Consider the following 144,179-nt stretch of genomic DNA (forward strand, 5'->3'; position numbering starts at 1 on the left):
CTTTAAATTATAAAATACGTAGAAGTTTTTGTTCGAAGCAATGTTTTCGTCCTTGAGACACTAGATGTCAAGCCTCATAATGCCTCCTCGAGGTAATTCTTGTGCGCTTGGTCTCCACACTGAATGCAGGCCCATGCACGAGGGACATTTGTCACCACCCTAGGCACATAGTTAGGTGTGTATACCTCATGCTTGCAAAATTCACATTGAGGCTTATCAAGGCTCGCGAACATTTTCTGGCCTTCTCCCCTCCTTCCATCCTAAGAGGATTCCTTCTCCTTCCCCAAACTTCCTTCTCGGCTATCCCTTCCCAACTTTCCTTCATAGCCCTGCCACTAAGCCAGGGGATTCCAGTAACCCCTTCGCAGGATTCCCCTGGTGTTTGCAGCGGGGTCCGATACAAAAAACCTCATAATGCAGCGTAATTACTGGCCACAAAGTCTTTTAAACTAAACGCATTGTACTCTACTGCTTGGTGAAAGCATTACTAGCACATACCCTACTTCCATATACAAAAGACCTATATACACGATACCTAGGAAATCTCTAAAACAAAGGTATATAAGCATCAATTTTCCGAAGCATAACATTTTGTGTACAGTATCGTAGACCTAAAGCGATCTAGTGCAATGTTTACGTTCAATCTAGACCATTGGGAAGACAAGACGGCCCGGCTGTGCGCAAGCTTATACGATATCAAAGATTATAAATAAGTAGAGAATTGCATACCTGAATGGCTTGCAATAAACGGCGACACGCAAGTTGCTTAACATTGAAATGTGTGCTTAATATAATGATAGTCCTACGCCCTATCATATCGGAAGAAGTAATGTGTGAATTATGCATTTTATCACAACTATTCGGGTGTGAAGTCATGTGCTTGTTATCTTAAAACTTTATTGAGCCGTTTTTTTCTTTTTTAACAGTTTGGTTATATTATGATTGAGTCTCACTATACTTCTAATAGTGTTAATCACTTAAACATAAACTTAAACGACTTTTACTGCGTCGGTGGCGTAATTGTACTGCTCACGCGGTATGGCAGCGCTCTGAGGTCTTAGGTTCGAATATCGGGTCGGACAAATTTATATTTGTTTTTTCTACTCAGTATCAGCCCGGAGTTTGGAATTAGTGCCCGATTTGGCGATAGGCTCGCCCCCTATCACATCATGGGACGGAACACAATTGGCAAAAATTAGACACCCTGGTTGCGCCTCCGTATACTCCTTCGAAGATAAATGCATGATGTGTGTTTGATTTTGTAAACTTAAAAAAATATGGCTACGACTAATTAACTCCAATGCACCTCATGATAAGCGGAGTAAGAACCAGCCTAATAAGAGATCCAATGCCAGTTGACACAATTATGCCGGCCTTCTTGAAACCGAATATATAAGGCTAATCCCGGAACGCGACACACTTAAATAGGCCATCATGATGGCATCATGGAAATCCGTAAACTAGTTTAATTTAAATGTCTAACATTCGCGTAAACATAAGAAATAATTAACACTAACTCCTTCAGCAAATATACTTCCGTTCAAAGTTTGAGATTGATTAATATTTTTGTAGCTAATATGATTCCCTATTCTATATTCGCAGTAGAGTAAGCAAGCGGTACGATGGCTATGAAAATACTATCATTGCGAACACTTAAACCCTTTTACCCTTCACCTAAATCAATAGTTTATTCTTTATATTTGAATAAATGTTGATTATCGTATGCGAAACCAAATTACGATCAATACCTTCTCTGTATAACTTTAAGATTACTGCGCGGGCTCTACTATTGAGTTGATGTAGGGTATTAATCCAGCGCTGGCCTAGTGTGTTTTGCCAGACTTTACATACTTTTGAAGTTATTGTGAAGTATTTTTAGACATGTTGGTTTCTTCACCGTTCTTAAAAATATTAACTGTTAAAGTGAGCGATAAGCCTGTGTATATCCAGTTTCAGATAGACCGCCATAATTGTGTCGATTTACGAGGGATACTCATCTCTCGTCATTGGACAACTATATCTGGTCCCCACTTTGTTAACCATCAGGTGCAGTGGAGTCACTTTACATCCACATAAAAATGCAAAGGCAATAAGTAGTGCCAATATGTGCAGTATACCGTCGTGTGTCTTTGATCTAGTGACATAATAAACTCAGAACCAGGATGTCCTACTTCCAAATGTTAGGTTTAACGACACTTTATGAGGTTTCTATTATAATACTACTCACACTCATGGCTCTCAGCCCCGAAATATAGGCCATATATTCCACCTTCATATAAGAGTCGAAACAAGGCTGGTAAAAGAAGATATATGTATAATAAATAGCAGCCCTGTATTATATACTGTCGCAATGCTAGGCACGGCCTCCTCTAGTACTGAGAGGGATTAGGCCTTAGTCCACCACGCTGGCCTAGTGCGGGTTGGTAGACTTCACACACCCCAAAAATTCCTATAGAGTACTTCTTAGATATGCCGATTTGCTCACGATTTTTCCTTCACCGTTAAAGCAAGCGATAATTCGCAAAGAATACACATCTTTAAAAAGTTAGAGATATGTGACCTCGGGATTTGAACCTGCGGACATTCGTCTCGGCAGTCCGTTCCACACCTAACTAGGCTATCGCCGCTATTAGCCAGTAAAAGAATATAGATATTCCTACAAAATTTATTTCCACAGCCTTGTAACTGTAATAGTGAAAACTACCCACATTGTTTGTCAAATATAATATCTCCGGAAGTGTAATATCACAGTCGCGTATCGGAAACGGTGACCATTGCATCCTGTACAGTGCACGCTATAATCACCATGCAATTGATGAAATGTATCAAACATTTGTGGTTGGAATATGAAGGTTAATTTTATTTGGTTTTATTAAAATTACTAACTTTTGCTCGTGGCTTTTTGTATCTATTTTTCATAAATCTATTGTAAATTTCCCAAGTTATAACTGTTTATTTTTCTACCGGACTTAATTTATGTGTGTGCCAAATTAATTTTAAGTTATATAGCGCACCTGCACTCTCTGTTCCTTCGCTCTCATAGTTCGATGATATGGTAATCCGACATGATCAGAGACAGATCAGGCACACGATCAACGGCTTTAAATGTTTTCATATTATACACAACCCTTAAATCTTATTCGTAATTTATAATATAAAGATATCTTAATTAACGAAGTGGCTATAACAACCTATACTCAAGATGAAAGCCACAAACTCGTAAAATCCTCTAATCTTAAGGCTTTGATGAAAACACTTCGACCGAGTGACCTCTATGACACTTCCGTTATCTATAAAGCCGGATCGTGAGACAATAGTGTCATCGAACGCTTTCCCAGAGTGGTCTATAGAGTGGCATTGTGCGATGCTATTTTTATAAGACTTTTAGGTCTTTCGGAGCTTTGCTGAGCTTTCAGTGGTTATTTTGTTGTTTTTTCACATATGCTTATAGTGTGGTGGAATTTTTACAAGTACCTAGTTATTTTTACCTTTTTTGTGAATGCATTTTTTCAATATTTAATATTATGGTGCGGTGGAATTTCTACGAGTAGGTTTTTGTGATTGGATTTTCTCAATATTTTCAGGCAAATATGGTTTATATTGAGTGGTGTTTTACAATGATATTTTCACACAACTTTCGGGTTGTTTGAAGTGTAGCTTGACTTAAAAACATGTGCTACTAACTTTCGCCCGCGTGAAGATATTTTTCAAGATAAAAGTCCCGCTATATATTTTCCCGGGATAGAAAGTAGCCTATAACCTTCCCAGCGTTTTAAACTATCTCAATAACAAATTTCACAAAAATCCGGTCAGAAGATCAAGTGTTTCTGAGCGATGGTACTTTTGCAAGACTAGGGTTTCTCGAATCTTATTCTGGCATATTTATGATGATTTTAATGTTTACCAGCCAACTACCTGAAATCATCCTCTCTGATGATTATAGACCTGAATAAATCAGTTAAGAAAAGCCCACTCCATTTTCGCCAAGTTTATTCTGGCCTATTTGAGAGAGAGCGAGTCTATCTCCACATCAGGCACAAATTTTAAATTCCGGGCTGATACTGAGCAGAAAAACCCAATATCACATTACTCTATCTGGGATTCGAACCCAGGACCTCATAACGGTGGTCGTACTGAATCCAACATTGGTTGCTATGAATCGCGAGATGTTTAAAAACATTGCAACAATTGCAACAATTGCGGAATAAATTCTCACGTTGGATGATGTTTAAAAACATCATCCAACGTGAGAATTTATTCCGCAATTTGGTTGCTTTATTTTTAGAATAGACATGAAGAGAGAGCCTGCTTTTGTTTCGTATAGTGAATGAATCTTCTAGAAGCATTTTATAATATTATATGTTTTCGTTCTTTGCTACCTAATAGAGAATACAATGTTTGACTACGTATAACCAGAGAGAATAATAGAATTGTCGTGTCTTACATAGTATGTTACTTACTCTATGTTCACGGCGTGACATGCCTTCTCTTCTACCCGGCTGTGCCGCCGAATATTTCCGGAAACGCCCGATGTCATCGGCTAGGGTAGCGGTGCGTAACAATATGTTTCTTTTCTTCGGGGTATTCAAACGTCCCATATGCGCTAAAAGCAACCGCGGGTTTTGGTTGGTATGCCGGTGTGGAGCGTACAAGGTTTAAAGATTCGGTCTAATGCTCACCCCACTTGGGTGCTGAGAGTTTTTTTTTTATTCAATGGTAGGTCTACGGGTGGCGAAACTACTTACATCAGATGACCCACTTCCCCGTTTCCTAGATTATAATAATTACTGTTATTTTCCAAGTTGTCATTTATATTTTTCTGTATATTTATTTTTAAATTCCTCTCAGTTTAATAAAAGTGTATTCATCACACATTTTCCAGGGAAATTCCTGTAACAAGAACAAGAATGGGAATATAATAAAACAAAAACGTTCATCAAATCCACTTTATTACTGGCGTAATCAAAAGAAACATTCCTTTACCTACCAGTACAGACTCCTTAATTACTTTAAACACTAAAATATTTCATAAAATCATGAAACCCTTCGATTTCGCAGACGCTGTAAAATTAATTACATTACTAACTTAAACACAAAAGAAAATTCTTAGGCAAATATTATATTAATACAAAAGATTTCTAAATAGCAGTCATTTAGTAAATGTATCACAAAGGAGATAAATTAAGTACATTAAAATATAAATGATAATACAAGCATTAAAATGTATCAAAAATGTATCAATTTTTCTGAGAGACAATTATAATATAAACCGCGACAAAATTCGTAAAACAGTTCTGTTTTAATATTAACAAAGAAATAATTACAAAAATGTGTAGCAAAAACAATTCGTCAAATTGGAATAGTATTTATAAAAAATGTAGAGATTTTTCAGTACTATAAAATTAAATATAAAAGCTTTTCATCAGCACAGTAGGTGTGCAACATAATAAAACTTAGAGCTCTTAGAAATTACGAAGTTATTTCCAATGTTCAATGTTACTTAGACTAGTTTGCTTCTATGACGATAAAAATACAATTGCGACCAAAAAATTTGATGCAAATAAGACTATACTCAGTGACTTTAGGACCTTACTAATAAAAATTATACGTAGCTTGGGTTGTTTATTGTTTCTTTTGACTTAATAAAAAAACACTGCATTTTATTTGGCTCCAGACGTATACATACTCTATTAGTTAAATATATATCAATTAAAATGATCTCAAAATGTTTCATCAAATAAAAATAAAATAATTAAAAAACACTATTAATAGCAAAATTGACGATTTATAACTACATTTCATAAATTAATAAATCGCAAATGTATTTGAGAAATAGTCCTTATTTGTTTCATTCACAAAATAAAAGTACAAATCAAGTTACATTCAAATAAAATCCTTAATTATATTTACAATAGGCGTAGTATAGTAAAATTATTTTTTCAGTCTTAGTTAAAATAACTCTCCAAGTATTTACATTTAATGCCACCTTACTTGTTTATGCAAAAAATGCTTTTGGAACAGAGCGATTGCAAAAAAAACTAAAAAAATCTCTGCTAGCGATGCGCTATATAAATAAATTTATTAATAGATAAAAGTGGCGACAGCCTAGGCCGGAGAAGAACGGACTGCCGTGACGGATGACTGCAGGTTCAAAACCCAAGAACTTGCATTTCTGCCATTCCAATTTATGTGTGTATTCATTGTGAATTATCGCTTGCTTTAACGGTGAAGGAAAACATTGTATGGAAATCTGCACATCTAAGAAGTTCTGTATAGAAATTTTGAGGGTATGTGAAGTCTGCCAATAAGTACTAGGCCAGCGTGGTGGACTAAGGCCTAATCCCTCTCAGTAGTAGAGGAGGCCCATGCCCAGCAGTGGGACAGTATATAATACAGGGCTGATACTATATTACGAAATATATACTATAATAATTATTAAGTAATTTGGACGTATGAACCAAAGCCAAAGTGCATAATAACTGTTAGTTGCGCTACTAAAGTTGTGAAAGTAATTAAAGTGAAGTAATAATTGTTCTAATTTTGAATCGTTGGCCTTTGAAATGTAGTTTTATTATACCTGCTAATTTAGCGTTGAAATATTATATTAGGTGATATATTGTTACTGTTGGTGTGTACACACTCGCCTTTCCCCGAAGGGGTAGGCAGAGGCGTAACTGGTACACTCAATCTCCGCTGTGTTCCGACCTATGATGTGATAGGGAGCAAGCCTATCGCCATATAGGCCAATAATTCCAAACACCGGGCTGATATTGGGTTGAAAAAAAAATCACTGCGCGACCCGGGATCGAACACGAGATCTTACGTATTACAACTACGCCACCGAGGTAGTCACGCACTATTTGTATATTTTGATATTTAAATATAATAATACATTTATGTATAGGGTACGACGTAATATTAAGATTAAAATCACGCATTTAAAAAATGATAGTTCACTTTCAAAAATATTTATATGTTTCAAATAAAATTATTTTAAGACAAACATTTTTCCAATAATATCATTTAAGTATTTTCACTTTTCAAGTTTTCAAATATTCTAAACGAAGCACACATTCTTAATTAATTATCACACGAGAAATTGAAATATTTATTAATTTCATAAGAAATATACACAAATCAATTATATTAAATTATAGAAAGTTTAGGCATTCACATAATATAATTTCGCATTGATAGTCATGTGTTTTTTTTAATAAAATGACTTATAATTCATATCATAAAGGTACAAGCTTTGAACCTTAGTGCAACACTTTCATTAATGTCACGAAAAACATGAAAATTTTCATTAAAAACACATAACAAGTGTTTCGGATCACGTCGATGAAACTTACTGCTAAGTTATATTAACTTGAATAAAATTAGTTTACTAAACAGCTTAATTTAAGTTTTTCTTTGACGTGGACATTTAAAGCTTTTAAATTTTAGGCTCGTTTCGAAAACTTCTCGTATCCCCGCTAAGTACACTGAGAAATATTTTCTTTAAAATTTTAATTAGGCTTACTGGACCAGCATTTAAATGAGGTTCAGTTATGTTTTCAAGTTCAAATTCATCTGTTTAACTTCTAGAAGTTTCTAATGGAAGTTAAGTAATTATTTAAAAAAAGACGAATATTTGAAAGCCCCATATTGTGTCGACTGTCGAGGGATCATCTCTCATCAGTCGACATTTTATTGGACTCCACTCCACTTACCATTAGGTGCAGTTGGGTCACTTCCACTATGAAGTTACTTTACTAAATATCCTCAGCTTAAATCCTGGTACAGTAACAAATTGCACTTCATTTTCAAACTTATAGTCTCTTTGAGACAATAGCAGTAATTATCTATCAAATTCACTACTATAGTTTAATTTAGGACGTTTTCATTCTATTTTTTCTTACACGTGCGTTCCAGCTGTCAACTGGACTCCATTACCTAGAAAAAAATCGTTATTAACTGTATAAAACGCTTTCAAAAATACTTATTCCTAAAATGCAAAAAAATTGAAACTGTTCCTATATTTGCGCAATACATAGCAACGCTTTGTGTTCACTCTCATAGACCAGTTAAAGGACAATCCATGACGGAAGAGAGATCAGGCGCAGGACCAACGGATTTACACCCTTTCCAAGGCACGGGGTATCGCACCACCAACTTCCTGACTCCGAGCTGCGACTCGCGAATAATATTTAAGATGGAAAAACCTAGACACAATTATTTTGGCTCGACCCGGGATTTGAACCCCGGACCTCAACACGGGATTGGTACTCGTACTGTTAGGCATTACAACAATCCCACTAAAGCAGGACTATAATATTTTATGAAGACAAGCGAACTAATCCCAAAATAGTATAAATTTAAGACAAAGAATTCAAACCCATTCAAACAATTCAAACGTCGTCATTATTGAAAACCAAGGTTCAATAACCACTCGAAGGGTCTAATCTGGGTTATTTTTCTGCTACAAACACTGAGATAAATGCTACCTGGCTTACAATCAAGTTCTTACATAAGGTCGATATTAGCGTTAAAAAATTTACTCTTCTATTATTCCTTTGGAGTGATTAGCAGTATTTAACCATTAATTATTACTACCGTTATCACCCGTAAAATGGTTAATCAAATGAATAGGTTACTAAGAAAACCGGAATTCTAACCCGATTAATAGGTTCCTAGTGAAAAAAATCACTAACATGCTATCATAATAAGTAAAGGTATTGGCAAATCTCCAGATTGTACAAATAGAATTACCTTTGGCAGTGATTTGATTCGATGGTGAATTTCCTTGATTGGACGGCGGGAGAATGTACAAACCTCCTGATGAGTGTGGAGAGGCTTTAGGCACCTGTGAAACAATGACAAACCTTGTACTTTAAGGGATAGGTAGGTTGGTAAATCCACCCATGTTATCGTTTATTCGCGTAGTCTTCCTATAATGTGATGTGCTATTGGCATCATGGGCACAAATTTTAGCCATTTTCGACTCATTTTAGCTGTAAATAAAGACCAATATTTTTTTTATCAATATCATTCCTGAACTCAAATTCTGGAGAATTTAATATGAGAATTAACAAGTTCACTGCTTTATCATATTAAAATAACTGTAGGTATTACAAGATCAGAAATAATCAAAATTTATTTTTGTTCATCACATATAAATGTTTTATGTCAAATGGTATTCAACTCTGATATTTTTAAATTGAAAATTATACAGTACGATGTCATTCTTTTTATCAAACAACTGAATTTTAAATCTAGCATGCCACCTGCCTGATGGTAAGCGACTTGACTGCCCACAAACAGTAGGATCAACATCCAGATGTTTTTTTTAAAAAAGGTCACAGCAAAATGACCTGTCTGCAATTGATGGTAAATGGAGTGGGGTCCAATAGAAACTTGACTGACTAGAAACGATTACCTCTCGACAGTCGACACAATTATGCCGGCCTGTTGCAACTGGATATACACAGGCTGATCCCAGAAGGTGACACACTGACATGGCCACTATGGCGGGTTTTAACACCTTGTGCACGGTAGTCGCTATCCGGGCGAATATAAAATATATCTTATCAGCAATCTTTGAATTACAAAGCACTATGGGTGAAAATACGATACTTACTTGCGGCTGAGCTCCACTATTGGTTGAAGATGATGAAGCTATTGGACTGGTCATTGGCCGCGAGGAAGTTGACGAAGGGGAAGACACTGTAAAGAATTATGTAGATAAACATGCTAGAAGCCATGAAGTGATTTCCATCCATCCATCCTTTCGTTCCCTCAATGCTGAGGATCATGACCGCAGTAGGCTGAGTCTATAGAGTCTATAAGGGCCCGCCATCTGGTTCTATCATCGGCGGCGTGAATTGCATGAATGAAAAAGTGCAGTGATTTGCAATGAAGTGATTTATTGATTCAATAATCTGCATTAACATAAACACTGGTTTTAAATCTGTTAAAGGTAAGATTAAAGCACGAACGTTTTTTATTAAATTGGTGTGCTTTTAAAGAATTCAGACGTAGTGCAAATCGTATAGCTGCTGTCATTTGCCCATTTCAACAAATTATAGCATGCTGCAAGTCTCCTTGACTTCAATGCGTTATGTGGAGTGTATTCCGCGGCAAATCGTCTAATATATCAACAGTGGCGGATTTGCAGTCAGTTAGTAGCCGCTCTAGCCCTGAGGCCATGTGCCGCCCCTTTCTCAGCACCCAAAATAGTTATTTAGGAAGATTATAACCATAAGGTGCGCGAGCTTTTAATACATTAAGATACTTTGCATTTGAGTTATTTCTTGTAATCATCTTTTTTTTTTGTCCCAATTTGCCCCCTTATCGAGTGACCGCCTTAGGTCCGGGCTTACTAGGCCTTAGGGCAAAGCCGCCACTGGATATCAATGAAGAATGTTGATTAATCTAAGAATGCAAGACAAGACCCATATTTTGTCTAAGTATGAACTACTTGATTTCAATTTTCTAAATATTTTAAGAACGTTAAGTATGTGAAAAGGGATCAATTAAATGACTTACCAGGTGGATGGTTATTGTGTCTAACTGTGTAGTATGGTGGCGGTGCCGGTTTTCTTTCATTGCTCACTTGAGGCCCGTAAGCTAATCAAAATAAGAAAAATATGCATCAAGTTTTAAAATTTTAATATAAGATTTTAAAGAAAAAAATGTATGGCATAAAGAAATGTCTTTGGTTCTTAATTTGAATATCATGAAAAATACATTCTTAAATAGATATTTATTTTTGCACGGACACGGTGAAGTGAACCCATTGCACCTGATGGTAAGTGGAGTGGGATCCAATAGAATATCGACTGACGAGAGATGATTACCCCTCAATAGTCGACAAAATTATGCCGGCCTGTCAGAACCGGATATAAACAGGCTGATCCCGGAACGTGACACACGTGCGTGGGCCACTATGACGAGTTTTGACACCTTGCGTACGGTGGTCGCTATCCGAGCGGATATAAAATATATCCTACCACCAGCATTTAAAGTTTAAAATAAATTAAAGATTTCATCTACCGATAATAATTCATCAAACGTTCTAAACTTTAATGCTAAAGTTACTACTCAGAACTAATGTAACGACAGGTCATTTGAGTGTCTGAAACAGAAGTATTAATCTTGTTCTCCTAACTACAATGTATTGCATAATGGCTTGGAAGTTTGGGTAACTGGAGTAATTAATTACTGTGAATTAGATCTAGATTTATTGCAGATTATTCTTGATACTTATACGTAATATTAACTTTATGTTAATGTGTACAAATCGGCATAGTTAAGAAAGAGTAAATTCTTTAAATGAGCAATATATAATTGAATATGAAATTTCAAAAAGTGCATAATATGTTTGAAAATGTAAAAAGTTCAGGACAAGATTTTTTTTTTATATATTTTTTAAATTTATTTTTGGGTTATAATTTGGGTTCAATTAGCAATAAAAACTGATAGTTTTGTTGTTATTTGTTATTATATATACATTTCTAGATATTTTATATTTATGAGATTTTCCCTTTTCGAAATAGCGTATTAGATAGAAAACAATATATATCTGCTTAATAATTATAATTGCTAAAACATGAAATATATCGTCAAAGACCACTCCAAGTGCAAAATGCTGTCTTTGATTTTATATAACTCAAATAATGTTAAAAACTTACGCAAAGGTCCGCTGCCTCTCAAATACGGGTTTCCGTAAGTGGCTGCATATCTCACGTCTAGACCTCCAGCAAGTACCACTCCAGGAGTAGATAGTGGAATAACTGCACATAAATGGTACAAATGAAAAATCCCTGGTGACGAGGTTTGGGTGAAGTGAAGAATAAAAGTGATAGAAAAACCTAGCTGATGATTTTCAGATATTTCTTGTATAATAATGATATACTGTCCCACTGCTGGGCACTGGCCTCCTCTATTATTGTGAGGGAGTAATCCACAGTCCACCATGCTGGCCTATTCCGATTTAATAGACCTCACTTATCCTCAAAATCCTTATAAGGAACTTGTAAGGTATGTATATTTCCTTACGATAATTACCTTTGCCCAAGCAACTGCTTAAAGTAAGCAATAATACATACATAACTTTAGAAAAGTCAGAGGTGCGTGCCCTCGGATTTTGAACGTGCGGACATTCGTCTAAGCAGTCTGTTCCACTTCCAACTAAGCTAACGCCACTTACGATTAACTCTAATCCTGAAGTTTTAAAAATTTGCTGCCCTTATGGTCACAGGGCGGTCTGAGTGCGAAAAAAACCGTCAAGTAATTTTATTACAATTTTGAAAATTCGCATAAATTTAATAAATTCTAGGTATATTAGTATAATATATAATTTCCTAAACATTAACGACAGTCATTTTAGACATAATAATTCGTACCTTATAAAAAATCATTTCATAATCAAAATAATAGACAAATCAATCCTAATGTAGACCATAGTCTTGTAACTGATATTACTGAAATTTATTTATTTATTTCACTTTACATACAAAGAGTATAAAGGTGACTTAATACCAATGGCCATTTCAGTCAACTTTTAAAAAGTTTACCTTAATTGAATAATAAATTAATTAACATCTGACATCTGATATGGATTCTTAAAATATTTTTCACTTACCATCCGGTCCTATTAAACCGCCAAGTCTTCCGCAGCTGGCTTGACGGTGCAACGAGCCGCACTGATAGCCCGAGCCGTCAGTACTTCTTGACAGAGATCCTGATAGCGAGTCTGATGGAACTGGAGGGGCGTAATCTCTTGAGTAATCAACGTAGGGCACGTAACCGTTGGCTTGACCGTGTGTCTGTAACAAAATATATACATATAATTTCTGCCTGTTCAGGGGTAGGCAGAGGTGTAAAAATTCGCATTATAACTTCAATTAACAAGGATTTCCACTACTTTTCTTGTATATGAAACTCTAGTACTGTATGTACCACGACAATACAAAACTCGATGTAACTAAAAAGTGATATGTTATTATAATTCATAAACAATCATACGGTCAGTCATTAAAATCTAACACATTTTTCACTTTTTTATGATTAAACTAGCTTTTGCCTGTGGCTCTGCCTGTGTGAAATATTTTCCGGGATAGAACATAGCCTATAGCACTAAGGAATAACGTAGCTTCCTATCAGTAAGTTTTTTTTCTAAATCGGTGTAGTAGTTCCTGTGATTATCACGTTCAAACAAACGAACAAACTCTTCAGTTTTATATCAGTATAAATTTCCTCTCAGCAAACACACCCACGTTTCGTCAAGTGGTATGGCTGATTTAACATGGGACATGCCTATCACTATATCGGGCACAAATTCCAAGTTCCAAGCTTACTGAGAAGTAAACCCCGGCGTCTTTTAGCCAACCTCAAACCTCACCGCGATAGTCGTAGTATACAACTACGTCTCAGAGGCAGTAAATAAAAGTGAATAAAACAAAATATAATGGAATGAACCGTTTATCTATACTAATATACCGTACACAAGGTGTTAAAACCCGCCATTGTGGCCCACGTAAGTGTCGCGTTTCGGGATCAGCCTGTGTATCGCGTTCCAATAGACCGGCATAATTATGTCGACTGGCGAGGGGTAATCATCTCTCCTCAATCGACACTCTATTAGACCCCACTTCCCTTACCATCATGCAGTGAGGTCACATTGCAATGCACGTATAAAAACGCACGCACATATACATAATTAAAATTTTATTTCACTCCATAATTATTCAGCTCATCATCAGCCTATGGACATCCTGTTCTAACAGGCCGACATAAATGCCATAAATGCAAAAATATCATGCCTTTAGCTTTCACAGTTTTCATCCCAAGAAAGTTTTCAGATATCATTTTTACCACGAACTTGTGCGCTTTAGAATGAACTTCCTTCCAAGGTGTTTCTTCGGCATTATGACCTGTCCTTCAACCGAGGTTTAAAAAGTTTTTTCACGGTAGGCAGCGGCTTGGTTGAGTACCTGGCACTGCCAACGTCCATGGGCAACGGTAACCACATACCATCAGGTGGACCGTTAGCTCGTATGTTTTTAAATGAACTGCTCTAATAAAAAACCAATTGTATTTTTTTTTCTCTTCTCACTTTATCATGTACTGTAGTCTTTACACTAAACTGATTGAAAAGAGTAACACCAGAGTTTCTTGCCCGTTCTTCTCTGGTGAGAACTGCTTTCCGAACTGGTGGTAGAGTTAATGTTGACGGAATCTAAATAATGTATAACATTTTACAGATTCAAATAAATCATTTCATTTTTTCATTTTGGCAGCAATAAAGAGAAAAGAAATAAAAAACAAGCTATTTGTTACGCGAATTCCGCGCAAACCACGAGTAATAGCCACATTATGACAGCACGATGTAAACAAAGTAGAAACAGTACACCCAGCTCAAACTGCAAGTTATGACGAAATGGTAACTGAAGTCGCGTTGCTCGCGAGCCATTCTGCACACGTATTAGATTGTACTGTGGTCTCATTTTTATGGGAACATGTGTGAGTTTAGTTACAAGCAGTGGAGCAGTTAACGTTTAGAATGGATGAGAAACGAAATCTAGGAAGTCAGGGTTGGGACGTAAATTGATACATGTTAGATCAAATGATGGAAACAAGAGACGCTTTACAAGATTTTGTTTAACTTGTTAAATTCAAAATGCATTATATTAATATAATAATGACAACCCTGTATTATATTGTCCCAATGCTGGGCACGGACTTCCTCTACTACTGAAGGGATTAGGCCTGAGTCAACCACGCTGGCCTAATGCAGATTGGCAGACTTCAAAATTTCTATAGAGAACTTCTCGGGTATGCTGTATGCAGGTCTAATCACGATGTTGTCTTTCACCATTTAAGCAAGCGATAATGCACACATCATTTTAGAAAAGTCAGTGGTGTGTGCCCTTGGGTTTTGAACCTTCGGACATTGGTCTCGGCAGTCCGTTCTACACACAACTAGGCTATCGCCGCTATTATCTAATCTATCTATAATGTATTTTTTTAATATGCACTTACAACTTATCTGTCAATTATAACGTTGACTAATAAATTATCAACATTGTTTTCTTTTCTCACACCTTTTCTCCGTCTAGTCTTATTGCATTATTCTAATTTAATTGATACATTATATTGAAAAACAAAAAAATATATAAACTAGTGACCAATCTCAAATTCCCAGTCCTGTATTGCATCCATTTCAATACATAAACCAAATATAACTTCACAAACATTTTCTGTAGTAGCAATGTCTACAGAGATCGCGGTAAAACAAACATTTGCTATAAGACAGATGTTCTGGAGTCCAGTTGATAGTGATGTATTGTTTACTCTCCGTTGCCAACACGAACGTTAGCAGTTTTTGTAATGCGATTTTGCCGTATTTACTGCGAAGGAAAATCGAACCCCGAACGACTTTTTGTGGCAAACATCGATGCTTTGAAATTGTATTTAGATTATTCGGAATATAAAATAACAATTTTTTTATTTCATATGTTTAAATTTCGAATGCCATTTCGAATATAAGTTTCGAATGCTTACCTATCTTTCGTGTCATATTTTAAATAGTAGTTCTTGTCGTACGTTTTTTTTTAATTATTGATTAGGTAAGGTATTTATTCATGATCATATCTGACCTAAATTATTGTTATAACCTACTAAGCCTACAATAAGCTACAGAACCACCTCACAGCACCTGATGGTAAGTGGAATGGGATCCAATTGAATGTCGACTGACGAGAGATGATTACCCCATGGCGGTTGACACAATTATGTCGGCCTGATTGAAGAGGATATACACAGGCTAATCCCGTGATACACTTACGTAGGCCACTATGGCAGCACACCTTGTGTACGGTGGCCGCTATCTGAGTGGATATACAACAAATCTTACCACCAGCAAATATTCTAAATGCGTTCTCTTCTTACCTAGTATATTACTTACTCTATGGTGAAAGAGGTAACGTTTAAATGTATTTAAACAAGAAGTAATGCAAACCCAACTGGCAACTTTAAGTCTTCAGCTTCTAATGGTATATCTACCTTTTATTAATATGAAATATAGTTACTAAGAGATTTAGTATATACCGCTGTGACAGAAAAATATAATACTGCTTGCTACCAATTTATTAAATTCCACGAAGTTCGCTCGGTTGTTAGGTGTTCGATGTGAAAATTCTCGGAATTCTGGTTTCCTGTTCAGCCGACGGAGTTTTTTTATGTGGCAACAGTCACCTAGCAGCAAATTCAGTTAAGTTTTTCTAATAAGTTTTTATATTATATACTGAAGTTCGCTTTGGGGCAAATAAAGATCATTATTTCGTGTTTATATAGTACCTGGTAATTTGAGAGTGCCATCTAAATCCAGTCTGATATTTCAACAAAGTAGGAATCTAAATTCAGATTAAGTATTTTCCAATAATTATTATTATTGCAGTAACAATTACGACATGAAATATTTAAACATAACATATACTTTTAAAGATTGATTCATTAATTCTAACTAATTTTGTTTTTTTATTTTTTTGTTTTTAATGACGAGACGAGCTTGTTTGCGTGATGATAAGCGATACGACCGCACATAAATAATAGAAACACCATCCAACACCTCGAATTACAAAGTATTGTGTGGTATTCTACTGCGCTCACCATCCTTAGACATGAGATGTTAAGTCTTATTATGTCCAGTAGTTACACTGGCTTCAATGTCCTTAAAACCGGAACATAGCAGTGACTACACACTGCTGCTTGGCGGCAGAAATAGACTTTGCAGTGGGGTCTACCCAGGCGGACTCTCACATATGACAGACCTACCACCAGTAAGTATTGAAATTAAACTAATTTTCCGGATTCTATCCCGTTTTTTTGTATTTTATTTTTCTCTCGACGTTTCGAAGACTTTGCAGCCTTCATGGTCACGGTGCGTTGGAGATTAGAGATCGCGAAACAATTTAAACGCCGGGAGAAAAATAAAATACAAAAAATCGCGATAGTATCCGGAAAATTAGTTTAATTTCAATGTCTAACATTCGCGTAAACATAAGAAATCACAACACCAGTAAGTAGTTTCTAAATAGTAGTATCTAAGATTATTTTTCCCGTTATTCGTTATTTTAGCCACATTGAGCATATTCCAGTAAACGATGTAGTAGTACCTAGGTCTAATTTTATATATAAATTTTGTGGTATGTACGTAATTGCCACGTCTGTAGGTTGGCGATTATTGCTTTTACTAAGGATATATATCGCTGAACCCTTCACTAACATTCTATTGGAAGCTATAAACGGCTATTGGCTAATTGGACCAATTCTAGGAAATCTCAATTTAATACCAATCAATAATTAATTTTAGTTTTGATACTAGGTTTAACAGATTCCCATAAATGGCACAGGCCACGTCATGGGTTCAGGCGCTCCGCTACCGTGGACTAGACAGTGCACCGAGGCTTACCAGACCCTAACCAGTAACCTTTGTTAGGCCACCACCTGTAGAAACTAACCAAAGCATCTTACTAAAGAGTTTGATTAAGGACTGTTTTTTTGCTCGAGTTACAAATAAACTGGTCAGGAGATATTATTTGTTTTGCACCTAGGCTGTTGGTTACGTAGATCTACCACTTCCTAGATTATCACACAGGATAAATTTTACTATGGACTCGGGCACACTGGACTTTAATACCCGGAAAGGTACCCGCTGGTAGTCACAAGGAACACCTAGTAAAATATAATTTACCTACCTTAAAATTCAGACTGTTGATCGGCTGATTGAAATCCCCACTATATCTTTGATACTGCTTCATCAGCTCATTGTCATATCCTGGTTCTGGTAGAGGAACCGGGCCTGCGAGTGGGAGCCCCAGGTTCGTAGTTAGATGAAGAGTTGGATGGAGGTCAGTTTCCGAGCCGGCGTTTGAGTTGTTCTAAAGAAATTTGATTGTTAATTTTCTTGAAGGTCAATAAGTAAAAACATTTTCCATAACTAAAGATAAAGTTACATTTTGCCTTTCTATCTCTGATCTAAGATCATAGAAAATTCCACTAGATTTCTCATTTGTAAAATTTATTTCTAGCCACATTCCAACAAACGGCCCAACGGAAGATCATCGGTGGCTTCACTGTTAGCATATTGCTGAGTTGGAGCCTTTTTTGTGACAAACATAGTTTTAAGTGTTTTTTTGTCTGTTTCGCTTGTTTATTTGTTATGTGTATGTAACTTGTGTTTGATGCAAAATATTTTTTTTTCTTTTCTTTCTTTCATTTTATCATTCACTTAACATAAATCAACAATCATTTAACATTAAACATAAAAGCCCACACTGATAAATAAATACTAAACTTCTTAATCTTTACAAATGTTGCCACGTACCAATGACTAAGAGTCCATACATTCAGCTTCCTGCCGCCTTCCCTTTCGTAATTTATGTAAAATCTAAGTATCATTTGAACTATTTGTAGACCGTATTTATTCATATTATTAATACTTATTAGTTATTTCTGGTTACCTTCCGGAAAATTACACTCTTCGCCACTGCCAAGTATCAACTAATCAATTTGGAAACTTTATAATTCTAATACTTACCACATCACTGCCTTCCACTTGCCTAAGTTCAAGTTTCAAATCACTGATATTAGAACTCCTGTCACTCTCTTTGTATTGCTCTACGCAAGTCTTCCCCAAGTCTGTGATGTCTGGCTTCTTCACATCGACTTTCTTGGTCTTCCGATGGCACAGCATCACAATCAACATGATGATCAGAATGATTATTATCGTAGCTGAGGTGCCCGCGATTATAAACATCAGTGGTGAGGTTTCTGAAAGATATGGCTTATTTTTGTTGATGTTTTTTGAATTACTGGCGGTTCAGGTCGCGACAAGGCGAGACACCGAGAACAAAGGCTTGTAACTATTTTTTATGTGTCAATTCTAGTGCGTTGGAGATTAGAGATCGCGAAACAATTTAAAGTCAAGTTATGGCCTCTATCTATGTGTACACTAGGTTCTCTATGTCTTTGTTATTTATGACTATGCTAATTTTAGAGTCTTTAAGCAGATATTTTTAAACGTTAATTATAGATATTTATTGCTTTTAATGAGATAAGATTGCCACACTACTAAGTTTTAAAAAACTATTTATTTAATAGAATAAGCTCTGAATATTTGTGAGAAAATAATATTAAAAAAGACAATAAAGTTATGTATTCATAGAGAAATGATGTTTCAAATACAGTTGAGAAACACAACATAGATGTTTACAAGATAGTCCATTGAAAAGTTACATTTGGGGTTGCGTTTTTTAGAGGACGCAATTTTATTTTTTTGAAGTGTAGGGGGGGGTCAGTGTAAAGCTAAAACCAAGTTTGTGGGGTCGCCACCCTTGTCCCACGACCGCCATCTTGAAAATAGGGGTTGAAATGGTTTTTACGATAAACGAAAAAATAAAATTGTGTCCTCTAAAAAACGCAAGGTAAGGCCTAAAAAATGTAACATTTCAATGGACTAAGAATATAGTTTTAGAAATTTTGTCGTTCACTTCAGTATCTACACACACTCCCGCACTACCATGTTTATAAACAAGTGAAACAACCGGCGCCACTTGAATGTATTGTTGGGAAACTCAATTGTTTTGCTTACTCTGCCAGCAAAGAGCATAAAAACAAGGCTATAAACACTTACTCTGCAATATTATTAGATGGTTCCGAAACACAATATTAATTTGGAAATGTAGATTTACTTTTAGGAACGTTGTTTATTAACGATGCTACTTACACTCTACATAGAACTTGGCTTTGGAGTATATTATTTTTAAAATCACCGAATATAAGAGACAATGCCATTCTCACATCCGCCATTGAATCTCTTGTAAGCCAAGATTGACACTGGCCCGCATTTTATGACACAGAACATTGAAACTAGATTCCCTTGGAGCACTAATGCTATCAATCTCTCGTCTACCATTGACACCAACAATCAAGTAGGAGGAGTTGTAAATACTTTAACACTAAAGACATAAAAGAAAAATAAAGGAAAAGATACTTTAATACATAATACTTACTGGCTGGTATTAAACGTATTTCCATACTGTCCAAACCGTAAGCATTTATGACAGTGCAATTATACGATCCGAAATGCTTCATCTCGCTCCGCCGAATTATCAACGTAGACTTCGTCAATCGATCAGCCAGGCTCTCTTCTAAAAACGCGTATTCCTAAAAAAACATTTTCAAATGCCATTGCAACGCGACAACTTTCAAAAGATAAGCAGAAATTGTAAAACTGAATTCAAATTTTGTATCTGCACAAAGGCAACTCGTTTTAAACTTTTAGAAATCATTATTTCTTTTGAAATGGAACTTGTATTGGCGTTTGCTAGTACTATATGGAAACTGTTACTGTATCGAAACTGAATTTGGTTGGAGAAATGTTTTGTTTTCATCGTATCCAACATTTGCAATGATTTTGTTTTAGAAGTTACTAATTATTTTGTGATTTTCATGACATTAAAGAGTTAATAGTGCATATAACGTAAAAGTATGATTCCTTAACAAATGGATGAATTGAACACAAGTAACAATAGTCAGAATTTGGTCTATGTTTATCGTAGTCAAAACCATCTGATAGTGTTCAGAAAACTACTTCATACCTACAATTTGGGGAAAAGAACCCTTTCATGTGTAATTAAAATCTTCATGTTCGTTAATATTGGGTAGTACGCCATTTTCTGGTTATCCCCATCGATATATATGTACTACGTACTAGATTTGGAGTTCCGAACATTCACTGTGTTCAACTGAATTGAACTACAATCCATTCAAACTGACTTTAGTATGGTTAATATTGACAGCTTGTAGTTGTGTACGGAGTGGCGCTCATGATATAAGAACTCAAGTCTAAGTGTAAAAATGGATGTGAATAAGAAATATTACTCAAATAAGTAAACAATTTTTTTTTTGTTCAAGTGAATAAATAGGTTATAACAGTTTTGGTTTCCGTTTTAGTTCAGATTTTAAACAAATAGTTTATATAGACGTTCGTATCTATACAATATTTTTTCAATGTTTACTTCCCTTTCACTTATGAACTCCTATGCTACATTGTCAATACCTTTTTCACTTACCTGGTTATGGAAAGAATTTATTTCGTGCCCGTCGAACGTCCACATTACGTAATCTGGCTTCGGAACGGATAGGGAAATGCATTCTATTCTTACACTGTCTCCCTCCACGCCGTATTGAGTTCGATTTGACATTATTTTAGGCGGACCTGAAATAAAGTGTTCATTCAATGGGATAGTTCAGAATTCGTCAATTCTTTTTAAGGATTCTAGATAGTTTTGTAGGCAGTGTGGATGGACCTGAGACTTTGTGGCTCAATACTAGGATTAGGTTTTTTTTTCATCCAGTATCGCCCCAAGTTACATGTGACTGAATATAACTGGCAGAATGTGGATTTTTACATATATGCCTATCCTTACAAAAGGGAATGGATGTGATGCTGTGCTATGTGGATGGACTAGGTCATTGTCTACTGAGTATCAAATCAGAGACAGCTTTGCTGTTAAATTTTGTAAAATGAATAATATGAGATCAATATAATCCCTTCAAATTCATAAAAACACTCATGTACTCCTAATACCTTTGGAATTTTGGATGTTACAGGATCTATTTTCCATAGCAAGGCCGCAGTGGAATATACATGTGAAGAAAGCTGACCCCATCACCATGTGGGAAAAATAGTTAGAAAGAATGAGAAAAGTAGAAATGATTTTCTACCTTACAAATGAAATTCTCGATTATAAGGCTTCAGTTAAAAATAAAAGATTTCGCAAGTTCGATAACTAACCAGAAAAGTATATAAATATAAGTTTCCCAGTTTCGTAGTGAAACTGAATTCAATAGAAATTGAAAGTTATGAGTTCAAAAGGAGCGTTACTAAGGATTCTTCAATAAATGTTGCAAACTTCTACTATTTATTAGAAGTTCGTTACTTTATTAATAGTTATTTCAACTGCTTATTGCAAATTTTTGAGCTCTTGAACAACGAACTTTTGGAGTTTCCCAATATGTCAGGATATTTATAGATTTGCTCAAAATTCTAAAAATATCGAATATCAGGGAACCAAATAATACTTATGATGCCCAGAAACTAAATATTTGGGATTATATAACTTTATCTTTGTAAATACAAATGCCTGAACTATGAGTTAAATCTACAAAGTTTTGTGTTACAGCTTGATTATATCTCTGGCTGCTGTCCATAGTTTTTATTGCCTTTGAAACCCGTCAATTTGTTTGCCTTCGAAGGCAACAAAGCAAAAAATACATTTATTTTCAACCAGCTCAACATTTATTCCGCTGCTGTATTAATCAACCGATTGCTTTCAATTTTGATCGACATCTCCGTATCACGATTATGGACCAAATAGACATTTGATCCCAGTATGACCTATTTCGATAGGTATAAAGATCAATCCAAAAACATCTATCCAGATTATTAATACCAAACGTGCCAAATTCAAACAGATTAAATCCAAACCGAACAAACTTTACGTAACAAAAACCAGTATCAGCCATAATTCCATGATGTTTGCCGAGTTAGCAAGATTTCCTCGGTCCAAACTTACCCGGAGTGTAGTTCGCGACATGTTGCGACGGAATGGCCTCACAAACGACGGTTTGCAAGTTGTTACTACGGAGTTCAACTTTTACTAGCCCGAAGGTGCGAGACGACCCGAAACAAGTTTTGGGTTTAAACTGACAAGGTCTCAAACGCTGACTTACTGTTAATTTGTACGTTTAATATAACCTTTCTTGGAATGGTGGATTTGGTTTGATGTTTGAAATTAGTTAAGGTCATAGAGATGTTTTATGTCTCTATAATAAAGTTGTTGGGGCACTGCCGTAGGATTGTAAGTTGATTTTATTTTGGTTCTATTATTTTATTTTCTGCATTATAATCTTCGCTTTTTCACTATTTATTTATGGTTTTCAGACATCAAATATGGCATATCATTATTTTTAAATAAACGCGGTATAGGGATACAAAATTCAGGGAAGACTAGCTGCTCTCCATTGTTAAAGATTAATTTAAGACCATACCTTTAATGAAGACGGTGACGGGCGCCTCCACCTCCTGGCGACCTTCAACGCTGGCTCTGCACCAGTACTGGCCAGCTGAATGCTGCGATACTGTCAAAGTGAGGTTCGGAGATTTTCCCACCCGCTGTGAAAAAAAACATACATTAACACCTCTTTTTACGGAGAAACTACCGCTACCGCTACCTGGGGTGGAACGGTTATATTGGTTTCACTGATCTTACAGCCCAATGTCGACTCTCGGGAGTATTGCATCATCCGAGAGAAAATTGGACCGAGTCCCTAACCCTATATATGCTTTACACCGGCATACCAATCCAAACCAGCGGTGGTCTTCTTCTGCGGGGTATATAGTTGCACTAAGACAGCTGTGCGGAACCGTTCCTGATACATTAACACCCGTATTCACAAACTATAAAGTTTAAGTTGTGCCCGAGCCTTAGGGTGGTCCGAATTTGAAGCCCGAACGTAGTGTCTGAAATTTCGTAGTTTTTTTTTGGCTGTGTTTATCATACAGCTATTGAAGTAAAGTTGCTGCAATATTAGCTATTTACGCCCCTTTGTCTACACAGCAGTTAGCTAATCAAATGTCTGTAACTGTTTTGCTTGCCACAGAAGAGGGAACAAGGTGTGGTGCTGAGCTTATGTGTTATGTTACCATGTGAAATTTTGACTATATACACGATTTAGATTCATATAATGGATTCACAATAGTTAAAATATATTTCCAGGCCATGTAATACTTCGTAAATTATTTCAGTTGTTACTTTATTATACTTAGCTAGCTTTTGCTCGCAGCTTCGCCCGTGAAAGATTATTTCCAGATTAAAAGTAGCCTATATCCATCTAAGTGGCTTAAACTATCTTCAAATTAAATTTCATCGAAATCCGTTGTTGTTTTTTATTTTATCACAGATAGATACAGCAGGGGTCTTTGTAACTTTCTTTATAATACGTAAGGATATTAGTAAGCCTTACTATCAGGTGAACGTCTCGTCTCGTCATTCAGAATAAATAAGATTGCAAGGTTTAAACAATAAAAATATCAGCCGTGTATTATATACTGTTCCACTGCAGGGTCCGTGCCTCGTCTACTACTGAGAAGGATTAGGCCTTAGCCTACCACGCTAGCCTCTAGAATGGATTTCACCCCCCCCCCCCCCTAAAACTAAAAAGTTTCCTCGCGATGGTTTTCGTCACCGTTAAAGCAAGCGATAATTCACAAAGAATACACACATAATTTATAAAAGTCAGAGGTGTGTGCCCTTAGGATTTGAACCAGCGGATATTCGTCTCGGCAGTCAGTTCCCCACCCAACTAGGCTATCGCCGCTTTTTTGCAAGTTTAGTAATAATAAATTCACTTATAATAACAATAATAAGGATGTTTGCTAACGTAACCTTCAACCTTATATATATATACCCTCATTTGAAGTAATGTCGCCAAATATCTAGATTATTTTACAAGCCTTCGTTATAATAACGTTATTATATTAGAAGATATAAAATTGTAGTTCGTATAACAGTTTATTAGCGAAACTACTGTTTTTATTATTAGCTTTTATTATGGAATGATTTCTAATAAATATAAAATGCCAATTATTTTTCATATCCCGTTTCGGGTACTGAAGCTTATGGATGTTTCTAGAACACGAAAATATTTTTGGGATCATTCTAAATTGGCAAATCGTTAGTATACGACATATTATTGAAAAATAACAACATAACTCATCACGCTTTCATCCCTAAAGGGGTAGGTAGAAGTACAACTAGCGCATCCATTTTCGGCCATGCATTCCGCCACGTGATGAGGGCGAGCCTATCGCCGTATCGGACACAAATTCCAGACTTCAAGCTGATACTGAGAAACCCAATATCAATTTGCCCATGTAATTTTCTTGTCTATTGCTAGATTTCCAAATCATTCTAATTACTGCCGTGTGCCTAATATATTAGATCATTTAGAACTGGCTAACATTTATATTTTGCCAATGCCAGCATAGTTCTAATAGTTGCTGGCATTTACGTTTTATGTTTTTAGAATATTTTGAAAATCTAATTTAAAAAAAAACTGCTTTAAAAGTTTCTAAAATTTAGTGCTAGGAAGCTATATAAATTGGCAGCCGGAAAAGTAATAACTAGTGTTCAATGTAACTTAGTAATTCAAGCAATGTAACTTAGTGATTAAGATTTGCATTTACTGGGACGGCATATTCGCTTGTTTGACTGAACTCCTTCTTTAAGAATAAAATAAAAATAGGTCCTATTCAATAATACCTGTGTAAATGACAATCATTGAATCTGTACTACTATATAAAGTTGAGTTTATTTGTTTGAACGCGCTAATCTCAAGAACTACTGAACAAATTTTGATTTTTTTTCACTAATAGAAAGTTACATTATTCCTGAGTGCTATAGGCTAATTTTAATCCCTGTATAACTTTTCACGCGAGCAGAGCTACATGCAAAAGCTATATAATATAGGGTGAACAAATACAAAAGTCAAGCTCCATAATAAATAGTAAACAAAAGAGTCCTTTCACCATTTACTCTTTTGTATGTTAACTGGCACATTTAAGTACTATAGGGTAGTTTTTTGTGTTTTAGTTTATTATTTTATAGCTTTTGCTCGCGGCTCCGCCCGCGTTATAAAGTTTTTCAAGCTAAAGTTTTCCGTTATAAAAATAGTAGTTTCCCGGGAGCCTATGTTCTTCCCAGGGTCTCAAACTGTCTCCATACCAAATTTCATCTTAATACGTTGGGTAGTTTTTGAGTTTAACACGTAACAGACAGATGCAGCGGGGGACTTTGTTATATTATTTAGAACTTTTTAAGTGAAACAATCCCGTCATACATCATTGTTGCATAACTTTAACCGTTTACGCAGCGCAGGCAACGGAAGCTCTTAAAACTCATAATTTTCCCCGATTTGCAACATGTTTCATTACTGCTCCGCTACTATTGGTCATAGCGTGATGATATATAGCCTATAGCACTCCAGGAACAAAGGGCTATCCAACACAAAAAGATTTTTTCAGTTCAAACCGGTAGTTCCTGAGATTAGCCATTACTGCTCCGCTCCTATTGGTCATAGTGTGATGATATATAGCTTATAGCGGTCCACAAATAAAGGGCTATCCAACACAAAACGAATTTTATGGTTGAAACCGGTAGTTCCTAAGATTAGCCATTACTGCTCCGCTCCTATTGGTCATAGCGTGATGATATATAACTTTGAGCACTCCAGAAACAAAGAACTATTCAACACAAAAATATGTTTTCAGTTCGAATCGGTAGTTCCTGAGATTAGCCATTACTGCTCCGCTCCTATTGGGTATAGCGTGATGATATATAGCCTATAGCACTCCACGAACAAAGGGCTATCCAACGCAAAAAGAATTTTTCAGTTTGGACCGGTAGTTCCTGAGATTAGCCATTACTGCCCCGCTCCTATTGGGTATAGCGTGATGATATATAGCCTATAGCACTCCACGAACAAAGGGCTATCCAACGCAAAAATATTTTTTCAGTTTGGACCGGTAGTTCCTGAGATTAGCCATTACTGCCCCGCTCCTATTGGGTATAGCGTGATGATATATAGCCTATAGGACTCCACGAACAAAGGGCTATCCAACGTAAAAAGAATTTTTCGGTTTGGACCGGTAGTTCCTGAGATTAGCGCGTTCAAACAAACAAACTCTTCAGCTTTATATAATAGTATAGATATGTAACAGAAAATAATATGAAAAATAAATTCTTCTGTGAAATCAACATCCACATTGGTTGAAAAATTAAGCCACTATTTATATTTAATATTGTTCTGAGCAAAAGTAAGTGCGCGGTGCGGTTATCGTGTTGTCCTTGTCTCACACACGCAGCGTTATGGCCGGTGGCACTTGGTGACGTCACATTTCACTATTACTTTAATTTGACAGCTCCCCTTGCCATCAAACTTCGAAGCTTTATAACTTATTTATTATTGCATGGATTTTAAAAATTCTCTTTCCGATAGATTTTGAATGAAATACACTTTTTAATAAATTAAAAAATGTCGTCAACTACCCTATTATGAAACAGGTTTTTAAAGTATTTAATTGAATACTTACAATAAATCTGTCGCTTTCGTATCTCAGCCAGGTAATCTTGGGTATGGGATGACCTTCGACGAGGCAGGTAAGCGTCACCATAGCACCAGACTCCCCTTCCACGTTCTCTGGCTTCATGGAGAATATCGGGCCGTCTAAAACAAATTGATTTATTCAAAATTATAGCTAGGACATCTATCATGAAACCATTTTGATGAATCTAAAAATATCTGGTGGTATGTATCTCATATGTGACAGTCCGCGTAGGTATCACCGCAATGTATATTTCTGCCGCCAAGCAACAGTGTGTAGGCACTGTTGTGTTCCGGTTTAAAGGATATTGTAGCCAGTCTAACTACTGGACATAATGACTTAACATTTCATGTCTCAGGATGGCGACCGCAATACTTTGTAAGTCAAGTTGGATGGTGTTTCTACTGTTTATATTCGGTCATATCGCTTACCACCTGGCGAACGGAAAGCTGGTGTCGTCATTCATAGAACTAAAAAGAGAAGTTTGCTTTACTAATCTTCTAATTACCTGACTTCAGAATTAAACCTTTATATATTTATACACACACACACACAACATCACGCATTTTATCCCCGAAGGGGTATGCAGAGGCGCAACCATGGCACCCACTTTTTCGCCAAGTGTGTTCCGTCCCATGATGTGATAGGGGGCGAGCCTATCGCCATATCGGGCACAAATTCCAGACTCCGGGCTGATACTGAGCAGAAAAACCCAAATATCATTTTGCCCGACCCGGGATTCGAACCCAGGACCTCAGAGCGCTGCCGTACCGCGCATGCAGTACAACTACGCCACCGAGGCAGTCATCAGTCAGGCAGTATATATTATACTCCTTATTATATAATGCTACTATTTAACAAAAGCAATCTCAAATGAACAGTTCAGTGTGAAGGACCTGACCTTATCAAAATGCTAGAATACAACTCACTCCCCCCGAAACAATTCTTGTGCGCTCCGTCTCCACACCGAATGCACGCACATGCACGAGGGGACATTGGTCGTGGCCCTAAGCGCACAATCCAGTGTGAACACCTCATGGTTGCCAATTCACATTCACATTCATTCATTGGCGAACATTTCCTGGCTATTTCCCTTCTGCTCATCCTAAGAACATTCCTTTTACATCCTCCAGACTTCCCTCCCCTAGATATCTCCTCTCACCTTTCCTTCAGTCCTCTACAGTCATTAAGCCTTGCAGTAACTCTTCCAGTATCCCATTCGCATGCTTCCCCGATGTTGACTGCGAGATCAGAGACACACAAAAAACCCAAACTCACTTAAAAATACTTTAAAACATACATTTTCATACACTCGAGAATTCCATTTATTCAAAAGTTCCTTATTTAAAAATTCACGTAAAAATAAAATTGTACTCATAAAGAGGAACATTTTTTCTCAAAAACAGTTGAAACAATATGAACATAATTATTCTCTCTCTACTCCTCATATTGTCTGATGCAAAGCAAATAACCGAGTTTATTACAAAATAATATGGGAGCTAATTAAAACATTCGTATGTAAAGAAATACATTGTCATTTCGCAACGGTGAATACGAGAAATTATGTTTGTTACTTGAAGAGTTTATATTTGCTGGTAGTAGGATATATTTTACATCCGCCTATAGCGACAACCTTACACAAGGTGTTGAAACCCGCCAAAGTAGCCAACGTAACTGTGTCGCGTTTCGGGATCAGCCTGTGTATATCTGGTTCCAACAGGCCGGCATAATTGTGTCGACTAACAAGGGGTAATTATCCCTCGTCAGTCACCTTGCTGTGCACGTAAAAAAATTGCTTGGCATTAAAATGAACGTATGTTTCTCTGGACAATAGCCATCTCTGTTTAATTTCTTTAAAGTCAATTTTGTTAGAGTGGTGCAAAGTAAGCTAGTCTAGGTTAGTAACTAAACTAGTAAATAAATTTATTCGCTTTGCAGTTACTTCGCAACAAAAGTTTCTACTTCTAATGTACTTCACTGTAACAAGGTATGGTAGTTTGTTAGAGAAAAAAATGTTGGTACGTACCAAGGATGTGAGATAAAAGTTTTAGTACGACCAGTTAATTAATTTGTGTCTTGTATTTTGTTTATGTTTGTTCAAATCCCAACCTCTGATTTTTCAAAATAATTATGTATATATTCTTTGCGAATTATCGCTTGCTTTATCGGTGAAAGAAAAACATCGTGAGGAAACCAGCATACTTCAGAAATTCTCTATAGGAATTTTAAGGGTGTGTGAAGTCTACCAATCCGCACTAGGCTAGCGTGGTGGACTAAGGCCTAATCTCAGTAGTAGAGGAGGCCCGTGCCCAGCAGTGGGATAGTATATAATATAGGGCTCATATTATTATCAGAATGAATACGTAAACAGTGACTCACAAAGTACTTCCAAAGTTTTCGTGTCTGCACTCCGGCCCACGTTGTTGTGAACTTCGCACTTGATCGTCGCTTCGTTGAACTTTCTTGATATGTTTGAAAGGATCTGCGAATAAGGTGTTTAGTTTTGTTGACATGGTTTTGAATGGGGCAGAAAAAAGAGAAAATTGGGTGCACTAAATGCACTCAGGAATAAAATGCTTATATGTGAGAGGAATCCTTATACGGCGACATTTTGACATTGCGTTACTAAATGAAACCACATACTTATCTTCTTGAAAATAATATTTTTTTAATTTACGCGTACCGTTCAAATTTCGAACAAAAGTATCAATTAAAATTAATTTTAATCATATGAGCTCTAATGCCAACTACTACTCTGAAAGAATTGGTCGCAGCATCACACTTTCAGTCAGAAATACACTCAAGCACACGTCATATTCGCACTAAACTACGAAATTATAAAAACTCAAATAAGTATAAAACTCGGCGACTGCCTCGGTGGCGTAGTTGTATTGCATGCCCGGTACAATAGCGCTCTGAGGTCCTGGGTTCGAATCCCGCGTCGGGCAAAGTGATATTTGGGTTTTTCTGCTCAGTATCAGCCCGGAGTCTGGAATTTGTGCCCGATATGGCGATAGGCTCGCCCCCTATCACATCATGGGACGGAACATACTTGGTGAAAAGTGGGTGCCCTGGTTGCGCCTCTGCATACCCCTTCGGGGATAAATGCGTGATGCTATGTGTGTATGTATGTAAATAAGTATAACTGGATTTTATTAAAACAATATTCGATATTAATGGATGATTATTGACACAATGCTGTAATATAAAGATGCATTTGGTTTCATTTATTAACGCAATGTCATATAATGCTAATATATGGACACGGGAATGATTCCACTAAGTGTTAGTAAACGGCATAAACACAATTATGCGTATAGTGGAATGTAAACTGAAATACAAAACTTTTCCAAGAAGCGTTTTTACAATCGGAAACGCTAAAAACAAACAAAATAAATATATGGGAATGTTATATCTGATATAGGATTATCTTGGCCGGTTTATAATAAAGAAAAAAAAATAAAATGATTGTCAAAGACTATCGAAATTTGTTATTTTCCCGGGATAGTAGCCTATAACCCTCCCAGGGTCTTAAACTACCTCCGTACCAAATTTCGTTTTGTTATACGACGTTTTATGTCACGTCCCGTTTCCGTGGGAACGGGATAAAAAGTATCCTATGTCCGTCTCCTGGTTCTAAGCTACCTGTCCACCAATTTTCAGTCAAATCGGTCCAGCTGTTCTTGAGTTATAAATAGTGTAACTAACACAACTTTATTTTATGTATATAGATATCTTGTCCAATTTTGTAAACATTTTATTTAATATAGGGAATATCTACCGACTGATCTTTTATAAATAATAAAATTAGCCTGAAAACAAAACCGACAAAAAAGAAAACACAAACCATAATCAATATCAGTTAACATAAAAAATAATAGACCCATAGCAGCCAAACAAGGGAAAGAAGGTAAAATACCTAACACAATAAATATCATGTACTGTTATGTCTCCCGTGAATCCTATTGCAAAAATAATCTCAAATAATGCAGTATCCCCAATAGTATAGTTCCATAATTTTACAAGCTATTCGCAATGTACAAAACTTTATGCAATATGCATACACGGAGTCTGCCAAGAAGAAATTTGAAAATATCCTTACCAAAATGTACCCGACGACGTGCAAATAAACTCAGTAAAATTTAATGCGCTATGAGAAATTAATGTTGCACGAACTAGCGGCTTGTTAAAAATTTAATTGGGATTTTTTGGTGTTAGAATTTGGCGTTTTATTCTCCTATTTGCGGGCTAGTGGAATTTATAATTATTTATTTATGCTGTTCATATACGGTAAAGCTGTACGGTTTGTTTGAATGCACTAAGCTCAGTAACTACAAACCGATTTTGAGTTTTACTAATAGGATGCTAGTAGAAAGCTAGTGGCTAGTAGAAACTATGCGTCGTAGGACGATACGACGTCGTATCGTGTTTATGTGTATGAGCCCTTAGATGTATTAAAATCTTACCAATTCATTGCGGATGTCGCCAGCTATCTGCTCGTTGTTGACATACCACTTGTAAGTGACGTTGCTTGGATTTGCGTTCGCTTGACAGCCTGTAATACAATATAATATCAACTCTACTGCGTCAATAATAGAAATATTTTTGCTTCATCTACACTATTATATAAAGCTGAAGAGTTTGTTTATTTGAATGTAATAATCTTAGGAACTACTAGATCGAATTGAAATATTTTTGTTTCGGATAGCTCATTTATCTTAAAGGCTTATAATATGGGCTATACATATAACATCACGCTATGATTAATAAAAGCAGATCAATAGTAACATAAATGGTAAAAAAACTGGTCACGAATTCTTCAATCTATTATATGCATGTTGCATACTTAATATATCAGCTGAGCTGATGTTAATATGGGTTTATAAGTAGTGACTATCTTAAGTGAAACGATCATTAAAGTTGAAGTGGGCAGGACAATTTTGTACGATGGCAAATAATAGATGGGCTAATATTATAACTGAATGGATACCACGAAATAATATTAGAGCTAATAGTCGACCAATGATGAGATGGGAAGATATTTTCCTAGTTAGGACCAAACTGGATTAGGAAAGCAAGAGATAGGTAGCTGTAGAGGTCGATGGGGGAGGCCTACGCCGAAGAGGCGACTACTACGTAAAGACGAAAAAAAAAGTTTTATAAAATATATATTTAATGAAATGTATGTTAGTAGCAGAAATAAAGGCTTATTTATTTATCTTAAGATCCTAACTTTTTTTGATACCGTCTCAGGCAATATCACACTTCTGAGAGAAATTGAATTGCACCTCTTAATACAGCCGTCAAACCCAACAATAGTAAAGCTTGGTTAGATACAATCTTTCTTTACAATAGGAACTACTATTTCCGATACGAACTAGTCTTTCTAGAAGATTCTAATCAGAACTAATAACGAATAATGGAGGAGGACATTGATAACTTCACTACAATGACATTAAGCTGATTAAGGAAAATAGGAAAGTAATCACAAACTACTCAAGATCGGGATCATTTAGGTTTACTTTGATGTCATTGTATTGTTTGACAATGGGATACAATTCAATAAGATTGATGAATGAAGCTATCAGTTTACCCTTCACCTTTATTATTTCTATTATTCTTCGTATCTATAGAGACTTTAAAGTTACAATTAGATGACATTTCTGTATCTTTCTAATTTTACTAAATATTATAAAACAAAGCGGACAAGTGCGACTCGGATTCTCGCACTAATAATTCCGTACAAACTTATTGGTAAGTTATACACTAATTACTATCTTCTATAATAATATCTTCACAAGATATTGTGTAGGAGGAAACGCTATGAAATTCACGTAAAACGAGACTGATTTTTATTAGAACGGTAGATCGAAAACAGGCCGGCCGCCGGGTCGCACTACCCTCGAATTCTTTATAAATATTTCTAGACTACATTATAAATGATTGATACGTATATACCACTAAGGTATCTTAAATGTAAGTTCTATTTTACAAACTTAATTTGCCGATTCCTATACATGGTTATCACACCAACCTAAAAATTTATTTTGTAAATAAATTCATTTTTATATGTGATATATTTACGGTTTATAATTTTTTTCATTTATATGTACTTTAAGAAATTACTTCTTGCTAAATTACATGATTGTAGGTCTAAAGGAAGTAACAAGTAGGTTTTGATTCTGTAATTGAAAAATATACGATATAAACGGTCATATCTTTTAATAATTAAGTAACATTAAAATTTGGTACGTAGATACATAGATACTAGATACGTAGATTTACATTTTTTTTTTATATATAAATATATGTTTAATTTTTTTAACCTAGCGCACGTTGTGGTTGCCCGTTATTGGAATTTCAATTAGTCCAGATATTTTTTTAATTTTTTTTTTGTCAATTCTGTTGGTAAATAAAATAAAAAAAAAATATCTTTTGATCGCATTGTCTTAAAATTTTGATTTTTATCACAGTTGAAGGAAACCGTAGAACCGAATATTTGATATAAATTGCAGCTCGTATACGCTGCCGCGAGGAGTCAATTACGTAGGCACTACTAATATTTTTTTGTATAAAATTAATTATTTATCTACCTTTAATCATTTTTTATATAAAACTATTTATTTATCTTCTATTTACCTATAATCAACGTATCTCCTTCTTGTATTTTTCCCTTCGCAGTCCCGGATTTCATAAACATGCGAACCTTCGGGGCATACTGGACCTGCAACAAATACCTTGTTTTAATTTCATTCTATCTGTGCTTAAAAAGAACATCGTGGTCTGCCCTTAGTAATAATCACGGCCCATTATTATTTTAGTATTCCAGGGGTATGAGTATTTAAATAATATTTAACATTTTATGGGTTGAATGAATTATTTCATTTCGTTCTAAGTAAGCCCTCGTATCGACAGTCAGTTCCATTACTAACGAGATTATAGCCCTCATAGATCCTGCTTTTACCTACCTTATAATGATAAGTAATAATATCAGCCCTATTATATAGTGTCTCACTGCTGGGCACGGGCCTCCTCTACTACTGAGAGGGATTAGGCTTTAGTCCACCACGCTGGTCTAGTGCGGATTGGTAGACTTCACACACCCTAAAAATTTCTATAGAAAAACTTCTCAGGTATGCAGGATTCCTTACGATTTTTGCCTTCACCGTTAAAGTAAGCGATAATTCACAAAGTGTTATCACCTATCTTACAAATTATGAATCCATACGTATACTAAAACAACAACACCTGATATATCTGAAAGCAAAGTAATAAAAAAGGGGATGACTAAAGAAAACTAGAAGATCACAAATCAGTGATATTTAGAATTCTTTCGTATGCCTGTCTGTTTGTTAATGCACGTCCTCGGAACTACTGAACGGATTTTCATGGTGTTTTTACAGATGGACAGGGCATAATTACTGATAGAAGGATATAGATTTGGTTACATCGATTATAAAATGAAATAATTTATTTTATTTCAGTTAATTTTATTTCATTAAACAGAAGGAAGTTAATCAAATACAGCAAAATTGGTCACTACACAGTAACCACAAATACTATAAAATAAATATAATGTGTACTAACTTAACTCTGCAAATAAATGAGTGCAAACATTGCCCGCAACTCCGCACATTTAATTTATTTAAAGTAGGATATAAATGAAAAGTAAATAGGATAGATGTAAACTTTACATTTTTATTTGTTTATTTTTTATTCGTGCCTGGTAAAGTGACCCCACTGCTTCGGATGGTAAGTGAAGTGGGGTCCAATAGAATGTCGACTGATGAGAGATGATTACCCCTCGACAGTGGACACAATTATGCCGGCCTGTTAGAAACGGATATACACTGGCTGAACCCGGAACGTGACAGACTTAGGTGGGCTTCTATGGCGGGTTTTAACACCTTGTGTACGGTGGTCTCTATCCGAGCGGGTAAAGTATATCCTACCACCAGAAAACATAAGCTCACAATTGTTTCTCTGAAGGGTAAGTAGCACAGCACTTATTTCTGGTAAAGCACAACTCGAGTAAGAGCCGATTAATCCGAGGTGATGTGTCTTACAGAAAAGCAACGTAAAGTAAGAGCTTGCTCGGCTTTAGTGCAGTAGTAGTAGTAGTAGCAGTGCGTTTTTTCTGGTGGTAGAATATATGTTTTATCCCAAATAGCGGCCATTTTACACTAGGTTTAAAATGGTGGCCTATGTGTATCGCGTTACAGGGTCCGTTTATTGCATTCAAACAGGCCGGCATAATTGTGTCAATTTGTGATGGGCAATCCTCGTCAAATGGTTCATGTTGTAACTTCCGTATGAAAAAAATGCGGCGGGATGTCGAAGAAACGATCTGGCTTAGTATAAGCCACTACCTACCCCTTCTGGGTACAAGGCATGAGGTTATAATGCCACTTTCTCTAAACTTCGAAGGAATCTTATTTATTTAGAATAGCCAGCAATTGTGACAATGTTGTTTAGACTAAATAAACGAAAAACAATATTATAAAATATAAGAGTAACACCAAGGCAGCCACAATATGTACTATTTGTAATAAAAAAGGATAATTTGAAAAATGAAACCCATATTATACTAATCGCAATTACAACAATAAACAAATACAAGTACTTACAAGTCTTAAATAGAATAGATAGTATATTATAATTTTTTGATGAGATTCGCCATTTCAATACAAACATCTCGAACCAAAATGGTTGAAAAGAAAAAAAATTCAGATCATTTCCAAAAGGCCATACCTTTTTAATATTCATAACATCTTAAAGGAAGCGTTCGTAATCACTTAAAACGGACAATTAGGCGTACATTTTCTTTTTCATATTTCCTTAAAAGATGCGGAAATCGATTAAATGACTTTGGAGGGAGCCAATCGCTCGTGAAAATTGTGAGGGTAATGAATGAATTTTCCTTGAATGTTAACATGGTGTTCTTAGTGTCCAAGTTCAATGTTTTACGTTGAAGTAAAATTAATAATCATAATATTTATGCGGGCGCAGCAATATGATCATTGCATCTGATGTAAGTGATGTAGATAAGATAGTGTCGACTGACGGAGATGATTACCACTCGCCAGTCGTCATAATTATGCCGGCCTGTTAGAATCGCAATGCAAGGCTGATCCTGGAACACACTTACATACATCTCTATGGCGTGTTCTCATCTTATGTACGGTAGACGCATCCCATACAAATATTTTAACACCAACTTCATTCCACATGTTTTTTTACAGACATTAATAATATTTTCGATTTAAACATTTCTTTTCCAGTCATAAAGTCGTTGAACCCGACCAGAATCGAACCCGACAGATCAGACGTGTGATTCAATTAATACTAAGCAGTTGGGTTCATTCGCTCCAGACGAAACGAAGCCCCACATGACGGTATTACGCCAAGCCTCTTTAACGATGTAGATAATACACATAGATTGCTTTGAAACGCGTGTACTTTTTCATTTAATTGTTGATACACGCACTCACGCCTTTATCCTCGGAGGAGTAGGCAGAGACGCAACTGATGCACCTCCTTTCAATCAAAAACTACTGCATGGAATTGTTAGCAGTTTACACCGATGTAATGCTAGAAGTCTTACTTAAAATATGGACTCTATTTTATCTCAGGGAAATATAACGCGGAACTTCCCGGAAAATGTCTTCACGCAGGCGAAACCGCGAGCAAGAGCTAGTTTTTAAAATAATCGAAAACCGGTTTATTTAACAAAAAGGCTATTTCAGAGAACCACACAATTTTAGGAGGACGTTTAAGAAATAATACGTCACAACTCACAACACCGCTGACGCAGCACATTTACGAAATTAGAGCCCACAATGCTTATTTTCACTTTTCCCACACAACCACCACCCACTAAGACCTGTAACCTCATCAACATCTCCAACGAATGTTCCTAACAAGCGGGGCCATCTTACACTGGCCGCGACGATAAGCCGAATTGGCGTATTTTGTAAGATATATAAAAATTGTAGATTTTTTTCGCCATCTGTTTCCTTATTTCGTTTTCTTTTGTATCCGTTTATTGGAAGCTTGGCTCAAGGCGTAATTTATGTGCGCAAGCTCAAATCAAGATTTGTATTATAGCGGTTTTAGATTTTGTTTATTTGTTTTTTATACTGCCTCGGTGGCGTAGTTGTACTGGATGCGCGGTACGGCAGCGCTCTGAGGTCCTGGGTTCGAATCCCGGGCCGTGCAAAGTGATATTTGGGTTTTTCTGCTCAGTATCAGCCCGGAGTCTGGAATTTGTGCCCGATATGGCGATAGGCTCGCCCCCTATCACATCATGGGACGAAATACACTTGGCGAAAAGTGGGTGCCATGGTTGCGCCTCTGCATACCCCTTCGGGGATAAAATGCGTGATGTTGTGTGTGTGTGTGTGTGTGTGTGTTTTTTATATTGGTACGACATGTCCCAACTGTACCTGATGGTAAGTGGAGTGGGGTCCACTAGAATGTTGACTGATGAGAGATGATTACCCATCGGCAATCTGCACAATTACGCCGGCCTGTTAGAACACTTTATGTTTAGGTTTGGGTTTTTGTTACTCAAATTTGTTGTGGATATTTTTGAATGAACAAACAGGACATGTCTGTTCTACTAAATGATTACCAATACCATCACCATCAGTGAAGGAAGTAACTAAGCCAATGTCTATAATGAAAATGTCTATATTTTTAACAAAAATCTCAAGACATCAAGATTTCAAACTGGACGAAATTTACTTTCAGCATCATAACTGTTAATTTTTTTTTTTATTACAAAAACTTCTTCCATAACCATAATGTCTTATAGGAAAATAGGCAAAGATAGCAAAAACCTCAAGTCCAAAGCACTTAGCAATAATTTAAGACGGGCAACCCCTTTCAAAAACTCAATAACGCGCAATGAAATTCCCTTATCTAGACCGAAGACCATTCGACCAATAAATCCATAAAAGGCTTGACTTCGGTCCAATTTACCACCCGATTTAACAAAACTGATATTAGAGTCATATCCGATGTACCAAAATATATTTTTTATCGTTATGTTAAAGTAATAAGCGGCGATAGCCTAGGTGGGAACGGACTGCCAAGACGAATGTCCGCAGGTTCAAATCCCAAGGGCACACACTTCTGACTTTTCTAAAAAATGATGTGTGTATTCTTTGTGAATTTATCGTTCGCTTTAACGGTGAAGAAAAACATCGTGAGGAAACCTGCACATCTGAGAAGTTCTCTATAGGAATTTCGAAGGTGTGTGAAGTCTACCAATCCGCACTAGGCCAGCGTGGTGGACTAAGGCCTAATCCCTCTCAGTAGTAGAGGAGGCCCGTGCTCAGCAGTGGGCAAGTATATAATACAGGGCTGATATTATTTTATATATATATATATATATATATATATATATATATATATATATATATATATATATATATATATATATATATATATATTAGTAATTGTGACGTCACCATCGTATTCATTTTTGTAGAAATATAAAAACATAACGATTATGGCTTCAAGATTTTACGATAAAAATCCTTTATAATTTAAATATAAAAAAGAGACGGTATGCGTTCGGGGAACGTTTCCGACATTACCATAAGATAATAAATAGTCCTCAGTATAGATTCATGGCCTCATGATGATCCGATATGAAGCTATTTTCTTCTGTATGGGAAATGGATACACCCTTTATAAGGAAGATAAAGGCTAATGTAGTGATCGTAAAAAAATATTTACGTAAAATTTGTTTATAAACTAGATTTTGCTAGCGGCTTTGAACGTAAATCCTTTTTTGGAATACGGTGCATTTTCCCAAATAAAATGTAGCCTATAATGTCTTTGTGTCAATTGTCGCCCAAAACCGCTGAACGGTTATTGCGTTTACTTCCAGTCCTTGACACGTTGAAACATCTGTACATACTTTTGTATTTATAATAATACCAGCTTTTGGCTCGGACCGCGTCAAAATTTTTTCGGGATAAAATTCCCGCTATATGTTTTCCTGGGATAAAAGTAGCCTATGTCCTTCCTAAGCTCTCAAAATATCTCCATAAAAAATTCAATATCATCAAAATTTCATAAAAATCGGTTCAATGGTTCAGCTGTGAAAACTAAATAGATAGAGTAACTTTCGCATACATGAGTATGGAAGTATGGATTATGTAAGAAGTAAAATGACACAGCCTATGGAAGAGAAATATCATGAATACTACCAAATCGCACATTAGTCGCCAAGTGAATGCACTAATAGCACCTCTGCTTATCCAATTTTCAATTTCAATTCCAATGAATTGAAATTGAAAACAATACTTTGCAATACAATTATTGCACTCCACAATTGTTAAAATATAGGTTTTACAAATAATAAAAGTAGATAATTTTGTAATGGTGAACCCTGCAGGGCACGGCAATATAGAAGAGAAAGAGAAACTTTTCCTTAAATAAAAATTGTTGTTTAAAGAAGTTATTAATTTGTTTCTTTTTAATCAACTAGTAAAAAAGCTATTTTATATAGTTAGTAAATAGTGTAATTAACTGTATTGTTATGTTATGCACTTAAATTTAATGTATTGACTTAATTCAAACATTAGCTTATTCAGAATGAGTTATAATTATTTTAGAGTAAGGTGTCAAAGTTAGAATTATAGTTTCTACTCACAAACTATGTACCTAGTCTTGCCATAAATATTGTAATAAAGAAAAAAGAAAATTGTTAACTGCAAATAACATTTATTACTTTTACAGTGTGTCAGTTTAATACATAAATATAAAACAATTAAAAATATAAAAAGCTTATTCGAAGTGGTCTCCATTGGCTGCAATACAGTCCTTTAAACGATGAGGCCAGTTATCAATAGAAGCACGCACTCTTTCCATGGGAAAATTCTTCACTGCCAATCGTATAGATTGTTTTAGGGACTCCAAATTATCATGGCGTTTAGAGCAAGCTGTACTCTCTAAAACTGACCACAAATCATAATCCAGCGGATTAAGATCGGGACTAGACGACGGCCAGTCTTCAGCTCTGATGAAGTCCGAAACGTTCGATTCCAACCAAGACTGCGTGGACCGAGCTTTATGACCCGGCGCCGAGTCTTGCTGGAAGGACCATACTTGGTTATTGAACATGGTGATGTTAAGGGGCTTAACTACCTTCTCAAGAATGGTATCTTGATACACTTGTGCCGATGTTTTGATACCTTTTTCACAAAAATATGGCTCAGTCACTCCTTCATAGCTAACACCCCACCAAACCATCACTGAAGTCGGATAATGTCCACGTTGCACTCTGTCGACTAATTGGGAAGCTTCCTTAGAGCTTTGAGCATAAATACGGTCATTTTGTTTGTTAAAATGTTGCTCAATTGTAAAAATTTTCTCATCCGTAAACAAAATTTTTCTGTGACCTCCCTTTGCGTACCGCTTCAGTAGTTGTTTCGATTTTACCACCCTATTCTTCTTTAAATTATCAGTTAAGAAATGGCCAGTGCGTCTCTTATAGGCTGCAAGTCCTAAGTCATCTTTTAAAATACGCGACATGGTTCTAGGTGCTATCTTCATTTCCCGAGATAAAATCTTTTGCTTTCGGACAGGATTTCTTCGAATTCTTTCCCTTACTGCTTTGACCACCTTTTTCGTACGAACACTACGTGGACGGCCAGATCTTTTCTGTCACAAACAGAGGAGGTCTCATTGTACCTATTAATAGCCCGGTACACAAACATTTTACTAATACCAAGTGTATGGAGAGTTTTAAAAATTGCATTTGGCTCCATACCTACTTTGTGTAATGCTATCACAGCGATTCGGTTCTCTTTATCACCCCACACCATTTTAATATCGCAAAATATTTTACAATGTATTGGCGCCAAAATGAGAAAACACAATGAACAATCGTATAAAAATGACAGATTCGAAATTCAAATGTAATATTTTTTTATAATTAAGTGTAACAGTATTTATGGCCAGACTAAGTATGTAGTTACATTGTACATGGCGGTCGTCGGCGGGCGGCTGGCAGCCGTTCGCTCTTAGTGTACGTTGTGCACATCTCGCACATTGTGATGACCCCCGGGATGGACGGCAGCGTGGAAGGTAGACCTCATACTGCCGTTGACGCCGAGAGCGTTCTTCGGTTGCGCAGGTGCTTACGAGCCCCCCTCCAAAAGTAGTTACATTGTACATACCTGTAGTCGGACCGCAACAGATCTGTAAGCACGGTCGGCTGTGTTCTGAGCTTGACAGGTGAAGGTCTGGTTGTGATGATGCCTCCTTGGACGCAGGCGCAGAATGGATCTATGAACAATACGAAATGAGTTTGTTAATTTACGATTGGAGGTATATGTGAATTTATAGATAGGTATGTTTTACTGCTGGTAAGTCTCTTGTATGTAAGAGTCCGCCTGGGTAGGTCCACCGTGATGTCTATTTTTGCCGCCAAGCAGGAATGTATTGTCACTGTTGTGTTCTGGTTTAAAGGACATTGTAGCCAGTGTAATTACTGGACATAATATGACCAAACATCTCATGTCTCAGGATGGTGACTGCGGTAAAATACTAAACAATACTTTGTAATTCAAGGTGTTGGATGGTGTTTCTACTGTTTATGAGCGGTCGTATCGCTTACCATCAGGAGAACGGCAAGTTCGTCTCGTCATTCAAAGCAATAAAAAAAAATATAAGTATGTTTAACGTTGACACAAACTAAATGAAAGTTCCAAATAGATTTGAGATATTTACAATCAATTAATGCGTAGAGGAAAGATAAAATATATTTGAAAAAAAAAATATTGGCAAACTTAATAACAGGACAATCTCTTAGCTACTCACTATGATGAAAAACAAAACTCATCAAAATAAGTTCTTTGGGAACCAGCCTTGAATACCTATAAAATAAACGTAAACATAATACAATGGACGTTCCCATACCCTGGGTTCTCTCAATAATGTTTTGGGAGACAACATCTCAGATGTTAAAGTTGTGACAATTTGTCATCTGCGTCAAAAATAAGGGGACATTGATGCCTAATCGATGAGTAAGATTAATGTACTATCGGCCTTTGATTTGATTAATCGTAGAAACATCGGATTGACTGACGAAAATTAGAGATAATGTCAGATTATTGGCGAAACACTTATCATGAAACTGATAGTTGCGGACATTACTAGAGCAGTTGTGTAGTGTCATGTATTGTGGTTAGGCAACAAGCTGATAGCGTTACTACGAGGAATGCATTGTAGGCTTTCCCGCCCTCACACCCACCACTCCAACTCCTGTAAGGCAGGATCGGCAGTAGCACGCACAATGACACCGAGCGGTGAACCTCGACAAACCTCAGGGAACACAAATTTATCTTTATCCCGCAACAAATTAGTCAAATAGAAGGATAGGGATGAATTGGAAATATTAATTGTCGACTTCCTTCTATAGCAAAGTGGGATACAAAATACTGAACTAAGGGGAAATATAACCTCAATTATAAAGACGTTGACAACTATATAGGCCATTTGTAAAGCATCAAAAATAAAAATTAAGCGAAAGGGTCCTATCACATGAGCTGTTGAATTTGATGTCAATAATAGCTATGGCAAAAATACCGAAAATATGAAAATTCCGTCCAATCTCTACAAGGTCCATGTAGTATACAATCCCAGATGTTATTTGGATACTGTTTAACATGATGTTGTGGTCTTCATGTCATAGACTACATTTTCAAAATATATGAAGAGTAGACTGTTCAATTTCGTAACCAGGTGTAGAGCATGGGCACGCAGGAGAATCAGCCAGCCTAAATGGGAACTGTTTACCTAAAATCACCATAGCAGTAATGAATGAGTTAATGGTAGCATACATTCTTTGAAAGTGGTAATGCAAGTTGTTAACATATTTGTTTGAAATAAAAAGATCAGTCCATGTGTTACAGCGATATAATATAATATATTTTAAACATGTACACAAAAGGTAGAAATTGTAATAAGAGCCATCTTGCGCTCATTGTAAACACTACAATTAAATGTGGCCATTTTTTATTTTTTGCTTGTCAGTCAGTCCAAAATAAAAATGTCAGTTCATAGTCAATACTGCGTTTAATTTAATAAAACGAAATAACGATTTTATACAGTGGTCAATTCGGACCCGAAACATTGGACCTTCGTTGCCGGATATTTATCAAATCCGCAAAATTAAACGACTATATCGCAATTACGTCGCGACTTGTGGCATCGGCGTTGGAACCACGAGTCTTCACCTCCGGATCGACACAGAAACGCTGTGCAGTATTAGCAGATGGTCAGATCCATCCTTCTTAATCCTATCCTAGCTGATTTGTGCCAATATCGTGTGAACTTAGTGGTTATAGGTTGTTTGTCATTGTGGTTGCGTCCGAGTCATCAGTCATCAAGTTTCTGGTGTTAACAGTAAGTGCTTGCTTTCTTTATACCACCGCAATGAGTGACGACGAATATATAAATGCATCAGCAAAGCATTTGTCAAATCCCAAATCACCTCGAAGGGATCGTACTCCGTCGAGTGTGAGTGATCTCAAAAAAAATAGGGGTACACTTAAAGGCCGATTAACTTCATTTGAAAAGTACATTCGTAAGTTAGAAAAACTTTCATTATCAAATGCTCAAAAAACAGAAGTAAATTTACGAATTCATTCCGCCGAACAATTATTAGACAGTTTCTACGATGTTCAGAGTGAAATAGATAAATTGTTAGTTGATGAGAAGGAAATAGTTTCTAGTTCTGAGTATAGAGAATCATTTGAAGATCAGTATTTCTCTGCAATGGCTGCCGCGAAATGTTTAATTGGTGATAATATTGGTGACTATTCTAACTGTCCGCGTTCGGAAAAATCTAAACAAAAACGATCAAAATTGCCAGATATTAAATTGCCAAACTTCGATGGTAGTTATGATAAGTGGTTGGAATATAAAAATTCGTATATAACAATGATTCACACTCGTGATGACCTAGATGCTATTGATAAGTTTCAATATCTTAAATCCTCGCTCAGTGGTTCCGCCCTTCGAGTAATAAGTTCGCTAGAGTTTACAGCTTCTAACTACTCGCATGCATGGGAATTATTAGTAAAGAGATTTCATAATAGTCGCTTACTAGTACATAATCACGTCAAATCCTTGTTTACTGCTCAATTTCTAAATAAACAATGTCCTGAACAAATTAGAAATCTTATTGATACTGTTTTACGAAATTTGCGGTCTCTTAATACTTTGGGGAGCCTACAGACACGTGGGACACGTTAATTATATACTTGATAAGGTCTAAGCTTGATCAAACCACCAAGCGAGAGTGGGAAGATCACAAAGGGTCATTAAAATTGATTTCGAATACAGATTCACAGTGTGACAAAATTAAATTAGATGATTTACTTGATTTTCTCAGAAATAAAGCAGATACTCTTGAAACAATTCATTACAGTAATACGAAAATTTCTAATTATAATAAAAATACATCCGATCACAAAAAACAATCAACAAATACGCATCAAGTTCACAGCTTTGTTTCTACACACAACAATAAAACATATAAGTTCGAGAAACCTAAACGGGCATGTGTAATGTGCAATGGCAATCATGCATTGTATACTTGTGTCAGTTTCCTTAATTTATCGGTCGAAGATAGGATTAAATTCGTTGAAAATAAAAATCTTTGCCCAAACTGTTTACGTGCAGGTCATACAGTCGTTAACTGTATATACGGACCATGCAAACAGTGTCAGGAAAAACATAACACTAATTCATTTCAAAGATAATAACGTAAACATGTCATCTATACCTATAGATGCGCAAGTATATAGCACACCGTCGCCGCAGCGAAATAACAAACCGGTTTCGGCGAGCGCGTCCGCTATGCATTCTATGTCGCAGTCATATACGAGTGACTGTGACATTTACGATAAGTCCGGAGTTTTATCATTAAATCAGATAATGTTGGCTACGGCTTTAGTAGATGTCGCGAGCAATGATAATACGTTTCATACCGTTCGCGCCCTGCTTGATAACGGGAGTCAACATTGTTTTATTTCCGAAAGTTTGTTGAAATATTTAAACGTCGCAGTTATACAGTCCGCTATTCGAGTCTCGGGTGTTGGACATTCGGTCACGCATTCGAATCAGTCATGCGAAATAAATATACGCTCTAAGATTAACGATTTTAATACAAATATTCGTTGTATTGTTTTGCCGGAAATTACGGGGAGTATTCCGCAAAGTCATATTAAGAGCAATTTGATTACTATACCACAAAACGTAGTTCTTGCAGATCCCTCTTTCTATATATCGTCGAAAATCGATATTTTGATTGGAGCGGATAGGTTCTGGGATTTATTGGATGAAGGTCGTTTTAAACTTCCCTGCGGTCCGTATCTACAAAATTCAAAATTGGGTTGGCTGCTATCCGGCCCCATTGATTCGAAATTTTTACGAAGTAATCATGTTGTTTGTAATATTTCTCAGACATTAGATAATCAATTAAGAAAGTTTTGGGAGCTGGAAGAAATACAATTTAACGATGACAATCTCACCGAAGATGAACGTCAGTGTGAGGAAAATTTTATGCGCACTACCAAACGCGACGTAGATGGTAGGTTTTCGGTTCGAATGCCGTTAAAAGAATCTCCAGATGTGCTTGGCGATTCATTCGAAATGGCTAGAAGTCGGTTCTTAGCCTTAGAACGCAAACTAAATCGCATGCCACATTTCAAACAAATGTACTGCGAATTTATGCGAGAATATATTAGATTGGGTCACATGAAACGAATTCAAAAAGAAGATTCAACGCACTATTTTCTTCCACATCACGGAGTGTGGAAGGACGATAGTACTACCACAAAATTGCGTGTAGTGTTTGACGCCAGCGCTGTTACGACGTCAAACAAGTCATTAAATGATATACAGCTGGTAGGTCCAGCGTTGCAAAACGATATATTTTCTATTTTATTACGATTTAGGCAGTATAGATACGTAGCCTGTGCCGACGTGGAAAAAATGTTTAGGCAGATATTAATACATAATGATCAAAGAAATCTACAGCTTATATTTTGGAGAGAAAACTCGACTGATTCCCTCGACATTTATCAACTAAAGACCGTCACCTATGGCACTGCGTCTGCCCCATATTTAAGTATGCGTTGTATTCGTCACTTAGCTGAAGAAGCTGATGACAAAGCTATTGCTGGCGTAATCAAAGAAGATTTTTACGTGGACGACTTAATCACGGGTCATGACAGTTTCGAGTCATTGTTGGATATTTGTGAAAGAACGTCTCAAATATTAAATTCGGGTTGTTTCCCATTACGTAAATGGACTTTCAATCATGACTCGACAACTCAGGTCTTTAAAACGTTGGCAAGAGATGAACATTGTCAAAGTAAAACACTCGGGCTGGGTTGGTCGAATATCACTGACGAATTTCATTTTACAACAGAATTGGAAAATTCAGCTACAGTAACTAAACGAGTTATTCTGTCGGTTGTTTCCCAGATCTATGATCCCTTAGGTCTGTTATCTCCGAGTATAATCATTGCTAAAATTCTCCTACAAAGGTTATGGTTGCAAAAAATTGATTGGGATGATCCAGTTCCTGACGATATTGTGATCATGTGGAATCGCTTTATTAATTCTATTACAGAGACATTAAACTTATTACGAATTCCGCGTTACGTCATGAGTGAAGGGACGCTGCGTTGTGAACTTCATATTTTTGCAGACGCTTCACAGGATGCATACGGCGCCTGTGCTTATATAAAAACGTATGACGAGTCTTCACGCAACACTGTTCAATTATTGTGTTCCAAAGGTAAAGTTGCCCCAGTTAAAACTATTACAATACCGCGGCTTGAGTTGTGCGCAGCACTTTTAGGTGCCAAGTTGTATAAAAAGATTACAGTTTCACTCAGATTAAAATTTAATAAGACATATTTCTGGACGGATTCAACAATAGTGTTGGGTTGGATTAAAATGTCACCTCGTATGCTTAAAACTTTCGTACAAAATCGTGTCACACAAATAAACGAACTGACAGGCGATGCGCTATGGTGCCATGTCAGCAGCAAAGACAACCCGGCGGATTATGTGTCTAGAGGTTTATATTTGGAAGAGTTACATAAATGCAAAACTTGGTGGCACGGACCAGAGTTTATAGCTGCCGATAATTTAAATTATACCACTAATGTAATTTTAAATGATACCTTATTACCTGAAGTAAAATCTCAGTCTCATATTGCTACAAATATCATGACAAATGATTTTAACGGTGAATTATTTGATTTTAACAGATTTTCTTCATTTAACCGAATGCGACGCACTGCAGCATACATTCTGCGATTTATCTATAATATGCGCGTGGCTAATAAACAACTGCGTAAAACCGGTTTGTTGTCAGCTGATGAATTGAGCCAATCAGAGTTTTTTTTAACGCGGTTCGCTCAGGTGCAGTCATTTGGTAACAATTATGATACACAAAAAAAACATCGTTCGGGTAAATTGTCAGGACTCAACGTGTTTGTAGACGCTAACAATATTTTGAGAGTTGGTGGTAGATTAAATAATTCAAGTTTCGATTACGATAAAAAACATCCCGTGTTATTGTGCGGTAAACATAGATTTACATCGTTATTATTTAGATCGGAACATAAGCGATTATTGCATGCGGGACCTCAGCTTCTCTTATCTAACATTCGTGAGTGTTGGTGGCCATTAGGTGGTAGAAATCTAGCAAGAAAAACGGTACATCAATGTGTGACGTGTTCTCGCTTGAAGAGCGTTACTTTAAAGCCCATTATGGGTGATTTGCCGGCCAAACGGCTTGAAGAGGGTTTTCCATTTAAATTCTGTGGCGTGGACTATGCTGGTCCGGTTATGATTTTAACTCGAAAAGGCAGGGGAGCTAAATTAATAAAAGGTTATATTTGTTTATTTGTTTGTTTTTGTACACGCGCTATACATTTAGAACTGGTCACTAGTTTATCGACAGACGATTACATACTCGCATTAAAGAGATTTATATCTAGACGTGGTAAGCCAGCAGAGATATTTTCTGACAATGGCAAGAATTTCGTAGGCGCTGAAAGGCAATTCCAAACATTTTTAACTGAAAATATGGAAGGTATAGTCGATTATGCAGCGGGCAATGGGATGAAATTTAGTTTTATTCCTCCTTACTCTCCTCATTTCGGTGGTCTGTGGGAAGCGGAAGTAAAATCTTGCAAGTACCACTTGAAACGTGTCGTAGGTAATTGTAACCTAACTTATGAAGAATTTAGCACGGTATTGGCACAAATTGAAGCTGTCCTAAATTCCCGTCCTATATCCGTTTTATCCTCAGATCCTAACGACGCGCTCCCTCTTACACCAGCTCACTTCCTGGTCGGTCGTCCCCTTACTGCGCCCACACAAGGAGACCTCACAAATACTCCGACTCACACTCTGTTGCGATACGACCGCATAGAAAAGATAAGACAGCATTTTTGGCAGAGATGGGCTAAGGAGTATGTGTCGGAACTTCAAAGTCGGTCCAAATGGAAATCCAACATTAGCGAGCTGGCAGTTGATACAATAGTACTGGTCAAAGAGGACAACGTCCCCCCATTATCGTGGAAGCTGGCACGAGTTATACAAGTGTATCCGGGGAAGGACGGTGTGTCACGAGTGGCAGATCTTCGGACCTCATCAGGCGTGATTCGGCGTGCATTCTCGAAGATTTGTCCGCTGCCTATCACATCACAATGAGGAAGCGATTCGCATATTTTATCACTGAAGATAATTTACATTGGAGCCTGCGGCATCCAAGGCCGGGGCCATGTTACAGCGATATAATATAATATATTTTAAACATGTACACAAAAGGTAGAAATTGTAATAAGAGCCATCTTGCGCTCATTGTAAACACTACAATTAAATGTGGCCATTTTTTATTTTTTGCTTGTCAGTCAGTCCAAAATAAAAATGTCAGTTCATAGTCAATACTGCGTTTAATTTAATAAAACGAAATAACGATTTTATACAGTGGTCAATTCGGACCCGAAACACCATGTGATGCAGTGCCAGTTTAATTTAAAATCAACAAGAATTTGTAGATGAAGTGAGGATTCCAATCCTTTTTTTCATTACTTGAAAATGGCAGCACATTCATGATTAAAACGTTTATGAACGGTATAAACCTTCCAAATTCAAATGTGACCCACTGGTTTGTTTATAAGCGTATAATATAAAAAATGTTATTTACACAAACAATATTTTATTTGCACTTTATGTTACAATACATAAAGTACTAAATGCGAGCTATTTTCTAGCTCCGGAGTTTAGACCCCACTATAAAGAAATAAAACTACAAAATTTACTACTTACGCCAACGTATATTTGTTTTTATGTTGATAACTAAGGGAACGTGGCTTATTTTAAAGTATATTTCTTTTTTTATGTTTGTCTCTGTTCCTTTATAGCCTTAGGCGAAATTATTGAGTAAAGTTAATGTATCACCAACGTTCTGGAATGGATTGCCTAGACGAATGTCCACATGGGCACATATCTCTGACTTTTCTAAAGTTATGTGTGTATTCTTTGTGAATTATCGCTTGCTTTAACGGTGAAGGAAAAGATCTTGAGAAAATCTGGATACCTAAGAAATTATACATCGGAATTTTGAGTGTATGTTAAGTCTACCAATTTGCACTAGAGCAGCGTGGTGATCTAAGGCCCAATTCTTCTCAGTAGTACAGGAGGCTGGTGCCCAGCGGTGGGGCAATTTATATAGGGCTGATGTTATTATATTATCAATATATCTCCAAATTGAGTTTGTAGTTGTAGGTAGTATGAGTTTTGCAACATGAAAAACATCTCTGGGTTTAAAATTTACACGGGCCTCTTTTACAACTGAGAGGCTGCTTTTATCCTAGTATAGCTTGACAGTCTTCTAATACCATCGAAATTCTAATGTAGAATTCTCGGGTATGCAGATATCTTAGATGATCTCTTTCACCGTAAAAGCGACCGATATTTGATAAAATTTTCAATTTACCTGGCAGTTAATCTTCTTCCGTCAGTAGTCGCTTCAATGCTATAATTCACTCCTTGGGTTAAAACTCCGCCGTCGTGGTCCACCCATGTGATCTGCAACCAAACATTCATTTAGGATTTTGTACTATATATATAGGCTCGTTTCGTTCCTAGTTATTTAAATCCATCGAAAGGTTGTCTAGAAGAAATCGCCGATTGCGATATGACAGCCATTTGTACCTCCTGTTTGCTCATAATCTCTATTGTATATTTACTTTTTCATAAGACTTGATGTACAATAAAGAGTTGAAATAAATAAATATTATGAGACATTAGTATCTAATTTTGTGGGATATAGAGCAAATTTGCAGTTGTTTTTTTTTCTCTAAAACTAATGTCCACTAACAGGTTCACTTTCAAATCTAAAGTTCGGATGCTCCTCGCCAATAGTGTAGCAGATTCTCAAACATAAAAGTCTCTGGAAATTATTTTATTTTATATTAAGTATATATTTTATAGTATAAATATATCTGCATTTAAATAGAATGTTTATTTTATATAATATATGTATTGTCTTATTTATTTTTATATACCTACACCCACATTGTCTCATCTCTGCATCAAAGGTTGACTGTTAGAAAATGCGTCAGGCATTAAGTCCGCCTATATACATTTACTGTATATAAAGTTTAAAATAAATAAAAAATAAATAAATAAATAAATAATGTTGTTTCAAATAGCCTAGAACATTTGTGTCGGTTGGTGAAGCTAAACTTTTCGTCAGTCGACACTTTTTCTGGAATCTATTCCACTTACCATCCGGTGCAATGAAGTCACTTTACTGAGCTCTTATAAAAGAATGCTGATGATTCATGATAAAATAGTTTTGACGCTAGACGATACCTTGATACTTAAGTAATTAGGTGATCAAACACAATTTTGTAGGAAATGGAGCGCGACTAATAATCAAAGAAGTAAATTGTATTATAATTATCAGCTCTGACTTTAAATCACTCACTTCAGCAGCAGGTTTTCCTCCAACAGAGACGCATTCTAGATCCACCTCCCGATCTTCAACTGCTTGGATGACTGGTCCTCTAAGAATCTTAGGAGGTTCTGGAGGTACCAGCACTATCAAACGAGCGTACCTTGATCTGATAGGTGGTTCACCTGTTGACAATATTTGGATTACATAAGAAAGAATATAATGTTTAGAATTGTATACAATGAAACCTTCAAAAATAATTGTTTTCTTCTTTCGGTGATAAAGGAATCAGTAGCAATTTAAGAACGTTATTACATAATGAATATTATATTTTTTTATTTACATTTGACATAACATGACGGCGTTTCGTAATTATGATTAGTAATTATCATAATCTTGAATTAATTAATATTCTCATAATTATTATATTATATAGAATCGAAATCATAAAAAACATTTCTTTCCACTATCCATCTATAGAGTGTATTACAGTACAAACTAATGGTAAATTTAACATGTTACCCTATTACAATAACATAAAGTTTAGTTTTCATCAAACCCTCATCCAGAAGTGCAAAACATTGTCACAGCCACTCCACATCAGACAACAATATTCAAATAGGGCATATAAATGAATAATTTGTACTACAAAATGGCGGCAATAAAACGACCCAGGTCTACATTAACATAGTTTCAACACAGTTTATTGCTTTATTATAATCTAGTCACATTGTAAAATGTCGAATAGGGTTGACCCAATTTCCACTTCCCCCCACAAAACTAACTCAAAACATAATTTAATTTGGACGTTAAATCCTCCAACTAAAAGGTTGTCCTGTTGTAACATAATAATTGTTATTTGAATGTATTTTGGACCAAATGTTACTAACGACTAGGGAAGTTGTATTTAAATTTATTTTAGAGTTTTAAATTCTGATGATTATCATTCAGAAATTACGAATTTATTCTATTTTTGCTTTATATACTTTATTTGTAGCACTAAATTGTTTTATTTTATATTAATTTTTTTAACCATTGCCTATTCAGTTTGTAGCAATTCGTTTGATTGACGCCTACCTTCTTAAAGAATCTCATCCCATATATCATATAATATGGTATAATCAATAATGACATTAGTTATATCCTTGATGTCATAGTTGTAATATGGCACGACTGTTGAGGTACCAGGTTTGAATCCCGTGTTGGGCAATAATTTTATTTTTTTCTACTCAGTATCAGCCCGAAGTGTGGAATTTGATGCGTAATATGGCAAAAGCTCGTTCGCTATCACATCATGGGACGGAATACACACAGCGGAAAGAAACATCAGTTGCGCCTCTGCCTACCTCTTCAAAGATAAAAGACATATGTACTTAGTCTGGCCATAAATACTGTTACACTTAATTATAAAAAAATATTACATTTGAATTTCGAATCTGTCATTTTTATACGATTGTTCATTGTGTTTTCTCATTTTGGCGCCAATACATTGTAAAATATTTTGCGATATTAAAATGGTGTGGGGTGATAAAGAGAACCGAATCGCTGTGATAGCATTACACAAAGTAGGTATGGAGCCAAATGCAATTTTTAAAACTCTCCATACACTTGGTATTAGTAAAATGTTTGTGTACCGGGCTATTAATAGGTACAATGAGACCTCCTCTGTTTGTGACAGAAAAAGATCTGGCCGTCCACGTAGTGTTCGTACGAAAAAGGTGGTCAAAGCAGTAAGGGAAAGAATTCGAAGAAATCCTGTCCGAAAGCAAAAGATTTTATCTCGGGAAATGAAGATAGCACCTAGAACCATGTCGCGTATTTTAAAAGATGACTTAGGACTTGCAGCCTATAAGAGACGCACTGGCCATTTCTTAACTGATAATTTAAAGAAGAATAGGGTGGTAAAATCGAAACAACTACTGAAGCGGTACGCAAAGGGAGGTCACAGAAAAATTTTGTTTACGGATGAGAAAATTTTTACAATTGAGCAACATTTTAACAAACAAAATGACCGTATTTATGCTCAAAGCTCTAAGGAAGCTTCCCAATTAGTCGACAGAGTGCAACGTGGACATTATCCGACTTCAGTGATGGTTTGGTGGGGTGTTAGCTATGAAGGAGTGACTGAGCCATATTTTTGTGAAAAAGGTATCAAAACATCGGCACAAGTGTATCAAGATACCATTCTTGAGAAGGTAGTTAAGCCCCTTAACATCACCATGTTCAATAACCAAGTATGGTCCTTCCAGCAAGACTCGGCGCCGGGTCATAAAGCTCGGTCCACGCAGTCTTGGTTGGAATCGAACGTTTCGGACTTCATCAGAGCTGAAGACTGGCCGTCGTCTAGTCCCGATCTTAATCCGCTGGATTATGATTTGTGGTCAGTTTTAGAGAGTACAGCTTGCTCTAAACGCCATGATAATTTGGAGTCCCTAAAACAATCTATACGATTGGCAGTGAAGAATTTTCCCATGGAAAGAGTGCGTGCTTCTATTGATAACTGGCCTCATCGTTTAAAGGACTGTATTGCAGCCAATGGAGACCACTTCGAATAAGCTTTTTATATTTTTAATTGTTTTATATTTATGTATTAAACTGACACACTGTAAAAGTAATAAATGTTATTTGCAGTTAACAATTTTCTTTTTTCTTTATTACAATATTTATGGCAAGACTAGGTATATATTTGCACCATTTCCAAAACATAAAGAATTAAAAATCCAAAAAACAAGCCTTCAAACAACACCAAACAAGCTTTAAAATAGACTTCACTTCCGCAGCGTTGAAAAAACAATTTTTTAACTCATAAAAATCTCAATTAAGCCGTCCGAATTCCCGACGCGGTCATGTTTTAAAAGTTTCCAAATAGAGGAGCGATGGTCGTAGTTTACTCGGTTAAATACTGGCATCTATACTCATATATAAAGCTAAAGAGTTTGTTTGTTTAAACGCGTTTATCTCGGGAACTACTAAACCGATTTTGATTTTTTTTCACTACATAAACTACATTACTTCTGAGTGCTATAGGCTTTCATGATCTGTGTATATCGGAATCAGATATACAAAGGTCATGAAACGCGACACACTTATGTAGGGCACTGTAGTCAGTTTTAAAAATATTTTACTACCAGTAGCAATTAAGGCCCATAAAACTGGCTATGAGAAGAAAAGAAGAATACTATGGTGCAATTAAGGTACATAAAGCTGATTATGCAAAGACCCTTGATCTTCAATGGTACAATGTGAGATATGATGGTATGAATGGTAAAATAAGTTGAATCTCAAATCACTCAGTACAAAGATTCATTTTATAAAACACTGGTAGGTCTCTCATGTGAGAGTCCGCCGGAGTAGGTACCACCGCAATGTCTATTTCTGGCGCTAAGCAGCAGTGTGTAATCACTGTTGTGTTCTGGTTTGAAAAACATTGTAGCCAGTGGACATAATAAGGCTTAACATCTCATGCCTCAGGATGGCGAGAGCAGTGGAATACCAAACAATACTTTGTAATTTAAGGTGTAGGATGGTGATTTTACTGTATCGTTTACCATCAGGTGAATGGCAGGGTCAGCTCGTCGTCATCTTCCTACTAAAGTAATAAAATAAAAAGCTGAAAAAAGATAGACCCCAATATTTAATATAGATATCAACTTACCTCTACTTTTCTAAGAAAAAGGGTATCGACCAACAGACATACGAACAGACAGACAACAATGTGATCAAAGTGTTTTAAGGTAGCCTAAAACGATCCAAATTAAAGTAAAAATATTCCGACTGACAGCAATGGCAACAGTGTCAATACTCCACAAGCCAGTGTGTTCCCAACTTCGAGCACACATGTAGTTGGAATAAACTTGTTCTGATTTATTCTGATAGTTCTGCGTAGTATGGCTTAATGGTTTTCAGTTTGAAAGGGTAAAGTTTGCAACTTACTTTTTGGGTGTTTTGCTTGACTAGTCGAAGTTGGGCGCTGAATTTGTGAACTCTTAATTGGGTTAATCTAAACTAATGCTTAACGGTAGATTGATGACGTATCTGGTTTTTTGGATTTTAATGTTACTTGATTTGTGAGGATTCGAATTTTAAATGATAAGTTACCTATGAGGAGATATGAATCTTCCATGCTTTTGGTATTCTGATGATATTAAAAACATTAAAAAATTATGTTATTGTTTATAAAATAATTTGTATTTAATCGATCCAGTTGGATATCGTTTGATCCAAATACGAAGCGCTAGTCTTCAAAAAGGGTTTATGGAAATCATATTTATGGTGTTAATAATAAAAAATTACTGACCACGGCTAGAAAATTAAGCAAACGAAGATAATATGAGGAATAGGCTAATAAGCAACCAACGGTTTAATAAGTAATGCATTTAAAATTACGTTTTACTTAATGTCTATCTATAAGTATAATTATTGTAACAAAAAATATTTGAACAAAAAAACATACTCCAAATTTACCTTCATGGCAACCTAAAAAAACACCATCAGCATTTATGTTAGCGGAACACATTATAATAAAATTAAAAAATATGTATAAACGAAGCATAAACACAGGCTATCAGTGTTGGTGCAAGCAAGATTACGGCTTAATCCCGGACCGCCGCTGGATGGCATCGTTAAATGAGATGATCCTTGGAACGACACCCCAGCTGTCTGGACACCACTCAATAACTGTTATAGCGTCTACCATTGTTTTTACATTCGCCATGTTCTCGGTTTTATCATGTCCTTTGTTCTTGTTACTTTGGCAATGATAATTATTAAACAAATACAGGTCATAATTGAGTAAACTGGCGAGGTGTTTCTCGTTACTATACTGTGTATAGAACTTTGTTCACTATCAGGTGCAGTTTTTTACGTATTCGTATAAAAAAAAAAAACAATATTAGGCAAGAAGAAACTGACTAAAATTACGCATAACATCCAAATCCAGTTAGCTAAGGCTATTTACAAACTCATAATTTTTTTTTTTTTTACTGCCAGGGTATTGGTAGTTCCTTTGCTGATGATGTTGTGCGATTTGTCCAAGGGCTTCAACTGCGTTCTAATATAAGGAATATTAAATCCTTAGAATTTAATATTCCTTTGCGGAGAAAATGCCTTAATACTACCACCCAGCCTTCATGGGGGGCGACTTAGCGGCTATGTTGGGGTAACCGTGACTTTAAATCCTGCGTACTGGACATTATGGTATATTAAAGTCTAAACAATCTTAATGGTAAAGGTGTCATTTTAAAGTGGTGCCTGTGTTCACCAGCGGGCCAGTATAATACCGGACTAGCATTGTTATTATTATTGGACACTGTGCTGTTTCATCATCATAATCAACCACAAGAAGTCCTCCTGAACGCTTCCTTTACTCGCCATTTCTTCTTCTTCCGACTAATATATTAAATAAAGAAGTTCGGGAACATGTTTTCTAGGCAGAAATGAACACAAAAATCGCTGAACGAATTTGCATGAAATTTTTCAAATATACATTTTCACAAACATCTTATAACCCGTGGTATTATCGAGGAAATCCCCATGAGACCCCCAACACCAAGCGGGATAAAAACATCATATTTGCATCAAAAACACTCAAAACATATTTGCATAAACTAAGTTTTGATGTTCAAAATTCGTATCTACGTTGAGAAAGTTCGAAACGAGTTGAAACGGCTAGTGTCGAATAGCGAATGTGAATTTGAAACAAAAAGTTCTGAAGTGTCTGTGAGATCTTATATTTTGCATATTCTGAATGCTGATGGGAGTGTACCAGGAGTATTACTTGGTTTGCTTGATCAGTGCCCATAAAATAAAAATAACACTTAAAGGTAGGTAACCTTTTTGCGGGGAAAAAACGCTTTATCGCTACCACCTCGTGAGGGGAACGGTTATGTTAGTTTCACCGGTCTTAGAGTCCAATGATAGCATTCTGCAGTTATAGCATTATCCCAGTGAGCAATTGTTCCTAACCCCTGTATACCTTATACCGGCTTACCAACCAAAACCCGCAGTGGCCTTCTTCGGCGCATACGGGACGGCCTCGGGTATTTTGTTGCACTACAATAGCTACTCCGAACCATCCCGGCGCAGAGCTAGGTAACCAGCCTGTTAGTGAAAGAAGTAGACAAACAATATATTTACCTTTCCGTGTCTTTCTTACGTCACGGGAAGACAAATTAGGGCTTCCGAGAATTGTCGTTAGTAACAGACACAGTAATGATAGACTGGACCCCTATCACATTATGGGACGAAATACATAAACGAAAAATATATGCCCTGGTTACACCTCTGCCTATCCTTCTGGGAAACAGGGGTGAAGTGTGTATGGCGTAAAAATCAATGATGCAAACCCGATAATCAAGCGAACATCGAAAGAAATATCTCTTTTATAATTATTAATGGAAAGACAAACAACTAAGGTAAGGTAAACACTTTAAAATTTTCTAACCTACATTTAGTCAGACAAAATCTATAGGTATTGCATATTATAAAACAATGTCCCCTTTTCTATTGGTCTGTATGTAATCGATTTACTCAAAATCTTCTAAACGGCTTGTTATGATATTTGGTATGGAAATAGTTTAAGACCCTGGGAAGGCTATAGGCTAATTTCTACCCAGGGAAAATATATAGCGGGACTTAAATCCCGAAAAACTTCTTTAGCGGGCGAAGCCGCGAGCGAAAAGTAGTATTAAATAAATATATCTATAGCATTAAAAACATAGGTATTTATAAAGGAAAAAAAGTATTTATATAACATTCAAATTAATTAATATTAAAGCTACATGTATCGCATACAATTGACTTGTAACAACGTACGAAAACACAATTAAATTACGTAAACTTTGTTTGATAACAAACACGCCGAGTGCCTTTGTCCAGTGAAAAGTCGACAAAGGCCGGCAAAATAAATTAACAGTGCCTTTTTAAAGCTAGAAAGGGCAAGTGGGCAAACACAATAGTGCCAGTGAGCTACGAAATTGTCCAACTTTACGTCGTTTAACTTGCCACGGCGCCTGTTTAAATTCGGCTCTGGTGCGCGGAGTAAGTAAGGAGATTAAAGTGGGAATAATTTAGGGAAAGAAATTAATTTATTTATATATTTGGGAAACATAAAATATTTTATATCTTATAGACTAGTTAAGGTAATTAAAAATACATAAATCAATAAAGTTTCCACTTATAAGAAGATATTTTACAGTACAGTAGATGTTATTAGTAAAAGTGATTAATCAGTAACAAAAAACATAAAAATAATAATTATAAAAAAATTAACAAGTGAATGCCAAACGTAATTATAAATTCACAAGATATTAATTATATGTAATAGAAAGTTAGTAGACCAAAACTACTAGTTTGATTGTAAAAATAGATACAAAATAATTAAACTCAGTGAAATATATTATTGTATGTATCAGGTTCTTTTTTACTGCTTTGAATGACGAGACGAGCTTGCCGTACGCTTGATGGTAAGCGGTACGACCCATAAACAGTAGAAACATCATCCAACACCTTGAATTACCAAGTATTGTTTAGTATTTCGCTGCGCTCGCCATGGCACCTGAGATGGTAAGTCTTATTATGTCCAGCAGTTACAATGTTTTTGCCGGGTTCAGGGGTAGACAGAGGTGTTATGACACTATCCCGTTGTGACTATTTTATGACTCCCCCTTCTCCTTCTTTCATGTCTTTCATGTCAAAACTTAGCGGTGTCTTTACGCCAATATTTCGACATGTTAGGTACCATGTAATAGGGATGAGCCTATGGGCATTAAGCAGGCACAAAATTATACTCCTGGCTGAAATTGAGTAGAAAAAAACCAATGTTAATTTAGCCAACTTGGAGATTGGATCAGTCACCTCAGCATGACATTAGTACCGTAAAAAAGTACTTTTTACTAATAGCCCCTGATAATGAATATGGCATTCTATAAAAGGTCAGAGGGAAGAATCCCGCAACGATAAGTCCTTTCCAAAAAAGAAATACATTGTTAAATACCTGAGAAATCTTTTATGTGTTGTCAGTATTTAGTATTAGGTTATTTTTTTTTTACTAATCTTACTGATATTATATAGGCGAAAATGAGTGAAGATCTTTTGATATTTGGTTAGAAGTTAAAAGCAGTAACGTTGAATGGATTTGGAAGAAATTTAGGCAAACAGATGGATCATATCATGTCAACATATAAGCTACTTTTAAACCCGAAAATTTACACGTTGTGAATTTACGCCGTAAAGGTCTTTAAAGGCCGAAAACGCAAACACTTTAAAAAAAAACCGCTTGTGCCTTCGACATTCATAACTCCTATATTTTTTGTTTATGTTTTTTTTTCCAACCGCTACAACTTTACAACTGCGCCAAGCCCGTACGAACAAAGCTGTTGCGGTCGAACAATTTGCGGGTATGTTTGCCTTTGACCGTGGCAAAAGTGGCGTTTTCTTTACTTTGCTGGCCATCACCAGCCTCGGACAATTATGTCACAATTCTACCATACAGACAATGTTGCAATTGTATCATAGCATTCATGTTAATTGTGATATTGCGGAACTAAATCAAGCCACATGATATTTACCTCTGCCATTTTGCCAAAAATTATCCGTGGATCACCAAAAATATGGGTTTTACATACTGATATTTACCTCTGCTAACATTTTGCCAAAAATCATCGTGGATCACCAAAAATCTAGGTTTTAAACATATTCATATAACGGAGTAAAAAATGCAAATGGAGTTGGGCAGGCCATGTACGACGAAGCGATGACAGGTGGAGTAAAGCGCCTACTTAGTGGTGACCAAGACAAGGTAAGTGCAACGTGGGCCGTCCAGCGGCAAGATGACATTGTAAGGATCGCCGGTCGAACCTGGATGCGATTGGTGGTGAAAAAGTGGCATGATATGAGAGAGGCCTATACCCATCAGTGGGACTCTACAAGTTGTGGATGATGAACATTTGGCCAAAAATCATCCATGGATACGTTTCCACCAAAAATATCAGTTTTAAACGCATAAAATAAGTCAATATTTCAAAGACTAGCTCGAACAAAAGCTTTGCTTATATTAGAATATTTATTTGTAACCTTGTATTTTTAAAATCACATAATTAACCCCACACCTGACCCTCCGCGCCCTATCTCCAAAAACTAATTTCTGCACTAACACTGAAGACCTTGCAATGTGTCTGGAGATTGTGATTCAACCCCTGTCAAGTTATTTCGCACTCGTATGGTTTCAATGGATATTGCATTTTACTTTGGCTTCCTTTCCCTTTCTTACTGAGTGGCGCTTATTTTTAAACTTTAATATTTTAGAAATTTAATTTCGTATTAATAATTATTTGCTACCTATAAATTTAGTGTTCAGTATCCATGTTGGATCCAATAAAAGATATTTTTTTAATTTTGGATGTATATTTTACAAATCGATTAATAAATGACTGAGTTCTATGGTTTTTTTTATTGATTTGAATGACGATACGAGCTGGCCGTTCGCCTGATGGTAAGTAGTACTACCGCCCATAAACAGTAGAAACACCATCCAACACCTTCAGTTACAAAGTATTATTTGGTATTTCACTGCGCTCGCCATCCTAAGACATGAGATGCTAAGTCTAATTATGTCCAATACTTACACTGGCTGCAATGTCCTGCAAACTGGAACACAAACGTGGCTACACACTGCTGCTTGGCGGCAGAAATATACATTGCAGTGATACCTACCCAGACGACTCACATATGAGAGACCTACCATCAGTGTATCAAGATTAAAAAAAAAACACGTCGGATTGGGAACCTCCCCCTTTTAGAACTCGGTTAAAATTGTTATCTGTCTTGTGCAATAACCGAGATTAACAGCTTCAAGAAGATTGCAGAGTGTAATTACTGGAGTTGATGATACTTTACTTTTAATGTCTCAGAACGAGCGCAGTTTATAAATTTATTTAGTTCAATCATCTATACTATTATATAAAGCTGAAGATTATGTTTGAACGCGCAAATCTCGGCGATTATTAAACCGATTTTGATTTTTTTTTAATTGGTAGGAAGCTATGTTAGTCCTGGATGAAATAGGCTACTACTACTGCCAGAAAAACTATGACAAGGACGGAGCCACAGGTGTACTACTAAACCAATTGTGATTTTTTTTTCATTAGTAGAAAGTTATGTTACTCTTGGATGGTATAGGCTACTACTACTGCCGGAAAAACTTTTTCACAAGGGCGAAACCACAGGTATAAGTTAGTAAATAATACAGAACACTTTCCACTAGGTAAAGGACTTCCTAGTATCATCATTGCTTTTATCATCACGTTCTCACCATTTTAGGGTTGACAACCTTTTTTAAATAATTGCAGAAAGAATTTTAGTGTGACGTCATCCCTTACAGATGCTAGTGTCATCATTCAATAAAATATCCTATTTGATTTCACCATCATCAGTCACATAAAGTCCACTGCTGAACATAGGCCTCCCCCAAAGATTTCCAGACGGACCTGTCGAAAGCGGCCTGCATCCAGCGTGGTTCTGCGACCTTTATCAAGTTGTCTGTGCACCTTGCACGTGGATGTCCAACGCTGCGTTTGCCGGTACGGGATTTTTTATTTATTTATAATAATAGCCCTATACTATATACTGTCCCACTGCTGGGCACGGGCTTCTTCTGCTACTGACAAGGATAAGGCCTTAGTCCACCGCGCTGGCCTAGTGCGGATTGGTAGAGTTCACAAACCCTCAAAATTCCTATAGAGAATTTCTCAGGTATGCAGGTTTCCTCACGATGTTTTCCTTCACCGTTAAAGCAAGCGATAATTCACAAAGGATACACACATAATTTTTTGTGTGCCCTTGGGATTTGAAACTGCGGACATTCATCTCGGCAGTCTGTTCCACAACCAACTGGCTATCACCGATTTTAGCATAATTTACATATTAACATAACATTGTAATACACTTTCTAACAGTCATTATATATTTGTACAAACAATAATATTTTCTAAACGACCCACCACACGTGGCCGCGACATTTTTAGCCTTGCTTTAATTAGGGGTGAACATAGGGTTGTCCTACCTATCTCATTTCATTTTTATAATTTAATTTCGAATAATTTCCTACTAAACTAATTTTTTATGACTGCTTCGGGGGTGTAGTTGTATTACGGTGCGACTGCAGGGTTGAGGTCTTTGGTTCCATGCCAGGGTTGGGCAAAGTGATATTGGGTTTTACTACTCCATTATCCCGGAGTCTACATTTGTGTCTGATTTGGGGATAGGTTAGCCTCCTATCACATCATGGGCCGGAAAGCACGGCGAAAAGAAAGTGCACCAGTTGCGCCTTTACCTACCCCTTGTAGGATAAAGACAAGTGTGTGTGTGCGCAATTGTTCTTCTATAACGACACCAAGAGAACGTTAACTATTATTCTATAAAGTTAGTTAATAAATGAAACTTAATTATTACGGGTAACCTTGACGAGTAAGCTTGACGTTCATTTACCAATCCAATCCTTCGCAAATCGTGATAGAAAAACACTTAATTTAACGGTGAATGAAAACAGCGTGAGGAAACCTGCATACTTGAGAAGTTCTTTAGGAATTTTGAGGGTGTCTGAGGCATACCAATCCGGAATAGTCCAGCGTGGTGAACTAAACCCTAATCCCTCTTAGTAGTAGAGTAGTCCCGTGACTATCATAGGGATTGTACCTATATACATACAATACAGGGCTGATATTATTATTATATAATATACTTTGTAATAAGGTAGTACATAACACAGAGCTGGGCCCTTATTCTGTATGATAGTGTAAACGCGTAACGCGGCTGTGTCATGTTATCTTCGAGAAATGTGCGTGGAATAGTATTCTGTAAGCCAAATTCCTATAGTCCTAAACATGATGCGTTGTGTTACGTGCTTGTTACGCACTGTCAAAATAACGTGCGGGATAGAGAATAAGGCCCCTGACGTTATTGTTATGAGAAGTCTCATATGTCAAAATAACTTTTAAGTCTAAACATATTCGCCATCGCTGCACTATAGTATCTATGTTTTGTAATTTTAGATGACTAACGGTCTTCCTCATTCTTTAAAATAAGTTTGAATTTCGAAGATATTTTTACAAGATATATTACTAATCTGTGTATACCAATATAAAGCTTGCGCTGTTGTGTTCCGGTTTGAAAGACATTACCAATGTTTTGACATGACTTATCGATATATGTACTTAAAACCGTACAATGCTTTGTGATTCAAAGTTATAGATAACATAGCTATTTTTTATTGATATAGCACTTACCATTGAGAGCGATTAGAAATTATGTTTTTTGAACAAACTCGCTATCTCTTGTTACCTTAACACAGTGTTTCTTAAAGGCGATAACACCCATTTGTAGTGTCTTTTAGGGGGCGGTAAAGGATCTAGAAGAAATTAGGGGACGATGACGAGACAACAAAGTCACCTGAAGCCTTTTGGGATCTTAGCCACGAATGTGTTACAAACAAACAGATGTACAATTTTCCATTTATAATAGTAAAGATGAAAGTTTTAACTTAGAAAAAAGATAAGACTCATATGACATTACATTTAGTTAATAAGTTTATTTAAAATAATTTCGTAAAACTACTAAAAGAAAAATCTTTGAGAACCTATGTCTTAACATAATATTAATAACACATTTCTCTTACCGTAATGTTACAATAATAACCAGTAAATAAATTAAACACAATAAAATACTAAAAATCATTTCCAATATAAAAAAAAATATTTAGTTAGTGTCAGCCCTGAAGTCATTCATCGCGGCGCGCCACATATGTTTGCGGCGTAGTTAAGTTAAGCAAACAAAAAACAATCACTAATGGATATATCCGTGGCCATAGACTACATAATGTAACGAAGTCTATTAATGTAGTTTATATGAGTGATTCTTTGTAATATAACGAAGATTTCAGAAATGTATGCTATAACACAGAAACATGGATCTCAGGGGGACTGAACAGTGATTTCGTCAACAATATTTATTTAATATGGTTTATTGTTTGTGTTTTTGTAGCCAGTGTAACAACTGGACATAATAAGACTTAACATCTTATGTCTTAGAATAGCAAACGCAGTGGAATACCGAACAATTCTACTGTTTAATACTTTGTAATTCAAGGTGTTGGATGGTGTTTCTACTGTTTATGGGCGGTCGTATCGCTTACCATCATGCCAACGGCACGCTGGTCTTGTCATTAACTTGGCTTCCGCATTTCTCTGACTCTCTTACCCGACCGTAACAAAATATTTTATAATGAAATGCCATATAATATAATATTATATTATAAGCGGCGATAGCCTAGTTGGGTGTGAAACGGACTGCCGAGAATGTCCGCAGGTTCAAATCCCAGAGACACGCCTCAGACTTTTCTAAAAAAATATGAGTGTATTCTTTGTGAATTATCGCTTGCTTTAACGGTGAAGGAAAACATCGTGAGGAAACCTGGATACCTGAGAAATTCTTTATAGAAATTTTCGAGGATGTGTAAAGTCTACCAACCCGCACTAGGCCAGAGTGGTGGACTAAGGCCTAATCCTTCTCAGTAGTAGAGGAGGCCCGTGCCTAACAGGGGGACAGTATATAATATAGGGCTGATATTATTATCATTATTATATTTAATATTATATAATAAAATTAAAATTTTATACATAACGTATACCTATAGTTAATAACTTCTGGAATGTCGCCTAAGTCCGAAGCAACTCTTCACAAAAACTAATGAGAATCCATTAGTATTAAAATGTTGGAAGTATTCTCCTTTGCACTTTGATATGTAAATATTTTTTATGAAGCAACAACAGTCAACTATTCTTAGGGCTTGTTTTACAAGTCTCGAGTACTTTTTAACATTTAACATATTAAACAGAAAATGTAAATAGTACTCATTTTTATTACTATTTATTTGGGAGCTTAGATTATAGTGGGGATCATGTTTTTTTTTTACTCAAGTACGCTAAAGTGACCCCACTGCACCTTATGGTAAGTGGGATTCAAGAGAAGATGACTAACGAGAGATGATTACCCCTCGACAGTCGACACAATTATGCCGGCCTGCTGGATATACACAGGCTGATCCCGGAACGTGACACACTTACGTGCCCTGATGGTGAGTGGGGTTCAAGCGAATGCGACTGACGAGAGATGATTACCCCTCGACAGTCGAAACAATTATGCCGGCCTGTTGGATATACACAGGCTGATCCCGGTTAGACACTTACGGTTACTACTGAACTACAACAATAATCCAATATTTCAATAATAAAACCCAATAGTTAGAAATGATCTCGGGACGCGACAAACGTAGCTCTTCAATCAACGACACAGAGCCCAATATGGCGGCTAAATAAAGAGAAATGCCATTTAAGGCGAACGCGGAGAGTTGAGGTTTGGATGCGGTATATAGTTAATTGAATTTGACCAGAGATAGTATGATGTAGCGGTGAAAGGTAAATTTTTCCGGAAGAGAACCCGACACAATATGTAGGTACTAATATGTGAATGCTGTCTGCAAAACATTATAATAATAAAATCTACATAAATGTTATTATAGGAAAGCCAGCAGGAATCGGGCTATATGGGACCTTTGCCACTGATATGAAGTGATATATTAATCGAGTTAAAGAAATATGAAGGAAGCTTTACCTCCTAGAAAAGACATAAGTTATTTCTTTGATATAATATATTCCATGGAGCGAAGCAGCCGTCAAAATCTAGTAATAGAATAACTTCGGAGATTTCATATCTCAGCACAATTTATTATTTGAAAGAGTTAAATGTTTACATGTTTCTGTGCCATTCCATTGACATACTTTAAAGTTAATGCACATTAGCAAGAATACAATATTTTTTTAATTCTTACGTGTAGTATAAGTTAGTTGTAATATATATACTCTATAGTATTTCTATAAATATAACTAAATTTTGATTTATGAACTATATGAATTTAGAATCATTCGCCGTCACAGATATACATTCAATGCAATATTACGTTAACCTATTCGAACAGTACAGTAAGCGACTGTAATAACAATAGATAAATTTGAATACCTGCAGAATGCTTTTTTTTTTTCAGACAGAGTTATGTCCCTTACCAACCCCCAATACAACGTCGAACTCAGAAACATCCAACCCTGATACTACCAGAAACCACTTGGCTTAGACCCTGAATGCTGGCACTTACCGATCGTACGGACCGAGCAGTAAAAATATAATAATATTAAAAGCCTTGATTAATTCACTAATCGCCTGTGCTCAATATTTAATCAACTGTGCTCACAATTAACCACCGCATCCATCATTCGAGATCCTTGTACCCCTCCGGGGCGCGTCCGTTCTCCACAAAGATGGCTCTACTCAAAGGAATAAACTAGCGTTAGACAAGACGTGTGTTGTGTGAAATGTACTGTGAAATCTCGCTCCGACTTAATATTAATGACTGTTTTATAGTTTCATGTTTAGAGTGTTACGTAATTACTTCTAGAGAATACGTTTAACAAAGTCGATGTAGAGTCGACGTAGGAGAATGAGGATAATGATTATGATATTAGATATTGTTGCCTCTTCGGTTTAATGAGAAATCGTTTATGATTCGAGAGATGGATCATATTATCCAAGGTATGCGCTTAGTCTGGGTTTCCTTAAATATTGATGTTTCCTCCATTCCAAGTGGCCGTCCTGAGCCGAGGTTCACCAGTTAGTGGGTTGCACTGAGCATGGTCGCCTTATCTTTCAAGAGTTACGAGCGACTGAAGTGCTCACCCAAAAGTCCTGTGTATTTGTATAAGCCGACCCTAGTCAGGCTATCAAAAGTAAGTCAAGTTAAATAAAAGTCTGGGTTTGTAATACAATTTGTCCAGAATTCGATTCATGAAGAAAAAAATAAGCCTTATTATTTTTGTATGAATGATTGTGTTTCGCCTACCCCAGAAGATAGCAGGATAATGATAATAAAAAAAGCTTGTTTACTTAAATTATGATTATACCTCCTCTAATTAATGTAAAAGTATTCTTACCTCTAGGTCCAGAGCTGACTTGGCACTGATACATCGCGTCGTCATCCAACGTCACTTCTCGTATGTCCAATGAGTAATCACCTGCAACAAAATGCGCAATGTACAGCTAACAGACAATAAAATGTGGTTGGATCATTTGGAATTAGAATTAAACGATCAATTAGTATTGACTTATTTATATAGTGGCTGGATTTGAACAGATAGTTTCTGGTTTGATTCTTTGGTAGGGAAAAAATGTAAAAGGACGGTTTTCCCAGTATGGGTATTTGTGCCTAATTACGCATTGTATAGCATGACTAGGAGATTGACAAACGTGCTTTGGGCGCGCCACATTTCATTTTGGAATTTAGTTCCTTACCAAAAACAAAGCGAGGCTTTTTTTTCTGGCCACACTATAATCTTGCTCTTTAAACTATAGCTAGATCTATACGTAAAGTAAATAAAAAATATACAATCAAAATGTCTAGTAACACACGCGTCTATAATATTTATACTCAAACTAGCTTTTGCTCGCGGCTTCGCACGCGTGAAGCAGTTTTCCGGAAAAAAAATCCCGATTTTCCCTAAATATAAAGTAGCCTATAACCTTCCCAGGGTCTTAAACAATCTCCATACCAAATTCCATAAAAATCCATTTAGTCGTTTTTGAGAAAATCGATCACATACAGACAGAAAAGAAGACTTTATTTTATAATATGTATAGTTCTATTAAGAAATTCCCATTACCCCAGCTCATTATAAAATATATCCAAAGCCAGCAGGACCGCACAGTCTAAACATGGCGCAATATTCAGACTGCATTCCTGTCCATCGCATTGATCTCGTCTTTATTTAGACTGCGTCTGTTTTGTGCCGTTGTAAAATGGAAACTATTGGAATATATTTTAGTTTATCTACTGAATTGATGATATGTTGTGGTTAGATAATTCAAAGCAAAGGATTGCGAGGTATTCTCTCCTTTTTTGGGATTCGCGCAGGTAAAAAATACTAGAATAATATAATTATACGTATATGATTTTTATGCTGTCACAAGACATTTTTTTTTTATTGATTTGAATGACAAGACGAGCTTGTTGTTTGCCTAATGGTAAGCGATATGACCGCCCATAAACAGTAGAAATACCATCCAACACCTTAAATTACAAAGAATTGTTTGGTATTCCACTGCGCTCGCCATCCTGATAAGTGAGATGTTAAGTCCCATTATGTCCAATGGCTACATTGTTCTTCAAACCGGAACACAACAATACTACACACTGCTGCTTGGTTGCAGAAGTAGACATTGCGGTGGTACCTACCTAGGCGGACTGTCACATATGAGAGACCTACCACCAGTAATGAGTGCGCTCTGACTTCAAAGAATAGTAGTAGGAGTTACAAAGACTGGGGTTAGAGTAAGGTAATAGAGAAAAGTAGCAAAAAGTACTTCTGGGGTTAATAAGCCTTCCATAAAAGCACCGGTGGACTCTTCCTCTAGGGCACGAAGAAAATTCTTCCTGAGAACAAAAAATCTCAACCCTTTTACCACCAAGCAGTTCCTTACCTTCTTCATCACTCCCAATCATCCTGTACCGCTCATAGCCAGAGAGATGTCGATGGGTGCCCAACCCGAAGTCATCCTTCGTCCACTGCAGCTGGCCAGCTTTGTTTTCCACTCTGCATGGTAAGGTCACTCTGGATCCTATGACCGCACTCTGAAGAGAGAATATTATGTTAGAGCAAAACAATGGTGCGTTGGGGAGACACGGTATTATATTTGGATTGTGCCGTTATTGTGCTAAATAAAATAATAAGCAAGGACGTTATTTTAAAAATCCCTATCTGTCGGTCTGCGTCGGTGATATACATGTATTTCGGTATGACTGCTGCAGTCCTGAAATCTCGAGTTTGATCCTCGGATCAGGCAGTGATATTGAGTTTTCCTGCCCAGTATCAGTCTGGAGTCTGGAATTAGTGCCCGATATAGTTATAGGGTCGTTCACTATTACACAATGAGACGGAATACATACGGTAGGAAGTAGGTGCACCAGTCAGGCGTGTACGTGTATTATTTTAAAAAAAATGTTTACATGGATGATTTTTTCATATAATAAACTGCATGTTTTCTGGTAAACTGGCTCTCGCAATAGCTCAACCATAGAGAACCAGCCAAATCATGTACCAAGCGAAAATTGTCAAAAAAAAATTTACTTGTGAATAGTGGACTAGTACCGGTGTCGTTCAATACAAGTTTCTAAGATGGCCAAACAATTACGGAAGTTATATGTTGTTAGCAAGTGCAAGCCATGATGGAATGTTCAAATATGTCGTAAAAGATATCGATGAGGTTAGAATAACGGAGACGAGATTCACTAGTAAACTTACTGAAATTGCTGCTAATCGAAACCCTGACGAGATTTTCGTTATGTAAGGTCACAATCCAATCCAAAATATCATAGCGACTATGTATATCTGCTAGCTATAGGCAGGGGGCCTTATTCTACGGGAGCACAGTCTTATTTTTAAATTTCGTGCGTTTTTTTATGGATATACACTAAGTTAGCGAAAATGAATTGTGATGCTACTGTCATTATATTTGTTTCTTTAAATTTTTCTCGTAGAGAACATCTAGGGCTTAGCGAATAAAAAGATCTTATCGTTCTTTTTTGTAGAACAAATATGAAATTAATATCAGCATCACCACTCCATAGTACATTCCATAACTCATCAAACTATGAAAGTAGACAAAATAGACCAATCTAGCTGTCTCAATGTCAGTTAGTTGGCGTATCCTGCCCACTGCAAAAACTGCGGCGCTCAGCTTTTTAGCTAGGACAGATGTATGAGACTTATTTGATCGAAGGTCATCTTTGATAGGTATGTAGGTAAACGAGTTATAAAAATCCCATATTTACCTATAATATAGCTCTTTGACCTGTCCTTCGATTAGAACACCAGTAATTGCAAAAATACGGATATAGGCCCCTGACCATACACGACATTTATAATAAAGTTCCCTTTATACTGTGATAACTCCAAAGTTTAAAAATATCTTTATATAAAAAGCCGAAATCCTTTTACCTTACCTCTCAGAGCCTTATTTTTTACCAAATATTCAATCATCGAACAATTCCCTAGGGTCTACATCGAACCCGATTTTTACGAAAATGGAACCTCCAACTATCGTAGGTTTTGCTAAAGCTAAATAAATCAAATAAGATCCGAAATCTTTACATTTTCCGCTGTGGCAAAAAATATTAATATCTGGATATTAAAAATTCTTCAGATGACGAACATGCTATTTATGTTCATGTACAAACTATTATGTAGTTGACAGATTATAGACCGGCATTCTATGTCCATCAGTGAAGATAATAATGAGAATGACGAGCATGTAGCTCGTCTGATGAAAGCGATAATACCTCCTATAAACAGAAGCAACAATTTTTTGAATTACCATTGCGTGGGACATAAAATGTTACATCTGCTAATGCCCAGAAATTACGCTGGCTACAATATAGTTCAAACCAGAACACAAAGTGCATATACATATATTTTTATTCTGAAAGCCAGGAGATGAAAACTGGCATTGATTGGATCTATTGTCTCGGTTAGCTTAAGCTTAGCAATTATATTTAACTTATCAATATTATGTTTGGAATATTTTAATACATAATCAGACAATAGAACGTTCTTTATTTTTATTTATTTATTTAAACCTTTTTTGTACACCGAAAATGTGAAAAAAAGAAGACAAATTTGTATACACACGATGGAAAAGAGTACAAATGGCGGTCTTAGCGCTCGAGGCGATCTCTACCAGACAACCATTGGATGGAGATGATAAAAATATATAGTGGGAAGAATATAGACAGCAGTTATCTTGCGGCGTGTCATCTCCTTTTACAATCTTCACTGGTCCATGGCGTATGTACCAACTTATATAACTAATGTGACTTTGTATCTAAAAGACTTATTAAAAGACAATTGGTGACAGAACAGTAAGCCTGGAATTTCTTTCTAACCTCCTTCTTCGGATGTCAACACTTAGATAGCAAATGAATGGCTTATAGATTAGCTAGGCTAGGGCTCAAATCGTCCTCACCAGTGAAGATCGCGACCTGTTTGTTTCCCCTTACCTACCAGCCCGAGCTGGCTACTTTGGTGCACCTTGAGCTATTTTGTATTAATTTTTCACCCTAATTTAAAATGTCCGCATTCATACAATTGATTTAAATGAAATTTAATAAAAATAACAATTATTATAACTTGTTTTAACTTATCATAAGTGCAATTTTGTTCGCCTGCGTGATAAATAAAGTATTTTATTTTTAAAAGATAAGCAGATGATTATCGCGCTTTAACTAAGACAAAGATACAAAAAAGTTTACAAAATGTTTGATCTATATTGCATATTGAATTAACTATGGGTTTATTTGTATTATCATCATCATCAGCCCTGTATTATATACTGTCCCACTGCTGGTCACGGGTCTCCTCTACTACTGAGAGGAATTATTCCTTAGTCCACCACGCTGGCCTAGTGCGGATTGGTAGACTTCACACACCTCAAAATTCCTATAGAACTTTTCAGGTATGCAGGTTTCCTCACGATGTTTACCTTCATCGTTAAAGCAAGCGATAACTCACAAATAATACACACACTCCTCTAAGTTTTTTTAAAAAACTTAGAGGAATGTGCCCTTGGGTTTTGAACCTGCAGACATTCGCCTCAGCAGTCCGTTCCACACCCAACTAGGCTATCGCCACTTATTATTATTATTATTATTTGTATAGCGTATTGTAATTGAGACAAAATTAATACTGCACTCAGAAATAAAATGTAGTAGTAACTGAATATATTTGATTCGCAGATGCTCACTTTGATATATTATGCCGCTTTTTATTGTGGCTTCCCAGAATCCCGGGAGAGGCTCTTACGATGCTCTAGGGATGGTACGGGAGCAGCTTTCATAAACCTCTACAAAATTCACAAAAACCAAATCTTATTTTTAGTTAGTGCTATTTTCTGCTCGCGGTACGACTCATCTACCTTTTTCTTTAAGGGGAGTTGGTGATAGGATATATTTTATATCCGCCCGGATAGCTACAACTGAATACAAGGTATTAAAATACCGCCATAGTGGCATACGTGTGTCGCGTTTCGGGAACACCTGTGTATATCCGGTTCCAACAGGCCGGCATAATTGTGTCGACTGTCGAGGGGTAATCATCTCTCGTCAGTCGACATTCTATTGGACCCCACTCCACATACCATCAGATGCAGCGGGGTCACTTTGTCGTGGCAGTATAAAATAAAGAGAAACAGAAATCTATCATTCAGGACTCTGCTAGTTTAAATAAAGTATATTTAATACGTCCGATTCATTATACATAATCGTATGTTTTTTTAATTAATTAAGACTTTTAATTACGTAGCAAAGATTTTACAAAAAGTGCAAACGAACACATAGTGACCCCATTAACGTTGATGGTGACTAATCACCAACCATCCACAATAACACACCACAAAATATAATCACCCAGAATATTAAAAAGGTTTTACTTTATTAGCTTATGTATAAGAGTGATAATGCTTCAAATTAGTGGAAAGAATTGCCAGATGATCACAATAAATGAAAATCGAAAAACATTTCAATAACAACAATATATATTAATAATACATTATTTTTTATGAGCTAGACATGAAATTCTGGAAAGTGAATAATACATTTACTCGATGCCGATTAAAATAATGCCGCCAATGAAAATTTCGATGAGCTTGGTAAGCGGGAGAGGGCGCAGGGATGTAGTCAAGGTACTGGGGGGCCTGTCCAATATGTTCAATCCATTAAACAATATAATAAAGGTAAAATCTCCTAAAGTACTAACCCCCTTATTCATAGACATTATTTATCTAAAGACGGAGCGTTGCTGTGATAACAAGTCTGTTTCTTAGCTTTGTTTATCTGACATCAAACTAGATTCTACGCATCCTTGTCTACGCACTGCGAAGGCTGCGATGCCGTCAGCACTGAGAAACAGACTTGTTATCACAGCAATGCTCCGTCTTTAGATAAATAACGTCTACGAATTAGGGGATAAATCTGTGTATAAAGAACTATAAACAATGGTAAAATTTTGAAGAGATGGTTAATGCTGTTGCTATCAAAATTTGTTATAGTATTTATATTACACATACGCTTTGAGACTATTCCTCAAAACCGTCAGTATACCTCTTGTAAACCAGGATGAGCGGTGACACGCCTTTGATGTTGCCGAGCGGTAAAACTCGTCGAGTGTCAGAGAATATATATCTTTCTTTAAAACGAAAACGAAATAATTCCGTTACAAAGATAGTAGTTGGAATAGCAATCAATATTTTTTTTAATGCTTTGAATGACGAGCCGAGCTTGCCGTTCGCCTGATGTTAAACGATACGACCGCCCATAAACACAATCCAACACCTTGAATTACAAAGTATTGTTTGGTATTCCACTGCTCTCGCCATCCTGAAACATGAGATGTTAAGTCTCATTATGTCCAGTAGTTACACTGGCTACAATGTCCTTCAAACCGGAAAACAACAGTGACTACACACTGCTGCTGGCAGAAATGATTCGATGAATTTGCATAGGTTCCATTGTTGTCTATTTCCAGTTATCCCTAATTCTTGTATAAAGACTTGCGTAGAATATTATTAGGTTTTCAATATTTATTTAAGTTTACTCCAGTTTCGAATAAAACATCTAAGTTCGATCCAATAGCCGAAATAAGCTGTAAGAACAGATTTTCCCCGACAAAGACGTTGGAACGACAATCGTTTGAAAACGGAAGCACTCACTACCCCGTTCAATCTCTAGCCAGTAATATCCAGTGTCTCTCGTGAACTAGTTTAATGTAAAAACTTCGTTTCACACTTGGAATAAGATCGCACTACTAGGAGAAATTCGTGTCAAACACGAACTATTCTAATGTTAGAATCAAACTAGTTTTAATTTTAACCTTTTTGAATAAGGTGTTAACTAGAAGTTCTTTTTTTTAATATTTGTGATAAGTAACATTATATGAACCTCAGGACGCCGTATTACCGAGCGATAATCAAAGCTATCAATATACTTCTTTTTTATTTACACCTATCTACTTAGATTTTTTTTATCACCTTAAACATGAGTAGAGGAGGCCCGTGCTCAGCAGTGGGCAAGTATATAATACAGGGCTGATATTATTATTATTAAACATGAGTATCTCATGTTCAAAATTCCAACTTAATAGATTATTATTACAGATTGATTATTTGTTTTCTATTTCAATTCATAAATGGAGTCAAAGCAACATACTTCTATATGCAGACAGGATTTGACTTATATTTTAAGAACGTCTGCCTGTCTGACATCAACCTGTTCAAAAGAATCCTGTCCTGGTTAAACCTATACACACAAACACATCATGCATATACCCCCGAAGGGGTATGTAGAGTCGCAACCAGGGCACCCACTTTTAGCCAAGTGTGTTCCGTCCCATCATGTCATAGGGGGCGAGCCTATCGCCATATCAAGCACAAATTCCAGACTCCGACCTGACATTGAACAGAAAAACCCAAGTATCATTGCCCGACCCGGGATTCGAACCCAGGACCTCAGAGCGCTATCGTACCGCGCATGTACTGAGGCAGTGTGGTTAAACCTAATTTGAACAAAATCAATGACCTATCAGTCCATGCTCTGTATACTAAACAAAGGAGACGGTAAACACTTTGGAGCAATACCCTCAACCTTAATCCGCACCTGTTCAGTTATAATGAAATAAGTTAGTTTTACGACGAAATTTGTTTGTCCGATAATATCATTTGTTTAAACTGCGACCCCAACAATGGAGACGAAATTAATTCACAGTTGAATATTTCAGCGATTATTATCGTGGCACGGGTTAGCGAAATGGCCGATTTGTTAACAGACAATGCGTTGATATTATTCGATAATTGAACCGATTGTGCTTCTATTAGTCTTTGTTCCTGTTTCGTTGGACTAGTGGCTATTATAGACATAGTATCAAGATATTTAAAATCCAAAATTGTTGTTTAGTTGATTTACCTCAAGTGCTCGTCTCGTATTTTTGTAACTATGTATTATTTCCATGCATAAGTGTTCTACAATTACAAAAGAATTATGGAAACGATTCCGCTCTTAAAGGTATTTCGTTATCAAATAAATTGGATTGCCACTATCAAACACATTGTTAAAACCCCCCTGAAACTGTGAGTTTGTTCAAAGGTCATTCCTGAATTGACTGATGTTACAGAAAACGGTATAAATCTAACAACCGTCAAATAAAATTATATTTTAAAAATACCAGCATAATTGTCTCGGGTGACGAAGGATTATCGCTTCTCGTCAAACAAAACCTCTATCTAAATACCATTTTATTTTCAGATGCATTAAGGTAATTTCGTCCTTCTCGTAAAAAAATGTTATTGGGCAAAAATGAGCTTTACTTCACTTAACATAAGGTGCAGTTAAGCTAATTTGTAGTTGTTTAATAAAAACACTATTATTTTGACTAGACCGTAAATAAGACAAAATTCGCTAGGCAAACTAAATAAAAACAGTGACCACTCACCTGATCCTGAGGTTCTATCGCAAACCGTTGCTCACCAAACGCACTCACACAACAAATCAAAATGTAAAACAAACTCCACTGCTTCATCAACGAAGTTAAATTCGCTGTTATCCTTAACAAAAGGAACAATGGATTCACACTCCTACTCGTTAGTCGTCTTTGATTTGTTTCACTCGATTTCTCATCGGACGTTTTGTTCTTAACCACAATAAGTTTAATGCCAACATTGTCTATAGCAAGTATATCTTTGTCGCTTTCCTTTAGTGCCATACTTTCTTCCGTCATCTTCATTTCATTTCAAAGGCTCCATATTTCATTTAATGCTTGAGTCATGTTTGTATTTATTTTATCTTTCTTCTGTATTCTGGTAATGTCATTGTGTATCTGGAACAATGGAGCGTTGAGAATTAATTAGTTATGTTCTATTAAATATTACATTTAGGACATTCTGAACAATCAGATAAGATTGGTATAGAATTCTATGTCTTAATAAAATAACTACCTATTCCAAAATTGATAATTATTTGTGGGAGTCGTCCAAAAAAGTCATTTCTGTTTGCGATCTTTTTTATTTTTCCTTTTTTTTTCATGCCATACCTTTCATTTTTTAGATATCTTTTACAATTTAAATTTTATAGCAACTTAAAAAAAGGTCGCATACAGAAATGAGATTTTTGACGATTCCCACAAATTAACAATTTTGAAATAGGTCATTGTTTTATTGAGAGAGCGAGTCATTTAAGTTTTGTAAGTCAGATGATTTAATTTATTTCGCAAACAGAAAGAAAGATCTAAACGATATAATTAAGAAATAATAAAATATAATCCACGAGTACTTTCAATCCAATTAATTCGTGGATTTCAAATCCAACTGAAACTTCTAAAGCCCGTAATACATAACTTTGTTTCCTCGACTTGTTCGATAAAATAAATAACAAACGTCGATATTGGAATTCGAACATAAATATTTAACTTTATATAAAGGATAGATGAATAAATCATCGTATAGTATTGCAAAAGACTGGGAATTTCTGCTGCACCAGTTTATGGGAAGTGGGTATTTGCGTTTACTAATAGTTTTCGATTCAGTACTGGTGAATTTCTCGACTGCATAAGTGCTGTAGAATTGTGAGAACCGTTTTGTATTTTATTAAAAACTCGCGTATTCCAACTTTAAATTTGAATTTCGAATACTATTTGAAAGTTGAGAATATGATTGGATGTTTAAAAACTATTTCTAAAAACAATTTTATATCGTACAATAAAAATACTCGTAAGCGAAGTAACTTCGAGAATAAATGGTAAAACATTTCTAAGAATTTCGTAGTTTTAGTAAAAATCTTCCATCCTGCTCTCTCCTAGACGTTAACCCACGAGTAAGAGAGACAAGTTCACACCCAGCATTCCTTTGTGGCGCTTCCCAAAGGAATGCTAAGATACATCAAGAAGATTTTAAGTATTGAAAGTGTTTCCTGCAAACTCCTTGTATTTTTAAAATGAAATACGTGTTTTCCTTCAGACGTTTTAAATCTGAGCTGTTGCGAATGTGTTTAAAGGAATGGAGGGTTTTATACGCTGGTTTGTTTCGTGTCAACGTTTTTAAATTTCAGTATACCCTACAAAGGCGACGGTGAAGAAAAACATCGTGAAGAAATCTGCATACCTGACAATTACTTTATAGGAATTTCGAGGGCGTGTGAAGTCTACCAATCCTCACTAAGCCAGCGTGGACTAAGGCTTAATCCCTCTCAGTAGAGGAAGCCTGTGCCCAACAGTGGAACAGTATATAATACAGGGCTAATATTATTTATTATTACAGTGACGAAGGGTTTATATAACTCGATTCCTGTCGGCTTCCCTTTATATAAAATTTAAGTAGAATCTAATTATCATTAGAACGATTTGCAGACCGCATTCATGCCTATAAGCACCTATATGTTGCGTCGGTTTCACACAACATCACGCATTTATCGCTGAAGGGGTATGCAGAGGCGCAACCATGGCACCCACTTTTCGCCAAGTGTGTTCCGTCCCATGATGTGATAGGGGGCGAGCCTATCGCCATATCGGGCACAAATTCCAGACTCCGGGCTGATACTGAGCAGAAAAACCAAATATCACTTTGCCCGATCCAGGATTCGAACCGAGGACCTCAGAGCGCTGTTGTACCGCGCATGCAGTATAACTGCTCCACCGAGGCAGTCAGTCAAGAGAATTTTTGTAGAATCTAATAATCATTAGAGTGGTTTGCAGACTGCATTTTACATTACATATATGTTGTGTCGGGTTCACTCTCAGAAAATTCCACCTTACGCCACTGGTAGCCTAAAGGTCCCTTGAATGACATCCCCAAAGATAGCATCGCCATTAAGGTTTAATTTGCTTTAATAGTTGACATCAGATATAATGATGATTGAGGTGAAGTAATAAATGCTGGTTTCGTGGTTAATTAATTCTGAACCTTAATATATTTACAAAATGATTTGATCACTTTATACAAATAAATTTGATGTCATGAAGGACACAACTGCCTCTGTGGCGTAGTTGTACTGCGTGCGCAGTACGGCAGCGTTCTGAAGTCCTAGATTCGAATCCCTGGTCAGGCAAAGTGATATTTTAGATTTTCTGCTTAGTATTATTCCGGAGTAATGTTATTGTGTGTGTGATTATCATCTTGTCCTGTAATTTGTTTTCGTAAGAGATTCTAGATACACCACATATGTGTAAATAATCAGTTCTACATATTATTATCATTGATGCTCCGCTCCTATTGGTCGTGGCATGATGTTATATATCTATAGCCTTCCTCGATGAATGGGCTATCCAAGATTAAAATATTTTTTCAATTTAAACCAGTAGATCCTGAGATTACCGTGTTCGAACAAACAATCTATTTGTATAATAGAATGGATTAAAATGTTTGAATTCTTGTTTAAATAAATTTCCTGTACTATATGAATCTGCATGTGAAATTTGTGCCCGATAAGGCGATAGTGTGACCCCTATCATATCATGGAACGAAAAAGCGTGGCGAAATTCAGATAGGTACTATTGCGTTTTCGCTCTTTAGTTCCGTGTAAGTATGTCATAAGTAATTAAACTTAAAAAAGTATACATTTATGATTATGAAATAAAACTATTTTTTTGAATTTTCTCGAAGTTTCCCCATAGTCTCGAAGATTTTGAAGCCGTCACTGTCATGGAAGGAAATTCTCCATAAGATCTAGGGTATGTAAAGTCTGCCAACCCCAATTAAGCCAACCTTGCTCCCTGTGTCACCGATAGTTCATAAAATTATTAGGTGTAATTAATAATATAATCTGTGAAATATAATAAAAAATATAGTAAACTCATTTGGAAATTAAAAAAAACCTCTAAGCCAGCGTGTTGGACTAAGGCAAAACCAACTTTTAAAGCACTTAAACTAAATCCTTTTTATAACTATGCAACGTAATGCAAAATACAAAACAATGTAGAATAACGCAACTGTAAAATTGCAATTGTTGCTGTGTTATACAAATCTAGATAATTTAAGTTGAGTACGAAGGAAGCTCTTAATTTAATTGTACCCCAGCCATTGGTGTTAATGAATAAATTATGAATATTTAGTGTGTGACTGTCTTGTTGGCGTAGTGGTATTACGGTATGTGTAGTGCTGAGGTCTCGGGTTCGATCTCCGAGTCAGACAAAGTGATGTTGAGTTTTTCTGGAATTTGTGCCCGATATGGCAATGCCCCCACATCATGGGACGGAAGACGTGTAGAAAAGTGGGTTGACCAGTTACGCCACTACCTACCCCTTAGTGGAAAAAAGGAGTGAGTAATTAAGGTTTCTTTAAAGATATTTTTGTTAGTGGGAATACTACTTGAACATTCCACACTACAACTTGCTGAAAGAAAAAAACAAAGTCTTGCACCACAGCGAGTACGCATCCGAATGACATCCACTTCCTCTTTTTCGGCGTCTGCAGTTATGTCGTCGACCATTTATACACCTCAACTTTTGTTATTCTTATAATAAAGAAAACCCAACCAAGTGGCTACTAATTTTTCTACAAATCCAAGATGCGCAGGCGCAACATCAACAAACACTACTATACTTGAAATAAAACTATTTTACGGATTTTATCGCGGTTTTATATATCATGTATTCTCCCTTTTCAAAGACTGCAGCTTTCGTGGTCACGGGACGGGTTGAGGTGTTGGTTATCCGAAAATTCAAGGTTATAATCTATACTATTATATAAAGCTGAAGAGTTTGTTTGTTTGTTTGTTTGTTTGTTTGTTTGTTTGAACGCGCTAATCTCAGGAACTACCGGTCCAAACTGAAAAATTCTTTTTGCGTTGGATAGCCCTTTGTTCGTGGAGTGCTATAGGCTATATATCATCACGCTATACCCAATAGGAGCGGGGCAGTAATGGCTAATCTCAGGAACTACCGGTCCAAACTGAAAAATTATTTTTGCGTTGGATAGCCCTTTGTTCGTGGAGTGCTATAGGCTATATATCATCACGCTATACCCAATAGGAGCGGGGCAGTAATGGCTAATCTCAGGAACTACCGGTCCAAACTGAAAAATTCTTTTGCGTTGGATAGCCCTTTATTCGTGGAGTGCTATAGGCTATATATCATCATGCTATGACCAATAGGAGCGGAGCAGTAATGAAACATGTTGCAAAAACGGGGAAAATTATGAGTTTTGAGAGCTTCCGTTGCCTGCGCTGCGTAAACAGTTAAAGTTATGCAACAATGATGTATGACGGGATTGTTTCACATAAAAAGTTCTAAATAATATAACAAAGTCCCCCGCTGCATCTGTCTGCCTTAACGTGTTAAACTCAAAAACTACCCAACGTATTAAGATGAAATTTGGTATGGAGACAGTTTGAGACCCTGGGAAGAACATAGGCTCCCGGAAAACTACTATTTTTATAACGGAAAACTTTAGCCTGAAAAACTTTATAACGCGGGCGGAGCCGCGAGCAAAAGCTAGTATATAGATAAAGATAAGAAATCATTATACTAACATATTATTATTTTCAAAGTATTTCGTTTTAAGGACATTTAATTCAAGAGTAGTGAATATGGAACGAAGGCGGATAAGGTGGAACTGTTCCTTTGATTGTCATATACCGAATATTGGTCACAGTTTAAAAAAACAGACCGGACGTCAAGACCAATTGTTTGCTCCAAAACTGATTACGAATTGGTAATAAGTCGCTGTCTTATTTGAAATGTCCAAATGATAAGATGTCACAGCGTCCTTAGATATAATTACTAAATGTCCGCTCTATATAATTTTAGAACTCTTTGCATGAAACTAATTATACTAATTGAAGTATAAAGTTTCCTAAATCCACATTTGCTAACTTTATAGCTCCTTGACGTACTTTATTATAGTTACAAAAATATATTACATGTAATTAGATTAACGAGCGTATAAGGTACAGAAATTACAGGTTTATTACTTGTAATACTCTGAAGAGTTCTAAGATCTAACTGCGCTCAAATGATACGCATTTTTTAAATATATTTTATACTACATCTCAAACATCGATATATACGTACTACGTACTAGATTTGGCGTTCCGAACATTCACTGTGTTCAACTGAATTGACCTGCAATCCATTCAAACTGACTTTAGTATGGTCAATATTGACAGCTTGTGGTTGTGTACCGAGTGACGGTCATGGTATAAGAACTCTAGTCTAAGTGTAAACCTGGATTTGAATAATTAATATTAGTCAAATAAGTAAAATTATTTGTTGTTCATGTGAATAAATAGGTTATAACAGTGACGTTTTGGTTGCCATATATTGTATATCTTTATTAAATTGAGGTTATTTTATATTTGAAAAGGACTAAAATACATAAAAAAGTTGGAAAAGTGTTACAACACCAAAAAACACAAAGAAAATTAACAACTAAAAAAAAAATATTTCTGAAAAAACTGTTTGATCTTAGTCTAGACTGTTGACTTTAAGAATAATATTTTATTAGAAACGGTTGCTTTAGGCTTCTAACCGCGTATTCCCGCGTAAAATTAATAAAACAGTTAGATTTAAAAACTTGAATATAGGGTTGCCACGTGATTTTGTAAATTAGGGCTTTATTAAATATTATTATAAATTGTTTCGTCTTTATTATTTGAATCTTCCTATATATTTCTGTTATTATTTCTTTTATCATATTGAAACCTACTTCAGAATATGAGGAAGGACTGCGAAACAATATTCTTATACCTTTGTACTTTGTAAATTAATTGTACTGTGGTATCGGATACAACAATATCGATGAACCACAACGAAGCTTTTCTGAATTTTAGTTTTGCTAATTTTTTTTACGATAACAGCAAAATGACCCAACTGCATCTATTGGTAAGCGGAGTGGCCAGATATCGACTGACGAGAGATGATCTCTCAGCAGTCGACACAATTATGCCGGCCTGTTTGTAATCGCATATACATATTGATCCCGGAACACGACATACTATACCGCCACCGTAGTGGGTACCTTTTGTACGGAGGTCGCTATCTAGATACAAATATAACAGCAAAAGCATGACTGCTTATGCAAAACCAGCAGAGCTAATTTATTGAAGTGTGAAGTAGTATTGCCTCAGTGCCGTAGTTTTATTTCACGACTGCAGGACTGAGGTTTTTGGTTCGATCCCGGATCGGTCAGTGATATTGGGTTTTTCTAGTAGGTATCCTGAAATATGAAATCTGTGACGGATATTACTAAAGGCATATCACATCATGGGACGGAATAAACATAGCGGAAAATAGGTGTACCTGTTCAATCTCTGCCTACCTCTTTCGGGGATAAAAAACATAAGTGTGGATGTAAAAGGAAAATATAGATATTTCTGTATATCTGCCGATCAATGTAGGTGACCCTACCCGAAGCCTATTCCCAGTCGAACGGCTTTCCACGGCGCCCGTTTATGTATTAATTTCCTTAGAGACCTAGACCTGTTCGTAATATCTAGCTGCCGATGGCTTTAACTAGGGCCGTCTGAAGGTTGGTTTACATTGATTTTTTTTTTGGATCTTTAATGAGCTGTTGATCTTTACGCTGTGGGTTTTGGACTACACGCATTTAATACAGAAGAATTTGGCGAAAATCAAGTTTATTATCTTTATATATTAAATAAAGATTTCTTATGTTTACGCAAATTTTGGACATTAAAATTAAACTATTTTTCACTTATTTTTTTAATAACTTAATTTTAATATTAGATAAAGACTTCATATTCATTAACCAGTGATATTACTAGGAGTGACTACAGAAATAGTATTTAGTCCCACTATGTATGTGATGGACGCTGGGCCTGCAGGCGTATCGGGCTCAAATATATTTATATGAACCTCAATCCACTTACCAGAACACCAGAGTTAGTGAGTAGTAATAACCAGAGTTATAATTACGCAAATGACTATAGCTACAAATATTTGTAGATTTAAGAAAATAATTATTGCTTATAACCAAAGTTATAAATACGCAAATGACTATAGCTACAAATATGTGTAGATTTAAAAAAAAATAAAAAAAATCAAAAAAAAATCTCGATGTTTTCAAAATTTTCTAAATTGACAACCCTAAGCATTCTAATTGGTAAACATGAGTTATTGAAATTGCCATATAACTGGAATATCAGGCACATTTTAAATAGACAAGGAGATACGAGTATCCTGTTAATTATTGAACCGCTCGCTCTTAATTATAAGATGCTATTGAAATAGCTAAGAGCGACGGCTTCTAAACTATCTTCCGGGAGGCTTTTACTGAAATTTATAAGGGCATGTTTAGTATTAGCATTAATGGGCAGATTATAATATTACTCTTATCATACTACTTAATAATATATGCGAAAGATTGTGGATATTTTTGCTGGTAGGATATATGTTATATCCGCCCGGATAGCGACCACCGTACACAAGGTGTTAAAACCCGCCATAGTGGCCCACGTGTATCGCGTTCCGGGAACAGCCTGTGTATATCCCGTTCCAAATAGACTGCACTGGTAGTTATAGGAACAGCTAAATTTTTAAATTAAACTATTTAAGCTTATCGGATTCTATCTCGGTTAATATATTTTAATTTTCCCCCGACGTTTCATTCTGCGTAGATCGAACTACCAACAGCAAGAAAAATAAAAAATTGTATAATGTAGGTAGATATTGTAACTCTGACTTTGCGGATGAACAACACCTCAGTCCCCCCCGTGACCATGAAGGCTGGAGTCTTCGAAATGTCAGGAGAAAATTGAAATATAAAATAGCGATAAAATCCGTAAAATAGTTTAATTTTAATGTCTAACATTTGCGTAAACATAAGAAATACATACATAAACATAACATCACGCATTTTATCCCCGAAAGGGTACGCAGAGGCGCAACTAGAGCACCCACTTTTCGCCAAGTATGTTCCGTCCCATGATATGATAGGGGGCGAGCCTATCGCCATATCGGGCACAAATTCCAGATACTGAGCAGAAAAACCCAAATATCACTTTGCCCGACCCGGGATTCGAACCCAGGACCTCAGAGCGCTATTGTACCGGACATGCAATACAACTACGCCACCGAGGCAGTCAATATAAGTCACATAAGAAATCATTAACAGTTATTAGTTAGTTAAAGTATGTTAAAGGCGCTTTGCCTTCTGTACACTCCTAAGAATTCCTGTAATTGAGTTGATTGAATAACATGCATTAGGATTAATGTATCTCTTCCTTTCATTAAACCATATAATCGATGCATTTAAAATCATTTAAGTTTAATCCTATAGGTTGCAGACATTTTAGATAAAAAAGTCGTAGGAGGTCGCTGCATGCCACTTCCAATAGGTCGATCTGGTAATCTTTGAAGAAGGCCCATGTTCAGCAGTGGACATTCTGCGGTTGTTGATGATGATGATGATTTTCTATTTAATTCCTGGCTATTTTTTTTTTATATCAGCTTCGAAGAATAATGAGGAAATTAATAATGTTAGCATAGAACATTTTAGTGAGGGTATTTGTAACACTTTTTGCTATAAAAACACTGAGCGTTTGACAGACCGGGCTAGTTGGTTGTTGACAGTCGTACCAGTCGGTTGGTTGGTGAGATATTTGCCGAAAGTATTTCTGTAGTCAGTGATATTTCTTTTATTTTAATTAGAATCGTGACAGTTTTCTAACAATAAATATAATCTATAAGTAATATTTATAAAGGAGTTGAGGGTAGTACGTTATATCTGTTTTCGACCCGTCCTAATAAATATCAGTCTCGTTCTATGAGAATTTTGAAGCGCTTTGTTCTAAAATACTTGTAGTTTATATGATTAATTAATTCCTTCTTAGTCAAATTTCGGCTTCGGTGGCGTGTCTCAACGAAGATGCGCTAGATACGCAGGATATATTATAGTGCACAAGTGTGAGCGCAATAAACCGGTCCGCTCTGGTCCTTCACTCTTATAGTCCGGTGAGATGGCAATCCGACATGATCGGAGAGAGATCAGGCGCAAGACCAACGGCTTTACGTGCTTTTCGAGGCACGGGGGTATCACACCGCCATCTTGCTGACTCCGAGCTGCGACCGAGTAATTTTTAACATGCAAAACTTATTCATAATTTTTTTTTGGCCTGATCCGGGATTTGAACCCAATATTTTAGCGCGCTAGTCGTACTCCGACCGTGTACAATTACAACTACGCCACTGAGGCAGTTTATATATACACCAACTGGAAATTGTAGTTGTTACTCCGACGAGTCACTTCCTCGTCTCGTCATTAAAACAAAATTCCACTGAGAACTTAATTTATAAACACATTTCAAGCATGTAAAGTTACTGAAACACAAAGATGCCGAGAGAGTTTAAAGAGTATATTTTTTTTATTCTTTTTTTTATTGCTTTTAATGACGTGACTAGCGCGCCGTTCGCTTGATGATAAGCGATACAACCGCCCATAAACAGTAGAAACACCATCCAACAACTTGGATTGCAAAGTATTGTTTGGCATACCACTGCGCTCGCCATCCCGAGACATGAGATTTTAAGTCTTATTATGTCCAGTAGTTACACTGGCTACAATGTCCTTCAAACCAGAACACAACAGTGACTACACACTGCTTTGCGACAGAAATAGACATTGCGGTGATACCTACCCAGGCGGACTCTCACATATGAAAAACCACTAGTAAGTAAAGAGTATACGTATATCAATATGTATGCCTGCAATGCGGAAGGTTTCTAGCTCGGCAGAGCAATTCCGATATCTTAGTGCCTTGAATGTAATCTGGAGAGATTGTTTGATAAATTTTGCAATATGAATTTATTTAAAAACGTCCTACAATGGAGCAGTGTTTGTATAAATTATCAAAGATATATATTTAAATGTTCAAAGAATACACTATTACGTATAAATTATTTCAAAACAATTGTCCGAGTAAAAGTTTCATACTGTTCTGAGCACGGGCCTACTCTACTACTGAGAAGGTTTGGCTTTAGTCCACGCTGGCCCAGTGCGGGTAATCAGACTTCACATACCCTCGAAATCCAAGTGTATTTCTTCACGATGATTTCCTTTACCGTTAAAGCGAGCGATAATTAACAAAGAATATACTTAGAAAGGTCAGAGATATCAGCCCTAGGCTGGTTATGAACCCGCGACCTTTATCTGAACAGTTCGTTCCACTCCCAACTATATCGCCGCTACTCAGAAAAGCAATTAGTTTTAATTAATTAGTACAATATTTTTATAGGCACGGGAAACATGCAAACATAAAAGCTAACAGTAGGTCATTTAATTAATCTAATACCCCATTATGGACATCCTCTAATAAACTACACATCTCGAAAATTCTTCAAAAGACTTATTACGAGACAAAAAGAATAATTAATTAACATAAGACATCAAAGTAATTACATTATGAAAGGAAATTTGATTCTTATTGCCGCGTAAAGAGATCCTAAATACATTTTCTATATATAAATCTTCAGATCATTCGAGAATGTTCCGTTATTTAACTACCCGCGACTCCGGTAGGAAATTTTGAGTTTCAAATGGTTATACGTAATTTAACTTTGTAGAACGGGTAACAGAAGGCGATTGAAGTCAGGCTGTAATCAGGCTTTATAGTATAGTATAGAGTGGGATAGAAGTACGTAGAAGAATGAAGATGAATAATGAAATCATTGATATTGATAGCTCATCGCCCCCATTTTGTTTCATGCGGTGGCGGTATCCAAGGTAAGATCAGTCCATCCGCTTATAATAAATAATAATATCAGCCCTGTATTATATACAGTCCCACTGATGAGCACGGGCCTCCACTACTTCTGAGAGGGATTAGGCTTTAGTCCACCACGCTGGCCCAGTGCGGATTGGTAGACTTCACACACCCTCGAAAAGTCCTATAGAGAATTTCTCAGGTATGTAAGTTTCCTCACGATGTTTTCTTTTACCGTTAAAGCAAGCGATAATTCACAAAGAATACACACATAATATTTTAGAAAAGTCAGGTGTGTGCCCTTGGTATTTGAACCTGCGGACATTAGTCTCGTCATTCCGTTCCACAACCAACTAGGCTATCCTCGCTTGTCATCTGCAGTCATCCGCTTGTTTGATAAAAAAAATACAAACACACATCACACCTATATCCTCGTGAGATAGGTAGTGGTGAAACCAAGGCACGCAATTTTTACCAAGTTTGTTCCGTTCCATGATGTGATATGGAGTCTAACTCCTTTTACGTCTTCTAAACAAAAATCTTAATCTATACATATTATAAAACAAAATCCCCTTTTTTGCCTGTCTGTTTGTTATCGATTTTCTCAAAATCTACTGAACGGATTCTTATGAAATTTGGTATGGAGATAGTTTAAGACCCTGGAAAGTTTATAGACTTTCTATCCCGGGAAAGTATATAGCGGGACTTTTATTCCTGAAAACTTCACGCAGGCGAAGTCTCGAGCAAAAAGAATAATCCCTTATTCATAGACGTTATTTATCTAAGGACGAAGCATTACTGTGATAACATTTCCGTTTCTCAGTGCTGACGGCATGGCGGCCCTCGCAGTGCGTAGACACAGGGCCGTTGCGATTGGCTAATATTGTGATACAACTTGAATCTAGTTGGCTGTCAGATAAACAAAGCTGAGAAATAGACTTGTTATCACAGCAATGCTCCGTCCTTAGATATATAACGACTATGAATAAGGGGGTAAAACTTTTATTCTGGGAAATGTCTTTGATAGTCAAAGGTTCATATATAAATCCCACGTCGCTTCCAAAGCAATGAACTATATATAGAATCCATATTTAACTGAAGATCATCTTGAACGGAACTCTTGAATTCCTACGAATAACCCTTGTACCTAATTTTGATCTTAAATGGCTTTACCCTGTTTGGCTCTTGATATGATATGAAATTACGTAAACAAGGTATTTATGCTAAATTACATATTAAAATTGTGCGTAATATTCAAACGTTTCCTTTCAATTTATTAAATAGTACTTTGCGCTTTTAACTGTGAGGTTCGATGTTCGATCTCCAGGTTAGGGAGTTGAAACGTGTGTGTGATTCAAGTATACACCATTAGAGGTCAGGATTTGGATTTTGTGACCAATATAGTGCGAGATAGCATACATATGTCGAATGACGAGACATGGTTATCCCTCGCCAATCGAAACAATTATGTCGGCCTGGTTGAAGCCGGATATACATAGCCTGATCCCTGAGCGCAACTAACGAGGACTATGGCGGCTTTTACAGCTTGTGTACGTTCTCTGTTCAAACAGATTCAAAAATATTACCACCAGTAAATAAATATCCTACCACTGCACCACTTTGAAAATAGAAGGCAAGACTTAAACAAAATGTACTAGAAAATTTAAATTGTTATTCAGATTACCAGCGGAAAAATTAATTGTATATCCAACACCATTCTCAGAAGTTACTGACTGTTGCGATGCAAGTTATCTCTCGAAACCTCTCCTATCCCCTCGAAGATTAAGTTGAGCATCACCTGTTCCAGCCATTATAAATACCCCACCGCATTTTAGACTCTAACACCTCGAATACAAAATTCAATTTTATTGGATAAATTCTTAGTTTCCTTTTGTTTCTAGCCGTTAATATCCCACTGCATTTTAGACTCTAACACCTCGAGTACAAATTCCAATTTAATAAAAGTAACTTTAGTTTCCTTTTGGAGGAGGGCCAAGCTATTCGCCTCGTGCAGTAATTCCATCGTGGTTGAATTAGAGATTATCTTTTGGTATTATTTCACTTGGTCCAGTTTAATTTTTGGTCTGAATTGTTTTTTGGAATTGTACAACGTGCCATTATCATTTTGTTCTGGAATGACCTGGGTAACAATTTATGAATTGGTTTTGAACGTTGGCGTATATTCTATATTTGTTCAATATCTGAACTAAATTGGCAACCAAAACGTCACTGTTATAACCTATTTATTCACTTGAACAACAAATCATTTTACTTATTTGACTAATATTTTTATTCAAATCCAAGTTTACAGTTAGACTCGAGTTTTTTATAACATGAGCGCCACTCCGTATACAACTACAAGCTGTCAATATTCACCAACTAAAAGTCAATTTGAATGGATTGCAATATAATTCACTTGAATACAATGAATGTTCGAAGCGCCAAGTCTAGTACATAGTACATTATATATATATCGATGATTTTAACATTTAAAGCGGCACTTCCTATGGTTGTATCATAAAATGCTCAAGCCTAGATTTCCAAATAGGAAAACAAAGATAAACAAATGCATTCGGGGTTGTCTGAAATGTTTGAGGTAATGAGAAGCGAACGTTAAGTCAATATTTAATTTATAATAATCGATCGTATTTTAAGCACGATATTTAAGTCAAGGCGCCAAGAATTAAAATTAAACATAAGACACTTTATATTTAGACTTAATCTAGACTCCAAATAAAATAACTGTATAAATAAATTTTAGAAAGATAAAAATTACGTCAAAAAAAATTTTACCTACCAGGATTTTTGGTAAAACTATTAGTTATTAATAGATGATTTTTGGCACATTGTCAGCAAAGGTGAAGACAAGTATGTGGTTTCATTTAGTAACGATATGTTTTAATGACCCTGTATATACCGATAACTCTGGTTTCTTTGTCTGCTATATGCTAAATTTAACTTTTGTCCCCATTAACTCTACTATAGACATAACATCTCAAAATATCTTCATCCCATAAGCTACATCCTAAAGGGATCTTTGACGGATATCTGCACAGCTGTACATGTTGATACTCCGAAAATATCCCGAACTATTTTCGTCGCAGTCCCTCAGGATCTTGGTTTTACACCCGGTTTACTCCCAATGGGGCGAATGTCAAATTCACTGTCGCATTTGGTCGGTTAACCGCTTTGAAACGTTTAAAGTAGGGTAAGTAATCTCATCTTGCTTCTTACTAATAAATGCGATTTGTTATGTTTGGATGTTTGTTAGAAGTAAACACAGGAACTGCTGAATGGTTTTGAGAAAAATTTGGTACACCAATAGACCATGCCCTGGATTTATATATAGGCTACTTTTAATACTGGCAATTTGCTAAATTGGGAAATATTTGAATTTATAATCATTTTTTTTTAAATAGATGGCGCTGTTATAAATTATGAAACTTATACAAATATTTATTAGATACAATATGAAAATAGTATCAAGAATATTTGAATACATATTAGAGTACATTTAGTATAGATAAACTAATTTAATTTTGAGGGAATACCAAATATCGCCGTGCCCGACCCGTGGTTTGAACCTGATACAACTATGCAGTTGTACCGTAATACAACTACGCCACTAAGACCTTAAATCATTAGAAATTCGTATGCATACGCCCAATAGTCCTAATATAGAACGAACTCCATTCAATTAATGTATATATTCATGGACCACCCACGGCGGTAATTTGATTTCTAAACAAAATTAGATGAGTCTATAAAAACGAGTATGAAATACATTATGAGTGCAAGTGATTACTTTTTTTATATGAAATTTTACGCTATAGATCAACATTCAATATCTCAGTTAATTAACACAGCTGGGTACCTCTACTATTAAGAAAGTTTAGACCTCAGTATACCACGCTGGCCTAGTGCTGGAAAACTTCACATATCTTCGAAATTATTATGTAGAATTCTTAGGTATGTAAATTTCAGTAGCGTAGGGTCTATGAAACCCGATTCCTGTCAGCTTTTCTTTATGTAGAATCTAATTGATTGTTGAAGGACACTGTAGCCAGTGTAACTACTGGATAATGAGACTTAACATCTTATGTCTGAGGATGGCGAGCGCAGTGGAATACCAAACAAATAGGTACGTTGTAATTCAGGGTGTTGGATGGTGTTTCTACTGTTTATGGGCAGTCGTATCGCTTACCATCGGGCGAACGGCAAACTCGTCTCGTCATTAAAAGAAATAAAAAAGAAAATATTATTAGAACGATTTGCAGACCGTTGAATATTGGTACCTATATAATGTTTCGAGTTCGCTTTCAGATAATTCCACCTTTCACTCTGGTAGGTTTCCTTACGATGCTTTCCTCCAACTGTAAAGTTATTGGCAAATAAATAACTTCAAAGTCAGGTGTACGGGTTTTGAACCTGCTAACTTTTGTCTCAGCTGTCTATTTGTAACTACGCTGTTGTTGCTTCTAAGTATAGTTAAAACTTATTTGAATTTCATTGGTATATTCTGACACATTCAGAATTTTCCAGTAATACGGACCAGATATATTAAGAACTTTTGACTAAAAATTATACCTTCAAAAACCATAAAATAATGTAACATTACCTGTATAAAAGTAACCAATATTAGAGTGTTTGCTTAATAAAAATTAAACATTAGTCATTAAAATTGCTAGTTAGGCTATATAAAATACGTGAACACGAAAAAAATACAGTAGAATTGAGAACCTCCTTTTTTGACGTCGGTTGATTATCAATTTCTATTAAATATGTACATATTTAATAGTCTTATTTATAAAAAATATACACTCGTGAAAGCTTGTTCAATTAAAATATTTTTCCATCAGAGTTCGTTCCTATTAAGGGACATGAGTTACTTTCGACCCGAGGTCACTATTTAATTAAAAAAGTTAATTCAACAAAGCCATACTACGGACCTTTCCGTTTATCGTACAAAATCAAAATTAAGGTAAAATTTTCTGTTCCAACTCGGAGTTATCGTGTTAGGTACATTGTGTTAGAAGTTAGAGTTTTTTTTTTCATTTTTATACAGGCTGATGCAAAATTAGGGTATCCAGTAATAAGTGTAATTTTTGATTTTTGTTCAATAAATATAAAAAACGCGAAAACACAATATTTTCAGAATTGAATTCCTAAATCACATAACATATTTTTTTCTTATCTTTACTTTTATTTGTTTTTATATATTATAAAGATGGATAGTTCGTTTGTTTGGACGCGGTAATATCAGGAACTGCTAGTTCGAATTGAAAAAATCATTTAGTATCGGATAGCCTATTTATAGAGGAAGGCTATTGACTATATAGCATCACGCTATAACCAATAGGAACGGAGTATCAATGAAAAATGTTGGAATAATAACCTAATAAAATATATTAACTAATTACCTTCGGACGGGCTAGATAAGTACACATTTATACAGTTCATTCATATATTATACGGACTTGTAATCGTCAAGTGATAAAAATAATTTTAATTTCATTTTCTAACTTATACATATAATAAAAAAATCCTTCAAGTTTTAAATCAAGCTATTTCTATCCTCTTTCAAAAACATCGAACTAAAAAATCTTTATAAAACCTATACTTAACATTAAAAAAACATTTACTTTTGCTAAGTATAAAAACGCGAAAGGCCACGTCGATTTCTATTAAAATTACACAAACAATATTTATGCAACGCAAAATAATAGCTGGTAGGCAGTAAATAACAAGACTTAAATTGTAACGTATACCATAACAACCGTGGGTTGGAATAGTGGTATAAGTTACGAGAGATCAGCGTTTTAGGAACTTTTATTTTGTACTAACTTCGTATCGCAGTTCTGTACGTGTTAAGTCTGTTTCTAGGATAATGAAGAGCCTATGACGTTCAAGGATATCGTAGCTATAATATATTAAAAAAAATGAATCGAACAGCGGTTCGAGAGTTTAAAGATAAAGAGAGAGAGAAATACGTAAAAATTGAAAAAAGTATATACACTAATATAAGAATATATAATTTTTAAACATACAAGCAATAAACCCTACTTATCTTAAGATGAGTGACGTGCATCGTCATTCAATTCTAATAAAAAAAGCTGAATTCATAACTTTCCGTTTCAAAGGTCCGTTAAAAAGGCTCACGTACAATCCTTGAAAGGCATATCTATCTATCATATCTAATCATATCTAAGTGATAATTAGTAAACTTATTAGCAGAACGATGTAATTTTTTTTTATAAAAAAAAATAAAAGTATAATGTGAGTCCAGTGAGACGGCAATCGTCATGACCGGAGAGAAATCAGGCGCAGGACGTGCTTTGAAAAAACCAGTCGCAATTATTTTATGGCCCGATCCAGAATTCGAACTCAGGACTTTAGCGCGGTAATCGTACGAACCCTGCACAATTACAGCCACGACACCGAGGCTGTCAAATAGAATAATATACAGTCTGACTTATTAACTTATTTTAACGTTAAGAGATGATTACGAATTGCTCAAATGGCTGTCAAAACATGACCGGTTTCCTAGTTCAAACATTATTAAGATGGCGGGTTTTGACTTACAGCTGATCGAGTCAATTTTTGTTTTAACTAAGCTATAGCTTTGCGATTTTTTTATAAGTAAGACTGATAATGTTAAAACACAATTTCTGAAATATACAGCTGATCGAGTAAATTTGTGTTCAAGCATAGCTTTGCGAAATTTATTAAGACTGATACAGTTACTAATAAACAATGCCTTATCACTTTATTCCCACCGCTTATCCCCCGTACCCCGCGGAATCCCGTCTCGCATTCCATGAAGCCAGGTGTTCGCCGGTTAGTGCATGCGTTCGTACCTAAATCGATCGACTATGGGAACGGTCTTTCTACTTACTATTTTATGGGCTTTTATTTGAAAAGTGGCGATAGCCTAGTTGGTCTGAAACAGATTGGCGAAAATGTCCGTTGATTCGAAACCCAAAGGCACCTCTGACTTCTCTAATTATGTGTGTAGTCTTTGTGAATAATCTGTTGCCTGTGAAGGAAAATTTAGTGGCGAAAGTGTATCGCTTTCCAGGATTGCTGGTGGTAAATCTCTCATATGTAAGAGTCAGTCTGGGTAGGTACCACCGTAATGTCTCTTTCTACCGCCAAGCAGCAGTGTTTAATCACTGTTCTGTTCCAGTTTGAAGGGCATTGTAGCCAGTGGATAATGAGACTTAACATCACATGTCTCAGGATGGTGAGGGCAGTAGAATACCAACCAATACTTTGTAATTCAAGGTGATGGTGTTTCTTCTGTTTATGAGCGGTTGTATCGCTTACCAGCAGGCGAACGGTAAGCTCGTCTTATCATATAAAGCAATAAATAATAATAAATCAGCTTATGTATATCCGGTTAGAACAAGCCGGCATAATTCTGCCGACTGTCGAGGGATAATCATCTCTCGTCAGTCAAGAGTCAGTCAGTCAGAAATATCACTAAACAAATTATTTGAGACAAGTAAATTTCTAGGAAAATCTTAGACGCTGATGAAGCCGCAAGTTATATCTAGTTATAAATATAGATCATATAAGATCTTAGCATATATATCGTATAGTTATATTCTGGGAATTTGGATCATTACGTCTAACCTCCAAATTATTGACAGTTCGATACCAATCTCAGGGGTCGGCTCGTAAACAGTGACCTCTAATATAGGGTGAGACCAATCTTCTAGATAATAAAATCTCAGAACGGACAACTCACGACCTAAAACGTTGGATCTAAAATATTTAATTTTATATACAACAACGTTTTACGTAAGACTATATTTTGTTCGCGGCTTCGCCCACATGGAGGAGTTTTCCGGGATAAAAGTCCTGCTATATATTTTCCCGGGATAGAAAGTAGCCTATAACCTTCCCAGCGTCTTAAACTATCTCCATACTAAATTTCCAATTAATTGGAATTACAAAGCATTTCAAGACCTGTTATCAAATGCCTCAGAACCTTTAGAACAGCATCTAAGCGGCAAGAGCTTAGTTGGGTGTAGAACGGACTGCCGAGACGAATGTCCGCAGGTTCAAAACCCAAGGACACACACCTCTGACTTTTCTAAAAATATGTGTGTATTCTTAGTGAATTATTGCTTGCTTAACGGTGAAAGAAAACATCGTGAGAAAACCTGCATACCTGAGAAGTTCACTATAAGAATTTTAAGGGTATGTAAAGTCTGCAAATCCGCACTAGGCCAGCGTGGTGGACTAAGGCCTAATCCCTCTTAGTAGTAGAGGAGGCTCGTGCCCAACAGTGGGACAGTATATTATACAGGGCTGATTTAAAATTTAAATAGCTGCCATTCAGTTGTCTAAAAAATGACTTGAATATATACCTCACATACGGCAAACCGCAAACCACGTTATGTCGTGAGGCAATCACCTAAAAACTCGTCGCCCCATCCGCTATAAACATTCTATAAATCAGGCACGTAGTGTAGGCTCGGGGGATAAGACCCCCCATTATACAGGGTCATTTTGACATTGCGTTACTAAATGAAACCATATATTCGTCTTCACCTTTGCTGACATTGTGGCAAAATATTTTCATCAAAATACTGGGTTTAGTTTACTGATTTTCTGATAATTTTGTGGTTTAATGCGAATCTGGCGTGTGCGTGAGTGTATTTCTGACTGAAAATATGATAAAATCCGTTTAAATAGTTTTTAGTTATTATTTCAATGTCTAACATTCGCGTAAACATAAGAAATCATTATGAAAATATGATGTTGCTACAACGAATTCTCTATAGTAGTAGTAGTGACATTGGGTCTCTTAAAATTAAAATTACCTTTTATTAATATTTATTTTGTTCGAAGCTTACATTTTTTTATTTTACATCTACCACTCTAGTAACTTATTGTAATATGTTATTTCCGAGTAGATAAGGTTTTATTTAGTAACGCAATGTCAAAATGGCCCTGTATTATATTCTGTCCTACTGCTAGGTTCGAGACTGCTTTACTATATTTTTAATAAGGGCACGTTAAAGTGACCCTACTGTATCTGATGGTAAGTGGAATGGAGTCCAATAGAATGTCTAACGAGGGATGATTACCCCTAGATAGCCGACACAATTATGCCGGCCTGTTAAAACCGCATATTCACATGCTGATCCCGGAACGCGACATACTTACGTGTGCTAGTGCTAGTTTTAACACCTTACGTACGGTGGTCACTATCCGGGCGGATATGAAATATATTCTACCATCAGCTGGTATAAATGGACACGTGACATTCCGGCCTTTACCCATTAACAGTTATACGACAAGTCATAATTCTACCTACCATCATAGTATAGTGTCCAATTTGCCAATAAATTTGTACAATACTGTCCAATTTTATAAAATCTTTATAGAGTGCAATACATATAATATACTAAAAGACACTGTATATTATCTTTACTTTCCCAAATTATACAGGAATATTAGTCCCGTATTTAAAATGTTAGGGAGTTTGAAGCTACTGTTTGGAATTTGTGTGCAAATAATAAAATCCCTTTTAGAAACCATTTATCCAAATAAATTCAACAAAAACAGGTTCAAATGAATATTCAAATGTTCAAAAACTACTTACTGTCCGTTTCAAACTATAAACAAATAATGATTTATTTTGACTTCCTTTATCATCTGATTACGTCCCACGCACAGATCCCATAACAAACTGCAAATGTATAGCCATGAAGGTCAATTTATACTGGATGTTGCCACGAGAATAACCAATATATATCGATCCCTAGTTTCTTTAGAAAACATGATGAGATGAGGCCTTTGTTCACTAGCCGATCACGTATGGGGATTTTTTCCAAGGGTCAATAAACCGTAGTGCGAGCGAGACGACCTTATCAATTATCAATAGGGAGATGGCGCTATTATACAGGGTGTTTTTTCTATGATATAAATAAGTTTATAAAGTACTACTTTTTGTTCACGACTTCGTCCGCGTGAGAGTTTTTCTGGGATAAAATCTTGCTGTGTATATTTTCGGGATAAAAATTAGGCTATTTCTTCCCAGGATCTCAAGCTATCTCCATATCAATTTTCATCGAAATCTATTTGGTTATTGTTTGTTTATCGCGTTTAGACAGACAGACATGACGGGGGGACTTTGTTTTATAATATGTAAGGGCTTGTTTCATGCTTTATAATGTTGTGAGTGTATTGTCATTTTCTGTTTTAAAAGTCAGTATTCATAATATAAGCACATGGTAATGCACGCTATAAAAGCAATTTAATAATCGCAAATAAAATTTACTTAAGAAATGATTTTTATTTATAAACTAGCTTCCGCCCGCAGCTTCGCCCGCGTGGATTTCGGGTTTCAAAAAATGGAGAAGGTGCTCAATTTGTCGGGATGTTTTTTTTAATTTATGGTGGTATGCAGGTGGTCCGATTGTCCGGTCAGGGTCTGATGATGGGATCCTGGTGAAATCGAAGGAACTTTTAACCATTAAGGTTGCACACGAAATGACGGAAGCTTAAAAATGGAGTAACTTCTCCGGTTTTCCCAACATTTTCCATCACTGCTATGCTCCTATTAATTGTAGCGTGATGAAAAGTATACTATAACGAGCTCAGGAGTATGAAAAATAATTGTACCAAGTTAAGTTAAAATCCGTCGAGTAGTTTTTGTTTCTGTAACGGTTATACAGACAGACAGACAAAAATTTTACTAATTGCATTTTTGGCATCAGTATCGATCCCTAATCACCCCCAGTTATTTTGGAAATATATTTCATGTACAGAATTGACCTCTCTACAGATTTATTATAAGTATAGATATGCAAAAGTAGCTCAAAAATTGTCCATAACGAAAACATGCATTTTAAAGTAAAACAAAAGAAATAATATCGTGAAGCCAACCAAATAACTAATGATATATTAAATTTTGTGACTGTTCAATTTAGTCGGGTCCGCGATATCACTTTTGTTGAGTTTCAGAACGCGACATTACATTATTATATTCTGTGCTCCAACGCACACTGCTTTGATGTTAGGAACACACCTACATTGCTTAGACAACAGTGAACTTTATACAATAGCAATAAAGCTCAAATTGACTCTACGTATTAGTTAGAAAACGTTTGTATGGGAAATAGAAAAATGCTGTTTTGAGGATTTTCCCGGCAATTATTCGAATTTTTCTCACCTTTTAAACCTTCCCTAGACCTCCACAAATAATTCAAGACCAAGATAAGATAAATCCGTTCAGCCGTTCTCGAGTTTTAGCGAGACTAACGAACAGCAATTCATTTTTATATATATAGATAATGGGATTGTAAAATTTACTTAAGCAGATCAATATAATCCAAGCAATTGTTGAGAAAAGCAACGTTCTCGTTTTTAATATTATCAAAAAAAGAATAACAAAAACACAGACAAAAAAATCGACGATACGAATAAAAAAAAAATTAATAGAAATTTTATCGTTATCTTTTATTTTTTTTAGTATATTGACTCTAAATTTTTTATATCAAAATTACTTATTTTTATTTAAGAACATATATTTACAATTTGAATATTCTTAAACTATTCCTATTTTATTAACAACACATTTCGATACCAGCAATAAACACTACGCTAAATCTATTTGTGACTAATTACCTCGAATACAAAATTATTATTTCTTTATCTCTATAAGCCTACAAAATCTCTTTTTTTGCTATATAATGAAGAATTCTTGAATTACACAAAACGCTCATTTAGAAAGCTCTAGTATTCTTTTTTTTCCTCATTTTTCACTTTAAACGTATCTCCTGTAAAGTTAATATTTTTAAGATAATTGCAGCTGTCGATTTATAACACCCTGTATTTGTTTCTAAGCAGCGGTACACATCCGCGCCCAACACCTGCTATGGCGCGCCAATCCCAGCCCATCTCTGTTTCTATAGCTCCCGGCTTTGTCCAACATAAACATGAGCAGCCCATAACATCCTGACATAATGTTTACTATCAGAGTTTACTAAATTAAGTCAAAGAGCGAGATAGATATAGTCAACAAAAAAGTAGCTGAACAAATTCAAAATTTCAAATCGCCTTTATACCTTTATGTGCCTATTTATAGCCGTTTTTTCTTTACTAATGTTAATTTCTGATTAAAAAAAAATTAAGATCATGTGAAATACCATTTTGGAATTCGTTCAGCTACTTTTATGTCATTGTACCATCGTAATGTCTACTTCTTGCGCCATTTTTATGTTCTTGTTATGTTCTTGAAGAGCATTATAGTCATTGTATTATTGAGCGCTGTGGGACTTATATGCCGACCAGGAAAATAAAAAACCTCGCCAAGTTTCGGTGAACTATGGTACTACTATACCAACAACGTTATTTTAAAATTAAAAATCAAACCTGGCGCCTGCAAGGTTTTCTATATTAAAATTAAACTATTTTTTGGATTTTATCGCGGTTTTAATAATTTTAGTCACGGGGCGTGGTCATGGCCATGAAGGCTGCAGTATTCGAAACGTCAGGAGAAAACTAAAATTATTAAAACCGCGTTAATTGCGAAAATAGTTTAATTTAATGTCAACATTCGCGTAAAATTAAGAAATCATTAGGTTCTCTACATTCCTGATCAGGGTATATCAATTGTGTCAGTGTGGCGAGAGCAGTACAAAACACGCAGTGCTTTATAATTGTAGATTTGGATGGTGTTGCTACTGTTCATGTGCAGTCAGCCACGAAAGTACTAAACTAATTCAAAATTTCAAATCGCTGTTAAATTTTGTCTCCGTAACAACAATCGTTTTCTCTTCGATTTTCTTTCAGAGGGTTTACTTTATTTTAGACAAATAAAAATATTTACTTAAAATATTTTCCTTCACTACTAAGCGAATAATTGTTAAATACTCACGTAATTACAAAATTCATACACTGGGTTTTGAACCTGTGGGCATTCGTCGGCAGTCCATGACCAACTAAACTATGGCGCAGTTTCTCTTCAAAGAGTTCTTTCAGAGGGCTTACTATATTTTAGACAAATAAAAAAATATTTACTCAAAATATTTTCCTTCACTACCAAGCGAATAATTGTTAAATACTCACGTAATTCTAAAATTCATACATTGGGTTTTGAACCTGCGGACATTTATTAGTCCGTTCCATATGCTATTGTGCACTCAGTCAGTCATTTGCATATAAACATCCTTTTAAAAATGTCAAAGACGAAACAAAACATTTTAGTCATACGATTATCCTATTTTGTATCATTAAGAGTTATTACATACATTTTGCTCTCATTATGCCAATTGTAAGGCATACTGTGTACAAAGGTGTCATTACAGCGATACGTGTTTTACTGGTTGTTAGGGATGTTCTGGTATCGATAGTTCGATGACAACTTGTCTGATTCAGAATTGGTTTAACAATTAATACTAGAGTGGCTACTGGACATTAACGATTTGATTAGTTGTTTCAAATAATATTTCGTATTACAGTACTATTGCGGTGCTTAGGTCTCAGGTCCGATCACCAAATATGACAAAGTGATTTGGGGTTTTCTACTCAATAGGAGCCCGGAGTCTGGAATTTGTGCTCGATGTGGCGATGTGCTCGCCTGCGTCACATCATGGGACGGAATACGCACAGCGGTGAGTGCACTGGTTGCGCCTCTGCCTACCCCTTCGGGTAATAAAATCGTAAGGGAGTGTATTATTTTTTGTAATATTAGTTTTACTAGAAAATACCAATAATATTTATGTGTCTTTATTGAAATATCTAACGCATTAGAATAATTTGGTATTGTGGTATTTATTGTTCCCTGTATTACTTACTATCAAGATATTAGCTTCGGCCGATATGACGGTAGGCTCGCCCCCTATCACATCATGGGACGAAACACATTTGGCGAAAAGTGGGTGCCCTGGTTGTGCCTTGCATACCCCTTCGGGGATAAATGTTGTGTGTTTTAAAATACTAGCTTATACGATTGTTTCCCTTTCAAAATCATCGATTCTTTTGGTTTTGGTAAACAGTCTACATTATTACCAATATAAAAATAATCTTGACTATCGATATTTCTGAAGTCCAACACTGCTGTTTATTTCAAGAGGCAACATAGTACGATGTTTTGTATAGTAAACTTATTTGTGATCCTTTGAGACCATGCCAAGAACAGGTCCAGAGATGAAAAACTAAAAGAAATACGTTTGGTACAAAATAGATGCCTAGATAGCACTTTTCACAACTTAACATTTTGTATGTGTAGTACAACTTTAGATGTTATTGTTATTGAAATAAAGTATTTGGGGGATTTTATCGCGTTTTTTATTTACATAACATACATAACATCACGCATTTTATCCCCGAAGGGGTATGCAGAGGCGCAACTAGGGCACCCACTTTTCGCCAAGTATGTTCCGTCCCATGATGTGATAGGGGGCGAGCCTATCGCCGTATCGGGCACAAATTCCAGACTCCGGGCTGATACTGAGCAGAAAAACCCAAATATCACTTTGCCCGACCCGGGATTCGAACCCAGGACCTCAGAGCGCTATTGTATCGGACGTGCAATACAACTACGCCACCGAGGCAGTTTTTTATTTTCTTCTAAAATTTCGAGGACTTTGTAAAGGAGATACATTCCCGACATGTTAGAAAGGTATACGCTCTTTTAAACGCCAGGCTTAATATTCGGAGGTTATAAATGCGAATTTACAGCGAATAAATACCGAAACGTACACGCAAAAATCTGCAAATTAAACCGAATGTTTTCATTAAACGTGATTTAGGCATGCCGGATTCCAATACTACAGTTATCCGCTAACCGCGGCGTTTGTGGTTGCACCGCGGTTCGCTAAACTAAAGTGATATATTCTGTATAGAAATAGCTACTGGAAAAACTTGTCTTACTTGTGAATATCTGGTTCTAGGGTTAATCATTGAATCCTCGGTATTCTGCGGTTTGGTGTTGTTAGATCTGTAAAATCATTGTGTAACCAAACAAATATGTTTTATTTTCTTCTATCTTTTATTGGTTGTGCAATAAAGAGTTATATTATTATATTGTATCTTTCCTGCGGGAAATCACGGCAAAGGCTCGTCCTTTTGGAAGGCTTGCAAGACATGGATCCAACACGTAGAGGCCCTTTAAGATACATTACTCCAGTTGGGGTTTATACACCTTGCAAGTACTCTCTCTGTCTCTAGTTATGGAGGAAATACAGCCCAAGACAGCTCTTGCAAGGTGCTATTATTATTACTATGGTCAATTCTCTTTATTTTAAAGGTACTTACATTTTTACATATACATTTAAAAAAAACATGCATATAAAAATATAAAAAAATTAATGACCCTCCGATGGCTAAGCTCAAGACCCAGGCCACCGGTTATTATTATTACTATTATCATTATGACTTGGGTTACTACGAGATATAGTTATATTGTAACTTTCCTGCGGGAAATATACAGTTATATTATTATTATTATAGTTAAATATACGAATAGTTCACTATTAACAGTATTGCTTTGATGGTCTAGTGAGGATGTGGTGAGGGGCAGCAATTTCTGTGGGTTTTTCGGTTGAATATGCGTTACTTTAGAATTAAATGATTATTGATAGAATAACATACACCACAAATCGTTAAGTAACATTGATGGCAATTCTATTGAACTCTTTGCGAATAAAGGCGTTATATTATCTATGATTGAAACGGAGTTAGCTAATGAAGTAATTTTCGCAATGGTGGATCGCTTGGAGCATCAATAAACAGGCCAGGCATTTTTTTATTGCTTTGAATGACGAGACAAGCTTGCCGTTCACCTGATGGTAAGCGATACGGCCGCCCATAAACAGCAAAAACACCATCCAACACCTTGAATTAGAAAGTATTGTTTGGTATTCCACAGCGCTCGCCATCTAAGACATGAGATGTTAAGTCTTATTATATCCAGTAGTTATACTGGCTATTATGTTCTATTGAATTCTGCGTCAAGAAACTTGAAACACCGAACTATTAAAACTGAAACTAAGGTCAACAAGACATCGTAGGTGAGAGAATTCGTGGTAATTTATTCGAAGCAATTCCGCAGAGTACTTTGAATTTTTACTAAGAATTTTGTGTTTAAAATGTAAATTGATCTTGTGAAGTTTTCGTCCTGACTTCAATGAAGCTATGTAGGAGAGTAGTCTATTTTGAATTTTCTGTATCTAGATGAAACGTGTCTGGGGGCTTATAATGATTACCGTTTTAGCACTGAAATTGTATATGTTGTAGGGTGTATTGACTGTCTCGGTGGCGTAGTTGATGCGTGCGCAGTCGCTGAGGTTCCGGGTCTGGCAAAATGCTAATGGTTTTTCTGCTTAGTATCAGAGTCTGGGATTAGTGTCCAATATAGCGATAGATAAGTATCGAAAGCGTAGTTAGTTGTGGAATGGACTGCCGAGACGAATGTCTGCAAGTTCAAAACCCAAGGGCAGATCTCTGACTTTTCTAAAATTATGTGTGTATTTCTGAATTATCGCTATTTAACGGTGAGCGAAAACATAGTGAGGAAACCTGCATACCTGAGCAATTCTATAGGAATTTCGAGGGTGTGTGAAGTCTACCAATCCGCACTAGGCCAGCGTGGTGGACTCACGCCTAATCCCTCTTAGTAGTAGAGAAGGCCCGTGCCCAGCAGTGGGACAGTATATAATACAGGGCTGATATTATTATTATAAATATGAAATTCGACAGTCTAATTTCGGCCACAACTTTAAATAAACTCGTCTCAAAAGGTCTATCAACTTAGCAAGTATTAAGACTAAAAAATAATTTCCTACATCCCATTTCTTTTAGTGAAAAAATCTTATTCAACTAAGATTTCGATTTAGCAAAACCTACAAACGCTCGTAGAATCCTACCACCATCAAACAACATTAAGTCCGCCGCAGAGACCATTCGTATCCATTAGCACGATCCTAGGGTTTACAGGTGGAACTAGTGCATCTAGATTTCTAGAACCTGCGATTTAGCTGCAATTAGTATTTCTTTAGGTTTACCAATGCTTTTTAATGTTTTAGTTGAGGAAAAACTCGGATTAAATTGAAATGTCCTAATAATAAAACGCCACAAACAAATATGATGAGGTTTGCGCCCTTGTCAAGGGCCATACAATTGCTCAAATTATATTCAAGACCTTGGATATATTTATATGCAACCCGCGGGAATTCACAGAAATGGCTCATAGATGTATTAAAAGCAATTGTTAAGATTAATAATTGAATTTGTCCGTATAACATCGCATTATTATACTAACTGTTATAGTGTTATATATGTATAATAAATACATAAAAAATAATGGCAATGCTTTTAAGGAGAGGCACAAGTGTATTTCGCCGTGTGTATTCCTTCCCAAGACGTGATAGAACGAGCCTATCGCCACATCAGAGACATATTTCTGGTATCAGACTGATACTGACTAAAAAAAGCCAATATAATTTTGTCTTATCCAGGAATGAAATAACCCAGGACAACTACGCCAATGACGCAGTCAATATAAAGTATATAGTATATAATGATAATGAAGTAATGAAATGAGTATATTAGCAATATGTATCGACTAATTCAGTCTGGCATTCGAATTGGATACAATGAAAAAGAAAAAGATTTTTGGTAAATAAATGTAAAAGACAAAACTTTTAAACCTATATCAATGTTTGGCAAACTGAAATACAAGAATTAAATTTTCTGTAATATTGCAAAGAGCTCTTTAGATGTGAATTTTAAACGTATTTAACAGGAGGATGTTACTCCATTCATGATAATTTTTTTTCTTCGATATCGTTGATAGATTTTAAATGAAAAAATATATTCGCAATTCGCTACCAACTACTACACAGTTCATATTTCATAAATTAGAGAGCTATGCCTTCTAGGTATCATGTAGAATGAATCAGCGTTGCAGGTGTTGTAACAAAACACGCTATATCTTGTTACTTAAGAGAAATGAATGCGTGCATGTAACAAAATTAAACTAGGGAAGGGAGTTGTGACATTAGTTAATGCCCGTAAAGTCGTATAAAACTTAATAAATCAAATATTACTACCAATAATCGCACGCAATTATTGCTTAAAAATTAAAGGGGAACAATTTTAAAATGGAAAGATGACCTACCAAAAAGATGGAAAATATTAACTCGTGTTGTCGATGTAGGCACATTTAAAATTGTTTCTTGTCAAATTTGATTTAAATATAACGAACCTCAGTTGAAACTATACTATATTAAATACATTGGTCAGTGAATAAAGACTTTTATTGTTATAATGCGAGTATTTGTGAAACCTCTTGTAATAAAAAAACTGAGCATTTGACAGACCGGGGAAGTTAGTCATTTAGAAGTCGTATAAGTCTATTGCTTGGTAAAATATTTGTAAAAATATTTTTGTAGCCAGTGATAGTTCTTTTTATTTCTAATCAAAACCACTTCAGATCCTCATAATAGTGTTAAAATCAGGTCGATCTTGCTGAGTTGGTCATTGACAGATGTACCTGTCGGTCATAATATCAATATTGTATACTGTCCCACTGTTGGGCACGTGCCTCCTCTACTCCTGAAAGGGATTAGGCCTTAGTCCACCACGCTGGCCTAGTGCGGATACCTGTTTGGTGGGTGAAATATATGTCAAAGTATATTATCTGTAGGCAATGATAGTTCTTTTTATTTTTAATCAAAATCGCTTAAAATGCTAATAAGTGTTAAAGTCAACTTGACCTTGCTGACGGCATCTACAGCGTCATTCCACCACCAACTTTCCACCATAACTCTAAATAAACATATGAAGTGCCGTTTGTGGAAACTTTACTCAAAGTCTTAGCTATTGTCGTTGGGATCGTGGCGAACTTTATTAATGATATCTACAAGATAGATGGGTGCTGACGCGACGCATGAGCCCGCATGGCGGAACCCAAGTTGATATGACTTGGAGTTTGCATACTGTTAAGTTTTTAAATAAATGTAGCTATAGCATGGTCTCGGACTGCCTTGGTGGCGTAGTTGTACTGCATATGCGGTATGGTAGCGCTCTGAGGTCCTGGGATCGAGTCCCGGGTTGAGCAAAGTGATATTTGGGTTTTCAGTATCAGCTCGGAGTCTGGAATTTGTGCCTGATATGGCGATAGGCTCGCCCCCTATCATATCGTGCGACGGAATACACTTGGCGAAAAGTGAGTGCCCTGGTTGCCTCTTCATAAATGCGTGCCGTGTATTTTGTTTCTAGAACATGGTCTCACGACTAGCAGTGCTTTTTTATCCACTGTTAAGGTAAAAATAACAGCCAAATTAAAATCAGTAGAACTGCCGTAAAACCTTAAGAGCTGTGAAATACATCATTTAGGGAAATATATCAGTAATTTGACTAAAACTTAAAGATGGTAGGAATACAATAATAAATATTATATTATGATTTTTATGTTTGCGCGAATGTTAGACATCGAAATAAAACCAGTTTTCTGATTTGATCACATTTTTTATATTTTAATTTTCTCCTTCTTTTAATTTTGCTAGGCACTTCTCTGCTAGTGAGAGGGTTTAGGCCGTAGTTCACCACGCTAACCTAAGGCGGGTTGGCAGTAGGCCAGGATATAGTGGTTTAACGGCATACAGCCACTAAGATCATAATCCCACGTAATAAACTTGGTTTTACTCGCAACACTGCTTGCATTTTATACCAGCAATAGTAATGATCGAACTGCCGATACGGTCGCAGGTTCAAAACTTAGACAAACGTTTCGAAGTTACATTTGTATATCGGAGGTTGAAAGGATATTTAAATTAAGCGACATTATTTTGTGACTACTTTTCATACATATTTAAAATCAGATTTGTTTTTCTGTTTTTTTTTTTAATTAACCTAGTTAAATTTTTTCAAAAAAAAATGTCGCTTAAGTTTCATACATATTTAAAATCAGATTTTTTTTGTTTTTTTTCTTAACCTAGTTAAAAAATTTCGCTTTAGTTTCATACATATTTAAAATTAGCAGGTCTTTTTCTGCTTTTTTAAACTAGTTAAAAATTTTCGGAAAAATGACGTTACTTTCATACATATTTAAAATCAGTTTTTTTTGTTTTTTTTTTTAACCTAGTTAAAAAATTTCGAAAAAAAATCGCTTTAGTTTCATACATATTTAAAATCAGCAGGTCTTTTTTCTGTTTTTTTTTTAATCTAGTTAAAAAATTTCGAAAAATAATGTTTTATAAGTCAATTAACCTTTTCAACCGTCGATATAATAAATCGATAGTTTTATCGATAGAAAACATCGTAAGACTTATATACCTAAGAATATCCTTAAACATTTAAAAGGAATGTTAGGTCTACCAACCCATACTAGTTCAACATGGTGGACTAAAGCCTAAACTCTCAGTAGAGGAGGTCCGAGCTAACACTGCCTTTGATACAAGAACACATAGCGCTACAAAAACCAAAACATTATACACGAAATGCATATTTAAATACAACTTTCTCAGAAATCAGAGCGTCATGACAGCGTAATAACCGACCTGATAGGAACGCAACCGCAGGTAATAAGCGGGGTTCGATTCTCGACGCGGCACGTTTTTTGTGACTACCGGTGTTGGTTTAAGATTAGTTTGGAGTCTATTTATGTTTTGGGTCGGTTTTGGTTTAAGTGAATTAATAAAGAATGGTTTGATATTAGATAACGAAAAATTTGTTGTTTTTGGGAAAACAGTCAACATTAGCGCAATAGTTGAATATTTGACTTATTTTTATTTATAAATATTATAAAATATTTACATCGTATAAATTCTAAAACAGAAGAAATCTGGTGAAAAATATACATGTTATAAGCCATTGAAATTAGGGGCGAGTGTCATAAAACAAAAAGAACAGAATACTTGCATGTGACGTCATTGGGAATTACGAGATATGCGAAAGAAAGAGATGGAGCGATATCTCCACTTCGCGCCAACTCCTGCATATAGAAATATTTTAAATATGAATTACTGCCTCATTTCTTATCGAATTTTAATTCTGTTTTCACAAAAGAACTTGATTTTTGTACCAATTGCTGTTACATATTAAAAAATACACAAAGTTTTAAGTTTTAAAATTTAGTCAACGACCATATCGAATTGTAACACAAGGAATCTAGTCAACCGACCTCTTTATCATTTTGGAACTGTCAAAAACATCGCAACCACAGACATTAGTATCATAATATTATCTGGGTGTATTGGATTATTATGTCATGGATTATTTATTATTAAAACATACATCACGCATTTATACCTGAAGGAGTATCCAGAGGCACAATCACTTTTCGTCAAGTTTATTCCGTCCCATGATATGATAGGGGGCGAGCCTACCGCCGAATCGAGCACAAATCCAAGACTTCGAACTAATACTGAGCAGAAAATCCCTTATATCACATTACTTGACCCGGGACTCGAACCCAGGACCTCAGAGCGCTGCTGTACCGTGCATGCAGTACAACTACGCCACCAAGGCAGTCATGATTTATTATTTTCTTCTTATATACACTCTTCCACGCATACTACATTTATTAAATACTCCCATATATTTAAACTCCAATTTGAAACAAATACTTGTATTTCGTCAGTTAAAATCTCTCTCGTCACACACACTCCGTCGCGGGTAAATCTATTTAAAGTAAGTAAATCTACAAAAGCGATCGTTTAAGCTAATTTTGTACCAACGCCCTAACTATTGATGTTATTTTTACGTCCCGTACCCAGAACTTAGTTTATCGATTTTCTCTTAAAACGATCGTAAAATGTACCATCGATGTTCAAATAAATAAAGGGAAAAGTTCTAAAACGGTAATAAACTTGACAGTGACTGTTTGTTTGTAATTAGGTGCCTTTATCGATATTAACTGGAAATTTAGTATCGATTATCGATTTAAGTTTAGGGTCAGTGAATATGTAATTTCGTTTACCAGTTCATTAATTTGTGAGTACATCCAACTGGACCTACTAAATTTCTTTAATGACGAGACGAGCTTGCCGTTCAAGTGATGGTAAGCGATACGACCGCCCATAAACAATAGAAAAACCAACCAACACCTTGAAGTTGAGTTTAAGACCCTGGGAACGTGATAAGCTACTTTCCATCCCGCGAAAATATATAGCGGGACCTTTATGCCGGAAAACTCGATTTAGTATCAAATCGATCAAAATACATAACACATAGTATGTACTACAAATTTTATAGTATTGTAAATTTTTAAATTCACATAAAATCAAAAATGTGCTCCCAATACACAATTCCCAACCTACATCTGCCGTTGATTGAGGCAAAAAAATAATCACCGTGATCCCTTGAGAAGGCCGCCATGTTTTTTTTTTATCGTTTTTATGTAAACTGGTTTTAGTTCGAGTATGGGAACGGAGTTCGAGACAACAGGTGCTACGCTACTGGAGGCATCTTTTGTTTTTTTTTTCGAAGATTACTTTTTCGGCCAGTTTGTTTTGAATTTTTACTTTTTAATTGTGAGATTGGTGACAGTAATTTTAATGAGGTTTTATATGTTTTTTTAAATGATAATCTCTTGGCTGAGGTACAACTTTGACATACCGTATTTTAGTCTGTAGACAGGTGTAACTAAAAGGGCGAATATGAAAATAAGCATTTATATTTCTCTAACTATATTATTATAATCTTTCACTGATTAATATTATGCAAAATAATAATATATCGTTGAGAAGCAGTATGAAACCCACCTTTGTGTTCGAGGCGGATTGCATCCAGTGTAAATATATGTAGTACATGATGAGAAAACTTCTAATATATCAGCATGAGAGCCGTGTCGAACCATTTTTTTTTTAAGTTTTCTTATTTTCGCTACTGTTTATAGGCATCCGTTTACGAGCACAACACATCATTTAGTTCAAAAAATATTTCTTAAACATTTTTTAATATTACAACTCGCTTATAGCATAATAAAAGGGAATAGAACCAAATAGATGCAACTTTATAGCATTCGAACGATCTAGTTGATACCTTCGGCACGAAATTAAAAAAAAAAACATAATTTATGCCTCACCGAAACCATATTTTATGCTCTATAGCTGCTTGTATACGGTTATATCCATTACATAAAGTGTAGTGTAACGAATTTTATTAGTATTGGAACAAGTTTTAAAGTCAGATATAAAATAAATCGTTGGCAAGCTAATTGACTTAAACGATATCTATTGCGACTTGAGTTTAATACATATTTGTAATCAGAACACTTTTTTTTTTAAACCAGTCTCTATTTTATGATTAACTTAATAAATTGATTAAGAAAAAATCGATTAAGTCAGTATGTCAACAGTCAAAATAATTTACAATATACGAGACGACTATCGAGAAATGGACGTTCCGGCGCACTTCATGTGCTTCCATTTTTAAAATCCGGATTCGATATTTAAATATTCAAATAAATACATCATGTTCTCTGTCGTACGTTTATTATTAGCATAATAACATTATGTTTGAAGGTAGTCTCTAATTGATTTTTAAACTCCATTAGTGTAACAGTATTATAATTTTAAAACTGGTTAAGCATTGGATTTCATAACTTATCGAAACAAGTTAAAGTATATTTTCAAATGGAACAACATTTTAGAGAATTGTGCCCCAAAGTGAAATAACCTTAAGGATGTTTAGGTGCACAAGTGACTCTTATTTTGAAGGTACTAAGCATATTAAATATTTATCCATTATCTTAAAGTAATCTTTTGATAAAAAGCGGCGATAGTTGTAGAACGGACTGCCGATGTCCGCAGTTCAAAATCCAAGGGCACACACCTCTGACTTATCTAAAATTATCTTTGTGAATTATCGCTTGATTTAACTGTGAAGGAAAACATCGTGAGGAAACCTGCATGCCTAAGAAGTTCTCGATAGGAATCTTGAGGTTGTGTGAAGTCTATCTATCCGCACTACGCCAGCGTCGTGGACTAAGGCCTAATCCCTCTCAGTAGTAGTGGAGACCCGTACCCTGCAGTGGGATAGTATATAAAACAGGGCTCATATTATTATTGACTGCGTCGGCGGCGTAGTTGTACTGCATGCGCTATACGACAGCGCTCTGAAGTCCTGGGTTCGAAACCCGGGTCGGGCAAAATGATATTTAGGAGTTTTTGCTAAGTATCAGTCTGGAATTTGTGTTCTATATGGCGATAGGCTCACCTCCTGTTACATCATAGGACAGAACACACTTGGCGAAATGTGGGTGCCCTGGTTGAGCCTCTGCATACACCTTTGGGGATAAATGCGTGACGTTATGTGTGTGTGATATTATTATTATATTAAATTTAAGTTACGTAGTTGTTATCCTATCTCAAAACTATAGGTATACGCCCGTATGCTAATGCTATATTGATTATCTTATATTATGCTGTTGGGAGCTCAGTGCGCCATCCCTACATCTTGCGGTTTCGAACCCCGATTACCGTCTGCCTTGGTCATGTCATCTCTATTCGTTTATTATATATACATACATACTATATTCCTGGTAAATGGCGGCCCTATTATGTAGTATATTACGTATTGACGTATATTCCATAGACACGAACGTCCATATAAACTATTTGTTCAATCTGAACTAAAATGGCAACCAAAACGTCACTGTTACAACCTATATATTTACTTGAACAATAAACATTTTTACTTATTTGACTAATATATTTCAGTCAAATCCAGGTTTACACTTAGACTCGAGTTCTTATATCATGAGAGCCATTCTGTGCACAACCACAAACTAATATTGACCATACTAAAGTCAGTTTGGATGGATTGCAGTTTAATTCAGCGTGGCGTTCGGTGGTGTAGTTGTACGGTACGACTGCAATGCTCAGGTTCGAACCACGAGTAAGGCAAAGCGATATTAGGTTTTTACTCAGTAACAGCACGGAGTAATTTGTGGTCAATATAGGCACGTCCTCTATCACATCATGGGACGGAATACACATGGTGGCTTGTGAATGCACCACTTCCGCCTCTGCCTACCTCTTCGCAGATAAAAAGCGTGAGTGTGTTGTGATATCTAAATACAACGAAAACAAACATATCAATAAACAAACAAATAAAAACATTTTACTTATTGTCACAACACTTCGACTTTAGGCATAAATAGGCGTTTGGAAGATTATTCTTTATGTTATATAACAATAATGAGTTTGAAATAAATAAATATAACTCCAACTTTCAATATGACATCCTTGCAGAATCAAAACTAAATTGTTAAAGAACCTACACAGACCTAACCTGGTATTTGAACCCAAGACCTCTTCACATACTACGCTACCACAAGATCAAGAACGTGGCATATTACGTTATACAATAAAATAACCTTTAAGTAAATCTAATAAAAATAATCATTAATTAAACCCCAGCTAATGTTGAGATTACCATTCCTTTAATGTATCAATTTCAATTAAGTACAAGAATTGTATTTAAATAAGCTCTAATTAGCTTAAAACTTGAACGAGCCCTAATTTCTATTAAAACTTCAGATATCGTCAGATCTTGTTTTTAAAAGCCTTAAAATATTCCGTATTTAAGATTTTCTCCCAGTATCAGCCCGGAGTCTGGAATTTGTTCCCTATATGGCAATACAGTTTATTATATATATCCGTGGTTATAGCTTGTGAAAAAGTTTATTGAAAATAGAATCTAGCTTGACTAGTTTAGAAAAAACAGGTATATCCACTCCATGTCTCAAGTCATTTGTCATTGCGTAGATGATTACTCTGGACCAGGGTTTCTCAAAATTAGTTATGCGCACCACTACCATTCGAAGGTAGAGGGTTAACAACGAGATTAAAAATAAAAACAAAATCGACTTGATACCGAGTCAGAATTAATGTTAAAATTGTCCAAAATTACTCCTAAAATTGATTCAATATGTGACACAAAACAAGCCTATATTTTCTTTTGTTACTGTATTTGTAAATTTATTTAAATAAAAACTTTATTTACTTCAACAATGACATAATTTATTTGAAAGGGAGGGGGGTAACTAGTTAAGGGGTTCGCTGTCATCTGGAACCTGGAAGTTTGAGAAACCCTGATCTAGACTCTAAAGCAAAATGACAAAGGTTCATTATAATTAAAGTTTTGTTTGATTTGCTGTCATTCTTATTCTACAAAACGTATAACTATGTATTTTAATGTCATGTGTTTAAAGTTAACTTTTGCAAATATCTACTGAGTTTTACTACGGTAAACAGTAAACTCGAGTGTAGTATCTACATAATTAGGTGTATTGAGGTGGTGTAATCCGTCTAATTTAAGCTAATACCTAATACATCAATACCTCATTAGGTTTCAGAACCGCTAGGTATACGTTCTAAGGATCTTTAAGCTAGATCTTTATTTTTATCTAGAATGACTGAATGACTCTTTTATGGTAGGTCTCTCATATGTGAGAGTTCGCCTGGGTAGGTACCACAGCAAGCAGTAGTGTGTGGTCACTGTTGTGTTCCGGTTTGAAGGACATTGTAGCCAGTGAAACTACTGGACATAGAAAGACAACATCTCATGTCTCAGGATGGCGAGCGCGGAATACCAAACAATACTTGTAATTCAAGGTATTGGATGGTGTTTCTACTGCTGGCCGGTCGTATCGCTTACCATCAGGCGAACGGTAAGCTCATCTCGTCATTAATTAATAAAATCTAGAATGATTTGTTCATATAGTTACTAACTTAGTTTACAAGCCGTAAATGTTATAGCCCAATAAACTAAGAGTATACATTTATTATGTATGGCCTCGGCAAAGAAGAGAATATAGTTAACAATTGACAAAATAATTTTATATTTATAATGTGTAAATAAATTCCGTAATGGCGGTCACAAACATAAATTAGCCACAAACCAAATTTGATTATTGTCTGTGGTATCCAAAAATTAAATCATTTTCATTCAATGTTCATACAAAATGATATAGAAGTGAAAATTGGGATAGAATACTTTTTATTCTGTACACTCACCAGTTCAATAAGCTATAGATTATAATCCAATGTTACTGTCCACAAAATAAAACAGTTCCAAAAAAAAACAAAATACTGGCCACAATTTATAAAAATGTCAAATCACCAACGTCAACATAGACAAAACAACATTCGAAATTCGAAAATAAACACTCAAAGCACCGATCCACAAAATGTTAAAATGTCACTGGCACTCAAAAAATACGTTCGATATTAAAAATGCGTAAATCTAAATCGGTCGACGTATACGCGCCCGCGACCGCGAGGCTCGGGGCCTAGCAAGGTACTGTCGCGGTGGAAATGTTTTCCCGCCCTCGGACCATAGACTACGCATATGTAGATACGGCAATTATCTATGCTATCAAATTTGGTTCCTTAAGTTGTTTTGGTTACCTCTCTCATTCAAGAAATTCGTGAGTTAGTAATTATTTTCTTTAACTTTAACGTTCGAGGTATTAACTTAACATTAACTTTATAATAATATCTTCTATATTTAGGCATATTGCTCTTTCGCTAATGAAACATTACCACGATAGCTTCATATATCGGTGGACATGACATTCGTTCGGAAAATATATGAAGAACTCTAAGCCATGCAAATTAGTCTTGAGATTAGTACAAAATATTAAAACTGAGAGAAAATTGGTACATCGGCGGTTCGTGCTTTGAAATAAATCTAAATTTGTTGTTAGTTAATCTGCTAATTCTGGTCAGTCAGTCCTTTCTACTATTGACTATGCCATATGATAATATATAGTGCAATTAATGACAATGAACTTAGTATTTTTGGAAAGAACTGCTAACAATATTACTCCAAACATTGTACCAGTAATGTTTGAAGACTGTCTCGATGGCATAGTTGTATGCCGTGTGCGGTACGACATCGAGATCCTGAGTTCGAATCCTGGGTCGGAGAAAGTGATATATGGTTTTTCAATATCAGCTAGAGTCTAAAATTAATTCCCGATATGGCGACAGGCTCACCCTCTATCAGTCTTAGTTCACCACGTGCTGATTTAGTTCGAATTGACAAGTAAAATAACTTTATAGGAAACAGATCAAATTACAATTATATAAAACGCTCTAAATTAATACTAAAATAGGTCTTTGATAGACTATTCTGAAAATTCTAGTTCTTTAATTATTTAACAATTATTGCTAATCTGAGCTAGGAGATAAAGATTTCTTATGTATCCGTGAATGTTAGACATCGAAATAAAATATTATAAAACTTTATGTTTAAAAATTTTATATAATTGTAAAATGTTGCTAGATTGACTTTTCGGACGACACCTCAGTCCGCCTCTTGACCATGAAGACTGTCTTCGAAACGTCAAAAGAAAATAATAATAAAGTTCGAAAATTTGTTTTATTACCATAGAAGAGTAATAAAGGCGCGGATGCGATTCTCAGGTTAGGCACAATGTTGGGTCTTTCTACTCAGTATCAGAACAGAGGGAATATGTTACGTACGTACGTACGTGTCTGCGTGCGTGTGTGCGTGCATGCGTGTGTGTGGCTAAAACTCCGTTCAGATAACAATCATTAGACATGCGTTAACAACTACATGTTGTGAAAATATATCGGTTAAAAAAACGTCACAAGCAACGTTTTTTGCGAAATAGAGTTATATCTATCGTTAGAATTGGCTTTTTTTTCTCCGTCGTTTGGTCTAAGTTTCATAAAGCTATAAGAATTTTTTTTTGTCACTTAAGCGGACACAAATTTAAGTAAATACCATTAAATTTCTCGTAAACGACAGAGATATTTGTGTTTGTCGTACAAAGCTTTATGTAACATTGTTTTTTTTAAATAAAACAATAACGAAGGTATTTTAGCGACTCTCCGGTATTTTGTGTAAAATAATTGTGAATATTACAAAAAAAAATGACACTTTAGAGTTACATAACTTTTGGAGGCGGGGCGGGGGGCTACAGGAAAATGTTACGGCGCGTTACATAGGGGGTAGGGGGGTTCAAAAATCTTCAAAGTTGCGTAACGTAATACTTGAACGGCCCCTTATAGGTGTATTGAAACCAATTGTTAAGATTAATAAACTTCTTTGTCTGTATAACATCGTATTAGTATTCTGTTATGGTGTTATATATGTAAATATAATTAAATATTACTCGTAATGCGTATTGTAATAACGCCTATCGTCTAAATAGGGTGTAAAACAACCGTCCGCGTCTTAAAAATTGTCGTGCAATTGAGAACAATAATTGACAACCCTAATGATTATTTTTTTAAGTATTACTGCTTTTCTATACCCACACTTAAGGTCTACGTTGTCTAAGGCATCATTGATACGTCTTAGGCTGAAAATGGCTGAATTCGGCTGTTTTAAACTTTTAAAATTAGGTTATAATTTTCTATTTCTCGTTTTTATATCCATCCCATGGTTATCTGGAAGACATTGCCTAGAGCGATAAAACCGCCATTTGTATATGTGCCTTTTGTCTCTCTTTTCTTCTTTGTATCATTTCTCTTCTTTGGAACAATAAAGAGTAAATAAATAAATAAAATAAATAATTTTATTCTACGCCTTTTAATTCTACTAATCATTTACACCTTATTTCTTGGATGATCAATAGAGAATCACAATTATCTTTGATTCAACTAAAAATTAAAAACAGCTATCATTTTCGTATCGCTACGCTCGTAACCTTAAATAGTCTGTGACATGTGCATACATGCCGTCCTTGTCCCTCCCGTTCGAGACTGGTATCCCCATCCCTTTCACACGCTACTGCAGTGGTTTAATATTAGCTGTAATCGAGTTTGAAGTGGCTTTATGTTTGGTGTTTTTAGGCATTTTATATTAATAAGTCAATGTACCTCGTTTTTCGTAGTTTTATGTGAAAAATAACTTAAGTATTACATTAATCCAGCACAGAATTTAATTTAAATTTTTTGCGTCTTTCCATCTATCAAACATATTTTAAAACTTTCATTAAAAGATACCGATTCATCATCATCATAAGCTACAGGACGTCCACAGGTGAACATGAGCTTATGGAACATTAACATATCAATTAGTTATCCAAATTAAATATCACACTATCTTCGTTTTGATCGTTCGTTTTAATACCGATACATATGTACTACGTAGTAGATTTGGCTTTCCGAACATTCACTGTGTTCAACTGAATTGAACTGCAATCCATTCAAACTGATTTTAGTATGGTCAATTTTGACAGCTTGTGGTTGTGTACGAAGTGGCGCTCATGATATAAGAACTCGAGTCTAAGTGTAAACCTGGCTTTGATTAAACATTATTTGTCAAATAAGTAAAATATTTGTTGTTCAAGTGAATAAATAGATTATAACAGTGACGTTTTAGTCGCCATTTTAGTTCAGATTTTGAACAAATAGTTTATATGGACGTTCGTGTCTATAGAATATACGTCAATGTTTTAAACCCGTTTGAGTTACATTAATACTCCAGTAAATCCCATCAAAAACATCAAAACCCTGTCACACTTCAATACCATGAAATTCCAAAGAAACCAAGAGTATGAACAAAAAGCGGTAGTAACAAATAAGAGTGCAGTCTTGAAGCGGAACAGTACAAAAACACGGTCCTTCGCGGTTGCGGAGGACAATTTCATAGCCTAGTACACGTGTCATTATAAGATAAAGGTTTAAGAAGAAAATAAAATGAAACTATTTTTCTACTTTATCGCGGTTTTAATATTTTATTTTTCTTTCGACGTTTCGAAGACTGCAGCTTTCGTGGTCACGGGGGGGACTGAGGTATTGGTTAAAGTCAAAGTTACATGTTCTAGTGCTTTAATACCAGTCCTGTATTATATATTGCCCACTGCTGAGCATGGACTTCTTCTTCTGAGAGGGTTTAGGCTATAGTCCAACGCTGGAGTAGTGCGGAATAAATTTCACTTACCTTCGAGATTCATTTTGGATAGTTATCAGTAGGTTTCCTCACGTTTTCGTACACAATCATAATTGATTATTGCCTATTACTTTTTCAGCGGGCGGAGGCAAAGGCAAAAGCTACTAATATAATACGATAGTGTTTAAAAAACTTTCCATGTTTGTTAGAAGTATCGCAAAATCTGCTGAACAACAACTTAGTAACATATCCTATCACAAATACAATAATTAAGATACAGCATTTACTATTTTCGCATATACTATACCAATGCACCTGCATCGAATCGTTCCTTCTCAACACCTACAAACAGCCGTGGGAGTTACAATGGCTAAAACAGGATCTCATCTAGCTCATCCTTTTATTACCTACAGATTTTACTGGAATTCGTACTGTTACAATAGCTAATAGCTAGTACTAACTATTGAAATATAATAATTAAAATTAGAACATTATTTGAAAATTTGAAATTGGAATTCTTTGAGGAATTAATATGTTTTTACAGCTTATTACAGGTGGCTTAGAAGTTGGTTTTTATAATAAATAATATCAGCCCTCTATTATATACTGTCCCACTGCTGGGCATGTATATCCTCTACTAACGAGTGAGATTAGGCCTTAGTCCACCTGGTATGAATTGGCAGACTTCACATGCAGTCATTCCTATAAAGAACTTCTCAAGTATGCAGGTTTCCTCACGGTGTTTCCCTTCACCGTTAAAGCAAGCGATAATTCACAAAGAATATACACATAATTTTAGAAACGTCAGAGGTATCCTTGGGTTTTGAATCTTGGTACATTCGTCTCGGCAGTCCGTTCCACTCCCAACCAAGCTATCGTCGCTTACTCGCGGTGGGCTTTAATAGTAGTTAATGATGATCATAGCGCCTATCGATAAAAGATAGCAACAGAATACTCCAAAATTTTTATATTCTACTAGCTGAGTCGACAGACGTTGTCCTGTTTTAACTATGAATATTGAATTCGAATTGGTATAATTAATAAAAATATTATTCACAAACATAGTGTATGTTATTGTAATGCTCTACGATATTCAAGGTCATTTTGAGATTGCGTTGTGAAATGAAACCACGCACATTTGACACAGAGATTATTCTTAATCCCTCTACGATAGAGCATTTTTTTCTGTAAGGTAATTAACTTTGATATCAAATAAGTTCCATACAGTTAAGACACCAATGGTTTTACAAAAATTACATTAAGTATAGCGATAGAGAAGTGGCGATAGCCTAGTTGGGTGGGGAACGGACTGCCGAGACGAATGTCTGCAGAATCAAAACCCAAGGGCACACACCTCTAACTTTTCTAAAATTATACGTGTATTATTTGTGAATTATCGCTTGCTTTAACGGTGAAGGAAAACATTGTGAGGAAACCTGCATACCTGTGAAGTTCTCTATAGGAATTTTGAGGGTGTGTGAAGTCTATCAATCCGCACTAGACCAGCGTAGTGGACTAAGGCCTAATTCCTCTCAGTAGTAGAGGAGACCCGTGCCCAGCAGTGGGACAGAATATAATACAGGGCTGATATTATATTAATTAAGTATCAGACGATTCTAAAGCGGAACCACGAGCAAAAGTAAGTTTTAATTATATTTTTCCAGTCACAGACGGTCTATGTTGAGTTCGAGACTTAAAAAATACTGTAGCCCTCACACTTGTTTTAAGCCGCTACGAATTAAAAAGGGTTGGCGCACAAAGGGTCGACAGTCGCAGTACAAGTTTAAAATAGGGTATTCTAAACAATGAATGGAATCAAAACGGTTGAAGAACTGAAGGTCTACTTCAATAAACGAAATCCGAAGTTTCCACGAAGTTTTGTTACTACGAAGTGTTACGGATCCGATCTGTTCATCGCAATATTTCAGACATGGAATTTGCAACTTATAGTTATACTTATTAAAACCATCTCCGAGGATAATAGTCTACTGCGTTCTCCAAAAAAAAATATGGGGAATTGATTCTACCACCAAGATAAGCTACACATCGGTGACGGGTCCGAAGTAATTTGGTAGTAAAGTTAAATCCGAAGTTGGTTGTTTCTTCGTTTCGGACCGACGTTGGTTTTTCGAAGTAGACCCTCTGTTCCATCTAGCCATGAAGAAGGAAAGGTTCAAGGAACTGACTGCAAACCTTTGGTAATGGAGAGGCACCTGAAGAAGAAATACTGATAAAAAAATCCGTGGCATAGCTGTGTGCGCGGTATTGCAACTGAGGTACCAGGTTCATACCCAGGTTGGGATAAAGGGTTGATATTTTGGATATATCTTTTAGTTAAATAGGCAAGCTAATTGACAAACTTTATTATACATTCAGCAAACATTATATTCATATGAATCTACTAAAATCAAGTCAAGTCAAGATTTTTTTTTAATGGCAATTGTTGTTCGTTATGCTTATTTCAAGTTAGGGAAACAGGTTTGTCATAAAATAGGAATTCTCGAAAATTTGGAAAGGAAAAGATCAGTAATGATTGCATGGAAAGAAAATTAAATAAATGAATACTTTTTTTATATTATTCTGAATAATAAATAGATATAAAATTTCGTTGTTTATCGTTCACTTGATTGAAGATAGATGACCGTTAAGTTTAGTGTTGCAATAAACTCATTTCAACAAGGGTTATTGGGATATTGTTTTTAACATCTGCCTCGCCAGGGCAAGATAGGACAATAGATTATAATTCCTGTTACATAATGGGATCAGCGGAAGATCAGCGCTGATTATCAGCATATGCTGAGTTGTGGTCGCTTTTGTGACGAGCAAATAGATTTAATTTCCTTTTTGAAATTATTATGTTATCTTGCTTGTTACAAATAAATATTTATTTTCTTCGTATCTTTCTTGAATATACACGGCGAAAATTGGGTTTACTAGTTTCGCTTCTGCCCTCCAGTTCCAATATAAAAGGTGTCTATGAATATAACTTTTTAAAAATCGAATACACGTGTTGAAATCGTAACGAAGCTGTATTGGACAATGAATATTTTAGGAAAAATGTAATCGGATCTACTGTATTAGGATTTTGAGGCCACGGAGCTCATGCTTTTACTGATATAATATTTCGATGTACATTTTTGTTGTATGACAGAATTAAAAAGATAGTTTACTCGATTTTAAATAGTATCCACTGCAGTGGTAAAGGGCCTATAGTATATCCTCGATTCCTACAAATTTTCCTTTCGTAGTTTACGTAAAATTATCATTATTCAGATCGCATTTATTCATATACCTATAGGATTTGTCGAGTTACCTTTTGGAACAATTCATTCTTCGCCACTGATCCACTGACTACACACGTGGTTATACTAAAGCAATGGCTACGCTGCTGACGTTAAAGGAAAGAAATAGATGTAATTCGGGATAATAATATGCACGTAGATACGCAAAAAGAAATCATCCCACAATATGGTCGGAAATGAGCCGAGTATGCCAAATCAGTTCTAGTCTATATTGTCCATTAGTAAAAACATTTCAGTCAAAATATGCTAATTTTAACTTTTTATTAACAAGAAATAAAATAGAATATCAGTGAGCAAAAATACGATTTAAACATCAATCTTCACTATATCAAAAGTGACATTTTATAGGCTGGATCCTTTTTGCGTATCTACGTCCATATACTGTCCCACTGTTGGGCACGGGCCTTCATTGATATCGAGAGGGATTAGGCCTTAGTCGACCACGCTGGCCTAGTGCTGATTGGCAGACTTCACATACCCTCAAAATTCTTTAGAGAACTTTGCAGACTAGTATAAGCATAAATATGTATATCTATTTCTGCTGCCAAGCAGCAGTGTGTAGTCACTGTTGTGTTCCAGTTTGATGAACATTGTAGCCAACGTAACTACTGGACATAATGAGACTAACATCTCACGTCTCAGGATGGTGAGCGCAGTGAAATACCAAACAATACTTCGTAATTCAAGGTGTTGTATGGTGTTTCTACTATTTATGGGCGCATCGCTTAGAACCGTGAGCTCGTCTCATCATTCAAAGCAATAAAAAAATGTATACACAGATATTTCGCTAAACACCTTAATTTCTCGACCACAAGTGACATGAACGCGTCACCCCAGCCAAATGTCACATGACACCCGCCAGCCGACTGAGTACATTCCCAACTTAGCCACGGTTACTTACCTTCGTTTACAGTTAACATAGGTTAACTGGTGTAGGGCTTTCAGTACATTATTGTAAGCTGTTGTAATTTTCCCAGTTCGAATAGCTGGCATAATTATGTTGTCACCTGTCATCATCAGCCATAGGAGGACTGTTGCTGAACATAGCTTTCTTAAAGATTTTCAGACATACTTTTACATAGATTCTGTAAGTTTTCTAGAACCAAAGTATAATCTGATAATCATCTCTATTAGAACGCTACTTTTGGTACGGACACGATAAAGTGACCACACTACACCTGATGGTAAGTGGAGTGGGGTCCAATAGAATGTCGACTGCAGAGGGATAATGGTCTCTCGTCAGTTGACATAATTATGCCGGCCTGTTGGAACCTGTTATACACAGACTGATCCTGGAACGCGACACATTTATGTGGGCGACTATGGTGGGTTTTAACATATTGTGTACGATGGTCAGTATCCGTATAACGAGACGTTTCTTCGTGGTCTATATATTTTTGTAAAATATACGAAGTCAATTTCTAATTTTGATTAATATTTTCTCTTAGGTTTACAGATGCAACGAAACGAGTAGCTCACCTAAAATGGAAGTGGGCTGGACATATCGCTCAGAACTATAGCTCGTGGTGTAAATATCTACTTGAATGGAAGCCATGGGAAAAAGATCTCCCTCGAAGAAGACCACAAATGCATTAGAAAGACGACGTGAAGAAATTCGTCGGATCGAACTGGATAAAAATAGCTCAAAGCCGCAGTGAATGGAAAATGTTAAAGGAGGCCTACACCAAGAAGGTTAAAAATGGCTAACAAAGAAGATATGCAGGTTTTCTCGCAATTCTCTTTCACCATTAAAGCTATAATAATAATATCAGCCCTGTATTATATGTATAATATCCCAACGTTGGACACGGGCCTCCTCTACTACTGAGAGGGATTAGGCCTTAGTCCACCACGCTGGCCTAGTACGCATTAGTAGACTTCACACACCCTCGAAAGTCCCTATAGAGAATTTCTCAGGTATACAGGTTTCCTCACGATGTTTTCCTTCACCAAAGCAAGCGATAATTCACAAAGAATACACACATATTTTTTTAGAAAAGTCAGAGGTGTGTGCTAATGGGATTTGAACCTGCGGACATTCGTCTCGGCAGTCCGTTCCACAACCAACTAAGCTATCATTATAATTAAAATAGCATAAATGCAGATTTTCCAATTCAGAAATCATTGAAATCCTATGACATCAAACTTGAATCTACTAAAACCCAGAATTAATACAACAAGCGTCCTCCCTCCCCATCCCCCATTAAAATGATTGAAGGCTCCAACCGTACACAGTGTGAACAACCTTTTTATTTCATATCTACAAGCGTACAACGTTTGGGGCAAAAAGTCTCGGTCCCAAATCAAGTGAAGGCGACCTTACATTTTTTTAGCGCTTTGTTTAACTGCTATAGAAGGACTAGAGACGGCTTTTTTGTTTTAAACTGATTTTGTTTTTGGTAATGGTTGTTTCATATTTATACATTGATCATGTCGCTATCTACAAAGATGTTTAGGCTAGATTCCGATGTTTGATTCGCAGCGTTACGACTGGTGGCCTAGACGTCGCATTTCCATATTACTGAAATTTGACAACTGATTTATTGTTGCGTGGATTTTAATAATTCTGTTTTGGGTAGATTTTGGATAAAATTCTTTTTTGGTAAATGTATTTTTATAAAGTTGTCAACTATCCTATCGCATTACATTACGTTATAGGCTTTGCGCGATTTTTGTTCACCTTTTACTATATTTTTCTCTGTTATTTCGAACTGGCGACTTGGGTAGTAAAATAAGAAGCCGTGGTAAACATGTTTTTTTTTTTTTATTTCGGCACGACAAAGTGACTGCACTGCACGTAATGGTAAGCGCGATGCCGTCCAGATAACATATCGAATGGCAGCAGATGCTTATCTCTTGCCATTTGACATAATCATGCCGGTCTACAAAGATGCTTCTTCACGCTATGGCAGAAGGACCCAGAGTAATAGATGAAGGTAACACGCGTGCCGGTTAACTATTACAGAGCTTGATGGAAGTAGTCGTCATGGTCACGGGATCACAAACGCTCCAATCTTCGAAACGTCAAGAGTAGAAAATCAAACAATTATCGTGAAAAAATTAAAACTAGTTTTATTTTCCAAGGCGTTAACCTTTCAAAATTCACCACACGACACTTAACAGAGATCTGGCACTTCTCACAAAATTAGTTCGAGTAATTTATAAATGTCTTTTCTCCTAGATTCGAAACTCTACGTGGAAACCAAATCACAGCCGGTCCCGTTTGAGTTATGATAGTTTTTGCGACGCGAGCGACGTTTATGAGCTGAGGACCTTTACCCGACACAGTCAAGTCATAGTTTTTACTTCCTACTCTTTGTTACCGGTTTTATAATCGTAGTGGTTGATTAGGGTCACAATTGTGATTGTAATTTATTTGCATGTAAAAGGCGTATGAGTTGGTTTACGACTTCAGTGTTCGAATAATTAATTTATCGTTGTTTTCATCTCTGCATCCTAAAGGTTGACTGGTAGAGAATGCCCTCGGCATGATGTCTGCCTTTAAACATTTGTGTATATAAAGTGTAAAGTAAATAAATAAATAATGAAAATCATGTTAAAATAAAGGATTCTAAGGAAACATATTGATTTTAATACGAGACCATCTTTGATCTACATCGAACACAATGCAAAATGCTTACTGCTAACGGACAACGCGACAGTATTATCGTTGTAAATACAATATTAACAATTCGGCTAAATGTGTAATTTCCTTTTTAAAAATATAGAAAATTATTAATAAAAATTTATCGATTAAACCGCCTAAACGCATTCGAAATTCAATTCATAAAAATAATTCAAAATCGCAACTTTAGTGAGAAACGGGAAAAAAAACAAAAATGATAATAAAAATTATCGAATAAATCGCCTAAACGCATTCGAAATTCAATTCATCAAAAGAATTCAAAATCAGAACTCTAGTTACAGACGGGTTTATAAATGCATGCCCCAATCACTCGTGAATGTCTGATACGATGTATCGATTACACGCACTTAGCGGTTGATTGGTACCTAGTACTTAATTATGTATGGACTACCGGCAATACACACTAAGAGACTTTACAGGGTCCTAATAAGGTTTTATTTCGTTTAAATTTACCTTTTCATACGAGCACTGCAAAGTGACCTTATAATACCTGATGATAACCAAAGTGGAGACGAGAGATGATTATTTCTCGTCATTTAATAATAAACAGGCCGATCCCGGAACGCGACTCACCTACGTCGGCTATTATGACGGGTTTACATCTTATGTATGGTGGTTGCTATCCAGGCGGATACAAATATTCTACTACTAGCAAAAAGGAAGCTTGAGCAAAATAAGTCGAATGAAAGTCTAAAATAGGAAACAAGTTAATCCAAAGAAAGAATAAAGAAAAGAAAGGATAAAATAGGAAACAAGTTAATCCAAGACTTCGTTTATCTGTAATATTGCTATTGTTTTATAGCAGGCACTTATTAAAATGAACTGTCGTCTAATTCAATTGTGTAAAAAAATCTAACAATGCTACTCTAGGTAATTCCTAAAAAACTATAATATTTAAAAATATAATTTATTATGCTAAATATAGTTTTAATCTACATTTCTGACGTAACTCCTAATTTAAATAAGATTTTATCAAACACTAGAAAGAGCGATACCATGTAGACATCTAATGTAAAACATTCCAAATTCAAATTCAACGTCGTGTAAAGATTCACATAAAAGAATAGCCACAACATCAAGGCCATAAAATATCAAAACAAAGAACAAAAGAATAAATCCATAGACGGTAGCTGCCAGTATTTTAGTCGATTGTCAATTTTTTTTATCGCAACCAACAAAGGAGGTGGCATCAAACGGACGTGCGCCACGACACGACGGTCAGAGGTAAAACGGGTCGGATTCGAAATTTAAATAAAAGGCCTATTCTCACGATAGACTGCATCGACTTTTGTCGTTAAATTATGTGTAAGATTTTTTGTCGAATTCAAATTTATTATGGCGCAGTTTAGTGCCGACAATATATACAATATTACAAGTAATATTCCTTTACATTGAAACCGAAAAACGTAAAACAAACTATCAAAATGTGCACAATTAAAAAATGATCTTAATCGTTGCGTCATACGATTGCTCAAAAGTGCCATATATTTTAATAATATAGTTTTAATTTAAACATCAAATTATTATAAATGAAAGAAATTCAATAATAAATTTAATGAAATACGAATGCGCCAATTCATATCGTCGCGCTGTTTGCTGGATATTACTTAGTTTGAAAACTGAGAAGTCTTTAATACTGTTTATTTATTATTAAAACAATCTGGGTATTATTGAATCAAATTGTACTTTATTACAGTAAGTAATATTATGAACCTATGGATCACTTTGTTATCGGTCTGTCTGCCTGTCAAGGCTTTTTTTCTCAAGACATTATATCAAACTAGGTATTGCCCGCGGCTTCGATCACGTGTTAAAGCTTTCTCGCTAAAAACTCTTCAAAAGACACCAGCGCCATCTATATCGTAAGCTATAATATAAACAACAATATCAGCCCTGTATTATATACTTACTGTCCCTCTGCTGGACATGTGCCTTATCTTCCACAGAGAGAGATTGAGCCTTAGTCCACCACGCTGGCCTAGTGCGGGTTAGTAAACTTCACATACCCTCAAAATTCTTATGGACAACTTATAAGATATACAGGTTTCCTCACGATGTTTTCCTTCACTGTTAAATCAAGCGATAATTCATAAAGAATACACATATGATTTTAGAAATGTCATAGGTTTGTGCCCTTGAGTTTTGAACATAAGAATGTCAGATATCTGACATCTGAAGGTTCGGTGCGGTCGACCATTATCGGTTCTTCCTTTTGGTTTTTCTATCTATCTATCTGGATATATAAAATGAATCCCTATTTCTCTTGGTCACGCCATCACGCGTGAAGGACTGGACCGATTTCACAATTTTTTCTTGTGTTTGTTATTGTCAAGAGAAGGTTCTTATGAAAGAAAATATTTAAAAAATTCCGCGGAAAATTAGATAATTTAAGAAAACTTAACGACAATATTAATCTTACATAACTGTCAATTGTTTGAAATAACTGTCAGCGATCGACAGAATACGCGCGTGCATACATAGTTAAGACAGGACAACGTCTGTCGGGTCAGCTAGTCTCTATATAATAATGCGATATTTAAATATTGAAATATTCTCCATCAAAGTCCCCCATCAACTCCAGGTAAAGCAAATCAACTGCCACAACACAAAAAACACGCAACCCAATGGATGTGCCCGCATTAATTAATTCATTTGTTTTCATAATTCAATATTAATTAATTTGGCTCTCGGACGCGTCCCGAAATTCGCCGTGCATTTCCGTATTAAAACCAATGAAAGAGATTATGCTGTTAAAATTGAGTGACGGGATTTTGTTACAGGTTTTAATGATAATTTGGAAATTGTAGTAGTAGTGGTAGTATGTGGACTTTTGTTTGCGGTATAAATGGACGGAGGTTGGTATTGATGGAATTCTTCTATTATTTTCTAGAAAATTTGTGAATACAGCTCTTCTGGGACTATGTATGTCTACGAATGAAATAGGTTGAACTGGAATGGTATTTGTAGGAAGCCGAAATCAATTTTTTTTTGTTTCATTTATTTATTGATTATAAGTTCTCCAAAAAAGATTACACATAAATAAATTAGCGCTTAACATAAATATCAAATATGGTATGAAACAATGTGCATCTTACATCTAAGGAGACAGCACGTATTAAATATTTAAGAAAAAGAAAGAAAGATAATAAATAAGAACAGAATTTATTCTCTAAGTTCGACTCAAATCAACACTTAAATGTATTTTTAACACGATTTGCTTGGAGTTCAATCCTGCAAGACGTCGGATAAATGGGTGCCAGTAAAAACCAAGATATGTCGATCAAAGCCTAAGTATTTATGAAGCCAAAGATATATCGAAACAAAAAGCTTACCAAAGAATACGTCGTGAATCCCCAATACACAACATATAAACTAAAGACATTAAATATTACATTTGTTTATTATTACTCTTCTTATTTGTTTTTCACTTTCTTTTATTATACACCTACCTCCGTCCTCTCTACACCACCCCAAGGTTGACTGCGAGAGAATGCCCATGGCATTAAGTCCGCCTGTATACCATTTGTGCAAAGTGTTAATAAATAAATAAATATGAACATTAATACATTACCACCTCTAAAAACCCAACATCCCAATTGACCCTCAATTAACAAAAGACAAACTATTGTAACAATTAATTAATTAGAGGCTAAACTCAGTTACCGAAGCAATATAGGTTTTGGTGATACCCAAAATTTCACGTTTTAATTGTGACCCGTTAGTTACGCTAGGCTGGCTTGGGACATGGGTATTTGGTACCAATTTATCGTTTACAAATTATTGGTTTAGGGTTAATTGTATTTTAGTGGTATTAAGAATTTATTTTGGAGTGGCAATAGCCTAGTTGGGAGCGGAACGGACTGCCGAGACGTATGTCCGCTGTTTTAAGATCCAAGAGCACCTCAAACTTTTTTAAAGTTATGTGTAAATTTGGTGAATTATCGTTTGCTTTAACGGTGAAGGAAAACATCGTGAGAGAACCTGCATCCTTGAGAAATTCGCCAAAAATTTTGAGGGTAAGTGAAGTCTTCCAATCCGTATTAGGCCACCGTGGTGGGATAAGACCTAATTTTTCTCTCTTTTATTTCTTTGAACATCGAGACAAGCTTGCTGTTCGCCTGGTGATAAGCGATACGACTGTCCATATATAATAGAAATACCATCCAACACATTAAATTACAAAGTATTGCTTGGTATTCCTCTGCGCTCACCATCCTGAGACATGAGCTGTTAAGTCTTATTAACATTTAATGTCAATCCCTCTCAGTGGTAGAAGAACCCAGCAGTGGGACAGTATATAATACAGGGCTGGTATCATTATTAGAACCTAACAAATCAAACGAAAAAAGTGACCGCATACCTTTTTGACATTTCAAATTGACAATTGACCTAGTTAACCAGTCCGAACAAAAAATACAACATGTTCTTAGCTCGTAATGACTGCTATTGCCAAAAATCCCAATGTGAAAATTTTGAGAATTCTGCTTGTATATGGTTTGACAAATCTATATTTTTTTGATACCATTGTATGCCACAGAGTGCTTTGTGCTACTAACTACTTAATGGCAATGGGGACCTTAAACGACGCGAGGCCCTGGCGAAAGCGAGGCTCCGGGCGTAGCAAAAAAAGATCCCCGGTTTTAACAGTTTCGTCAGTTAGGTTGTAAAAAAGGTCCTCTAAAACACCACGAGAGGCCCCTGCAAGCGTGAGGTCTTGGGCGGTTACCCGGTTCGCCTCTCCCCAACACCAGCTCTATTTAATGGTCCCGATTCGCTTCCCAGGCTGTATTTACTGGTGTTGCTACTGAATACAGTTTATAACCCACCTTAACTATTAAAATCAGGCGACCGAGTAACTCGTCATTTAGTTTCAAAATGTCATAATGTTTTCAGACTTTATATACTATTTTCAAAAACTATTGACACATGCCATAAAATCAGTACAATTTTGAAAAAAATACATGTAATTCTAATACGGCTTTCTTCGTAGTTTCTAGAACAATCGGTAGAAATTTCCAAACCCAATCAAGCTACGCGAGTCAACCTTGCTACGTCACAAAGAGCTATACCTTTAATGGTCACTTAACTTGTTATATACAACCTTATTCATGAGGAGGAAGGTCCAAATCACAATGGCTGGGAGATGAAAGCAAACGCATTTCTCAGTTGAAGACACTTAACAAGTTGGTTTGGAGTTGTACTCGGCTTTATAGCATTAGGATATGGAAGGAGCCTTGAAGGGGACGAATTTGGGATATTTCCAACGGGGGCTTTTACATGCTAATACAAACTTGCTTTTTAAATAAGTTAGAATGATTACTCCCCTGCATTTCCAAGTGGAGTGGCGTCTAGATAGAGTGTCTATAGAGAAATGGTTAAAAATCGCCAGTTGACACAATTATGTCGGTCTGTTAAAAATATACCAATTATCAAAGGCAAAGGTAGTGCAGCTAATGGCTATCCAAATTTCATTTATCATATAATTCCAAAATAGTACAATTTCTATTAACTTTTGGGGCAAAAATACAAACTTTAAGCTATGTCTTCAATTAATAAGGACAATTAACAAGATACGTACAATATATAACTTGCGCAAAATGGCGATAATTTAATATCGATGATTATTTTGGCATTATAAATGTTAGTGAATTATCAATCAATATACATGAATCCATTACAAATATAATATAACTATCCGCCAATCATTTATTACAATATATAAAAAACACCTATACCTATTACCCCAATATCCAATTGGGGGGTCAAGCACCTTTTCCCTCCCGCTAAATGCGTCCCTGTACCTCCAAACGGCTCAGTAGTTGGGCGAAGCGTAAAACTTAAACTTTACTATGTAGTTTTAATAATAAATGCTCACTGACCCGAGCAGTGTGGGTTCCTGCGAATGTGGATTCTTAAACAGGTAAGATACGAGTGTGTGAGGTGAAATAATAATAATAATATCAGCCCTGTATTATATACTTGCCCACTGCTGAGCACGGGCCTCCTCTACTACTGAGAGGGATTAGGCCTTAGTCCACTACGCTGGCCTAGTGCGGATTGATAGACTTCACACGCCTTCGAAATGCCTATAGAGAACTTTTCAGATGTGTAGGTTTCCTCACGATGTTTTCCTTTATCGTTAAAGCGAACGACAAATTCACAAAGGATACACACTTGATTTTAGAAAAGTCAGAGGTGTGTGCCCTTGGGATTTGAACCTGCGGACATGCGTCTTGGCAGTCCGTTCCACACCCGACTAGGCTATCGCCGCTGAGGTGAAATATTAAAACATAAATGAAACATTGCTGGTCGTATGATTTATATCTGCTCGGATAGCGACTACCGTACAAGATATTAAAGCCCGCCTTAGTAGGCCACGTAAGTGTCGCGTTCCGGGATCAGCCTGTGTATCCAACAGGCCGGCATAATTGTGTCGACTGTCGAGAGGTAATCATTTCTCGTCAGTCGGCATTCTATCGGACCCCACTCCACTTACCATCAGGTGCAGTCAGTTTGATGTGAGCGTAGAATTTCTTTTTAGCAATTAACCAAGAGCTCCAGTATCCCGGTATAGTAAGCCCGTAAACACTTCCCACAACTTCAAATTGCAAAGTAACTTGTGTGAGAACTTGTGTATTGGGTTAATTGTGACTGTCGAGGAATAATCATCTCTCGTCAGTCGTAATTCTATTGGACCCCACTCCACTTACCACCAAGTGCTAACTACTGGACATAATAAGACTTAACATCGCATGTCTCAGGATGGCGAGCGCAGTATAATACCAAACAATCTATTTAATCTAAAAAATGAATCCCTATTCCCCTTGATCACGCCATCACGCGTGAACGGCTGGACCGATATCACATTTTTTTTTTGTTGTTTGTTATTGTCAAGAGAAGGATCTTATGAAAGAAAAAATTAAGGACGTTGAGCGGAACGTTAGAAAATTTAAGAAAAGTTAATTTCAGTGATTGACAGAATACGCGCTGGCAATTCATGGTTGACAGGACATTGTTTATCGGGTCCGCTAGTATTTTATAATTCAAGGTGTTGGATGGTGTTATTACTGCTTATGGGCGAACGTATCGCTTGCCATTAGGCAAGCTCGTCCCATCATTCAAAGTAAATAAAAAGTCCTGTAGGGTCTTTTTGCGGTGGCCGAATGAAAAATAATATCCACACATAGCCTCTTCACTCTAGTATATTGATGCGAGCAACGTCGGTGACTTTGCTAAAGAAACTTCATTATGAATTCAGTTCAGAGAAATTCGGTGCATTGCTCTTAGAGCGCCGAGCGACTTGGAATAGTTCGTGCTGCACAAAACTATTCATAAAAATTTTATTACTTATGTCAACTTTTACGTATAACGAAAAAGTAAGGTTAGGGGGCTTATTCCGTCTTTAGGGGCTAATCCGTCTTTTTGCATTGACGTACATTCTATAGACTCAAACGACCATATAAAGTATTTGTTCAAAATCTGAACTAAAATGGCAACCAAAACGTTACTGTGATAACCTATTTATTCACTTCAACCACAAAATTAATAATTGTACTTATTTGACTAGTATTTTTTATTCAAGCCCAGATTTACGCTTAGACTCGAGTTCTTATTTCATGAGCGCCACTCCGTATACAACCTCAAGCTGTCAATATTGTCAGTTTGAATGGATTGCAGTTCAAGTCATTAAACACAGTGAATGTTCGGAACGCGGAATCTAGCACGTATCGTTCGTTTCTATAGAATATATGTCAATTATAACAGGTATTTAAATAAATTAGCCAACTGAAACATAATAAAATTATAAACAATAGCCATACATTTTGATAATATTTAACTAAGGTTCTTTCAACATTCCGCGCGATCCAGTGGGACTAATGTAATTACGTACAACGAACTAGCCTACGATAGTGATGTGACTGCTGCTAGTTATGTTATCGATATTATTAATCTAAATATTAACCTAGCAAGCATCGGCAAAATATTTGGTAAAACAATTTTAAACATTCCAAATACCTAAATAGATTGGTACTTATTGTTTAACTAGTCGACCCGACAGACGATGTCCTGTCAACAACAAAAAAATAGTGAAATCGGTCCAGCCGTTCACGTTATATATATATATATATATATATAACGTGATATATATATAGATACAGAGATAAGGTCAGTCGGGGGAAGTGCGCCATAAAATTTTCATAGCTGGATTCAATGCAAAATAATTTCTTTTTGTGCTGACTTAACAATGTAATTTTATTAATTTAAGAATATTTGGTATTTTGTGATAACAACCTATAGCCATTTAAGGAAATCGGACAATAAATTAATAATATTTTGCTCAAAGTAAAAAAAAATGGTAGTAGGCGCACTTGCCTCCGGAAATGGGGTAAGTGCGCCTGTGTCATAAAAACGCCAATATGAAACATTATAAAGAAAACACTCACTTTAGTCCATAGAGAAATAAGTTTTACTCGCATTGCTCTTGGATAATTTTTAATCACTCAATATTATAACAAACTATGGCTGTCAAATCAAATTCGGGGTAAGTGCGCCATATATATGTAAATCAGGGCTTGAAAACATTTTAGATTTTTTTTTATATATAATTTTTTGCTAGGTTAGAGTTTTGTGTGCGGATATGTTGGAATAAAAAAATGGTAACCCTAATATAAAATCCATTTTATTTCTAAAAACTAAAAAAAAACATACAAAAATGTAGGAATTAACAATTTTGAATGCGTTATAACTCAATTACTTAGAATTTGGCCTTATGACATTTGATATGTTTTAGCTGCATTATATCCAGATAACGTGCCTGATCGAACAGTTGCAACCTATTCACGTAAAGTTGCTCTAGACCAAGGTATTTCAGTTTTTCTTTTGTAAAAACGAATTAACTAATACGCCCTTTTATTTAAGTCGGCTCAAAACAAAATACCTTGAGTACAAAAATTCTGCTGTTAAGTATAACATTTTAATAATAATAATTCATATTAGTAAAACTTATTCTCAAAAAGGTTGGTTATATATGGATCAGGGGCAAGTGCGCCATACGACTATTAACTGTGGCGCACTTGCCCTACTCGACAATTTTAGGTACATTTTTTCGCATTGCTAAAAAATCCTTTATTTTAGTATATATAAATAAAATTCAGGCAGGAAGTTAAAATAAAAGGTTTAAACTATGTATTCACCTTACTGGTTTACAGAAATATGTTAAATATCTTGAAATATTTGATGTTATCTTTCAGGGTCTCATCTCGGTTTACAGGTCTAAATGACACTTAAAATAAAATGGCGAATAAATCGTATTAAAATGAACATAGCCATTTATGTTTTTTAGTGGAACTGTATTTCAGTTAGTAGCATAGATGTAAGATTGCGGTAATTGTATAACATCAATAGTTTTCGATTTTTTTAGGGTAGGTGCACTTACCCCGTCGGCGCACTTGCCCCACCTGACCTTAGATAATGTCATAAATTTTACAATAGGTAGTTAGGTATGGGGACGAGAGTAGTGGGGGTGTTTGATAGCGGGTTGATTGCAAATATTTCATTAGTAGTTTATAACATTGCTTAGAAAAAGCAAAACCTCATTTAGCCCTAAAATTAGCATTGCGAAAAAAAACTTTGTAACCCTTTTAATCACATTCAAGCACGGAGGGGTGTGAGATTTAGTATAATTAGGATTAGTTCATACTAGCGACCCGCCCCGGCTTCGCACGGGTGCAATGCTGATACTAAATACACTACAGAAAAACTGTGAACGTTGTATATAAAAACATAGCGGGCCGCTCTGGCTTCGCACGGGTATAACATAACAAAATAACATTATTTCTCCACTATTTAATGGATGTTATTATTATACATATAAACCTTCCTCTTGAATCACTCTATCTATTAAAAAAAACCGCATCAAAATCCGTTGCGAAGTTTTAAAGATTTAAGCATACGTAGGGACAGAGAAAACGACTTTGTTTTATACTATGTAGTGATAGACAAGGAGCGCAGAAATTAAATCTATGTGTATAAGTTACAAATATATTAAATTCGATGGTTAAATTTCGACAACTAAATTTATATTTGGCCTAATTGATCTAGAAATATTATGGTTAATAATGTAAATAAATGCTTTTAGAAAGTGGTTCTGTCCTTAGAAAGAAGCGCAAACCTTTCTCCATTTAGACCAAATAAGAATGAACGAACAAGGTAATTAGCAGACCCTGAGCCTCTAACAAAAAAATGTAATTCCAAAAACTACATTCCTTATAATAAAAATAAATCGTCTACGCCCTACACCCATTTTAAGTTTTTCAGGGTATAAAAGTCTCTAAAACAATGTGTCATAGCGTCATTTATTCATAAAATTCCATTATTTTTCACGGGTACAAATTCCCGAGATAAATTGCCAATATGTTAATCCAGTACATGGTCTACCCGAGTACTTAATTTCATCCAAATTTACTATCCGACTACACTTTCTTCCAAAAACGTAATTTTTAAAATTAGAATTCGTACAAAACAAAAATCTTATCGTCTTTCATCGTAAAAACTACTAATTTTGACAACTTACTGACATAAGAACAAATATGACACTGACAGCTAACAACGTAAAGGGTTGCAAGGAGAATAACGAAAATTAATTATATATATATTTTTTTTAATCTACTATTTTCTTACAACTACTACTTTTTCTTTTTTAATTATTCCAACATATATGTGATATATGATATGTTGATGATATGTTTAGACATATTTATTTACAAACTTTCGAATTTATATGTATAAGGTTAGACTGCCTCGGTGGCGTAGTTGTAAGTGTACACGGTACAAGTACGATTTCCGCTGAGGTCCTGGGTTCGAATCCCGGGTCGGGCCAAAATAATTGTGACTGGGTTTTTCCATCTTAAAAATTACTCAGTCGCAGCTCGGAGTCAGGAAGTTGGCGGTGTGATACCCCCGTGCCTCGGAAAGTACGTAAAGCCGTTGGTACTGCGCCTGATCTCTCTCCGGTCATGTCGGATTGCCGTCTCACCGTACTATGAGAGTGAAGGAACAGAGAGTGCACCTGTGTATTGCGCACACTTGTGCACTATAATATCTCCTGCGTACCTGGCTGATCTCCGTTGAGATTGGCCGCCGTGGCCGAAATTCGGCTAGGAGGGATTCATTCATTCATTCAAGGTTAGACAAGTAAGATTACATTCTAAATCTTCATTACCATTTGACATTGAACTACCTATACTATCAAGACAAGCATTTTGCTATCAACTTGGCAAACAGAGCCAATAGGACTATAACTTTAAAACCCGGATCCGTTGAATCGCAGTTTGTTCTGTATTAAATTGAAATGCTTGCAAACAGACAACGTGGCGAATGCGAAATGTCGCGCACTTCAATGCACTATGTTTACCTTTTATTTTAACACGTTCCTGTCGTATATCTACATTCTGTGACTAAACTTTTATTGCTAACGAGTTTGGGAAAGGCTGGTTGATTGTGTTACAGTGATTTGAATTATGCTTTGATTCTTCTTTCTTACTATAATCTACAGGTTTTTAAGTATAGTACAGTTAATATTTCCAATTTATTCATATCTTTCTGTTTGTTAAAGCGGATTGAAAACAGTTTAACGTTCCCTGAGATTTGCTGACCTTCAAGCCACTGTAGTAAATAGTTCAGTTTCATCATTAGTTCTTTTTGTAGTTTAAGCGGTGATAGCCTAGTTGGTTGTGGAACAAGCTGCCGAGGCGATGTCCGTAGGTTTAAATCCCAAGGGCACACACCTCTGACTTTTCTAAAAAAATATGTGTATTTTCTTTGTGAATTATCACTCGCTTTAACGGTAAAGGAAAACATCGTGAGGAAACCTGCAGACCAGAGAAGTTCTCTATAGGAATTTCGTAGGTGTGTAAAGTCTACCAATCCGCACTAGGCCAGCGTGGTGGACTAATTCCTAATCCCTCTCAGTAGTAGTTGAGGCCCGTACCCAACAGTGGGACAGTATATAATACAGGGCTGATATTATTATTATTATAAATTAGTATTTAAATTCGGTTGACCTTATTTAGATTTCCCATCTACTCAATACTTATAGTGGCCAAGTTTATTTTATATAAGCAGCAGAATAAATATTACAAAAGCAGTGAATCGACAACATAAAGGTCTCCTCACTACCCTTTTGTATAACACACTTTAACCCCATGCGAAGCTTTTCAGTATACATCCTTTATAATGAAAACGGTTAATTTTTTAATATACCTCTTTGTGCCCGCTTCAGGTGGGCGCACAGTGAAAAAACCCGCTAAATTATTGCTACCTTCTCGAATGAAGCTCGGGGTACATTTCTGAAATGCTTTAGATGTTTCAGGATTTACGCGATTTTATTTTTCAATGTTATGAGCTATTGTTTTATGTTAAAATGTAAATATTATTTGATAATGTTTTCAAAATTTAACAACTCTAGAAAATGTAATTGTTTTTGACAATTTTAGAAAACACACAAAATCATTGAAATTAAATTATTTTCGGATTTTGTCGTGGTTATTTATATTGTTAATTTCTCCCGACGTTTCGAAGACTGCAGCCTGCAAGTCAATGTTACAATATCTACATACATTTCACAAGTATACATTTTTTTTATCTCTGGAAAGTCCGATCTACACAGAATGAACACACAGTATACTGTATATCATAGTATCTTTTTTTATTTTAATATCCAACATTCGCGTAAACATAAATCATTAAGATCATTAAACTTAACAAATAATAATTCCCATTCCAACTTTGTACATTCAAATTTACGCTTTAGTAAAACGGATTTTTAGCTCAAATTGTCTTTTACACAGGATTTTTCCTTTAACGTAGTCGATCCACTTGAATTCTGCTTCAAATAGTCTACACAATCCACTTTAGCATGAAGCCAGGTAACCGAACTAGCACTTGTAAAATATTCAGTGCAATCGCAGCACAAAGACCACTAGAAATATATCATTACCTGAAGGAGCTTACGTGGGAAACAATGCTTAATTGTATAAGGAAAACATTTCGTACAGTACTGTAGTACAATTCTAGTATAATGACTTCATGATTACGCGAATGTTAGACATTAAAAACAAACTTATTATTAAGGCTAAAAAAACCTTTTTTAGCCGTAGATGTAAAAGACTGCCTCGGTGGCGTAGTTGTATTGCATCCCCGGTACGATAGCGCTCTGAGGTCCTGGGTTCGAATCCCGTGTCGGGCAAAGTAATATTTAGGTTTTTTCTGCTCAGTATCAGCCCGGAGTCTGGAATTTGTGCCCGATATGGCGACAGGCTCGCCCCCTATCACATCATGAGACGGAACATACTTGGCGAAAAGGGGGTGCCCTAGTTGCGCCTCTGCATACCCCTTCGGGGATAAATGCGTGATGTTATGTATATATGTATGTTAATGTAAAATAAAAAAGTGTAAGTTTCGAACAAAATAAATATTAATAAAAATTAATTTTACGCGCCATAATGCCACTACTACTACTCGAAGAGTATTTATTGCAACGACAACATTACGCTTTCAGTTAATAATTATCAAAAACTTAAACTAGGATTTTAAGTGAAAATATTCGTTATTCATAGACGATTTTTGGCACAATGTTAGCAGAGGTAAACAGTATATAGTTTCATTTAGTAACGCAATGTCAAAATGACCCTGTACAAAAATAAAATGAATTCGGAAAGAGCTTACCACAAAAACCAAATGTACACTAAAGGCACATAGTCCAATCCTCTCGAAGAAACATAAATCTAACTTAACCATCCCAACTTACCTCGCCCTGCGAGTTCAACCAACTTAATTCTAACTTGTACAGTACGCATGTATAATGAATTTTATAAGAGACTAGCGACCCGCCCCAGCTTCGCACGGGTGCAATGCTGATACTAAATACACTACAGAAAAACTGTGAACGTTGTATATAAAAACACAGCGGCCCGCTCTGGCTTCGCACGGCTATAACATAATAAAATAACAGTATTTCTCCACTATTTAATGGATGTTATTATACATATAAACCTTCCTCTTGAATCACTCTATCTATTAAAAAGACCGCATCAAAATCCGTTGCGTAGTTTTAAAGATTTAAGCACACATAGGGACAGAGAAAGCGACTTTGTTTTATACTATGTAGTGATACACTCTAAGTCGCTAAAACAAAACATATGGAGCCAAGACTTTCCACTTACTTAACCTTTGGGGTCTAGTTACTTAGATAGTGGGCTTTTGTGATATTACGGCTTAATATAATGGATGTCCCTATTGCACTTATAGTATTTTGATCCTTATTAACATCAGCACCAATTAGCATTAAAGTTTATTTTAAACTGGCCCTTCAAAGTGAACCCACTGCCCCTATGGTAAGTGGAATAGGGTCCAATTGAATATCGACTGACGAGAGATGATTACCCCTCGGCAGTTGACACAATAGGGGACCGGCCTATGCTTGATTTTGTACATTATTCTATATGTAATGGTTAATAATACGAAAAAGAAGCACTCCCGCGAAAACTGCATAACAATTGGTTAAAAAATGAGCGAGTAATTCATATTTAAAATATTGTAACGTGCAGAAGTGGGCGCGATGTGGGGATATCGCTTCATCTCTTTTTTTCGCACGCGTCGTAATTCCTGATGACGTCACATGTGGATATTTCGTCTCTTTCCTATTTCTTGTTAATTACCCCTTCCACCGAAATTCAAAGACTTATAACTTGTTGATTTTTTACCGGATTTTAATAATTCCTTCTGTGTTATAATTTATATTATGTAAATATTTGATAATAGTAAAGAACAAAAATGAGTCCGGTACCCTATTATGCCCGCCTGTAACCAAATACTAATAGGTTGATCCCAGAACGCGACACAATTGGACCACTATGGCGGGTAACATATGGTAGTCGCTATTAAAAAATGCTAGAAAAAAATAACTGCCTCGATGGCGAAGTTGTAGTATGCGCAGTACGGCAGTGATCTGAGGTGCTGGGTTCAAATCCCGGGTCAGGCAAACTGATATTTGGATGTTTCTGCTCAGTATCGGCCTGAAGTCTGGAATTTGTGCCCGATATGATGATAGGCTCGCCTCACATCATGGGACGGAACACACTTGGCGAAAAGTGGGTGCCCTGGTTGCGCCTCTGCATAGCCCTACAGAGATAAATGCGTGATGTGTGCGTGATGATTGTAAGAAACAAATATTTATTTGTAACAAGCAAAAAAGCAACACTTAAATCTATTTGCTCGTCACACAAATATCCCAACTCAGCATATGCTAATAAAAACCTTCGCTAATCTTCCTCGGTTTTGCGACGTCTCAATCGCCAAAGGCATAAACATTAGTTAGAAACTAATAGCTAGCATCATAAATGCCCTTGCAAATCATAATATCAGCCCTGTAATATATACTGTCCCACTGTTGGGCACGGGCCTCCTCTACTACTGGGAGGAATTAGGCCTTAGTCCACCACGCTGGCGTAGTGAGGATTGGTAGACTTCACACACCCTCGAAATTCCTATAGAGAATTTCTCAGATATGCAGGTTTCCTCACGATGTTTTCCTTTACCGTTAAAGCAAGCGATAATTCACAAAGAATACACACATAATTTTTTAGAAAAATCAGAGGTGTGTGCCCTTGGGATTTGAACCTGCGGACATTCGTCTCGGCAGTCCGTTACACAACCAACTAGGCTAAAATGCAAATCATACATTATATAAAAAAGGTACACATTTCCATCATTTTAACGATGAACAAACGTAAGCCATCGGGTAAGAGTTAACCTCTGAATGAAGTTGAAGATATAATTTAACTAATTGAGTTTGCGGCGATAAGTGACATTAATTTGTACAAGTTCATCTCATTTGAAATGCCACGCCGTCTCTGGATCCGAGGAAGGCTGTTTTCGTCTCTTTTACACGTATAGCATCACGCCTTTCTCTCTTGTCAGGGGTAGGCAGAGATGGTATCACACCCATGTTTCGTTAGCCATATGTAATATAGAGTGAACCTACTGATATTCATTTAATCATTCAGATTATACCTAAATCTTTTTTACACACAATCAATTCATTTGTTTAGTAATATTAAATGAAGATACGGTCTGGTGTAGGTGCTGGAGGTAGGGTATATTTTATATCAGCCTGGATAGCGACCACCGTACACAAGGTGTTAAAACCCGCCATAGTGGCCCACGTAAATGTCGCGGATAGAGATCAGCTCGTGTACTTATATCCGGGTCCAACAGGCCGGCATATTTGTGTCAACTGTCGAGAGGTAATCATCTCTCGTCAGTCGTCTTTCTATGTGACCCCGTCATACAATCTGGTACAGTGTTCCGATTCCCCTGAGAATAATGAATTAACTCTTGAATAGTCGGTACACAGCGTCCCTGCCGAGGTATTTAAATAGGTTGACGTCACAGGAAAAGTTCCCTTTGTTGAAACAGGAAAAAGTGTAATTTAGTTTTACGAGCGTAATTTTTAACTTATATTTTGTAAGTTTTCTGCTTTGTCAGTGTTTCGTTGGGCTCTTATTTGTAAAGTATTAAAATTTTTAAATATAAAATATTCAAGCTTTTTTAGTAAAATTGTTGTATTTTCACTAGTGGTCTTATATGTGAGAGTCCAGCTGGGTAGGTGCCAGTGCAATGTCTATTTCTGCCGCCAAGCAGCAGTGTGTAGTCACTTTTGTTTGAAGGACATTGTAGCCAGTGTAACTGGACATAATAAGACTTAACATCTCATGTCTCAGGATGGCGAGCGCAGTTGAATAGCAAACAATACTTAAAGTGTTGAATGGTATTTCTACTGTTTATGGGCGGTCGTATCGCTTACCATCAGGCGAACGGCAAGCTCGTCTCATCTATCTCAAAGAGGCTGACTTAATCATCATGAACCATAAACCAATGATATATATTGAATATCTAAAACTATTTTAAAAAATATATAATCGTAAATGTAGTAAGATATTGTAACTGACTTCTCGGATGACTAACAACTCAATCCTTCCCGTGATCATGAAGGCTGCAAAGTCTTTGAAACGTCGTGAAACAATTATAATATAAAGAACCGCGATAAAATTCATATAATGGTTTTATTTCAAAGTCTAACAATCGCATAAACCTAATAAATCATCATATACTATCTCACGTTTCAAAGTAAATATAATTGCTAACACTGTATCCATTATATTGCAAATAGACAACAAATTTCCATTAGTTCTAACATAAACATTTTGAAGGTCCCACCGCATATTAAATCAGTGATTATTGGAATGGAAACATAAGGCAGGCCGTCTTGCCCAAAAGAGCGCCGATTCAATTTAGGCGCATGGACGACCTAGCTTTGGTAAATGTAAATTAATGAAACTATGCCTTTGTTGTTTCAAATAAATAGGCGTAGTTGTATTACGGTACTACTGCAGTGCTGATGGGATCGATCCCCGGGTTTGGCAAAGTGATATTGGATATTCTACTTAGTATCAGACTAGAATTTGGAATTCGTGTCCAATATGGTGATAGACTCGCTTTCTATCACATCATGGAAGGGAATATATGCGGTGAAAAGTAGGTGCGTCTCTGCCTGCCTCTTAGGGAATAGAAAGCGTGAATGTGTACATAAGGAAGCTCGACTCTTGGAAGAACATAAAATAGTTACGAATTCTTTCCTTTCTTTTTCAATGGTAGTATAGGAGTCATAAAAAACGTTTACATAACATTCACTAATATTTCTGCCTAGTCCTCAGAGATTAAGGTATAAACTTATCCATCATATTATTATAAGTAATAATTTCAGCCTCGTACCATATACTGTCCCACTACTGAGCACGGGTCTTCTTTACTACTGAGAAATATTAGGCATTAGTCCACCACGCTAGCCTAGTGCGGATTGGTAGACTTCACACACCCTCAAAAGTCCTATACAGAACTTCCCAGATATACAGTTTTTCTTACGATGTCCTTCACGGAAAACTAATGTAATTCACAAAGAATACACACATCATTTTAGAAAAGTCAGAGGTGTGCTCTTCAGAATTGAAGTTACGGACATTCGTCTCAGTTCGTTCTAAACCCGGCTATCGCCACTACTTCATCTACTCTTTGTAAATTACTCCTAAACCTTAAACTTCAAGATCAAAATAAAATTTCCACACTCGCAGACGCCGAAACCCGTGGCCACTGAATACTTTATGACGGTTGTAAATCTAGTGTAATCGTAAATTTTGCAGTGGCCCCTCCGCCCGACCCGGCCAAAGGGCCCTGGACCTTGCGAAAATGGATATTACCGCGGATTACTCCTATTTTAGCTTCTTGTAAGTTCGAGATCGACGTGAATTGTTTTGTTTATGTACTTATATTCACTGGTGGTAGGTCTCTCATATGTGAGAGTCCGTCTGGGTAGGTAAAACCGCAATGTCTATTTCTGCCGCTAAGAGGTAGTGTGAAGTCATTGTTGTGTCCCTGTTTGAAGGATATTGTAGCCAGTGTAACTACTGGACATAATAAAACTTAATCTCATCTCAGGATGGCGAGCGCTGTGTAATGCCAAATAATTATTTGTAATTCAAGGTGTTGGATGGTGTTTTTACTGTTTATGGGCGGTCGTATCGCTAAACATCAGGCGATTGTACGGTCAGGCACCAATTCAAAAACGCTGTCAAACTTTTGTCTCGATATAAAATATCGTTTTTAATCACCAAAATAAACTTCAGAGTTTTATTTTAGATAAAAGTAGTGTACAATAGGAATACGTGAATTAAATAAACCTCAACATTTCATCAAGTATAAAAAAAAAACATATAAAAAACTCACTTAAATTGTAATCAAGATACATGGAACAAATGGTAGACATTTGTAAAATTACAAAGGCACAGAGGTGTTATGTGGTATCCATCCATTTAAAATAAAACCTTTCTTTAAATCTAAACCATATATTATACCGGTTATTCGTACTTTATCAAATTTCCTGTTAACATTTAAAAAAAATATGTATTTTATATTAACTCGTTTTCTGGCCATGTTTATTTTGTGTATTTTATTCATCATCATTAGCCACATAAAGTCACTACTGAACGTAGGCCTCCCTTGAAAATTTCGAGACGGACCTCTCGAAAGCGGTCTGCATCCAACGTATTCCTGCGACTTTTATCAATCATCTGTCCTTGCAGGCGGACGTCCACCGCGCTTGCCAGTTCAAAGTTTCCACTCGAGAACTTTCTTGCCCCATCTGCCATCAGTTCTGCGAATGTGCCCTGCCCATTGCCATTTTAGCTTGCTAATCCGATGGG

At 36.0% G+C, this 144,179-nt stretch overlaps 2 protein-coding genes across 2 annotated transcripts; one reads left to right on the forward strand and one right to left on the reverse strand.

The window, feature by feature from the left end:
- Positions 1-4,932: 4,932 nt before the first annotated feature.
- LOC115452398 (irregular chiasm C-roughest protein) lies at positions 4,933-114,330 on the reverse strand. The gene is made up of 22 exons (XM_037437751.1): positions 114,063-114,330; positions 75,860-76,243; positions 68,805-68,955; positions 67,262-67,342; positions 51,261-51,412; positions 50,265-50,356; positions 41,410-41,518; positions 33,854-33,938; positions 31,681-31,769; positions 29,594-29,696; positions 27,203-27,336; positions 23,101-23,224; positions 21,120-21,265; positions 20,058-20,211; positions 18,584-18,816; positions 17,742-17,924; positions 12,626-12,809; positions 11,673-11,774; positions 10,528-10,608; positions 9,620-9,705; positions 8,752-8,845; positions 4,933-7,935 (listed from the first exon to the last, which is right to left on the reverse strand). The coding sequence occupies exons 2-22, from the start codon at positions 76,148-76,150 to the stop codon at positions 7,898-7,900; spliced, it is 2,712 nt and encodes a 903-aa protein (XP_037293648.1). The 5' UTR covers positions 76,151-76,243; positions 114,063-114,330; the 3' UTR covers positions 4,933-7,897.
- On the forward strand, positions 44,518-49,210 carry LOC119189067. Its single transcript, XM_037437746.1, has 2 exons — positions 44,518-48,149; positions 48,573-49,210. The coding sequence occupies exons 1-2, from the start codon at positions 44,813-44,815 to the stop codon at positions 48,974-48,976; spliced, it is 3,741 nt and encodes a 1,246-aa protein (XP_037293643.1). The 5' UTR covers positions 44,518-44,812; the 3' UTR covers positions 48,977-49,210.
- Positions 114,331-144,179: the final 29,849 nt, after the last annotated feature.

Source organism: Manduca sexta, chromosome 2, assembly GCF_014839805.1.
Source record: "Manduca sexta isolate Smith_Timp_Sample1 chromosome 2, JHU_Msex_v1.0, whole genome shotgun sequence".
Classification (NCBI taxonomy): domain Eukaryota; kingdom Metazoa; phylum Arthropoda; class Insecta; order Lepidoptera; family Sphingidae; genus Manduca; species Manduca sexta.

What these genes read in the sequence shown, in the direction of transcription:
- LOC115452398 (XM_037437751.1), bottom strand. Translation starts at nt 76,150, where the DNA reads ATGAAGATGACGGAAGAAAGTATGGCACTAAAGGAAAGCGACAAAGAT. An exon ending in TCAACAGTCTGAATTTTAAG is followed by an intron (nt 12,810 to 17,741) that starts GTAGGTAAATTA and finishes ATTTTGTTACAG; the next exon opens with ACACACGGTCAAGCCAACGG. An exon ending in GAGAGGCAGCGGACCTTTGC is followed by an intron (nt 10,609 to 11,672) that starts GTAAGTTTTTAA and finishes TATTTTGATTAG; the next exon opens with CTTACGGGCCTCAAGTGAGC.
- LOC119189067 (XM_037437746.1), top strand. Translation starts at nt 44,813, where the DNA reads ATGGCAATCATGCATTGTATACTTGTGTCAGTTTCCTTAATTTATCGG. An exon ending in GGGAGCTAAATTAATAAAAG is followed by an intron (nt 48,150 to 48,572) that starts GTTATATTTGTT and finishes TTTTATCCTCAG; the next exon opens with ATCCTAACGACGCGCTCCCT.